We start from the raw sequence: 111,209 nt of genomic DNA on the forward strand, positions 1-111,209 counted from the left end.
TATAGATTCATTTTTCTTTAAATAAAAGTTTTATGAAAAATTTTTATTAGAGTAAATTGAAAAATTTCCGATAGCTTCGCTTTTTCATGATTTCAAAATGATATTGAAATTTAAAAAAATTGAATAAAACTTACAACAGAATTTCTATAAAACTTTATAATAATACTCTGTGATTTGATTTGAGTAAAGTATAGAAAACAAATTTAAAGAGAACATCATTAAAAATCAGCAGAAAAAAAATATAACGGGACGTTTTTACAAGCATGTAATCTTAGACTTTAATATAACAGCATCTCTTTTTTATGATTCTCTTCTTTTGTTTCAATGAAACTAGTAAAAACTGAATCAAACAGAAAAAAAAACTCAGACTCAGTAATTAAACAAATACTAATTATAATAGTTCGTATAATTCGTATAGTAACATGGTATTTAGTGACATTAGCTATATTTGAAGAATACAGTATTAAAATATACTCGCATATCTAACTTAATATCTTTTTTTCTGAAAAAATATCAGTGAATTTTCGCCCATAAAAAAGTGCATTTTATTTTAGATTGTATGTCTATTTAATTGATAAAAATATATTAGTAATTTGGATCAAAATCCAATTGTTTTAATTTTCGTTGCAACATTCTATAGTTCTTAGAAATTAAACTTGCAATATGTATCTAGAACTTAATTAGTTCTAATTTTCATTAAAAAATTTGTAATGTTCTTTAATATAATTCTTTAAGACTGAACATGCAATTTGCATCTAAAACCCATTGTTTAAATTTTCTTACAATGTTAGATACTTTTTAAGGATTGAAATTGCAATATCTATCCAAATCTCATTACTGTAATTTTTATCAACGTTAAATACTTCCTAAACATTTATTTCTAATCTGTATCTGAAACTTTATTTTTTTTTTAATTTTCACGTAATTTTCATTGTTTAATTTTAATTTTCAATTAAATCATTAAAACGTTACATGCTTCTTAAATACCGCACGGGACGGAATTTTTGCAATTAATGCAACACAGTTACAATTCTAATTATTCAGAAATGACCACTTCATTAAATGACCATCCGCTTCGTTGCTTCAAACGAATAATAATGCGAAGAACTGAAAGTTAAATACAATTGGAAGATAATTTGACAACGAGTTGAAGGTCTAATTATCTGTTTTAATCGAAGGCCTAAATATCGTTCGTCCATTTTATTATCTCTGTAACCGTGCCGTTGCTCATTCTTTGACTTAATAATGAGATGCAGACAACTTATAAACCTGTTTCAGATTTGCTTTTATCTCGTTCGTAAAATCAATCGGTCTTCCATTCTTTTTTTTTTTCCAATCGCTCTACATCTATCAAGAAAAGTCATTTGTCACGAGCATTTTTGGATTCAGGTAAATTCTTGCCTCACCGGTCAGTTGTAAGTGGACAGACAATGGATTGCCTAGAGAATTACTTAGTGATTGCGATTAAGAATCGCAACCATATTTGTACTTAAGGAGTTATTTTTAAGAGTCTTAGTTTTTACGGACTGATTGGTATGAATTGTTAGCTTTTTAAGCCGCAGCCATTGTGATTAAGTTATTTACTAAAAACAGTAAACAGAATTGCCGTTGAAACGTGGGAATAAATAGTACTGGGGTTTTTTTTTTTCATAATTTTTGCTCATCAAGTCAAAACAATGCCTAACCTAAAAAATCAATCGAAATATGCATGCATACATCTTTTTTTAAAAAAAGAAAGAAAAAAAATGAAATTTATTTAAAAACATAAATTGCCAGCCGTGGAATAAAGTTAACATACTTTATAAACAGAATTTAATTACAATCCTGTTTAATAAATTATTTATAATCACATTAAAACGTGGAACATAAGTTTGTTGTAGTTCCAAACGATAATAAATTTGGGTTAATTTATCAAACAATCATATTACTTCTATCTATATAAATATATACAGGGTGATTCTAAAAAGATGGGCAAAATTTTAGGAAGTGATAATACACACCCAAACAAACAATTTTTATCAAAGAATGCATGGTCGAAAACAAAACCCAAAACCGCTAGAAGGCGTCAAAGTTTATGCTCTAATATGAGGCAAAAACAAAGAACGATGAAGTTAAGTTATAAAAGCAAATTTAATGGCATGTGATTACAATAAGTGTTCAAAACAGTGGCCGGCAGCGGCTATGCACGCAGTACAACGGCGAAGAAAAGATAGGCGAACATTCTGAAACACAAACTTTCCCTGCAGCGGCCGAAAGCTTGGCGATAAGTAACGCAGCGCAGTAATTCGCAACAGGAATGGAGCTTTCACGTTTGCTTCAAACAACTTCCCAAATGCACCAGCACCTTTGCGCTTTGTTTTCGACCATGCATTATTTGATAAAAAATTGTTTGCTTGGGTATGTACTATCATTTTCTAAAATTTTGCCCATCTTTTTAGAATCACCCTGTATAAATTAATGTTTGTCCATTATTGACTCTTAAATTGTCCGACCGAGAGCGCTGAAATTTGGCTTACTTATAGTTCGAAGCACGGGGAATGTCGCTGTCCACCATTAGAACATTCTACTACGAACTGTTCGAACGAGATGAACTAAAAACGAAGGGAATTTTCATATTAGTTTAGAACTCGCCATTGATAAAAATTAAATTGCCGACGAATGCGTTTTTTATCACATATTTTAACGATAACATGAGTGTTGTTTTCTAGTGCATAGCTCTAATTAAAAAACAAGTTTCCTAATGTTAATAAATTTTTTAAGAATAAAATAAAATAAAGCGCAATACCCTTTGACGTCAATGATAACATCGAATGTTAATTTTAATAGTAATTTGGGGAAGTAAGTAAAATGTAATTAAAATGTGATTAACAAAAGGCGCTTTCTTTTCAGGAGCATGGCAGGAATTTTAAAAATAGCTAAAGAACTTTTCTTCTGTTGGGAAGAAGATTACTTACACAGTAGTCGCACGCTCATTGCTTACTGAATCTCAAACAACAAAATAACTTGGGCACTCAATTTACCAATATTCGCGATTAACTCAGTATGGTTTCAAAAGGCCGTTATTTTCCGATATTTAGCCCTATATAGAATTGTCCAATTCATCACATATATTTTAAAGCCACTTTACAATCAATATCTTCCCTATATAAAATTATCCGATTCACCAGAAATTTTACTGCCACTTTTCTGCCAATATCTTCCTTATAGGGAATTGTCCCATTTAATCGATATTTTACAGCCACTTTACAACCAATATCTTCCCTACATAGAATTATCCGATTCACCCAATATTTTACTGCCTATACTTTCCCTACAAAGAATCGTCCGATTCACCCAATATTTTACAGTCACTTTACGACCAATATCCTTCCTAGATAGAATTGTCCGATTTACCCGATATTTTACAGTCACTTTACAACCAATATCTTCTATATTTAAAATTGTCCGATTCACTCGATATCTTACAGCCACTTTACAACCAATATCTTCTATATTTAGAATTGTCCGATTCACCCAATATTTTACAGCCACTTTACAGCCAATATCTTCCCTAAACAAAATTGTCCGATTCACTCAATATTTTACAGCCATTTTACAACCAATATCTTCCCTACAAAGAATTGTCCGATTCACTCGATATTTTACAGCCACTTTGCAACCAATATCTTTCCTATATAGAATTGTCCGATTCACTCGATATCTTACATCCACTTTACTACCAATATCTTCCCTATTTAGAATTGTCCGATTTACCCGATATTTTGCAGTCTCTTTAAAACCAATATCTTCCCTACATAGAATTGTTAATTGTGGAAGAATCAGCAGTCGTAGAAGGATCACTAGTTCTATTCAACGACTCTTTTTCCTGCTCCGCTCGCTTCCGTGCTCAGTAATCACGGTAATATTGTTCATTTTTCCCTCTTGAACCAGTGGAAGTGCTTGTGGTTGCCTCATCGTCTCGCCATGGAAAATGTATTTACATTAATAATGTATGTGAATACCGCATAATGCATAATTTCAGAAGAGAAACAATCAATTGATATTCACAAGAGACGTACCTTGACATAAACTTAAATCCGTCGCATTGTCTGTGGGATTGTTTTCACTCATTTTTTACAATTGTTATCCACTAAATTTGAAAATAAAAAATACTACTCTATTAAAATGTGTATCAAAACAAACTAAAGAAATTTTTATAGAAAAACAATACTTTTATGACTTTTATTATTTTTATGCTAGTGAGAACCAAAACAATATGGAAATGAATGAGGGAAAACTGGATCCTACCACTTGATTTCCCGGCCCATAAGAATGTAGCGTTAAACGTTTAACGCAACCTTGTTGGAAGTCGCATAAGAAGTATAACTTCAATAATTACAGAGCCAATTATTGTTTTACATAATCTACCATTATGTCTTTTATATAAACTCAGAAATGCGAAGAAAGCAACAAAATTTGTTTTAAAATCTAAAAGGGAGGAACCGACTTTTAGGTCACAGTTACAGCACACAATAGTGATCTAAAGTTACCACTTTGTAATTTCCCCCTATTCTAAATAGTAATCAAAGGCGGGCAGATGTAACAAAGAACTAACAGCCTCAGGCATCCAGACAAAGGAGGATATCAAAGCGACGACTAACGGCACCAAAACTTTAAAAAATTTTATTTTTATTATGAAATTATACATTTTTAACGAGTAAATTGACTCAAGAAAAATATTTCGGAAAGAACAAAGAATGTTTTTCTCTTAAATTTAATAATGAAATTTAAACTTAAAATATTCTTTACGTGTAAGAGTTTAATGATTTATATCTAGCAATGTTTCGTATAACTTTAAAACATCAATTTCAATTTCACGGTTGCGTTTCGGTGAGCTTTAAATTGGATAGAATAATACTTATAAAATTTTTTCATTTGGAGCATTTTTTAAGTTGTCTAATTCCAAAAATAGAACTTACATTTTTGTATCAACTAAACTTAACTTCTTTTTATGAATAAATTGCGTCTGATTACATCGCTCACTAAATCTATGTCAACACTGGATAGTTCCTAATTCTAAATTCAAAGCCACAACATTTCTAAAAAAAAATATAGCTGAATTATTCCTCTTGGAAGGACGAAACTATCTCGCTTAAAAATTATAGCCTGAAAATAGCGGAAAAGAGGAATGACCGATGCAAGAGAACTTTCTGTTGCGAAAATAATCTTCTATTTTAATCGTCTGCGTTCTTTATTTTGATTTAGCCCATTTCTGAATAGTTGTTTTTCTCAGTCTATTATCTGATAGTAATGATCTATAAAGGTTGATAAAGAAAAATAATGCCGTGTATTAAGTAAAAGTTAGAAAGTGAAGAATAGTTTAAAAATCTTCTTACGCATAATTTTTGATCAAACCGCTCTGTATTGAATAATATTTCTTGTTAAAAATGTTTAATTTAGTCAGTATTTTCAAACAGAGGTCTCCAACCTACGGTCCACGGACCGGTCCATGGATAAAATGGTACCGGGCAGCATGTAACCAACCTTTACAACTACAGACTGTGAAGAAAGATTTTGAGCTTGTTGATTGGATTTATCGGCAACTTTTAAATATATCATTTAATACAAGTAGAAAAATGTAAAATTCTTTTTGTTTTCATAACATATTCATGTAGAGCTTATATCTTGTCTTGTTCGATAGAAAATTACATGATTTTTATTAGGATATTACAGCATTTATGCAAAAGAATATAAAAATCAAATAATTTACTATCGAACAAGACAATATATCTCTACATGAATATATTATAAAAACAATTTGAATTTCACATTTTTGTACGTCCTTTATAAACTATGTTTAAAAATTGACGAGAAATCCTATCCACACTCTCAAAATCTTTCTGCACATTCTGTAGTTGTAAAGGTTGATTAAATGTTACCGGGCCGCCCAAGGTACGAATCATTTCCATTTTATTTACAGTGGTGTATTTCTCTCAGGTTTGTGCGGCTTTCCATGGGTGAGAGGTTAACCGGGAGCTTTAAATACAAAGAAATTAAAATTATTAAATTAAAATCATACAAGCATTTAACGCCCCCCATCCTCAGGGAGCCGCCGTGGCGATTAAAAGGTTGGGGAGCACTGATTTAAAATAAAAGGATTATACACTACAGTTATGAGGAGTTCCCTGGCTTATTCTTTTAAAATAAACAAATGTACAAAAACTAATTTGGTATCAGTAACTAAAAATATACAAACAAAAAAATATGTAAAAATAAAAAGTTTATAAATCCATAAATTAGTAGTCTCAATAATATATTTTATTTTATTATTGTTCTATGAAAAAAATAGATTCAAACTAATACATACCTTTATTTACTCCGAAATATAGCCATTAAAAACCGTCTTTTCAATATTTCAATAAACTTATTGCATTCAAATCTCTATCATACTTCCACCGATATTTAACATTCATCCAACAATACGCACTAAACATTGGTTTTCCCAATTTTCTATGAAATTAGGATCGCTTCAGTTTAATTACTCTTCGAGTTCAATTTGCATAAACGCGATGAAAGCTAACTTTAGATTACAAATAATTAAATAATTCAAAGGTAGGGTGGAAACTTTGAGCCTCGGAGCCCATGAAAAAAAAATGTAAGCAGCATGGTAAAAACTTGATTTGTTGACTTGATTTGATCTTGAAACGCGAAACCAACTAGCTTAAATGGCGAAAAATAATATTGACATAAATTCAGCGGCTTTTAAATCTAAAGCCAACAAGAATACATAGACTTTGTGTCTCAAATAAGTTTTTTTTAAAAAAAAACTATGCACTGATGTAAAGTTATTTACCGATCATTTCGTTCATAAACAACTCATTTAAGAGGAATTATCCTACTGCCTGAGTTTCATTTTATTCATGTATTGAAAATAATAGCGCTAAACAAGATGGAAAATAATAGCTCTAAACAAGAATAATAGCTCTAAACAAGATTATTCCCATGAGGCAAAAGTTTCAAAGGTTTGTATATTTATTTAAATGAACTCTGAAAAAAAAAAACTAATTGAAGAATTGCTTAATGAAATATGGAGTCAAACGGGGTCTGGGGAGCCAAGTGGATTCAGATGTAATTGGCACTACATATTTAAAAAACCGCTCATTTGAAATAAGTATTGACTAACAAATTTCATCACTTACCACATAAAATCAACACTGTTATTAGTACAATTAGATGTTTCATAAATAACGAATTTTAATAATAGAGTCATGCCAGTTCAAATAATCGCCGATCGTTTAGTGTTAATTGCTTTTTTCTTCAATACATTGCCGTTACCTTTTTAAGTACTTCTAAACAGATTTAATGCATTTTAATAGCTAATCTAACAATTTAAAGATATTTAGTTGTCTTTTCAGTTATGAGTCAGCCGATCTGCTAATTTTACAACATGGGGATATGAAGAAGCATAACTTTAAAATGGTGGGGACTCAATTAGAAATGTTTCAGCTACAACAAAAATTCTTATTTATTAGGTTTTTATATTGTTTTATTAATACTAAATTTATCAAATTTCCACTTTTTCATATAACCTCTTAGCCATTGTGATACAAAAGAATCTTTACTTATATTGTATTGTATCACAATGTTGCCCAGGGAACGCCAAACGAGGAGGCGAGGCTATTTTATTCTAACTGCTTAAACACTAGGAAGAATATGTACAAAAGGTCAATTTTTTTCTATATCATGAGCATCGACCATTATCTGTAAAATCTATCATTTTTAAAGGTTTTGTCATAGTCACTGGATCTTAGAATAGTTGTTATTTTAGTGTTTAGCAATTAAAATAGTTCCCCAAGAGGGCTGTCAGACAAATTTATAAGTAGCCAGAACATGAGCAACAGCCCCCCGAGGAGTAAAGGAATCGTCAATTCCGTACATTCCATGAAAATATATTTTTACAGAGTAGATAGATCTATGAATTCTCCAACATTCAAATAACGATGTAGATAAAAATAACAAAATAAACACAGTAGCATAAACAACTACTGAACACATAATTTCGATAACCAGAAGACCAAATGAAACTTAGATATTTTAATGCAAAACAATATGGAACAAAAGCCAAAATGATGCCAGGGTAAATTTTGCTTAAATACTAAACTTATAATGATAAACTTATCTAGTACTTAAAACTACACATGCATATATGCAAGTTGTTCGTTCCAAGAATTTTGAATTCAAGAGAGCCAAAGGAAGAATTGCATAAATAAACTCCGAAGAGACATAAAGACATGGAAATGACAGAATCGCCAATTTTTTCCCATACTCCTCTAAATATTTTTGAAAAGGTGGAATAGTAAAGCTATTGACCTAAATATTAATCTAATATCTATTAATTTAATATTTGTTTAAGTTAAACATATTTATTATTCAGAATGTACGTTTGATCTACGAATTAAATCTCTTGCTTCATTTTAATTTAAATAAAAATCATGTATATTTTTTGTAGAATTTGTTTAAAAGACATAAACATTTAATTCATTTACAAATGCGATAAATTCATCATAAAATAGGATGAAGGTATAAAATAAAAAGATGACGAAATTATTTGTCTTGTAATTTTTGAGAAACGGCATAAGCATATTAAGTAAACAACAAATACAAGCCACTTAAAAAATTTAAATGGGGCATTATATTTAATTCTTTTTTAAATAAGGCTTTTATAGCTAAGGATACTAAATGTGTCAACAATTATTTTAAATGAAAATAGTGTGGTACTACAGAAGTATATGATACTTTTGGCAAGTTTAGCTAAGGTTTGAACTTTTTGGTTACTAAGTAGGCTTCCTGAAAAGCGTACAAGCAACAAAGCCAATAATTTTAATTGAAAATAATGTTGTACTACTGCGGAATGCAAACTTTTTGTGAAGTTTAAGTGATTATATGAATTATTTATTTAGCATCAGAAACGCTTGACGTAAAGTGTACTAGCAATAATTTTAATTGAAAATATACGCAACTACTGTAGTAGGCAATAGTTTTGGCAAGTTTAGCTACGATGTTAAATATTTGGTTGCTAAATCATCTTGTCGTAAAACGTACTATTAATAATTATTAATAATTCTAAATTAATATGGTACTACTATGATATAAAATCCTTTTTGGTGAATTTAAATATGATATCAATTTTTCGATTATTAAATCAATTTGCCTTAAAATGCACTATTAATAATTTTAATCTGGTAACGACTACTTTGGTACGTAATACTTTCAGTAAGTTTTAAAACGATAATTGTTTTTTGGTTAGGAAGGTTTTGGTTACTAAATTGGCTTACCATAAAAGATACATTTTTCAACGAAGAGAGATATAAAATAAAGCATAAAAATTATATAGTAAAAATTTAAAAATCTACAATATTAAACTTTAATAAGAACAATACTGTCAAAATTAATCTAATTGCTATTAAGCTATTTTAAATATATGAACTCATGTTTAGAGTGAAATAAATCTCGAGACACTAAGATTTAATATTTCTTAGAAGTTCATTATATGAATTAATTTTTTAATATTAACATAAGTATGAAAATTTAAAGGGAACTGTATTTTATCTACTGCAGTTTAGATTAAAGTTGTTTACAAATACTATTTATTTATTTTGAGTTTGTTTTTCGTTTCGTGATTCTATGAGTGGAGTTTTAAAGGTACATACCAGTTTATGAATAAAATATTTACTATATGAGTGACTTTACTATTCCAGTTCGAACTAATTTTCATTTTAGTTTAAATGTTACCTGAAAAGAAAATACTTATTAAGCATACATAATCAGCAAAAACATTAGTTTTCAAAATCTTGAAAAAGAAACTGCTGGAAAATTTCGAAAACAAAGATACAAGATTCAATTAATTGCTTAAAAGCTTATCAACTTTAAAATGAGCTAATCCAATTTATTGGTAACGGCCCATGAACTATTCCAAATAATTTAGGATTTAATCCAAATGAAATTCAGTTACCCAAAAAAGAATTAATGATTTAAAAGAATCCAAATTGTATCTATGATTTGTGAATAGTTTTGCACTAAATGGAAGAAAAGAATTTATTCTGAAGGAGAAATTAGGAAATTGAAGATTTAAGATTCATTTAATTGCTTAAAAGTTTACCAACTTTCAAATAAGGAAATCTAATAAATCGGCAAAAGCCAAATTCTAAATATTTTAAGAATTAATAGAAATGATATTGAGGCATCGAAAAACGAATTGATTATAATAAATTCACATTGAACTAATAGTGTAACAAAACATTGAACAAAAATATCTAAGGAACAAAGTAGGAATAGAAATCCAGAGCAGTGTAGAGTTCATAAAGGGTCATTAAAATGTCCCAAAAACTGGAAACTGAAAAGACTTTGTAAACAAAGTAAAGAAACCAGTAAAGAACCTTCAACTCGTAAAAGACCAAATTCAACCTTTGAAATAAATCAATCTCGACTTTAAAACCATTCAACTTCCAAGAGTACTTAGTACCAACATAAATCCAAAAGCAGAGATCGTACAAGCATTTCAGCTGAAAGAATGAAACAACGTCACAAAAAGATGAATACACAAAACTGAAGAGAGAGTAAAAGACCATGAAAACAAAGTACAAAACGTTGAAATCCATCGTAGAAATAGCAGTTTTTTTAAAAATAACTTTGAGTCACAATAAAACTTGTTAAGTTTCAATGACAGTGTCTCAAGTTGAAAAGAAGGAAATTACAGAAAATTATATCGATAAGAATTTAATCATGTGATGTGTTTTCAATATTTTCATTGGTTAAGGCAAATGGCGTGATTTTACTATATTCTCATTGGTCAAAAAGAATCAGATGATATTTTGAAATAGACGAAAGGAATATTTCATTACAATTGGCTAGCATGAGCTCAAAACTATTAATCCTATGTAAACTAAGTTTTTACTCTATTGCTTTTATTGTTCCATTCGCTATTCCATTTCGCCGGCACAAGCGATAAAGTTACCGATGAAAAGTCTCCGAGATTTTGTTAATCTTATAATTGTCGATGAACAAATTACCCAATTTTTTTTGGTTTATGTCTACTATTGTTCAACTCCGTATCTTTGTAATTTTGAACCCAATCCAGAAGACAAGGGAACTCCCGGATCAGGTATTGGGAGGAATTTGCTTTCGAGGAGAATTTTTTTGGATCGAACTAATCCACATTTGCGTTGCAGGGTGAGGAAAACCACGATAACCTCCCAAAGGTGAGCCTGACGGGAAGGGGACTCTAACCCGTGATTCGTCTACCCCTGAGGATATTTTGCGTCAGCACCGTGGTCGGTGCTAGTCAGGTGCAGAATTCGTATCGACCAGCTATCGCTCACTGGGATTCGACCCCTTGCGCTTCATTAGAAGGCGAACGCTCTATCCCCTGAAACAAAACGGCTCGTTTTATGTTAATGCAATTTTTTTGTTTTGTTTTGGTTATGTCTATTTAAAAAAAAAAAAAAAAACTAAAGAAATAAAAAGAAAAATAACTGAATTTACTTGCACCAGTGCAATGGAAAAGTACCTACGATAATTATTATAAATCTAAAAATTTTTTACTTTGGTTGCGAAAATATTATAGAAGTTGGAAAATATATGCGATAAATTGGAAAAATAATGTGATATATCATTAAATAACATTATTTTTTGATAATACATCATGATCGTAAAATTAACACTTAAAGGTTATGAAAACCAATTTTTTGTGCTAGCGAGATCTCGGAAATGCAGTCACAACCACATGATCCCTACAGATAAGTACCAAATATAACATTCAGTAAGAATGAATAGAATAAGCAATCTAGTTAAAGGAGTTTAAAATGCATAAATATAACGAGAATAAGTATTAGTTTATTAGTTCTTAAAAAATAAAAGTTTAACTCAGTTTTTCGAAGCTCTGTCGCCAAGGAAAATAAAAAAAGGACCAAGTATAAATGCCTTACACTTGAAACAATGCGATGATCTTAAATTATATATATAATCTTGCCGTGAAGAATATTCTGGGTTTAGAACACACAAGTAACTTAAATACATAAAATATTTTTTTTAAAAATCGCCAATTTGGTTACATTTTCCCACCTAGATGAAAATTATTAAAATCACTGCCTTATTCTCAATTCTTGCAAATTTTTTATGAACTCGGTAAATGCAGCGTTGGAGTAAGTTTTTAAATATTAACAAATTAGACAACAATTTTCACAAAGCAGCGGCTTTCCTCTATATTGACGTTTTGCGCCATTTTCAAAATAAGCTCTGGCCTTAGATAGGCTAAACTTGACATTACAGTCATGAGTAACAGTTGCAAATTCACAGTTTGATCGTTTACTTGGAATACCAAAAGTAGTGTGTGTTGTGCTCTGTTTAGCCGATTCCGGCTTTGGTGATATTGTTCAACTCATTTCCTAAGCTTAAAATCTATTACCTATTTAATGAAGTAGAAACAGGAAGAGAACAGCCATGTGATAATGTAAATTTGACAACTAGACTGAAGTTGTAATACTAAGTACTTATTAATTTAAACTTGTATTTTTCAGAAGTTATAGTACTTATTAAATTGCAACCCTGAATTATTACAAACTTTATAGTACTTATTGCATAGCAGACATGTATCATTACAGAAGTTATTGTAATTATATTTTAACTCAGTATTATTACAGAAATTAAGGTTATTATTCTATTATAACCTCGTATTATTGCAGCATATCAACTTCTACCCATATGTATCATTCAACCCTGCATGCTTTGTAAACTGGTAACTCTGTATGACAGACGATGTAAGCTTTTATAACTAAAGAAGACAAGTCTTTTCTCTCAACAGAAATTATAATACAACCTCTATGATTATACATTCATAGAAAATATCACATAACATAACGAAAAATAAAATTGTGTAACTTAGATTCGCAACCTTATTAATAAAAATAGCTTTTAAATAAAAAATGAAGAAAAAAATTTTCATTACTTTTAGTTATAAGATTAGACTAGAAATAATTAAATAACTTAAATGTAGGGCAGAAATTATTAACTTGATCGTCGAAGCCCATGAAAAATTTTTTTAAATAGCATGGTAAAAGATTGACTTGTTAACTTGATACTGAAAATCGAAATCAACTAGCGTAAATGGCGAAAAATAATATTGACATAAATTCAGCAGCTTTAAATCTAAAGTCAACAAAAATACACTGATCTTGTGTCTCAAATGAGTTTTTTTTTTAAAAAAAACATGTTAAAATTTATTGATGTGAAGCTATTTACCGATAATTTAATTCATAAGCATCTCATTGAAGAGGAATTATCCTACTGTATAAGCTTCATTTTATTCATGTATTGAAAATAATAGTTCTAAACAAACTGGAATCAGTTTTATTCCCATAAGGCAAAAGTTTCAAAGGTTTGTACATTTGTTTAAACGAGCTCTGAAAAAAAAAAACTGCTTGAAATATTGCGTGATAAAATTGATGCATTGGCTTTAAGAAAAAATTAGATTTCCTGCAAATACTGAAAAAGAGGAAAAATGGAGTTCAATGGATACAGATGCTAATGGTACTACATATTAGCCATACGCTCATTTGAAATAAATATTACCTAACAAATTTAATCACTTAGCACATAAAATTAACACTGTTATTAGTACAATTAGATGCTTCATAAATAAAGAATTTTAATATTTGATTCATGCCAGCTCAAATAATCGTCAATTTAGTGTTAATTGCTTTTTTCTTCAATACATTGCTGATACCATTTTCAGTACTTTTGAACAGATTTAATGCATTTAAATGGCTCTTCTAACAATTTTAAAGATAATTAGCAGTCTTTTCAGTTGTAAGTCAGCCGATCTGCTAATTTTGCTAACATATGAAAGGCATGTGAAAACGAAGAAGCATAACTCTAAAATGGTGACGACTCTATTAAAAATGTTTCAGTTACAACAAAAAATTTTATTTATTAGGTTTTTATATTGTTTCATTAATACTAAATTTATCAAATTTCCAGTTTTTCATATAACCTCTTAGCCATTGTGATACAAAAGAATCTTTGCTTATAATTCCTGCATTGTATCACAATGTTGCCCAGGGAACGCCAAACGAGGAGGCGAGGCTATTTTATTCTAACTGCTTAAACACTAGGAAGAATACGTACAAAAGGTCAATTTTTTTCTATATCATGAGCATTGACCATTATCCGTAAAATTTACCACTTTTGAAGTTTCGTCATAGTCAATGGGTTAAGTAGTCACTGGATCTTAGAATAGTTGTTATTTTAGTGTTTAGCAATCAAAATAGTTCCCCAAGAGGGCTGTCAGACACATTTATAAGTAGCCAGAACATGAGCAACAGCCCCCCGAGGAGTAAAGGAATCGTCAATTCCGTACATTTCATGAAAATATATTCTTACAGGGTAGATCTATGAATTCTGCCACATTCAAATAACAATGTAAATAAAAATAACAAAATAAACACAGTAGCATAAATAACTACTGAACACATAATTTTGATAACCAGAATGCCAAATGAAACTTACATATTTTAATGCAAAACAATATGAAACAAAAGCCAAAATGATGTCAGGGTAAATTTTGCTTAAATACTAAACTTATAATGATAAACTTATCTAGTACTTAAAACTACACATGCATATATGCAAGTTGTTCGTTCCAAGAATTTTGAATTCAAGAGAGCCAAAGGAAGAATTGCATAAATAAACTCCGAAGGGACATAAAGACATGGAAGTGACAGAATCGACAATTTTTTCCCATACTCCTCTAAATTTTTTTGAAAAGGTGGAATAGTAAAGCAATTGACTTAAATATTAATTTAATATCTATTATTTTAAATATTTTTGTTCAATCTAAACTTATTTATTTATTTTTCAGAATGTACGTTTGATCTACGTTGTACTAAATCTATTCACTAACAAATGCGATAAATTCATCACTAAACAGGATTAAGGTATAAATTGAAAAGATGACGAAATTTTTTGTCTTATAATTTAATTTTTCAGGAACGGTATAAGCTTGCGAAGTAAACATCTAATATAAGCCAATTTAAAATTAAAATGAAGCATTATATTTTATTCAGCCTTTAATAAGGCTTTCATAGCAAGGCCAAAATGAGCCAAAAATTTTTTTTATTGAAAATAAAGTGGTACTACAGAAGTACATAATACTTTCGGCAAGTTTAGCTGGGAAATGTATTTTTCAGTTACTAAATAAATGTACCATGAAATATACTAGTAATTATTTTAAATGAAAATAATGTTGTACTACTGTGCCATACAATCCTTTTGGCAAGTTTAACTAAGATATGAACCATTTGGTTACTAAATAGGCTTACCAAAAATTGCACAAGCAACAAAGCCAATAGTTTTTTATTGAAAATAATGTTGTATTACTGTAGAAAAGAAACTTTTCGGCGAGTTTAGCGATAATATGAACAATTTGGTATCAAAAACGCTTGACGTAAAGTGAACTAGCAGTAATTTTAACTGAAAATATGCGGTACTAATGAGGATATACAATATTTTTGCAAGTTTCACTACGATGTAAAATATTTGGGTACTAAATTAGATTGCCGTAAAATGTACTTTTAATAATTGTAATTTAATGTGGTACTACTATGATATAAAATCCTTTTTGACAAATTTAAATATGATGAATTTTTCGGTTATTAAATAAGCTTGCTTTAAAATGCGCTATTAATAACTTTAATGTGGTACGACTATTTTGGTACATAATACCTTCAGTAAGTTTTGAAACGATAATTGTTTTTGGTTATGAAATTTTTGATTTTTTGAACTAATTGACAATTTGAACTAAATTGGCTTACCATAGGTTTTTCAACAAAGAGGATTATAAAGTAGTAAGCTAAGTATAAAAAATGGATAGTAAAAATTTAAAACAGTACAGTATTAAACTACCGCATGAAAAACATTATCAAAACTAATCTAATTGCTATTTAGCTATTTTAAAAATATGAAATCATGCTTAGAGTAAAATTAATCTCGAGACACTGAGATTTAATCTTTCTAATAAGTTCATTATAAGAATTAATCTTTTAATATTAACATAAGTATGAAAATCTGAAGGAAATTGTATTTTATCTACTGTAGTTCAGATTAAAGAATTAAAGTTGTCGACTACTATTTATTTTTTTTTAGCTAGTTTTTTAGTATCGTGATTCGATTAGTGGAAAGTTTTAAAGGTACATACCGATTTATAAATAAATTTTTTACTATATCAGTGACTTTACTATTCCAATTCGTGAGAATTCTCATTTTAGTTTATTACCTAGAAAGAAAATACTTATTAAACATACATAATCAGCAAATACATAATCAAAATTCTTGAAAAAGAAATAGTTGGAAAATTTCGAAAGCAAAAAACGCAAGTTTCCTTTAATTGCTTAAAAGCTTATCAACTTTAAAATGAGCTAATCCAATTAATTGGTAACGGCCCATGAATTATTCCAAATAATTTAGGATTTAATCAATATGAAATTCAGTCACCGAAAAATGAACTAAGGATTTAAAAGAATCCAAATTGGATCTATGATTTGTGAATAATTTTGTACTAACTGGAAGAAAAAAATTATTCTGAAGGAGAAATTAGGGAAATGAAAATTTAAGATTCATTTAATTGCTTAAAAGTTTACCAACTTTCAAATAAGGCAATTTAATCGATCGGCAAAAGCCAATATACGATTCTAAATATTTTAAGAATTAATAGAAATGATATTGAGCGAATTGAAAAAGAAACGAAAAACGAATTGATTGTAATAAATACACATTGAGAAAATGGTGTAACAAAACACTGAACAAAAATATCTAAGGAGCAAAGTAGGAACAGAAATCCAGAGCAGTGTAGAGTTCATAAAAGGACATTAAAATGTCCCAAAAACAGGAAACTGAGTAGACTTTGTAAACAAGGTAAAGAAACCAGTAAAAAACCTTCAACTGGTAAAAGATCAAATTTAACCTTTGAAATAAGTCCATGTCAGTTCTAAAACCATTCAACTTCCAAGTGTACTTAGTGAAAACATAAATCCAGAAAAAGAGATTGTAAAAGCATTTTAGCTGAAAAAATAAATCGCAGTCCCAAAAAGATGAATACTTTAACCGGAAGAGAGAGTAAGAAAGCATGAAAACAAAGTACAAAGTGTAGAAAACCATCGTAGAAAAAGGAATTGTTTTTATCACTATGAGTCACAGTAAAACTTTTTAAGTTTCAATGGCAGTGTCTCAAGTTGAAAAGAAAGAATCTGTAATATTAGAATTCAATCATGTGATCAGTTTCCAACATTTTCATTCGTCAAGGCACATGAGGTGACTTTCCAATATTTTGATTGGTCAAAGCATTTGGTGCGACTGAGCAATTTTTTTCATTGGTGAAACGAATCATATGATTTTTTAATAATCGGGCTACCATAAGCACAAAATTATTCAAGTTATACTTCTTATGCGACTTCTAACAAGGTTGCGTTAAACGTTTAACGCAACATTTTTATTGGCCGGGAAATCACGTGGTAGGATCCAGTTTTCCCTCATTCATTTCCATATTGTTTTATTCTCACTAGCATAAAAATAATAAAAGTCATAAAAGTATTGTTTTTCTATAAATATTTTTTTAGTTTGTTCTGATACACATATAATTTAATAGGGTAGTTTTTTTTATTTTCAAATTTAGTGGATAACAATTGTAAAAAATGAGTGAAAACAATCCCACGGACAATGCGACGGATTTAAGGTTATGTCAAGGTACGTCTCTTGTGAATATCAATTGATTGTTAGGTTTTCTCTTTTGAAATTACATTATGACGCATTCACATACATTATTAATACAAATATATTTTCCAGGGCGAGACGATGAGGCAACCACAAGCACTTCCACTGGTTCAAGAGGTCCACGAAGGAAAAATGCACAATATTACCGTGATTACAGAGCACGGAAGCGAGCGGAGCAGGAAAAAGAGTCGTTGAATAGAACTAGTGATCCTTCTACGACTGCTGATTCTTCTACAATTAACGTCGCAGGTTGCGAAGTTTAACTTCTTCCGCGCGGAGGGACTCCACGCATTATTTTTTATATATTATATATTACTATACTTAATTAAATTAAAATATTTTATTGTGATTCTTGATTATAGGGTAAGAAACAGCTTATCGTGCATCTAGACAATAATTCTTTTTGGCAATGTATTTAAAACAAACATATTATATTACTTATCAAAATATTTATTTGAAATTATACTCATTTATTAACCATATATTGAGTTAGATGAGGTTATGGAATTTAAAAAAGTGTAGGATAAGTGCAATGACGCATTGCATCTAGTCATTATAAGTCACTTTTAATAGTAAAAATATTTATATTCGTGCGATTTTTTTATTTTTTATTTCATGACATTTATTTTTAAAAAATGTAGTAATTGTAAAGGAATGTTTTATTGATTAAATGAATTTAAAAAATTAATTTGAGAGGCGTAGCAAAATTACATGGATAAATTTCATGCCAAGTTTGTAGATAAAGCATCGTGTCTTTGTTAATATACCGAGAGGAAATAGTCCCACACTTTTTATCTCACCATGTAACTTTTTTTAACTCGTAGGTGAAAAGTTTGAATAACTATTTGCCTTAATCATTAATTTGTTTCAGTAATTAATGATTCTTATTTAAAAATAACTAATAATAATGAATTCGAATGTATAAATTTACTAAAAGTTGGAATTAATTATTACTTAAGTTACCGAAATGCATTTTAATTTTTTTAATGTTTCCAATGGCGTAGGAAAAGATCAAACTTCTGACGAAATAACAAGGGAAATGAATAATATAATTTGATCAGCAGATGTCTAGCACTCCAATGTATTTCTAAAATCTACAGTCAAGAAAAGAAAAAAAAAACCTGCATGAATACTATTAACAAATAAAAGATATTAAAGGATGACAAAAGAGGAAGAAAAAAAAATTTGAGATATTGTGATAAAAACTGAAAAACATAAAATTTTTGGAAATATTGTGATAAAACGTGGAGAAAAAACATAGTACACTATGGTCAGTCAGGCGCAAAGAAATTCAACGATTTTTTTGTATTTTATTTAATTTTTATGTGTTTAAAAATAAATAAAATAAAAATAAATAAATAAAAGTTGGTGCATGTCTAAATTTTTCGGCGGTTTTTCGCTTGAGTTTGGCGATTTTTCGCTAACCGAAAAGTAGCAAAAACGTTTATTGGTTACAGGAACCATGAAGCCAAATTTGCCAACAAAGAGAAAACCCCTAAATTCTGGTTATTCAAACACCGGCTACCGATAATATACGTAGGTATATTAAATGCGACAACATCACAATCATTAATGATAACAACACGTATCGAAATACGATAATATCGCGGTCATTTTTCATTACTATATAGAATACAATATTACGATCATTAATATCATATCAAAATTTTGCGAACATTATGCATTACGATAATTATTATAAAAGGCTTGAAAAATTTTATTTTTGTAATGAAAATATTGGAAAATATATGCGATAAATTGCAAAAATAATGCGATATATTATTAAATAACATTATTTTTTGACAATGCATCGTGATATTGAAATTCGTACTTAAAGGTTATAGGAACCCAAAGTTCGTGTTAGCGACAGCTCGGAAACGCAGTCGCAACCACATGATCTCTATAACAGATAAGTACCAAATATAACACTCAGTAGGAATGAACAGAATAAGTAATCTAGTAAAAGGAGTCTAAAATGCTTAAATATAATAAGAATAAGCAATTTAATATACATTAATTGCAACTATGAAAACAATAGTTTATTCAGTTTAACGCTGCTTTTCGAAGCTCTGTCGCCAAGGTAAATAAAGTGCCTTACACTTGAAACAATGCGATGATTTTAAATTATATATATAACCTTGCCGTGAATAATTATCTGGGCTTTGGAACAGACAAATAATTTAAATACATTAAATTTTTTTTATAATCGCCAATGGTGGCATTTTCCCACCTAAATGAAAAGTATTAAAATCACTGTCTAATTCTTATTTTATGCAAATTTTTATGAGCTCAGGTAATGTAGAATTGGCGTAAGTTTTTCAATTTTGAAAAATTAGACCAGAAACGCTTTTCATTTGCACAAAACCGTGGCATTTCTCCATATTGACGTTTTGCGCCATTTTCAACATAAACGTAGACAGTGAACGCCTTCAGATAGGCTAAACTTGACCTAACAGTCATGAGTAAGGCCCGGATTTTGATGACATTTGAACTTTTTTGCATTTTTGGACATTTTTTGTTCTTTCAAGCATTTTTTTAGATTTCTAGAGCATTTTTCTAAATTTTGGGGCGTATTTTGCATTTTAAAGCATTTCTTAAGCTCTTTGTTAATTTTTTCCAATTTTTATTATTTTTTGGGGAATTTTTATTACATGAAGAACAAGGAACAAGATTTGTCTTCGTCTTGATTCAGAAGATGCTGCATCAATTAAGATAGCGCAAAACGTGTAGGGCTCTGATAAAATCGAATTTATCAAGTCTAACTTTGCTATTGTGTCCTCGACAATTACAAGCTTGGAGAAACAAAAATTGGAACTTTGCGATGCAATAAATTCTATTGACGTAGTGAGTCAAGTGTTGCAAAAAGCAAGTAGAAAGATAGCACAAAGTGTAGCGGCTAAATTGAACAAAGTTTTGGAAAAGAACACTGGCTTCCAAACAATGAAGAAAATATCTAGGATATTAGCAGGTGAAGTAACATCTTTTCAAATTGAAAAAGAATTGCTAGTAAGTGAGACCGTCGTTTTCAAGTACGAACTAATAACATCAGTAGACGTTGAAAGAAGCTTCTCCAGGTATAAAAGTTTACTTTCAGACAAGAGACGCTCGTTTGCATTTCAAAATATCAAAAATCATTTAATAATCCAATGTAATTCTGATATTTAGTAATATTATGAGATGGAAGTTGTTATATTCATTAAAGTTTCTATACAAAATTAAAATGTTTTGGAGTCAATACATTTTCATTTTTTTGTTATTTTAGGATATAAAAAATATTTTTCAAACTTTAATGAACGTAGAACAAGTAGTGCATTGCTTTATATTTTTTGAAATGACTCATAATAATTTTAAAAAGTGAAAAATTGTTTTAGTTCAATATTTTTACTTTATTTAAGTCATGTCATAAGTCATGTTTTTAACGCAATGTTCGCATTTTTATAGCATTTTTTGTACTTTTTAAGGGCATTTTTTACACTTTTTAAGAGCATTAGTTGAGACTTTATAGGTCATCAAAATCCGGGCTCTAGTCATGAGTAACAGTAGCAAACTCATAGCAGTAATAAAAATAGCATATTCTTTGCAAAAAATCATCATTTCATATAATGACGGAGCCTTCGAAAAACAGCCTTAAAAAAAGCGCAATGCCCCTGAAGGGGTCAGCAAGTTTTTAGTTTTTTTTCCCGTCCCTTTCACTATCCCATACACAAACACAAAACCGTTTGATCCGCTCACATGGAATATTAAAAGTAGTGTGTGTTGTGCTCTGTTTAGCCGATTCTGGCTCTTGTGATATTGTTCTACACATTTCCTAAGCTTAAAATCTATTACCTATTTAATGAAGTAGAAACAGGAAGAGAGCAGCATTGTGATAATGCAAATTCGACAAATATACTGAAGTTGTAATACTAAATACCTATTATTTTAAACTTGTATTTTTCAGAAGTTTTAGTACTTATTAAATTGCAACCCTGAACTTTATAGTACTTACTGCATAGCAGCCGTGTATCATTACAGAATGTATTGTAATTGTATTTTAACTCAGTATTATTACAGAAGTTAAGGCTATTATTTTATTATAACCTCGTATAATTATAGCATATCAACTTCTACCCATGTGTAGCATTAAACCTAGCATACTTGTAAACTTGTAACTCTGTATTATGATAGAGGATACAAGCTTTTATCAAGACAATTTTTCACACAAAGAAATTATAATACAACCTCTATGATTACATTCGTAGAAAATAGCACATAACATAAAGAAAAATAAAATTGTGTAGCTAAGATTTGTAACCTTATTAATAAAAATAGTTTTTAATTAAAGAATGAAAAAAATAATTCATTACTTTTAGTTATAAGATGGATTTAAGAGATAAGCTTTGATTTTAAAAACCTTTAATTTTAAGATCCTTCTTTCACTGATCAAATTGGCTTAATATGGAGAGATGTGTGCTAAAAGCATAGAAAGATGTACGCGGCGGTGTTTTATTTGTCATTGTTTTCAGTTTCCACTACATTAAGACTGTGCTTAATGGATGCTTTTAAGTTAAGGACTTGTTCCGCCGTAGACTACTTAAAAGTAAGGCGTGTTTTAAAACTGTTCCAATTTCTTTTCTTTGTTATTTATTCATTATTTGTGCGAATTATTATATGGTTTCATGAATATAATTTTAAATAAGATAAGCGGTTGGCATAATTCACGCGTTAAAGTAACCAATATTTAAATAGTTCTTAAGTAGAGAAAAAGAAAACCATTTATATCAAGCCAGCCCGAAATGTACGTTTTAGGAAATAGACAATGATTGAAACGAGCGTTTGAAAATATCTGTATGTATTTCAGAACTTGCGTTAAGGAAACAGGGCGTAGGTAAAATTCTTCCAGTGTTAGAAAAAAACCGAACCCTAATATTTAACACACTTCATAACTTCTAGAAAATGCGAGAACAATAACAATATGAAAATTATCTCAATTTTTATGAACACTACGATTAACCGTTACAATTTTTTTCTTCTTTTTAAATTTGAAGGTCACAAAAATAATGTAAAAGACGGATTATCATAATATTGTTTATTTTCTTAAACGCGCATTGTGGGCTATGTCTATTTTTTCAAACACGCACATTTAGCTGTGTTCATGCTTCGAACGCATATTTTGAGCTAAATTCATTTCCAAAAACGCGTAACTCGAGCTGCATGAAAATTAAGTTTATCGACGATGTGAGAACTGAAGGAATACTGACGCATAACCCTTCCGAACATAATTCTAAAAACCCTTTAATTTTCTAAAATCTGGAACATTTTATCTACAAATCCAGTTTGACACAACAGATATTTTTAAACTTTTTGTGTATCTAAAAAAGCAGAGAAGTAAATCCTTCTTTCTGTAAACTAGTTTAACTTAATGATAAGTCTGTCAATATATCAATCAAATTGAAGAAAGCATAATTACTATTCTTTTCTTTCCAATAAAATTTTAACTTGGCAGCAATTACCGTTGACTTTCATTGCCAGTTAACCCCTAAATTGCTTATTACAAATCAAAGAAAAACCTCATTTCCATCAAGTTTGTAGAAGTTAAAACGATTTCTTTTATCGTCTGCTGTGGAAGAAAAATCCATTGATTAGCATAAATGACGCAACCTAAAAACCCCGAAAAAGGTATGTTTTTGTTTCTCATGGCTTCAACCCTTGACCTTGAAAGGGTCGGCTCCCTAGTTTGGCCTCACCCTTTGGTCAAAGTTTATCCTTTTCATTGTTCGAAGACTATCTATTTCGGCCATTATTTCCATAAATTTAATAACTCGAATAGTCGAGGAGAGTCACGAAAACTCATAGAAAGGGAAAAGAGCTTTAAGGAAAAAGGCAATCCATTTATAGATTTGTACCATTTTTTTTCTAAAATAGTTTTAAGCCTAATCTCCTTAATCTTTGTTTCTGTCTATTTTAAGAAAATAAAATAAAATGGATAATATAATTTTGTATTTATAGTAATTGAAATCATTTCAGTTTTATTATGTTAGTTGAAAAGCAATAATTCATTCTTTAATAATAATAAACATTGAAGAAATAGTTCTTTAATAATTATTATTATTATTTTGATAAATGTTTGAATTTCCCCCCTTTTTTTAAATAAAATATAAAACTGACCTTCTTTAACGCTAATGGTAGATTATTTGTGTCATTTTCAATGCTTTAATCTTATTTTAAAACAGAAATATGTAATCTTCTTCTTGATTTCTTTTCTTCTTTTACAAATTGTTTTATCCGAATAGCATTCAAAAAATTTGAAGAATTTGCTATACAGCGAAGGTTTATTTTATTTATTTATTTTTCCTTTTATTTTATCTAAATGGTATTTTGAAAAGGTGAAGAAATTAGCTTGATATTTTTTAATAAAAAGTTTCGTTTCTTAATTAAATAAAAATAGTATTTTAACGTCTTTAACTTAAAATCTCTAATAAAATTTTTGAGTTTTTTTTTTTTAATTTTATTTGAATGGTATTTTAAAAATTTTAAAAATTAACTAGGAAGTTTTTAATTTTATGTTTTTAAATTTTTCTGAATATTTTTTTACAAAAAATATGAAGAATTAATAAAGGAATTTTCTGTAACTAACAAGATTAATGTATTTCGGTAAAATCTGTATTCAAACAAATTTAGCTTAAATTAATTAAGTATATTTTATTTTTCAGTTATCAATTTTTTTTCTGTTATCATTATGATCCAATTTTTATTTTATGTATGCACTATGTTTTTATTAATTATTCTAACATTTTCCAATTATCATTCGCATATAAAAGGGCAAAGTTCAAAAATATTGAAAAATACTAAAAATTCACATAAAATATTATCAAAACATATTATTTTATATAATGCTGCACTATTTATAAGCAATGCGATATTTAAAGCTTAAATGAGTTAGAATAAACCTAAAAATAAGTAGTTTATTATTTACTTATTATTAAATCATTACTATTAAAAAATACCTTGTATAAATGAATGCGGCTCCATTGACAATTTTAGCCTTTATCACCATTCTGTTATTTCCAAATATTTTTTTATTGAAAAAATATATTGCCTTACATTTTCTATGCTGTTTTAAATTAAAAGCTAGAATTTGTATTTACTCAATTGAAAAAATAAATAAATAAAAAGATATGATCATTTTACTAAGTAAATAATTGCAAGTGTTGTTAATTGAATAATGATAATTAATGACATTAAATAATAATAAAGAGTGATATTTTCATGCATATATTGACAAAGGGGAACTCACTCTTTTACAAGGATTATTAATATAAAATTTTGATATTAAAATTTTTTTTTATGTTAAAATGCAAATGTAAAAGTTTTAATTGTTAAGTAATATTTAAGCATATTCAAAATCATCAATTATTCTGTTGTTTTTATCATATTAGCATGTTAATGAAAGGAAAGTGGTGGAAGTGAAAAATTGTTTATTAATAATATTAATTAATAGTAAAAAAGTTTTCATGATTATACTTTATAATAGCTTAATTACTTTTGATTTTAAAGCGCAAAATATTATTTAACCTTTTATTTTAAATATAACCAATTCTTATTAATAATCAATTCCAATTATCCACATTTTCAAATTTTTGCAACTTGTACATACGATTTTTAAATTTCGAAATATCTATTAATTAAAATAAGATTAATTAATTTTTGTGAATCAGGAAAATTTTATTATTTAAAATTAGTTGAATAAAATAATCGACCTTTTTAATAATCAACTAATTGTAATAAATCAATTACCTTTCGTTCACTACTAGTTTGAGGTATTGAAGAAGAACAAAGTATAGACACCATTACGTAATGTAGTTGCGTGCAGACGTTCCAACAACTAAAAACTGTAGCATTTTTCACGCGGAAACAGCTGTTTTCACGTTTTTCAAGCTATTATCAATCGATATATAGAAAATAAAGTTCTTTACATAATTTCTAGACTCAGTACATAATTTCCCAATGCTTAAAGACGTGAAATTTACTCAGTCCGAATCACGCATGTATCAGACAGATATGTTTACTGTCTAAACTTAAGACACGCGTGTTACAGCTGTGTCTTACATTCCAAAACATTCTAAGAAACCAATGCCTTGTATTTTGCAATAGATACAATGCAAGAACGTATTGAATCATGATATTGTTTAAATTTGCAATACACGGTACCAAGGTATTGTCATTTTTCTTGACTTGATTTTATTGTAGCCAATGGTAAAAATCAGCAAATGTAGCAAAATATTTTATTACAGTATTCTTAAATTTGAATATATTGTAACAAGTTGGAACAATATTATGGCTCAAAGTGGAAATGATTCTTCTGAGAGAGTTCCATTTGATAATAGTTTTAACGAATTGGGTTTGTAAGACGTGCCGTACACGTCAAATGCTTTTGTCGGAAAATCGCTCACGGCGTGCTGTACAAGTCGACAAGCAGTTACCGCAAAAATAAAAAAATACGTTCTTTGTCCGTATTACAAAAATAGGAAACATTGTTTCGATATCTATGAGGCGGCATCCAAGATTTGAATACTTTACAATCGACTGTTCTTGTAACCGTATCAGAGACTTCCATGCTAGTTCTACTGGTTAAAGTGCTACTTTATTACAACTGTTAAAGCAAATTTGAAAACAAAAAATTAAAAACCTTTCTTTATGGGAGATATACAATATTCAAATCAACTCTTTAATAAAGTTTGGGTTTTAAATTTATTTTGAAATAGAATTTATAATTGAACTGGTTCGAAAGACCAAATAATTTAATTACAAATCTGTCCTTTCTTTTTTATTATCGCAATTGCGTATTTAATTTCATCAAACCTTTTTTTTACTTTAAATAAAAGTACCAATACAATTTGAAACTAAAAATTATAACCTACGAATTCCTTAAAACGATATTCTGAAATTCTTTGAGAATATTTAAGAATATTCAATAACGCATGTTTCATATCAACCACAAAATTTACGTAGTGCGTTACATCGTTTAGGAATAGAGCATAATTTTTTTTTGCTCTAACGTAAGTATATATTTCTTTACATAAAATTATCAGTACAATTTGCAGCGAAAAATTATAACCTACAAATTCTTTAAAACGATATGTTGGAAATTCTTTGAGAATATTTAAGAATATTCACCAACGCATGTTTCATATCAACCATAAAAGTTACTTAGTGCGTTACATCGTTTTCGAACAGTGCATAAAAAAAATTTCGCTTACAAAACTGTATTTACGTTACAGAAAATTATCAATACAATTTGCAGCGAAAAATTATAACCGACTTATTTTTTAAAACGATTTTCTGAAAATTCTTTTTAGAATATTTTCTATAACGAATATTCACCAACGCATGTCTCACATCAACCATAAAATTTACGTAGTGTGTTGCATCGTTTTAGAATAGTGCATTGAATATTTTCGCTTATATAGCTGATTTAGTTTACATAAATATACCAATACAATTTACAGTTAAAAATAATAACATATGAATTCTCTAAAACGATATTCTGAAAATTCCTTAAGAATATTTTCTATAACGAATATTCACCAACGTATGTTTCATATCAACCATAAAATTTACGTACTGTGTTGCATCGTTTTAGAACAGTGCATTGAATTTTTTTCGCTCAAATAACTTTTTTAGTTTCATAAATATACCAATACAATTTGCAACTAAAAATAATAACAAACGAATTCTTTAAAACGATATTCTGAAAATTCCTTAAGAATATTTTCTACAACGAATATTCACCAACGTATGTTTCATATCAACCATAAAATTTGCGTAGTGTGTTGCATCGTTTTAGAATAGTGCATTGAATTTTTTTCGCTTATATAACTTTTTTAGTTTCATAAATATACCAATACGATTTGCAACTAAAAATAATAACAAACGAATTCTTTAAAACGATATTCTGAAAATTCCTTAAGAATATTTTCTATAACGAATATTCACCAACGTATGTTTCATATCAACCATAAAATTTGCGTAGTGTGTTGCATCGTTTTAGAATAGTGCATTGAATTTTTTTCGCTTATATAACTTTTTTAGTTTCATAAATATACCAATACAATTTGCAACTAAAAATAATAACAAACGAAGTCTTTAAAACGATATTCTGAAAATTCTTTAAGAATATTTTCTATAACGAATATTCACCAACGCATGTTTCATATCAACCATAAAATTTACGCAGTGTGTTGCATCGGTTTCGAATAGGGCATTAAAATTTTTTCCTTTACATAACTGTATTTACTTTACACAAAAATATCAATACAATTTGCAGCGAAAAATTATAATCTATGAATATTGATTCTTTAAAGCTAGTATATAAGAATCTTTTTTTAACATTTTTTTTCAGAATGTTCACCATCGCTTGTTTCTTTAGCAATCAGAAAATACTACGCACACAGAGAGAGTAACGTTTATTCTTCAAGGCGGAATCGTATCGCATTTCATTTAAACAGGTTCATTGACATAATTCTTCATCAGAACTCTTAAAGAAATCAAAAGAGGTGAAAATGGCGTATTTCTAATTTAGAGAATTAGAGGAAAGGTGAACTGACACGGAACAACCATCACAGCTTGATGGTTCCAGATATTTTTCTGCTACACTCTCATGCGATTTTTTTTCAAACTTCTATTAAAAGAATTTAATCATTAAACTATTGATAAATACAACCATTGTATTTAGTCTATAAGTTGCGATAAAAGTTTTAAGAAATCAGGAAAAAAAACTTATAATGTTCATTTGTATACCAAACTAAGAGGAAACAGCCAAATTAAAAACTGGTAAGTATAATGATTAAAGATGATTGATTTTATATTTTTAGTCGATTAGCTACAGCAGTGTTTACCAAAATTATGACTTTTGTGTACCCTTTCTAAATTTTTCGCAACGCTGTGCACTACTAATAAAAAAATTAATGTATTTTTTACTATAAAAAAATTGTACAGAAGTCTGTAATCACAACTGGCTGTTGACACCACTAATAATTAAATGATAACTCCGCAAAAAATAGCGAATGGTAAATTACGTAATAGTAAATTTTTATGGCTTGCTTTGTTTTTAAAAAATTTTTTTGAAATTTTCGTTTGTTGCAAGATATTTCGCATAAGAGCGCGTACCCCCGCTAAATTGCTCTCGTACCCCTGGGGGTACGCGTTCCACACTTTAGGAAACACTGAGCTACCAGATCAAATTTTATACCTACTTGCATTATCAGTTTTATATAGTGGTAGTTATGGATACACTTTGTCTTTTTGAAATAGATCTATATCAACATAGCTTTGAAAACATTTTTAATTAATTCTAAATTCATGTCTAACGATTCTCATTAGTCATTAGGTTTAATTGAGAAATAGCTATCTAAATAACACAAAAAATGGTAGTTATAATATAAAACTAATTTCAAATTTCAAATTATTATAAATTGAGAATTATATAAAATCTTTAAAGAGCCTAAAGGCGAGAAATACTTGAAAATCCAAAGGATATAATGAGTTGGACATCTGGTTAGAGTAGAATATTAATTTTCAAAACAATCGAAAATTATTTCTAGCCGAGTTTAAGAGAACTATTGTTCGTTTACCAGGAGTTAGCAGTTGGCTTTGCTTTCGTCACGTAGTATTCGAGGATACTATTACGCTGTTTTTGGTTGAAGGATTATTGGCGTGCATTAAGGTTTATCTTGTGACGAAACTACCACCATAAATATTAAATACCAATTCATTAGTATATAAGACATGTTAACTTGATTATATCTTGAGGCATCATTTGATAGATGAAGGTTGACATAGTCCGATAATCAATTCCCTTCAATGGTAACCTGCGGACGTGATATAAATTTGCCAACATCGATGGATGGTCCACATTAAACAGATGATTTGCTTAAAATATTGAGCGCATTAAAAAAAAAAAAAAAATCCGGTGAAGTGAGCCTCTCAGTTAATAAACATAAATGAAGGGGAACAAATAATGAGCGAAATGCTATGAAGAAAAAAAAAATAAAGAGCGAAATGCTATAAACAAAACAAAAAAATGAAGGAAAAAATATAATGAGCAAAATGCTATAAAGAAGAAAAAAATAAAGAGCGAAATGCTGTAAACAAAACAAAAAAATGAAGGGAAAAAATTAATGAGCGAAATGCTATGAAGAAAAAAAATGAATAAAGAGCGAAATGCTATAAACAAAACAAAAAAAATGTAGGAAAGAAAATAATGAGCGAAATGCTACGAAGAAAAAAAAAATAAAGAGCGAAATGCTGTAAATAAAACAAAAAAATGAAGGAAAAAATATAATGAGCAAAATGACATACATAAAAAAATACAGCATAAATTATTTAATGGTATTCGTACATTGAATTCTATCACAGATAAAATCCTGGAAGGGAAGTAACGTGGCGTAACTACCACTATAAATATTAAATACCAATTCACTAGTATGTAAGACATGTTAACTTCAATTCATCTTGAGGTACCTTTTGATAGATGAAGGTTGACATAGACGATTACTAATTCCCATCAATCTCAATTACAAACGCGTGGATGTTTTCTTCGATCTCCCCCGCACTGAAATGAACTTTGTCTTCAAAGAGGTGAAGAGTGGAGATTAGTGCCAACTAATTAGTGAACGAAAAATATAGAGAGAGGTTGACCTCCCCCGAATCAACTGTTTTAAAGAATGCAGGGACATTCTAAAAATCCAAATATTTGGAGGGCAGTCGCTGAATGGAGAGAAGCGGGAACAGACTTCTCGAGAAGGGCAGGGACTATTCAGGGCTGTTGTACCTCTGAAGAAGAAGAGAAAAAAAAATTTATTCCACAAGGCTTAGACTTGTTGTGAAAAAAAGGGCGACAAGTGTTTTATGATACTGCCCGAAGTCTTAAAGATTTTAATTCCAACTAAGATAAAAAAAAAAGAAAATTTAAAAAAACTGGTTATAGAATTTTGCTTTGTTCCAAATTTTTTTATTTTTTTATTTTTTTTTTTTTTTTACGAGATGGAGGGGAAAATATTTTCCCCTTAACTACCACATTTTATTAACGTTTTTAACGTATATATTTGCTTATAAGAAATTTCCTCGGTCATTTCATTTTCTAGAAAGAAAAAGAAATGGCAGTCGCAAATAGTTTACTTTCTCCGAGAAAATGATAGAAATGAAAATTTCTTTCCACGCGTTTTTTTTCCCTTCCTCTTACTAAGACCAACAATGGACCAATCAGCATTACTGCTGTTTGAAGTGATAAGGGTTAATTTTGATTGTCAAACTGTTCGCTTTTACATCTCAAAATATTTTTCTGAGTTTTTAAATTTATGTTTGTTGATAAATATTCGTTAAATTATTCTGATTCATCCAAAGGTGCCGAACACTTTTCAATTTTTCCAGACCACAGCAATCTTTGTTAATTTTAACATTACGATGATGTAAAAAGTTCTTTTATGAAAAAATAGTTGTATGCATATATACATATTTAAACTAAGTGAATATTTTCTTCTGCCACCTACAACTTTATCTTCGAAAATGCACTTTGGTTAGATTTTAGTACTAAATATTAATATTTACGTTATTCATAGCTTATGGTATGCAAAATTATCTTATATTTTCTAAATAAATATTATTAATATCTGTAGAAACAAATTCACATAAATTTGCTTGTATCGAACATTGTTTTTAAGTTTGCCAAGTTTCAAAAGAAATTTATAAAGTTCCTAAAACAATTTCAAAATGATTTTATAAACCTTCATTTTATAAAATTTCTAAAATAATTTTATAAAGTTCCTAAAAGGATTTTGTAAAGTTTCTAAAATAATTATGTAAGTGCTGTTGCAACAAAAATAATAAAGCTTTATACACAGCTGATAACAGAACATCAAATATTTAGGCCTTTTTTATATCCTTAATAGCATCCTTTTTTGAGAATGAATTTAATTGAATTTAATTCTTTTAATTGAACCAGTTGTACAAATTAATAAGTGAAGGTAAATCAACCGGTAAAATTTAATGGAGTGCTGTAATTTTATTTTTCTTAATTGCTTTAATAAGAATGATCATCAGCATTTATTTAGGTCAAAAATGGTGCGCCGCTTTATTGAATATCTAAAATACTAATTGGCAGATTTATAGATATGCTGTATTTGCTGTATATAGCATTGATGAGTATTTCCTAATCGTTAAAAACTTGTTTCTAACGATTGAAAATATAAGGGAATGGAAAAAAAATCATTTTTAATATTATCTCGTTCTCTTCGAGGTAATTTGACATTTATTAGATTGCATAAAGCACATTTTTGTTCGGTTCATTTCTCAGATCGATTTTATTTTTAAAAGAGTAGCAAAATTTTTGTTTGATAGGTTCGTCAAAAATCAGTAAAGGCAGTAAAAAATAAGAAGTACCTACAAGATAATAACTTTTATTAAGCAAAAATTTGATTTAAAAAAGAAGCAACACCCTGCTCCGTTTCATTTTTAAAGAGCGTATACAATCGAAAATTTCATAGAGAATTCGTTAAAATTTAAAAATGTTCTTTTACACATTGTATTTTCCGAAGTTTGCATCTATCTTAATAGTTGGCTTGTTACAATAGTGTTAAATGGCGATGTGTAATAACTAAGGCCCGGATTTTGATGACATTTGCATTTTTTTTTGCATTTTTGGACATTTTTTGTCCTTTAGAGCATTTTTTGAGATTTATAGGACATTTTCTTTAAAATTTTGGGGCGTATTTTGTATTTTAAAGCATTTTTTAAATTTTTTGTTAAATTTTTCTAATTTTTATTATTTTTTATAATTTTTTATTATTACACTGGCTTTCAAACAATGAAGAAAATTTATAAGATATTAACAGGTGAAGCAACATCTTTTCAAATTGAAGAAGAATTGTCAGTAAGTGTGACCGTCCTTTTCAAGTACGCACCAATAACATCAGTAGACGTTGAAAGAAGCTTCTCCTGGTATAAAAATTTGCTTTCAGACAAGAGACGCTCATTTACATTTCAAAATATTAAAAAAAAAGAATTTAATAATCCACTGTAATTCTGATATTTAGTAATATTATGAGACGGAAGTTGTTATATTCATTTAAGTTTCTATACAAAATGAAAATGTTTTGGAGTCAATATATTTTCCTTTTTTTTTTGTTATTTTAGGATATAAAACATATTTGTCAAACTTTAATGAACGTACAACAAGTATTGCATTGCTTTATATTTTTTGAAACGACTCATAATAATTTTAAAGAGTAAAACATTGTTTTAGTTCAATATTTTTACTTCTATTTAAGTCATGTCATAAGGCATTTTTAGCGCAATTTTCGCATTTTAAGGGCTTTTTTTGCACTTTTAAGGGCATTTTTTGCAGTTCTTAAGGGCATTTTTTGCACTTTTTAAGGGCATTAATTGAGATTTTTTAGGTCATCAAAATCCGGGCTCTAGTAATAACTGTCTGTGGCAAGTGCAAAGGGTATGTGCAAAGTACTGGAGTGCAAAGGGTTAAGTGAAAGTGAAAGTGAATTAAACGAATAAATATCTCGAAATATTATTTTAATGCAATAAATGTAATTCTCGATTAAAAAAATAGGATTTAAAAAGACTTTGACAAATAGATTTAATTCAAGTCTTAAGTCTTAAATTTTTTCCTTTCGAAATTTCAGTATTACAGAAATTGTTAAAATCCAAATTACGAGTAAGTGTAATTATTACTTTACTGCCATGAGAGAAGCTCTCCTCAAAAAAGAGCAAATTTGTGGTTATATTTGACTGAATATAGAGCATACTTCGTGCTATGTATGAAGAAATTCAAAACTACGCGAATAAAGAGCGAATAAGGGCACAAAATGGACATAATATAGTATTGGTTCTATAAACAAGAACTTTCCTCACTGTCTGAGCACAAAATGACAGAAGAAAGTGCAAGACAAACAAGTTGCAATACGAAAAAAAAGTTGTTTAACTAATAAAGAAAAAGAAGCAAATTTGAGTAGGATAAAATTGGAGCTTTGGTTAAAAGAACATGAAATATATTTCCAAAATCAGGATATCCAATGATCCTCAAATACCCTACTTAGCTGAAATTCTTATCATCGCTTAAGATTTCTTCCGTTAAAATTAATCAATACCTTTTCAGCTGTTGGGCTTGATTTCTAACGGATCGTTGTGCCTTTTCTGATTATTATCTTACTAGCATACAAATTATTTCCTAATATTTGGAAATTTGTTTTAATTTAATTTCTTCATCTTGCACACCTGGAGTCCCAACTCCACCCCGCCCATTAGATAAGTGACAGATATTTAAAAAATAAAATATTTATCTAATTTACTTTATATTTGGTATATAGCCGACCGGCCTGCGTAGGGGGCAGGGAACTGTCCTTGCATCAGAAAGGTTCTGGGTTCGAATCCCGGGCAAGACATGGATGTTCTTTCCTTCTCTGTACTATCTGTCCTCACTGTGGGAGCGACGTTGGCCCACCTAATATGGTGCCCCTGAAAGAGAGGCCAACAAATCGCCCTGTAAATGCCTGAATTGACGGATGTTAACACAGTTGGGCATTAGAAAGAAAAAAAATATTTGGTATATATAACAATGAAACGATGTGGAATGTAAAATAAATACTTTTCAGTTATGAATTTTTTTAATATTTACAATGAAACCACTATTTCTTTCTATTATATAATTTTAATATTGAAAAAAAAAATATTGGATATCAGATTTCTTCTCTTTTTTTTTGTTTGTTAAAGCTACCACAGAAATTATTTCTTTTATATCTGATTAATTATACATTTAATTGTCTATAGTTCACCATCAGCATTGATGAACAGTGTCCAGTTTAAATTAGAAATAAAAAAAACATCTTGATCAAAAACAAAGACATTCGTCAAGGTCCAGAACCACACAAGCAGAAAATGAATGTAAACGGCATATGATCATTCTTAATTGCAATATCGATTGACGATTGATGGTTGTCCAGATGAGTTATTTCATGCAAAGCACATGTCAGAAGTAGAGGAATGTTTATTCGCTCGTGCAGAACTAATGATTCTTGTTTATAGAAGAGAAACAAGTATAATCGCTTGATGACGATAAGTTCCGAATCGTAAAGCTTAAGAAATATCATTTGATGCGATGTTTACAAGCTGTTTTGTTCAGATGAGGACGCCATACATCGGAAGAAAATTTTTGTCTCAAATTCTCTTTTTCCTTCATTACTAATTTAAAACTTTAAAAGAAAAAAAAAGGTAAGTTCAAGCAAATCTAGAGTAAGTGATGAAGTTTTAATTGCTCAAAAATGAAAATACTTCAAAATATTAAAATGCAAGCAAATTATTAGAAGAAAACATCTCTGTTGCGTAATTCTAAGTTAAAATCTCATAATTTATTTACATTTGAATACTTCAAAATTTTCTTTTCAGTATATGAAATTTCATGGCTTACTCTAGGTTCATCTGAACTCGCTTTTTTTTACACTTCAAATTTTAAATTAGCAATGAAGTAGAAAGAGAATTTGCGAGGAAATATTCTTTCCTTCATCTCTCTTTCCTTCATTACTAATTTAAAACTTTAAAAGAAAAAAAAAGGTAAGTTCAAGCAAATCTAGAGTAAGTGATGAAGTTTTAATTGCTCAAAAATGAAAATACTTCAAAATATTAAAATGCAAGCAAATTATTAGAAGAAAACATCTCTGTTGCGTAATTCTAAGTTAAAATCTCATAATTTATTTACATTTGAATACTTCAAAATTTTCTTTTCAGTATATGAAATTTCATGGCTTACTCTAGGTTCATCTGAACTCGCTTTTTTTTACACTTCAAATTTTAAATTAGCAATGAAGTAGAAAGAGAATTTGCGAGGAAATATTCTTTCCTTCATCTCTCTTTCCTTCATTACTAATTTAAAACTTTAAAAGAAAAAAAAAGGTAAGTTCAAGCAAATCTAGAGTAAGTGATGAAGTTTTAATTGCTCAAAAATGAAAATACTTCAAAATATTAAAATGCAAGCAAATTATTAGAAGAAAACATCTCTGTTGCGTAATTCTAAGTTAAAATCTCATAATTTATTTACATTTGAATACTTCAAAATTTTCTTTTCAGTATATGAAATTTCATGGCTTACTCTAGGTTCATCTGAACTCGCTTTTTTTTACACTTCAAATTTTAAATTAGCAATGAAGTAGAAAGAGAATTTGCGAGGAAATATTCTTTCCTTCATCTCTCTTTCCTTCATTACTAATTTAAAAATTTAAAAGAAAAAAAAAGGTAAGTTCAAGCAAATCTAGAGTAAGTGATGAAGTTTTAATTGCTCAAAAATGAAAATACTTCAAAATATTAAAATGCAAGCAAATTATTAGAAGAAAACATCTCTGTTGCGTAATTCTAAGTTAAAATCTCATAATTTATTTACATTTGAATACTTCAAAATTTTCTTTTCAGTATATGAAATTTCATGGCTTACTCTAGGTTCATCTGAACTCGCTTTTTTTTGCACTTCAAATTTTAAATTAGCAATGAAGTAGAAAGAGAATTTGCGAGGAAATATTCTTTCCTTCATCTCTCTTTCCTTCATTACTAATTTAAAACTTTAAAAGAAAAAAAAAGGTAAGTTCAAGCAAATCTAGAGTAAGTGATGAAGTTTTAATTGCTCAAAAATGAAAATACTTCAAAATATTAAAATGCAAGCAAATTATTAGAAGAAAACATCTCTGTTGCGTAATTCTAAGTTAAAATCTCATAATTTATTTACATTTGAATACTTCAAAATTTTCTTTTCAGTATATGAAATTTCATGGCTTACTCTAGGTTCATCTGAACTCGCTTTTTTTTACACTTCAAATTTTAAATTAGCAATGAAGTAGAAAGAGAATTTGCGAGGAAATATTCTTTCCTTCATCTCTCTTTCCTTCATTACTAATTTAAAACTTTAAAAGAAAAAAAAAGGTAAGTTCAAGCAAATCTAGAGTAAGTGATGAAGTTTTAATTGCTCAAAAATGAAAATACTTCAAAATATTAAAATGCAAGCAAATTATTAGAAGAAAACATCTTTGTTGCGTAATTCTAAGTTAAAATCTCATAATTTATTTACATTTGAATACTTCAAAATTTTCTTTTCAGTATATGAAATTTCATGGCTTACTCTAGGTTCATCTGAACTCGCTTTTTTTTACACTTCAAATTTTAAATTAGCAATGAAGTAGAAAGAGAATTTGCGAGGAAATATTCTTTCCTTCATCTCTCTTTCCTTCATTACTAATTTAAAACTTTAAAAGAAAAAAAAAGGTAAGTTCAAGCAAATCTAGAGTAAGTGATGAAGTTTTAATTGCTCAAAAATGAAAATACTTCAAAATATTAAAATGCAAGCAAATTATTAGAAGAAAACATCTCTGTTGCGTAATTCTAAGTTAAAATCTCATAATTTATTTACATTTGAATACTTCAAAATTTTCTTTTCAGTATATGAAATTTCATGGCTTACTCTAGGTTCATCTGAACTCGCTTTTTTTTACACTTCAAATTTTAAATTAGCAATGAAGTAGAAAGAGAATTTGCGAGGAAATATTCTTTCCTTCATCTCTCTTTCCTTCATTACTAATTTAAAACTTTAAAAGAAAAAAAAAGGTAAGTTCAAGCAAATCTAGAGTAAGTGATGAAGTTTTAATTGCTCAAAAATGAAAATACTTCAAAATATTAAAATGCAAGCAAATTATTAGAAGAAAACATCTCTGTTGCGTAATTCTAAGTTAAAATCTCATAATTTATTTACATTTGAATACTTCAAAATTTTCTTTTCAGTATATGAAATTTCATGGCTTACTCTAGGTTCATCTGAACTCGCTTTTTTTTACACTTCAAATTTTAAATTAGCAATGAAGTAGAAAGAGAATTTGCGTGGAAATATTCTTTCCTTCATCTCTCTTTCCTTCATTACTAATTTAAAACTTTAAAAGAAAAAAAAAGGTAAGTTCAAGCAAATCTAGAGTAAGTCATGAAGCTTTAATTGCTCAAAAATAAAAAGACTTAAAAATATTAAAACGCAAGCAAACTATTAGAATAAAACTTCTCTGTTGCGTAATTCTAAGTTAAAATCTCATAATTTATTTACATTTGAATACTTCAAAATTTTCTTTTCAGTATTTGAAATTTCATGGCTTACTCTAGGTTCATCTGAACTCGCTTTTTTTTTACACTTCCAATTTTAAATTAAGAATGAAATCGAAAGAGAATTTGGGACGAAAATTTACTTCCGCGGTATGGCGTCCGCTTAAGGCAGGAAGCCTATGGTAAATTTATTTACTGGTAAATTTAGCTAAGTAATGGTAAATTTAGCTTTCAAAGCTGCGCAACCATCTTAGTACTTAAGCAACTGAGGGAGATTTATTTTGCAAAATAAATTTTGAACGCTGATATTTGTTTTAAGTTAAAAAATTATCAATTTTTCTCACAGTTGCATGTTTTAGTGAAGTTTCAGATAAGATGTTTTTATACATCCTGTGTTGACTTCTCCATTGTGTCTTAACTTTCCTTTTTAATTGGTCTAGCAAATTCTAGAAAACTCTAAATTCATTCCTATAAATCATAAGATTACTTTTAAAAGTCCGTAACAATTAATTTTTTAACCCAACTATTAACAATCAATTTAGTTCTATCGTCGCTTGGGTTATTGTAATCACATAAATTAGAAAGATAAATGGCATGATGTGTTGAATTTTTGATACTTAACTTAATGCCTGAAATAAAAATATAAAGGAAAAAAATTTCTCTTCGCACTTTTATTTTTACTAATCACACTATTTCTCACTTTTGTTTTTAGCAATCGTAATTGGGTATAATATAGCCTACGTCACAGGTTGTGTTGTTCCTACTAAATTTAACCCATGAACGGCATTTTCTGCGAGCCTAACTTCAAGCCACAAATAAACAAACGAAGTGTTCGATCGTTTAAATAGCTGCTCGCTAGATTTTATTGCATTATAAAGAAAAGTTATTGAAACTAAATACAACTAAATAAACAACAACAACTAAAACAAATAACAACAACTACTAATAACAATAACTAAATAAACAACAACTAAAATCCATTCGTTTAGCATTGCGTCATATGTTGTTCCTACTAAATCGAAGTCGTTGTGTTTTTTTCATATTATACCCAATTATACTCTTACACGACGACAAAGAAAATCCTCATTTCTTTTTCGCATGGGCAACAAGAAATTGAAACATCAGGCGTGTGAGCTGTCAAAAGCATGAAAGCTTAAACGTGCATGCTTTACAAATTTCTGAATGAAAATTCTTTTCTCGCATGGGCAACGGAAAGCTGAAACAAACTGAGTTATAAGTTGGGAAAGGTATTGAAAGGTAATAAACGTATAGTTCATATCAATAAAGTGTTCTATTCGCTATCTATCCTATATAAAAAAATTGAAAAAAAACCTACCGGAAATATTGAGGTCCTCTTCTGATGTCATAGCATTAACGTGACTATTTCTTTTTTCTTTTCTTTTTTTTTTGACGTTCCGGGTTTGTTTGTATATGCTATATGCTCTGAATACTCAGTTGTTCTGAATATAATTTTTGTGTCTTGTTTTCTGAGAAAAAAAAATGTGTTTTTCATACTTGAAAATATCAGATGAAGATATGAGAATAAAGTATTTTGGGAAATTATCCTAAATTCATATGCAATTAGCTGATCATTGAAATGCGGATTTCCGCAATTTAGTTCACACTTAGCAGAAATATAGTTCACACTTAGCAGAAATAGCTTCTACCTGAATAATACTGCCCCCTACCGTGAAGAACATGAAACATGGTCCGGAATAAGGTGAATACAATGTTTCAATTATGCCGGCCAGACAGTCGAGCGGTTAGCGTGTCTGAGTGCGAAGCGAATGGCTGCAGGTTCGAATGCCTACTTTATGTATATGTTACCGTGAATGGTCGAAATCGAGAGAATGTCGACTTTCACCGGTGAATGTCAACAATCACATAGTCGCTTTGGTGAATGACAGAAATATTTGTTATATCTGATTTGATACTAATTTATTTGCTAATATTAGAATTTCTTTGATATTTTAATATCTGCTGAGGATATATTAGGAGAAACATCAGTGTTCGGAGTACCGGTTAAATGCATACTGGCACTTGACCTTAAAAAAACATTGATGTAGGGCATACCGGGCAGTGGCACTTAACTAGACCCAGTATATATTTCGGACATTTACCAAAGCGACTATGTGATTGTCAACATTCATCAGTGGAAATCAACAACCACCAATTTCGGTCATTCACAGTCAGTAACATATATTTATATAGCCTTTTGTTATCGCATCACTATTCTTATTGCTAGCTTAAGTTGTGAGATATGTTTCATTTATTCGTCTTTAAGATACATGATTTAGAAAACTTAAGAGTGTAACTGTAAACTTAAGTCTTACAGCAATTAATCTCTGAGGAAAATGCTATTAAATTAACTGATGTCTTTAATTGAAAATAGGTGTAAGTAATCTAATGATGGTAGGTTGTTCTCCAAACATTTTCTTTACTTACACTACTTAGCTATTTCATTTATTTTAACAAGTTCAAAATGGTAAATTCCATTTTAGAAGCTTTCTAGTCATATTTTTATTATTTTTTTTACAGATAAAACAAAGATTGGCTGTCTCCGCGTTTCCCAGCCCAGTGCCATCAACTGTTTCCAAGTAGAGTATGGTACACGAAAATATTCGATAACACACTATTGCACGAAAATTCTGTTAAACTAAAGAACTTTTATAAAACTTAATATCCCAGTGTCCATTTGAACTTTTTGAAACGAAGCATTAATCATAGAAGTATTTGAAGAATTCAGTGGTATTATGTGACAATTTAAAAAAGCGTAAAATTTGGAATTTAATAAAGTAAAATAGGCAGCTTTTTGTTAATTTTTTTGTTGTGTCAGTTCTTTAAATAGGACGATTTTTTCAGCCACAAAAAAGGCTCTGTGTGCAAAAATAACTTATATAGCTGAAAAAAAGGTGTAGTTCATGTTTTTTTTTCTTCTATCAAGTTTTTATTTCTTTTTGTTCTCCATCCTTTTAGTTTAAAGGGGCCGAAAAATTTTCCCACTTAAAGTTCTTTTAAGTCATTACCGGGATTTTTAGACATCCTAGCGCGCCCAAGACGTCCTAGTAACTCTTTTTTTTTCAAACGTAAAATTCTAGAGAAAAATAAATTGCAAGGTTCTGAAATTTTCCTTTCTTAAAGTTGTTTCAAGTCATTACAGGGATTTTTATGTCTTTTACTGCTTGCGCAAGACGTCCTAGTAACTCTCATTTTTTTTTCAAACTTAAAATTCTAAAGAAAAATAAATTGTTAAGTTCTTTGCGATATTTCACGAAAGGGATTGCTTTTAAATGATGTCTGTGTTTATCTTAAATTTCTATAAAATAATCAGAATCCTAAATTAAATTTTAGATAAGTTATTGAAAGTCAAAATAAAAGCTGTGCATAGAGCCTGTCTCGGGGGAAATCAAAAACCACCAAATCAAAATCCAAATATAAATATTTAAAATATTATGGTAAGCAAGAATAAAATACTATGGTAAACGGAATTACCAAATTAAAATATTAAGGTAAACGTAACTGCTTTGTTTCTTCAAAATAAAAAGCAATAATAAAGCATTTTTGCCGCCACATTGTTATTTTTTCTGGAAAAGAACTGTAATATTAAAAAAACGCTAGGCGAAATCGGATTACGGAGAAAGAGTGCTTCGCTTCCAGATTTTGTTGTATCTATTCATCAACCAGCTATTAAATTGTCGATCAATCGAACAGAACAAAAATATTTTATTTTAATTAAAAAAATAATAATAAATAAGAAAAAATTTCGAATTATATAAAAACTTGGAAAGGCTTAAAAATAAGTCATTAAAATATATATAAAAGAGCTAAAAAATCCTTTTTCATTTTATTAGAAAATTTGATTATTTAAATATTAATAACAGCTTAATAATTGTTTGTTATTAATTTTTAAATAATTATAAAATAATTAGAAGCATTAGTATTTAAATGATTGAAAAGTTCAAGAAAAAAGGGATTCGTTTCCAACTTATGCTATATTTTCTTAAACGAAAGAAGCAAATGTCTATATATCAACAAAAAAAAAATTTTTTTTTTTTAAAAAACTAAATAAATAATATTCATGAAAAAAAATATTAATTTAGTGAGTAAAAAAGCATTAACTTATAAAAAATATTAATATTTTTAAGAAAATAATTATATAAAAACGTAACTATAATAAATTGAAGTTTAAAATTCTTTTTATATTATAAAAACATTAGTTATTTAAATAAAAAAAATTGAAATTCTAATAATTGGTAATTATTTTTCAATTCCTACTATTAGTTCACACTCTCTCTATATCTTATTCAAATTTTCAATCTTTAGTAAAATACTTTTTATTTATCCACTCAAGTTCAAATACATTTTTTTAAACTTGTAAGTGCATGACACTTGATGTTAATACAGTTTTTACAAATATTAATTAATTAATTAAATTAAATTAATTTTAGTTTCATGTGGGAGAAAAAATTTTTTAATCATTTAGTAAAAACTAACTAAAATAAAATTTTTCTTTGATCTAAGAGATAATTGACTTTATAAAAATTTTTTTTATATTAATTGTTAATTAAGACAGCTTACTTTAAAATAAAAGTTTTTTTTAAAAAAATTTCTTATTTAAATAGCAACTATACTGAAAGTTATATAATAAATCTAAAAAAACATTCTTTCACTGCTTTTTCCAGCGTGTTTTCTTTCTTTCCCTTGCAGAAACCAATTAATTCACGTGTATTGCACATGTTATGCACGTGTAAAAACAATGATTGATTGGTTAATAACGAGCCCACTAATTGGTTACCTCATACAAATATTTTTTACCCACACTATACTTACAGAGTTTTTCTTGCCACGTATTCATTTTGACCTTAATGTGCAGCGAGAAACTATAAAGAACATTACCGCAATAAATACGCAACTGTTTTTTGTTTACGCTAATGTCATTTTCTGGAAATTATCAAAATACATTCCATTAAGGTTTATTTGACCTCGAAAAGATAACCAGTTATGCTACTAAATAGATAAATTTTGAAATTCATATCATCAGTCATCATCATATCATATCGTCCAAAAATAACATATTGCTTCAAAGGTGGAGAATTGGTTGATTGAATATAAATTATAACCTGAGTTTAAGCCAGCTGCGACTGTACTGCGCTAAACTTAAATCTATTCACATTGGTTGTCATAAAAATGACCACGGTGATTTGAAAAATCAATTAAAAAAAGGAGAAGGATATAGAAAGGCATGATTTATTGCGTACTGCTTAGGAAAAGATGCATTCTTTATATACTGTCTTTGCAGAGTCGCGCTGGCTCAGGAGATCGAACGCTCGCCTTATGAGGTGTCCCAGGTTCGAGTCCCAGCGCTGGTTAGTCGATACGAATTTTGCTCCTGGTTCACACTGGTTCCTGAAGTTCCTGTTTCGGCATTTCCGGTTTGCACTGACAACATTTGAGATTTTTCAAGATTGATTTTTGAGATTTTTCATCGATTAAAATCATAAAAATATAAATATTCACGAATGTCACAAGTATTTATTTACATCCCTTAAAAATTTCGAAATAAAACTTTAAATTTTTGATGTTAATTTTTTTTTTTTTTTTTTTTTTTTTTTTAAATCGAGTTAGACAAGAACCGTTTTTTATTATTCAAAATTATTTTATACAAAATTAATATTATTCAAAATATTTCCGTTTTGGTATTCCTGTCTTCTTCGTCATTGTACTACTTTTCTTTGTTCTCCATGTGTACTAGTGGACAGCAACTATTTGTCCACAGCACAGCTTATCTCTTCACCGTGTAATAACTCTCGGAAAAAACCGATTCTTCACATTATTGATTTGTCAAAACCTTAATATGAAATAGGTGACTATCCAATCGCCTTTTTTGTATTGTTTTTTTCCCTCCTCGATCTTCATTATTATTAAATTCATATTTATTAAATTCTTAATGTTGGTGGCAAAAATGAATTTAAATAAATTTTTTTTAAGTTCAGAGTAATATTGCTAAATGATAAAATTGGCTTCCACTAAAAAATATCGTTTGTGAAAATCATAAAAAATTTGGGTAGGTAGGTACTTTTTTACGCTACTCTAGAGCAGCCCAATGGGCTATTGGCGACTGTCTGGGAAACATCCCTGAGGATGATCCGAAGACATGCCGTCGCAATTTTTATCCTCTGTAGAGTGGATGGCTACCCTGCTTTGGTAGCCCGACGACCAGCTCGCCTCAAAATCGAGCACTTTACGGTAGAACAGTTTAACGAGGACCGATACCGCGCACCCTCGGTCCCTACTCAGGCTGATCAAAGTCGTCACCCACCTGCTTACTGACCTCAACCAGTGACGCTTGACTTCGGTGTTCTATTGGGAACCGTGTCTTAACGATCAGTCCACTACGGCAATGTTCCCCAACCTTTTCATCACCGCGAACCTGTATACGTTTGATAATTTTACCGCGACCCGATGGGGGGGGGAGTTGATTGTTTACATTTTAGATTATTTTGATTTATTAATTTTAATTTAATTATATTTAAACATGTCTTCAAAACAAAATACAGTTACACCAAAAAATAAATGCAAAGTGATTTAACATTTTAACTTACTAGAACGTTAAAACTATGAGAACCCTGAGCTTGTTTCTTTGCAATGAGACGGTTTCATCTAGGGGTAATCGGAGACAATGATACATTAAAATCATTAAAAAATTTATGTCACTACCTTGGGGGGCCCATTTTTTTAAATAAATAAAATTTTAATGGAACACAGATATTTTTAATTAGGGGTATAAACCTAGAGATTTAAATTCAGTTTCAATGAAATGGTCGGCCTGGTATCATTTGATCCACGGACCAGTACCGGACCGGGGGTTGGGGAACACTGCACTACAGGACCGTAAAATTTGGCAAGTATGTAATTATAAAAAGAAAAAAAAAAACAGTCTGAATCGTTTGACAACCTTGACTTCACTTAGTCAGTCATTATTTCTTTTCCCGTCTCCATGAATATGATTAATTAACAATCTATTAGTGGAAATAATTAGTACACATAAAATTATCAGCTGATATTATGAAATGCATAAATGATAGTTATAAAAACACGCGATGCATTCGCAATCGATACAAATCGTGACATTTTTATGGGTACTTCCCTTACCAGAGTCAGATGACACTTATATTTCCTCGAACTTATGCACGCAGAAGCATTTAAAATCCGGCCTAAAGTTAGTGACACAAATATCATTCCACGATCTATCTCATATATATTCATCCCACCACTCTGCGGGGATGCCTGCTTAAGATATTCCGCCTCCGGTAGAAAGTGAACTTGATATTTTTAGATATCCACAGTTGTCTAATTAATATTCACTGGAGGTCAATGTCATTAAAGAGTGGAGAATGTTATTTTAACACTCAATTTTCCTTGTTTTCTTTAAAAAAAATAATTTAAAAAAAAAGATTCATTTGAATAGAAAAATATTAATTTGAAATATAGTATAAACTCGATACGAAGAACTATCAATTGAATACTTGGTATTATAATTTACTAGATTTATGATTGTAGATCAGAGTGGATTTTCTTCTTGTTGTACCGGGATAGCCTGGTCGGTAGGGCGCTGGGCCCATGTCCGAGAGTTCGTGGGCTGAAACCCCGCCGGTCGAAGACGTTGGTGACTGATGCACGTTAAAATTCTGTCAAGTCGCAAAGTCCTCCATGTTCCCATAACAAATCAATACCTCTAGGGGTACTGGATTGGAGATCGATCGTTCTCTGATTCAGGTCAAAATTACGATCTGTGGATGAATGAATGGATGCATGAATGGGTCCACCTTATAAACAGGTGTGACGTATGATGTGGCAGAAGTCGAATTCTTGGCCATAGATGGCGCCACTGAAAAACAAGAATAGCACATTCTGCCTTAAATTTGCTCGGTTTCACCAACAAGCTTGCCCGCGTAGCAAGTGACATTAGAAACAACAACAACACAGAACTATTAATTGAATACTTGGTATTTTAAATTTTCTAGATTTATGATTGCAGATGAGATTGGATTTTCTACTTGTTGTACAAAAAGTTGAGCGAAATCCTGAAAGTATTTAACTAAACGAGCCAATCTGTAAATAATGTTCTATAATAATCAAACAGCAGAATTCCTCATATTTCTAAGAACAAACGAAGCCGATTTTGATACTATACTCCGTTACAAGTTAAAAAAGACCATTGCGGAATAGGATTTAAGTAGACATTCGCGACTGCATATAGTTCCGTTTTATGCTATTTCGTAGTCTGCATATGTTCAACTATGGAGAATACACATTCAAAATAAATTTGAAATTAATAGAAAACTTTAAGATGGATTTATTTACACAGTTCTTGTAGCAAATAGGAATAAAAAGCACTGAGAAATCATTTAACCCAATTCAAAATTGAAAAATTAAATATCAGAATCTCTTATAAGCTAATCAACCTATGAGGTATATACACCGAAGAGCCATTACATTATGACCACCCTGCTAATAGCATGTAGGACCACCTTTAGCCCTCAAAACTGCTAGCACCCGCCGTGACATTGATTCCACAAGGTGCTGATAGGTAGTCTGAGGTATCTGGTACCAAGCGCTCACCAACTGGTCCTGCAATTCCCTCACATTGCGAGGGGCTAGAGTGGCAACACGAATTTGGTTTTCCAAGTAGGACCACAAATGCTCTATTGGATTAAGGTCAGGTGAATTTGGGGGCCAAGACATGATTTGAAAGTCACTGGAATGTTCCTCGAACCAATCCATGACGATTCGACCCTTATGACATGGTGCATTATCCTATTGGTAAACACCATCCCGCGCAGGAAAAACTGTTGCCATGAATGGGTGAACCTGGTCTGCAACTATGTTCAAGTAGCTTACAGACATCAGGGATTTCTATGAGGATTATGGGACCTAATGTGCCCCATGAAAACATTGTTCCTGATCGAGAAACCATGAAAATCTGGGCGAGCCCATTGTTATAGATGGAGGGTAGTCATAATGTAATGGCTCTTCGGTGTATATGTTAAGTATATAAACTCTGTTAGAAAAGTCAAGGAAAGTTGATATAATAATTCAAATTCACAGTTTGATAATCCTTTTTTTATCAAAGAAATAAAGAAATAAAAATAAAAAGTGGGTAAAACCCTTTTTATCAAAAGGTAAAACCCTGTGACAAAATACTAATCCGTTCTAATTTTTTTTCTCCACTTTGAATACCATAAGTAAAGCTTAATGTTCAGTTTTTATTGATTGCTCGCATTCTGACAATTACTAAACATTGACGTCTACTGTAACCGTATTTGTTGACGTCTGTGAACACGAAGTGTCAATCTTAACAATTTTCCTCCTCAAATTTAGCAACACATAACCAGGAAAACTTTTCATCGAAATCACAACACAAATCAATCATTTTGATATGTAATGAAAAAGTCACTCTGAATATAGCATGAATTTTTAAAAGATTATTTCCCCTTTCTTATTATTATTGAAAAGAATTTCTTCTTGTTCAACTTAAGTTATTTGAAAATCATGACGTGGAAAATTTTAAGTATTTTTAAACAATCATAAATCGAAAAAAAACTATTTTTTATCAGTTGAAAAGTTTGCAATGTTATAAGATTTCGTTTTACTTCTATTATCTGTACTTTTTGGGTTTTGAAAATAATTTACATATACTATGTAATTACTTCCGTTTTTCACAATTCAGAAAGAAAATAAAATTCACGAAATTTGCTTCGAATGTCGCGTTTGGTGCAAAAGAATTATTTATTTCACAGATAGCTATAATTTTAACTTATTACTTAACGTAAGATATAGTGTTGTTTGAACAAAAATATTTTTGCAGAGAAATTTGAAATTTTCGAAAAGAGAAAAATGACATATTTTTTCAAAAGTTAACTCTAAAATTATTAACAAAAAATAATTTGGCAAGAGAATATGTTCCAAAAAATGGTTGGAATAATGATTGTTTCTAGTGAGCTTAAGATATTACTTTGACCAATATTTCTTTTCCTTGGAAATGCAAAGGGGAAAAAAAATTATAAGTGGTTTTAGTCTTAATTTAAATTAACTTAGAATGTTACAAATCTTCATATGATATAATTACTAGCAGTTTACATTTTTATTTCTCAAATGATTATTATAGAGATGATTATACTTTAAACATTTTGATATAAATGTTTAACATACAAACCAGTTTAAAAAAATGTCTTGCCATTTTCGCAATGCTAGGATAATTCACGGGAAACATTAAACGGAAAGATAAATATTTGACGCCAAATTAGAACATAAAAACTAGAATAATAACAAATTCTAAAAGTATTGTTTTCAAAACACTGATTCGTGATAAAATAAATAACAAGATTTTCGTTTTAATTTCGGAAATGCTCTTTCATCTTTACAAGCCATTTAGTTTTAGAATCTTGCTCTTTTTTAAATGATCCCGTTATATTTAATCAACAATAGCTGGTCCATTATAATCGATTTTACCTAAAAATAGCATAATAATAAAATAGTATTGATAATTTTAGCTCCACTTGATAAAATTTGTTAGACATGTTTCTATAACTATTTACCATTTTTGTTGCATGTTTTGACTTCTTTAGAGACATTTAAATAATTCTATGACAATTTTTATTACTTTTTTATATCTTTTTGAAACATATTTTTTTATTGATACTCGGAAAATAAATTCATTTCATAAATGTATTTTATGATCTTTAAAGTTATTTCGACTTATAACGAATAGATAAAAATTAATCGATTAATTACAAAGTTTTTTTTAGACTGTTTCTTCTAAAACTTATTTAAGCAGGCCATAGATACTGAAGCAACTTAAAGGATCGCATTAAAAGCAACGATTGTGAAAATATAATTGGAAATTATTAATTTTAGTCACAATTAAAGAGATCAATAGAAGAAACAATTAAAAGGAAGCTTGAAAATTTATTTGATGGCATGTAGGGTTCAAATGACTGAAGGAGTCGGCTTTACAGCGCCAAACGTAAACACAACGTGAATCAGTCAAAATTATAAAAATTAATGATGTTAGAGTTTTTTCCCCTCAGGTTACCTACTCAGTAAAAATAAGCTCCTTATACCTCATTTTTAAATCATTTAATAACTAAATGTAATAGTGTTATCATACGAGCAATTTTAAAATATTTGTTTTAGTATTTAAGGATATTATTATATCTTATATCCGCCGTTGAACAGCCGACCCAATTTTTTGGGTTTACGACTACTAATGTTCAACCCAATCCAGAACACAAGGGAACTCCTGGATCAAGTATTGGGAGAAATTTGCATTCATGAAGGACAATTTTTGATGGAACCAAACCGCATTTGCGTTACATGGTGAGCAAAACCATGAAACCCACCCACGGTTAGCTTGACGGCAAATGGAATCTGACCCATAATCCGTCAACCACTGAGGATATTTCACGTCAGCGCAGTAATTAGTGCGAGCTGGGTGTGAAATTTGTATCACCAGCAATGTCTGGGATTCGAAACCGGTTCACCTCATTGGAAAGCTGACGCTCTATCCGCTGAGCCACCACAGCTCAAGATATTATTTTGTTTTAATTTATTTTATAACCGTCGTTGAACAGCCGACTAAATTTTTGGGTTTACGACTACTAATGTTAAGCCTTGTAATTTTGCACCCAATCCAGAAAAGAGGTGATCAAGTATTGGAAGAAATTTGCCTTCGTGGAAGACTTTTAGATGGAACGAACCCGTATTTGCGTTACATGGAGTTGAACACCACGAGAACCTCCAACGGTTAGCCTGACGGCAAGCGAACTATAACCTCTATGATTAGTTTACCATGTCATCACTGTCTTCTGGGCAATCCGGATGCGGAATTGGTATCAAGAGATATTATAAGAAAAGTTTTAAACCAACCCGAATCTATCATCATGAATGTATCATATCTTACATAGATAAGTGCGATAAGAGACCTGTCTTCTTGGAGGAATTCTCAAGATATGCTTTTATTCCTTTTTATTTAATTTTCACAAATAAACTGGTGGTAGATATTTACTCTGTTCTGCAGTATCTTTTGATACACGTAAAATAAAAGACCACCATCCTATCACAATTTGAGATATAAGGTGTATGTGATATTACGTCTAGTTTGAGATATAAGGGGTTCAATTATTTTTTCATATTTTTCTGATAAAATTATACCAATATAATTCTAAGATCGTCCTTTTTCGGAAAGTTTTTTAACAGTATACATCTGTCAGTTATTTGATTTCGAAAGAAAAAAAAATCTTACTATTTCACGCAGTTAACGTAAATAAATATTTCTAATGTCAACTGAATCGGTTTTTATTAATTAAAACTCTAACAAATTAAATTTTGAAAATTCTAAGAACAGACAAATGTGTAGTTATAAATAACTGACTCACAACCATAAATCGGGTCATTTTATTGCTTCACATTTTTGAAGAAGAATCTATATAAGCGTTCTAAAAATTATCAAATTCTATTTCTCCTCATTTAAAGAATAGGCAACTCCATTATTTTCAATCTTTTTCTGAAAGGTATATTGCTATTGAGGACAATCCATCATCAAAATTTTTTGGTGAAAAATAAGCATCAACAAAACGCAAATCAAAAATTATACCTAAAATCCAAGATGGCGAGAGTAGTGAAGATGCCTCGTTTCACAGCCCCAGTAGAACAACACAGTAGAAGCCTAAAAAAAAGAACGATTTTTAATGAATTTTGCAACGATTGAGATTAACGTCATAACTTTTATTTTTATCTTAATGTGCGAATTTAAACCTTCATTTTATCACGTTACAAATACAAAAATTAAAACAATTAACGCTCATTTAATATATCACCACATACTTTGACAGAAACGGAATCAGATTTTTTTTTAATATTCCACAATCATCCACATTTTTCACTTTCAATTTTAATAAATTTCTCCTGGGAAAAAAATGACCAGAAGTTTATATAAAATCGCTAAAAACTGCTAATTTAAATGGAAAGTGTATAGAACATATTCTAAATTATACTATTTTAAAAATAATATTATTTTAAAAATAAGAACAGAGTATATTTACTTACCAAAAAGTAAAACAGCGTCTTCTTCAGAAATGTAGCTGTTAACTAAGTGTTGTTTTAATTCAAAATATCAATAGACATATTCATCAGAAAAATATTAAACTTGAAATAGAAGCGAGAATATAACTAATTTAGATAGCTGAACAAATTTTATTTAGATTTATTATCGTTTGCTTTTTAAAATAAAACGATAGAAATTCCAGCTTATAGCTCGCACACAATTGAATAATAAATAAATAACTCAAGTTTGAGCGAAAACCACTCAATTATTCGCGATCGCAACGCTCGAGTACGCCGTCTAGCGGGAGCCTGTAAATATCAGACATTAATTTATCACGTTTTCATTTAGTTCCATCAAAATCATTGACTGAATCAGACGCCATTTTTTAGCAGCAAATAAAAAACAAAATTTCCCTAAGGAAAAGGCCGAAGAACTTGAAATAAATCTCCAGAATATTAATAAATCTTTCAGGAACAGAACACGCCAAACATTTGAAGAAAAATTCCTCAATAATTTTTAATTTCTATTATCAACAAACTTGCAACTGATGATTTCCGATTTCGGATACTGTTACAGATGTGTGTATTAAGATAAAATGCATTTCCTCTGTCTTCAATTCATTACGAATTAAAGTGAAGTCAACATTGCTTTCATCATTCCAGTGAATAAATATGAATTCAGAACATACAGAATTGTAATAGTTATACCATATTCTTCTTCGTTATGGAATAGTATATATTTCTGTATCCATATAATTCGGAAAACAACAATAAAAAATTCTCCAAGTTACTTGAAATAGTGCAATTTGTGCTGATTCTTAATTAATTTTAATCGTTTTCTTGGTAAGTATTTTTTAGTTTTGAAAGAATAAGTTCAACTAGAATTCAGCTATTCTGTTTTTAGCTACATATTCAAATTCACAACAAATTTAAAATTTTGCTGTGTAGTATGTTATCTAAAAGTAATGAAGGGATAAACTATGTATCTATTATTTGAGAATAAAGTTTTCAAACAAGAACCTTATCATTTTGGAATTCTCCGGGAATTATAAATCAGGTAAGTGCAATGATTTTTACAATAAAAAATTTGCTTGTAAATATTTTTTTTTCATTTGATGATAGTTCTCTACAGAATGGTTTTTTACGTCTGATTTTTATTATTCTGAACTATAAGAATAATAAAAAAAGAAACAGTATGAAAGTTTTAATTTCAATGTAAAGAATTCTTAAAATCGTTTTTTTATCCTAAGAATTCTTTATTTTCCGTTTTTTAGTTTATAATTTTTTAATAAAAATTGTTCTCAAAATACTTTTTTTGAAAAATTAAATGGTATAACATTATGTGTTTATGTATACTTCTTGTATATTCCAATGTTTGAAGTAATATGATTCAGAAAAGTATGGAATAAAAATTCGGTACTTACGTATTAACGCCACCGCCGCTACAGATTTGGCGGTTTTTAAGTGCCGCCAATCTACACTTAAAATTTTTGCGACAATTCCTTAAAATAAAACACTTTATTTAAAATCAAAATAGTCAATCGGATTTCGGTGGAAAATGAGCCGATATAGAGTTTAGCATAGATTCAAAACAATCATATCGCCATATGAACTCGGATAAATAAGATTCCAAATGAAATAACATTTCCAAAACGTACGTTTACCAAGATAAAGTTTCATGTTGTGGGAATTGGTACATTTTCGTTTTTTCGGTAAAATAATTCCCTCCTGAAAAAATAAAATTGCATCTTGTTTTGTTTTTGGCAAATCCCAAGGACGAAATTTCGTAGCACTAAAAATGGCGACAAAAAAGAATTGTTTTTTTGTTTTTGTTTCGTCAGCATTCTTTATTTTACGTTTCTTAATTTCTAAATAATGATTTTCATTGAAACTTGAAATTTTTTGATAAAAATTGTTGTCAAAAAACTTTGTTTACAAAATTAAATTTCATAAAATTATGAGGCTTATGTATACTTTTTGTTCATTTTAATTTTTGAAGTAATATGATTCTTAAAACTATAGAATGTAAAGTTTAAATGGGCCTTTCATGGTATATCATTAAATTTAGTAATACTATTTCTCGGGCATTAGGTTTTAACTCTTATAAGAATATACATATTTTTTTCTGTTAATGTACAAATATTTTTCCGATGTGTTTTAGATATTCCTTCTCTAATAAAAAGAGATACCATTTTGTTTTCGTTTGCATAAGAAAGAATATCAAGAATTTTTCTTTTTTAAATTTAATTAGCCACAATAAAGAAGGAGCGTTGCAATGCTACGTGCTACATTAACGACGTCTCTAGAGTAACTGAATGATTGTTCATATAGAAATCGCAGGTATTAGTCTCATACAATAAACGCCCCCTATAGTTCGTTGCGATCGCGAATTGCTTAAATAAATACCACTCAAGTTCGAGTAAACGCAAAGCAAGAATTTAGCTCAAATATAGGTGTATTTCACTCAAGTTGAGTTAAAAACAATTTTACTCCTTTTTGAGTAGGGGAAATCACTCTTTCATTTTAAGAGAGAACAACGCAATGCGTATAACTTATTTTTTTAAATTATTCCATAATTTTCTGAACTCATAAGTTGAAATAAAATCATCCAAATTTCCTTTTTTCAAATTACATGAATATAGTTTTTGTTGCAAGTAGGATTTTAAAAAAAATATCACAAAATGGTTTTACTTCAGAAATGGATTTTTAAAAAAATATCACAATTCTCACAAAATGGCTATGTTTTGAAAGAAATATGCCATAAAATAAATTACATTTTTCTGGAAACAGTCAACCCAATTAAAATTGCATCTACGTTCAACGAAAACTATGTTTATTGTTAATGTTGTGTCAAAATTTGAAATAAATACATTGAAAATTACATTCATTACTATACTAAGAGAGTAAGAGGAACATAGTTTCGAGTAATTTGCGCTTAAAGTCACGTGATCAATAACCCTTATAAATATATCATTTTGCAACTAAGTATAATGCATCAGTATCATGTCCATAATATGCTACTACGATAAAAAAAAACACTCTAAGGACCTTTCATCCCTGGCGAAAACACTTATCCCGTTAGTCCGGATTTAATTCGATTAAATTTTGAGCTAAATTCAAGGCAAAGACAATGTTGTGAGTCTACTACATTGTAGATATCTCTCATTTTTCGTAATCACTGTTTACGAGATGGGAATTTAAACTCCTGTCCAATTAATAAAGCGCGTAAATTAATTTTAATATTTTGACCATAAATATTTTACTATAGAGAGACACTAGTTTAAAAATTTATTAACATAATAATTTCTAAAAGGAGCCTCGAGTCGTAGTGGCTCAGGATACGAAGCGCTCGCCTCACAATGAGGTTTCCCGGGTTCGAATCTCAGCGATGGCTGGTCGATGCGAATTCCACATCGAGCTCACATCAACCTGTTTGCTGTCGTTAAATATCCTCAGTCGTTGACGGATCATGGGTTAGAGTTTTGTCAGGCAAACCGTGGGTGGTTTTCATGGTTTTCTTCGCCATATTAAGCGAATACGGGTTAGTTACATAAAAAAATCCTCTATGAAGGCCAATTTCTCCCAATACTTGATACAGAAGAGAACAGGTGTTCTCAATGAGGTAACATGGGCTCGAATCCCAGCATTGACAGATTGGTACGAATTCTGATCAAGGCTCGCACCGACCACAGCACTAACATTAAAATATCCTCAGCGTTAGACGGAATATGGATTATAATCCCTTGATTAAGCGTGTGAGGTTTTCCTCTCTATGTAACGCAAATGCGTGTAAGCTTCATCAAAAAGTCTTCCACGACGATGGCTAGTTTTTCCCAATACTTGATCCAAGAGTTCCCTTGTTTTCTGGAATAAATCCAAATTACAAGGTTATGAAGTTGAACATGGATAGACGTAGTGGGGGGAAGTGTTGAGTTTGGGGTCATTAAATAGGTTTTTCGAATGAATCTATCTTTTTTCTTTATTTCTTTTAATCAGACGTGTATTTTTCGAAATATCTCTGATTTAAATAATTTATACGCCATCTTCATTTTGTTATTACAGCGCCATCTGTGAACCAAAAGGACAACACTGTCTAATTGGTGTACTTTTATCTGGAAAATCCAAATCTGCATTAAAAAAGTTTTGAAGCTGACTCCACCAAACAACCAGGGAGTGTGGTTAAAAAGTCGAGTTAAGGATGATTGAATTCGTCTTTTGAATGCATTTGACTCGATTATGTTTTTAAATATTTGATCCGATGTGTATTTTTGCAACATTTGACCGTTTCCACACTTTCTTCGATACTCAACATATTTATGTTAATTCAAAGCTATAAATGTAAATATAGGTATACATTTGGGGTTTTCCTAGCACAAAAGTTCACGAACACAAGAAAATAAAACTCGTTTACAGTATGACGCATTTATAAAAAAATAAAACGAAAATTGTAGGGCCCGGCAGGTTTAACCATAGTTATAATTTGAATAAAAATTATATATTAATTTCAGTCTAACAAGGTTCTCATGCTCCTTAAAAAGTAGTAGAAAATATTACAAGAATAATTACATATTTAATCTTCGTAGTCTCCGTAATATTTTAATTATTCTAAGTAAATTTAAATGCATATGAATTTGGTTTTTAGTTATAGGGTAAAAGCTTGCATAAAATCACTAATTCTTTCGAACAAAATTTAAACCAGTGTTTTTTAGCACAAAATTTAAACCAGCGTTTTTTAACGAACAACCTAACCCTGTATAATAATTAGAAACCAATATAGAATACTGAAATACATACAAGGTGCATCAAACGTTTGGAAACAGTTAATAGTTTCTTAAAAATCGAACTTTTCATCAAAAAACGGAATTATAAGCAATCAAATACTTAAAATATTATTTAAATAATTTCACAATTAATTGATCCTTACCTTTTTATCAGAAAAGTAAATATATAATAAATGTTTAAGAAAATGGTACAAAAAATATTCATTAGAACTATATCTTCCATCTCCTTACTTGTCACTATTACTTGTGAGTGAATTGAGAAAGATATATGAAATGTTATTAGAAAATGTTACTTTTACGCTACAGTAATAAAAATATTAAAAACTTTAAGCGTCAAATGTCTACCGGTTTTCAGCAAAATAAATGAATTAAAATAAATAATTTCAAACATCTATGTTATTTAATCTCCACTGACGTCTGTCTTAGCAGCAGCTGCAGATCAACTATTATTATGTTATACCCAACTTAAGATGAAGAGACAAGTGCCGCAAGGCAAACACCTCGAACAACACTTTTACATTAGAGCAAATGTTATTTATATTTAATTCCAATCCATTTTAAACGAAATGCACATAAATTAATCACATATTTACCAAAAAACATACCCTTTCGACCCAATCTCTGGAAAGCCAAAAAGAAAAGAAGAAAAAAAAACTGTAAGGCACGTGACATTTGCTGTTTGATTTAAAAGTTTATTTAATTATAATAACATTGTGGCAATAGTGACCGTGAATTTAATTTTAAATGATTAAAAGTTGGGTCATGTAAAGCATCCTTATCATTATTTATCAGAAGATTTATTTCAAAACAAACAATGAAAAAAAAAATTTGTTGAATGAAATTTTATAAATTTCAATTACAATTGTTTCATTTTAATAATATTTTCTTCAATTCAAGTATAATTCATTATATTGTAATTGATTCCATTATTATTGATTCAATTAAAAAATTTAATTATAATTTGTTCAGTAATAAATTGCAATTATAACTGATTCGATTATAAATTTCAATTATAATATAAATTTCAATTTAAGCTAATTTTTAATTATAGGAACTCATACCAAAAAAGTGGTTTTATTTAAATTTGTACAATCAACTTCTCTTGTTTTTCTTAAAAATTAAAAAATTTGAGACTAGATTCTATTAAAAGCTCATATAGGATGTTTCAGTCATATAGGATGTTTAAATCGAAGTTCAATTAAATCAATTTCATGAGTCAATTATTATCAGTTTTTGAAGCAAAATGTTTCACACATTTCAATCAAACACTTAACAAATGCAATTTGATAAGAACTTAAACTCAGGCCATGTCACCTCATTGAATTACCACATCATAATAGAAAATAAACTTTTGTTTCATTTGTCGACGTGGAAGATATAAATAACAAAAATAAACAAACCCATCTAAGTTATCTAAATAAAGAAACCTCTTTCTCTCCCTTTGCGAATTAATTTTAGGTTATTCTCTTATCTAAAGAATAAAAGCAAATAAAAAGATTCCAAAAATATCGTTTTCATATCATGAAGTGTAGCGTGATTTTTGCGGCCATGTTCTAGTCGTGTGATAGAACACGCTTTTTTTTTCTCTATCGTTTGAACTTTCATCATACTTGCATCATGCGTTAGTCACTTTTTACCGGACGATTTATTTTCCCTTTCATCATGCGTTAGTCACCTGTCTTTGGAACAAAATATTACAGATTTTAAGTTCTAATTTATTATTTCACAGTTTAAATTGCTATTTTCGAATAAATTTTTATTAGACAAGTAAAGGTAAAAAGTAACGACATGTAAAGGTAATTTAAAATAAGATTCTAAGACGGCGGTTAATGTTAGGAAGTTGAATAAAAGCCAATACTTTTTGTTCCACCTTTCCCTTTTGTTATTGGAAGAAAAATTATCGTCACTAATGACGTCAAAATTTGAGTAGTTAACAAGCGAGTTAATATAAAGAGTCTGTGAATTTTCATTCGCGCCTGGATATTTACCTTTTTAAAAACAATTTTCCTTATGTCTTTCTTCGCGCTTTAAGAACTTCCTTCGATCCTTTTTAAAATAAGCAACACTGCTGTGCAGTTCACTTTTTAGCTTATGCGTTCTTAATTTTCAACCTCAGTTTAAGTTTCACTTACAAAATGCCGGACTTAGCTTTGAACGGAATTTTAGAAAATCAAGATAAAGTTTTAAATCAAAATACAACAATGCCTGCGATCCAGTCTGTCAAAACTCGCTTGCAAAACTTGGAAATAAGAAACTTAGAAGATTATAACAAATTGTATAAGCTTTCCATTGAAAATCCTGAAGTTTTCTGGTTAACAGTTGCTAACGAATTCGTTTGGAGAACGAAACCAAATCAAAATTGCTGCAGCTTTAACTTTGATCCAAGAAAAGGTCCGATTTCCATCAAATGGATGGAAAATGGTGAAACGAATATCTGTTACAATGCATTAGATTACAATGTCAACAATGGATTTGGCAACAAAATTGCTTATTACTGGTAAGTGGCTTTTTATCTTAACAATAATATCGTTTAATATGAATTTTTATACTCTATTTAAAGCAGTGTGAAATGTTATATAATACTCACTACTATTTTGACTTTAGAAGCAAACAGATTTTCATCTCAATTTTTTAATTTGAAGAATTCTTAGCACATTTTTGACTTGACTATTTATTTTTAATGATACCAAAGCAAATTTTTATAATTTTTTATACAGTCTAGTTTGGCCGACATCGAATCACTTTTTATGTTGCTAATCTCCAAGATTTTTACCGATACGGTTATATATTTTAAATTTATTTAAAGTTTCTCTAAATTGCTTTACGATTTAACTAAAATGTTTAAATTTTGTACAAATGGCCCTTATATTATAACTTAAGTTTTGTCTATTGTTTTATTGTAATTTGTGGATATCATCATTTAATAATTGATAATTCAAACTGTTTTTTATTAGTTGAAATCATTCAACATCTTTTCTGCAATGCAAATGTAATAATTGTCTATTGTTTAAAAGTATTGTAAATTTTAACTTTTTTTACGACTTTTTTTAATAGATCATGATGGTAGAGTTTTGTAGTGCTTCTAAGAGAAAAATATGTCATCGTAATGATTTTTTATTTCCTGATTGGATTTTCATGCACTAGGATTCATTTTAAAATTGCTATAACATTTAGTCAAACAATATTTTGAGTCACGATATTAAGCACAAATTACATAATTTCTCTGTATGAAAATACTTTTTTTCGTCAAATTTGGACTTCGAAAATAAATAAAACACAATTATTAATTGAAAAACAATATCCTTACATCTATGTTTTATTTTGATTTAAACGAGTTTTATAATTGTTTAACAAAATAATTTGTTAGTTTGTAATTATTTATTAGAAATAAGTTAAATATTAAGGGGTCAAAACTTACAATCGCTCTTCCGATTAAACTATCTAGATCACATTTTTCCGATTTCGGTTACTCGCCGTAGTTTCTGTATTTTGCAAATGGTAATTTGGTTATCATTTACGATTGACATAGGAGGGTTCTATTTACGGTCCTGTGGTAGCAGTTTAGATTTACTACAGTCCATTCTAGAATATTATTACAAAGTTGATCCACTTTATTTATCAAGGTGTCATCTATCAGTTTATTTTTGGATTTTAATATTTAACACGTTTTCGATTTCTAAACTTTTCGAAATTGCTTGGAATAAAGAGTAGTAAACGTAGTTGATGCGATTTAACAATTAACAATAATTTAACAATTAACAATAATTTAACAATTAACAATAATTTAACAATTGACAATAACACAACAATTGCAATAACACAACAATTGCAATAACACAACAATTGCAATAACACAACAATTGCAATAACTTAACAATTAGCAATTAATTGATGATAATATTGATTGGTTAGCAGTGCCATATATTGACAAACTTAATAAATAATTTTGAAATTTTGGAAAATATTCTTTGTTTAATAAGCAAATCATAAATTTCTATCATCTTTCATTTTTCCCAAAGTAATATCAGAATGAAATTACTTTGAAGTCATATGTTTATAAAACTTGTTCAAAAAATTATACCCGAATTAAATGCGATGGAAATATTTAAACTCTGCAAGCTATTACTGAACATGATTTAAAAATTAATCAGAATTACTTGATCATAAATAGAAGGTTACCACTTCAGAGGGCTCTAGAGTGCAAATTAGTCCTGAACTGTAATTAATCGAAATTATGCGTTTGACATTTTTTTAAATAAAAACAAAATTTAGTCCCCTTCCTTTTGGGAAATTTTTGTACTGCAGTAGAAATGTAAAAATTTTTACGAGTTTTAAAGGATAGTTGTAACTAGAAGTTAATTACCGAGAACTGAGACGGCATAAGTAGTAAATATCCAAATACAACTATACAATTTATGTAAGCAGATAGTTACACTGAGCTTCACTTCCGGAAAAATATTTATTAAACATCATTAATTTTTGACCTTACGAAAGATGCACCTATTCTTTGAATATCGTGTATCCCGATTTATAAGTCAAGTTTTCAAACATCCAAAACTTTACGAAAATCAGGGGTTCGACTTATACACTAGTAATAAACTCGGACATTCGTTGATCGTGAAATATCATTGCATTTTAAACGATGAGATATATATAAATGCATTAATTCGAATTCATTTCGAAGATATTTTTCGAATGATTGACTTATCCACACTAGATATTATAGACAATAAGAAGATTATTAAAAAAAAGATATTCAAATTGGCTTATATACTATTCAAAATGAAGATTAAAGTTAAATTTTTAATTAAAGGCAATTTTTTGACAAATTTTAAAACTTGCCTTCACTCTAATATTTATCTTTATTCTAATTGGTTATAAGTTGAGTTCTTGTTTAAGGAAATGACAAGGTGTCACATACTTAGCGTATGTATTTGGATATGTTAGAAAACCTTTTAAATTTTGTGGTAAGATAATTAAAAACTTTTAAAAAAAATATTTTATCTAATAAATAACTATTTTAAGTTTACTTTAGGGAAATCAAAAAACGAATTATAGCAAAGCCAGCCATAGCACAAACTTGAAGACTAGAAAAATAGGAAAATTCGAATTATCAAAAATAAAACGTTATAAACGAATCGATACTATTAATAAAAATTAAATAACATTTTTAAAAAGAATCCATTGTTTGCTTAAATGAAGAGTAATATATTTTATTAATTAAATTAATTAAAAAAAATTTATTAATTAAATTAATTAAATATTCGATGTTTACTCAAATGTTTACTTTAGATCGATGTTTACTTAAATTAGATGATTACTTTTAGACAGCTAGATATTTAATGTTTCCGTCATTTCATTGTCTACAATCATCACATTCCTTTATTTTTAAGTTTATGCAGGGTTTTCTTAGCTTATTTTTAAAAATCTTTCCTATTTCTAAAATTTCTGTTTTCTCGTATTTTCTTTAATTGGATTTTTTTATTTTATTTGTGAGGAAACAAATTCAAATTCGCAAATTAATTCGAATTCAACAAATTCATTAGAATAAAGAATATAAAAAAAATTCTAGTTACAGAACATAAAACAAAATATCAATTTATTGAAAGATAAACAACAAAAAACCGTAAAAAAAATAATAACATTGTTTTTTTATAAGATTGAGGGCGTAGGAAATTCGAAGAAAAAATAGCTTTCCAGTTAGGCTTAACTTTTATATTATATTCAGAGGAAATAAATCAGTTAACACAATTCTAAGAACACTATTTTCCTTGAATCTTTCATTACAAACATTTCGTTGCGTTTCAAATTTTTACAAATGAAAACAAAATGGCAAAAATTCCATTAATGCTTTTTTATGTTAGTAAATTTATTAAGCGAGATATTTTTCATAGCATCTTTCAGTTGTGTAAGTAATTTTCTAATCTGTCTGACGCCATCTAATAAAAAATATTATTGAAAAAATACGATATAAACACTAATGGGTTAGTAATAGGAAGCGCTGTAACGTTCTGGAAACAAAGTAGCAATCATAACAATATCCATGTCATTAAGTGTCATTTAAGAATTTCTCAATTATTTTCATTTGCTCACATTGGCGAATGAGCGTTCATTAAAACAGCGATTCGAATCTGTTTCATTTTTGTTCTTAGGTGAAATGTTTGCGTTCGAACATTGATAGCATCATAATTGACCTTATTAGGAATATCTGTATTTTTATTTGTTCCTTTTTTTAGGGATAAAAATCTGAGATAAATTGTAAACATTACTAAATAAAAGTAACATTAAATTTGTCACCCATAAATAGTCTGTTGCAAACAATGAAGGCAAATATTTAAGTTGATAAGAATAAAAATAAATTGGAAAAAATTCAGATCTAAACAATAAAAAGATAAGGAATCAAAATGACACATAAAATTATTAATAGCCAGAACTGATTCTATTTTAAGATTTTTAAAGTATTTTTTGAAAATCATATGATTTTCGTATTTATATTTAATGGTATTTAAATAGTTTCAATTTTAACTGTTTCAAACGTTAAGGTTTAACATATGACAATATTTCTTTTTGTACTAATATTACTGTATTTCTTTAAGTATGACAAAAAATTTTGTTAAAATACACAGCACAGCGAAAGTAAAATAACAGTTGTATCGGAAAATTTTGCTACATTTTTATTTTGATTTATAAGATTACAAAACAGTGTTTTTCTTTAGTAAAAGTGGTGTCGAGATTTTCTTTTTCTTTGAGCGATTTACAAGGATTTATTTTTATTCTCCGCTGCATTGGAAATTATTATTATTATTATTATTATTATTTTTTTCAAATTAAATTTTACCATAAAATAGACCGATATATCTTTTGTAAGTCATGTTGTATGTAATTTATTAGAAATATGTCACTTATGCTAAATAATATATGACCAGAACGCATTTTTCATTACTTATCAACTGAAATTTAATTTAGCATAGCTATAGTTAAGTACAGTATGCAAAAATAAAACGAACCAATCTGAATAACTTTTGATCTAATAATCGGATCTCCACATCCTAAGCCACAATCTTGATGGTTCGAGGGGGTTGTCTCCAATATGCTAATTAGTGCAGACGATATTTTATGTGGCGAAATCAGACTCAAAAACGTACTGTCTAATAACAAAGATACCTTTTTTTCCGACAGATCAGGATTTGTAAAACCCAAAATATAGGGGGTAACAGCCATCTGGGAAATATGGTCCCACTAGTTGGATCAGAAAAACAGCCCAAAGTTTGGACACCTTAATGTTTATTTTATTTTTTGATTATTTTGCCATATTTCGAGAACGTCTTCAGTGAATTAAAAAATTAAAACCAAAAATAATTCGATGTAAAAAAAAACTTTTAGTAAATGTTTATTATTTTCATTGTATTTAATAATAGTCGAAAACATTTTGAATTGTAAGGTATACAGTTCATTACATTTAAAAAAATGCGATTTTACATAGCAACGTACAAAAGTTGTGCGAAATCGGGCGAATAGTTCCTGAAAAAACAAGTTTTATTTATGATAGAAGTATAATACATATTTTATTTTTTGAATATTATTTTAACGCTTTGCATTGGCTCCCTTGAGCATACTGTTGCAATAATGGTAAAAAGTGAGCCAGGACGATATTAACGTATCGACGATATTAGGTATCGAGTGATTAAACGTTGCATAATCGAGGATCTACATAATAATTTTTTTCTTCAATAAAAATTTGTTTGCTTGCAGGGAAGGCAACAACAGCCATGAAAGGAAATCTGTCACTTACCGACAACTTCTCAAATTGGTGTGCAAATTTTCTAACGTCTTAAAAGAAAAAGGTAATTTATTCACTTAAAATACTTAAAATTGTACCTGAGTGGCATCGAAATTTCAGAGAACTTGCCTCTTAGGCAAAATTCTTGAAAATGTGCGCGATCTTATGGCTACATGAGTTACAAAACTAAAAGTGAGATATATTCTGAAACTGGATAACTGTAATCTGTAGTACATTCATATTTCAGCTTCTTTAAGACTGTCAGATTTAAACTTCGTTTTATTTTATTACATTTACGACAACTGTCGTATTTGGTGCAGTTTAGCCGCTTCCGGTTCCTTAACCCCCTAACTCAGCGCTCAACTATATTACTTTTAATAAATTAAAACAAAGATCATAAAAACAAAATTGTTTTATTAGTTGGGAGTTACTTCTGAGATAGGAATAAAAATTATATTTTGCTGCTCCTGTTACTTTAAAAAAGTAATTACTTTTTAACTTTCTGGAAACTTCATGACAGCATGGAATAACAAATTATGAAGTTTGTTTTCGAGCAATTTGACCCAACGTCAGTTATAGCAAATCTGTGCGGATTTCTTTTTAAAAGTTTATCTATGATCAAATGCTTGCATACAAAACTCAATGAAATGTCAAATGCTATTATGAGCCTTTATTTTTGGAAATGATTCGTTTGTTCAATAGAACTAGATTTTTAAGGGTTAGAGTTTGAATCGATTGAATAATATTCACCAATCCCAGTTCCCCCATCAAGAAGTTCTATTTCATTGAGTGTGTGTGATATAAAAAGATGTTTGGTATCTTGATAACATTAACTAATTTCGCACCACTTACGAAAATAACGGTTAATTTGCAGGGTGTTTCATAATCACCGCCCTTAATGAATATTTTTAGAATTCTCGTCAAAAATAAAATGAAAAATGTACACAAATTAGAGGTATCAAATTAATTTTGAATCCAGTAAAAAACAAAAAAGTTACCAAAACCGGCAACCCCTATTAGAAAACGTACCACTTTTCTTTCTGCGCAATTAGTCAGTTTTTGATCCCGCTTTCCTCACTAATAATTCAGCGGATTTCAATTGAGTTTTTTTTCCTCCCATAAATATTAATTTGCAACACTCTTAATATATAATCCAGCGTTAGAAAATCTGAAAAAATATCTTCTTCGTTTGATTATTAAAAGTACAGACATATTTTCATTCATGAAGGCATTGTTTTTACTGAACTTAACAGATTCTTAAGCTAATTTTATTTTTTAATTTTATAACCGTCGTGGAGCAGCCGACTAAATTTTCAGTTTACGACTACCAATTCAGTAGCTTTGTAATTTTGAACCCAATCCAGAAGACAAGGGAACTCCTGGATCAAGTATTGAGAAATTTACCTTCGTAGAGGACTTTTTGATGGAACTAACCCGCATTTGCGTTACATGGAAAGGAAAATCATTAAAACCACCCACGGTCAGCCAAACAGCATGGGGACTCTAACCTATGTTCCGTCCACCACTGAGGATCTTTTACGTCAGTACTGTGGTCTTTGCGGAATTTGAATCTACCAGCCATTGCCGGGATTCGAACCTAGTTCACCTCAGTTGGAGGCGAGCACTCTATCCTCTGATCTACCATGGCTCTCTTATACTGATTGACATTGAGCAAGTTATCTCCTTCATTATTGTTGACTGTAAAACAGAAACGTTGGTGTTTGTAGATTGCATGAATTATAATATAAAGCAATATGGTGCTTGGGTAAAAAATTGCTCCTCAACCAGCCTCTATAAAATACATAAAGCTTAGTATTTAAAAATATTAAACTGTTTTTCTTTTTAAGTTCGACTTTGTTGCTTTCGACTTTTGATTCTTATTTATAGATCGGTTACTGGTTGATACTAGTTGAAGTCCCTGAGTTTCAATGAAATTAACATTGTAAAATACTAATGTTTGATGTAATGTATTAATTGATAAGGTATGATTCTAGGCTTCTTGCCAAATATTTTTATATTTTGAAACTCAATAAAAGTCACAGATGGCCTTAGCTGGGTCACTTGGCCGGGGTGCCGGACTTAAGTCCTTTTCGCAGATCTAAATTTTAGAATGAGAGATGGTTGCTGACTTACTTATTATTAAGACAATCACATAACTTTATTAAAATTAAACTGTCCTAAAATAATTCAGTCGGCTTACTTTACTAAAATTAATTTAAAAATTAGTAACTATCGAATAATTAAGATGCTGAATTTTATTTCTTTCCCGCAGGCATCAGAAAAGGTGACAGAGTAACCATTTACATGCCAATGATAATTGAAGGCGTTGTCGCCATGCTGGCTTGCACAAGAATTGGAGCTACACATAACGTTGTGGTAAATGTCGTTCGTTATCTTTATTCATTTCGTAAAAAAATATATAGAGTTTAAATTAATATGTCCAAAAAAAAATTTTTCAGTTTGGTGGTTATTCATCTGATTCCCTGACTGAAAGAATGATGGATTCTAAGAGTTCTCTTTTAGTTACTGCAGGTGAAATTTTTTAAACATCAACATTTTAAATTGACTTTAAAAGATTGTGTGTATGTTACCGATAAAGTGTGGAAATCAGTTTTTCGGCAGATTATCTAGCTGATAGGCAAATTAACTGGGGTGATTCGTTGAAGTGCCGAAAAATTGTGTCCCGCAGTGAACTGATCGTGAAGACACGGTTCCCAGAAGAACACCGAAGTCAAGCATCACTGGTTGCGGTCAGTAAGCGGGTGGGTGACCACTTTGATCAGCCTGCGTAAGGTACTCGGTATCGGTCCTCGTTAAATTTCACGCTCAGTTCATCGGGCTACCAATGCAAGGGAGCCATCCCCTTTCAGAGGATCGAAACTGCGATGGCATGTCTTCGGATCATCCTCAGGGATGTTTCTCTAACTGTCGCCAATAGCCCATTGCGCAGCTCTAGTGCGACGTAAATAAAGTACCTGAAGTACCTGCCAAAGTTTTTTTTTTTTTCATTTCTCATATCACTAAAATGAGACACGTTAAAATGAGAATAAGATTTTATCAGGGAAAACAGCAACACGTTTTAAGTAACAACCCTACGTTTAAATTAACATAGTGTTAATTTATTTTTTGTATCTAAAAGAACTCTCGTTACTGTAATCAATCCGCATGCTAGCTGATAGAATCAATCATTTTACAATGCAGCGAATAAATAGCTTATTTATTTTTCGTTAACTATAGTTCTTTATAAAGAATTGAATCAATACCATCGAATTGTCAATGAATTGATAGAATGATAGGAACAAACTCAGGGTGGCCACCCACCTGGAAAACCTTGAAAACCTGGAATTATCAGGGAATTTTTTTATACTGAAAAAAACCTGGAAAAATCAGGGAATTTTAAAGAAAAGCTGGAAATTCTTTCTTTGATAATTTTTTTAATTTCCCTAATTTAAAATATTTTCTAATTTTCTTAATTTAAATTATTTCATCCATTATACCCACTTTTTTAAGACGGAAATGTATCTCCAAACAGTTGAAATATCATCAACTTAGCGATACTTTCCTTGCATCAAAATTTGTTCCATTACAGCTGTGTTGAACTAGAATGCACACATAAAACTCTTCCATGGTTGCTTAACTAATGTAGAAACCTTTGACCGCTATGGGACTGTGCAATTTAGGAAAGATTGTGGTGGAGGTGGAAGAAGGGATTAGGATATTAGCTTCTGTTTTTAAAGTCTGTCTTTAGGCTGAATCCATTTATGGCTCAAGTTTGTTCCGTTGCTTTCGTGGTAATTTTTTTCCTTATTGACAAAATGTTTTTGTATTTTTAACTTTATAAAATTCTCCAAAAATTAGTTGGAACATATTTTAATTTTAAAAAAAAAGTTTTCTTTGGTCAGTATGATTTTTGATTCAAAATTTTGTACCAAAACATTAAAAAATAAATAAAAAAATCTTGCCAGATTGTCAAAAAAATTTTTTTCAAGATGATATGTTAAAGAAAACATTTTGAATAAAATATTTTATAATATAGACACTTTTCTTGTACACATCCTACACTTTATAAGAAAAAAGAAACAAAAACCTGGAAATTCTAAGATTTTTATCTGGAAAAATCAGGGAAATTTAAAATCTGATTTGAGTGGCCACCCTGAAACTGTTAAGCTTTAACGATACCGAAATCGTTGATGCGCACATTACCCGAGTAAATTGCAAAAATTACCTGATTCCGCACTTTAACAGATCACCCTAAATCTGCTGATTAACTAAGTAATGCACATATTAATATCGCTAGAGTTTACTCTTGTGATTAAATAATCCCTTGAGAACTTTCTCGTTTGTTTTTTTCATTCAATAACAATAAATATTTTATTGTTATTGAATTAAAAAAATTCAATTAATTCAATAACAATTATATGTTCAACAGCTGTTTTGCTGTATTGCATTAATTATTGATATTCTTTAATTTTTTAAGAGCCACCTGTAGGTATAAATATTAAGAAATTCCTTAACTGGAGTGTGGAAAAATAACATTCCTTTATTTATTTCAGATGGATTTTATAGAGGAAACAAATTGATAAACTTGAAAAACATTGCTGATTCTGCCATTCACCAGTGTTCAATCAAGTAAATATAAAGTCTATAAACAAATTAATTAAACCAAGATTCAAATATCAAAACAGGAATTCCGTTATTACTTTTAAAAAAATTAAATGCCCCGAAAATTAGAGAAGAAAGATAACTTAAATACTCTTCCCTTCTCCGTTACCATGGTTTCGAAAAAATATTTTTCTAGATATCAGTATATTCTAACTTCGGGCTGAAACGCACTGCCATGGAGGAAAAAAAAGCAAGATTTGTCGAAGCCATCGTAACGAACGGGTGGATAGTTAGGATGTCTAGTAACCTTCAGTAGTGCAATAAATTAATAATATTACCAGTGTACTTAATTTTTCTTACTCGCTAAACATAGTTTAAACTTAATTTTCATAACACACTGATGAAAAAAATTTGAGGGTATGGCAATGTTTCGTAAAATATATATTTTACAAAGTAAACAAAGCTTAAAGCTCAAAAGAATAAAAAAAAATTTACTGATTGAGTTATAAATAATAATCTCGGGATAAAAATAAACTGTTATCAGTAAAGTGAAATTAAAAGAGTAAAGTAATAAAAAAAAATTACTAACAAATTAATAAAAAGATAGCTAAATCTTTATTTTTATCAATTTGAAGATTAAAAAAAAAAAGTTGTCAAAACTACATACACCAATGAAAATGCATATGAAACCAAACCCCAAACCTTGACTAAGCTATCATTTTGTAGTTATAATAAATTAAAAAAACCGTTTCTATACTTCTGTCATTCAATGTATCGTTTAAAAATATAATAGGAATTGTGCATTTAATTCTTAAGCAGGAAAATGTTCTTTTGTATCCATCTTTCCCCTTAAACTCATACCCCCCCCCCCTAAATTATTTATCTACATAATTTTTTTACAACTGTCTATTGTCTTTTAATTTTAACCAACCAAATGAAATTTCAACATTTTGTGATATTTAAAATTACGCCTACATGCATTTTCAAACTTAAGCTATTCATTATGGTATAGATTTAAAATGTGAAGTTTATTTACAAATCTGCGAATTTGAATTATCTTTTATTTCTGGCTGTTAGATGTTTGTTATACAATAAAAATCTAATTTTAATTCTATTTACAGAAATCTTCAAGTAAAGTGTATAGTTGTCAAAACCTTGGGAGATACTGTCAACAATAACATGAACTATAATTCCAACCAAACAATAAATTCTCCAAATGTCCAGGTAATTAATGATTATTTTAAATAATTTCTACCAGCAATAATCACTCTTTGATACAGAATTTTCTAATTCTATTTAAATGTTCTATTTTAGATTCCTTGGAACAGTGATAGTGATTTCTGGTGGCACGAAGAGATGGAAAAAGCTTCTATTAACTGCGAACCAGAGTGGGTTGAATCGGAACATCCGCTATTTATTCTTTACACCAGGTATCTAAACCAAAGAATATATAGAATCTAGAATATAGAATCTAGAATATAGAATCTATATTCTTTGTCTAAACTATCCACATTTTTTTTGCATTCTAAGAAAGGAAAAATTACAGAAAAATAGGAAAATTATTTTTAAAAAATTAAGAAAAGGTGGAAAGTTTTTCTTTTTAAAGAATAAACTAATAAATCCAAATAAATTTGCGTCCCGCAGAGGACAGATCATAAAGACACGGTTCCCAGTAGACCACCGAAGTCAAGCATCAAAGGCTGCGGTCAGTAAGCAGGTGGATGACCACTTTGATCAGCCTGCGTAGGGATCGAGAGTGCACGGTATCGGTCCTCGTTAAACTGCTCTAAAATAAAGTGCTCGACTTCGCACGCAGGCTACGAAAGCAGGAGAGTCATGCCCTCTGTAGAGGATCAAAATTGCGAAGGCATGTCTTTGGATCATCCTCAGGGGTGTTTCCCAGACTGTCCCCAATAGGTTATTGTGCAGCTCTAGTGCGACATAAAGTGTTACCTACCAACCAAATAAATTTGTAATGTGATGTCGTTAATTTGAAATATTGAGCCTTTTCTGAAAAGATATTAAAAGCAAACACATCTCTTTACAAGTTTGTCATGAATTCTATAAATTTATAATAGTGGCATTAAATTGAGGTTGTACGAATTTAAATTGTTTAAAACTCAATCGCTTAAATTTCTGGTTACGAAGAGTTACAACTGTAATATACCTAGCCACACCGAGCCCCTGGACTTTGCCCCATAATGATTATGCTTCGTGCTTAAAAATGTAGTGATAGGTAAATACGAAATTCCTTGTATAGTTGTTAAATTTAGATTTAACATTGAAAAGAAGCACTTTGAGCTGCGTCCATTTAAAAAAAAAAAAATTCAGCTGTGTCTGCAATATTTTTAATATCTCTGACATTTTTAAAAAGTAAAATACAGTCAAATATTAACTAACAGCAGCAATATTTAATAATTAGTTACAAAATTTAAATTTAAAAAAAAAAAAGAAAATTTCTCAAATATACCTTTTTTAAATACTTATCAATAAAAAACAGTAATTAGAATATTTTATTAAGAGTTAAGTAATAGCTTACAGCAATACATGTCTGATTAATAGATTTTTTTTTTATTTTTAAATAACATTATTTTTTGAATTGAGGTTGTCTTTTAATGACTCTACTAACATGGAAATAAAAGGTGCCTTTCATATTGTAGGCTAAATACTTGATATCACATTTGAGTTTGCACAGTATTTAATATCTACTCCAAATATTAAATCAGTGAGTTAATCTTTGAGTCATTTAATTTAATCATTAACTTTCCGAAGTAACGCATTCTTTTTCGGACATAATCAAGTTTTAAGACAGTAAACGTTAGCAGGTTCTTTTTCAAAATTCCATTATGTGAAATTGATTTCACGATGAACTGTTTTCGTTTCAGAAAACAAATTTATTATAACAAGTACTTATGCCACATCACAAACAAAAAAACATTAAATAAAAAAAATAAAGAAATAATAGTAAATCACATCGTTCAAAAGCAGCTCCGCTACCTCCGAAACATTCCATCTTCTCTCTTTTTCCAATTCTTAAATATTGTTGATATCTGGTGGCGCCATCTAGAGGTGAAAAATCTTACAAAAACTCCTCGCCATAAACATACAATTTCGTAGATAATCCGTGATAATACAGCATAAATTCATTAAATATAGCGTTTTTAGCTGACTAATGGAATTACTTTTAACGTGGAATTTCTTGCCCATGAATGTAAATCAGTGCTCAAAGGTAAACCAAAAAGTGCTTCGTATAACAGGCTACATGCGTGATATCACATTGTGAATTCCAGTTACTATTTCCCCGTTACGTATTCCCATTTCACCGTTATTTAATCCCATTTTTCGAACATTAATACACAGCAAGCCTTGATTATCCAGAGTCTTTGGATAATCAGTTTTGGAAAATCAAAATTTTAAGATTATCGATACTCATCATCATTATTATTGTGCAATATCTTTGAATCCACAAAGCTTTTCCATTTATAAAAATAAGTGCTTGCTAATAGAACTATTTAAATTCAAATTTCTTTTTGGAGAATAAGTTTTTATTTTTTATATTTTTAGTGGCTCCACGGGCAAACCAAAAGGTGTGCTACATACTGCTGCCGGATACATGATCTATGCTGCCACCACATTCCAGTTTGTGTTTGCACACAAACCTACAGACGTGTACTTCTGTACGGCCGACATTGGCTGGATTACTGGACATACTTATGGGGTGTACGGCCCTCTTCTTCAAGGAGCCACGTGTGTTCTGGTAATTACAGATTTCTGTTTATTGGAAATAATTCCCACGTTTATATCTTTTAAATTTTTATTTGAAACTAAATATAATAATTTTTTCCCGTCCTGCTTGAAAAGCAGGGACCGTGGGCCACTATTTAATTTTATTATTTTTGTCTATTGATTATTGTGTCTATTAATTTCGTCTTCCGACTGCACCACACTGTCGATTTTAATGGTGGCGAATTTGAAAACATTGTTTCGAGGTTTTCAAGTTACAAAAACGCCATCTTCTTTCGAACTTATCAATTAGTATTTGAATTCGATGAGAAGGCCTACATTAGCTTAGCAGAACGCTGCAAAACCAAATAGGCTTTAAAATTTAGATTAAGGAATCGTTATGGATATGTCAACGTCAAAACTGACATTAAAATTCAATAAATCATCTATTGCTGCTCATTGTTAGAATCTCGACCTTAAATTCATTTTCGATAATGCCGAAATTCTTTCCATTCCTGTCAGATGAGCTCATCTTCATGCCTTGGAACCTTGTTTCATTCATATAAATGCCGATTCTCTGTGGTTGGCGACACGAGTTAATCACTTAAATAGCAATAATGCTAAAATGCTATCTGCTCTGATTTTCCTTTTGAAAACTGTGGCATTTCACGTTTTTTTTTTTTTTTTTTTTTTTTTTCATTGGCTAGTTTGATTTCTAGTTTAAAATCAGTCTTGTTTTCTTTACTCACGTCTGGTGGGTCTTGGGAAAGAGTGCCTATTTCTCAGCGCTCGAAAGCTCTACTTTTTCCACTTTTGAAATTTATGAAGCAAATGAAGTGTTCATTATCAATATGCATTTCGTTATTTATTGTGCCAAATTTCTCAGAAGTAGAGGATTGACGTGGTATTTGATTGATTGGAATTGATCACAAAATAACTCTTTGAATCAATTTCCTAAGATTTCCTTCAATTCAAAGAGATTGTTTTCGATTCAATATGAATGCCTTTTTATCCGGAGAACTTCAATTTTCAAATTTCATCTGTTTTTTAATCTTCTTACAACGTTAATTTTGTATGTATCAATAATAAATGTTGTATGTTTCAGTTTTCAGGAGTCCCCACCTACCCCGACCCAGGCAGGTACTGGGAGATCGTGGAACATTACAACGTTAGCAAATTCTATACGGCACCGACGGCTGTCAGAACACTCATGAAATACGGGGATTCGTACGTAAAGAGGTAAGACTTCACTTCAGGTTTCTAAAAGCTCTAAAACTGAAAGGATTTTATTACAAAGTACAGCTTTGCAATTTGGCTATTATTATATGCACGATTTATAATGTGCAGAATAAAAGAAATGGAACATCCAATTAGTAGTCTAATTTAAATCGGCTCTACATGAAATGTTCAGACGATATTTTCAGTTACGAAAGAAGACCCAAGCCAAAAGCATGTTATCTTTGATTAAACAAACCTTTTTTTCGACAGATTTCGATGTTAAACTTTCTAATTACGGGAATACCCACAATTTCGAAAAAGTATGTTTAAAATAATCAAGAAAAAAAGTTCAAAAATTTGGTTCCCTTATAATGCTAATTTCTCGCTTTTTACGTATTATGCAATGCCTGTAGTGCTGTTTTGTTTAACATGCTAACTGGGTATGACGAAATATTTCGTCCTACACGAGCTACTACTAGAATGGGAATAACATTTTTCGTCGTGGAAATTACTTTATTTGTGATGATATTACTTATAACTATTAAGAAAATAGTCCCCATTATGAAAGGAGTTGAGCAAAAGTTTACTCTCCGATTATCAGGTTAAGAAAATAAAAAATTACAAAATTGTAAAACTCATTGCATAAAAATGTCATGCAAAATACTTTTTAGAATAATTCATTATCTTATTTATCATTTAACTATGTTTGAAGTGTAAGGCTCGCACATAATTTGAAATTATGTAATTTTAGGAGACAATTTAAAGTTGACAACAAAAAAACCTACTCAATGCTTACTGAGTGATAAATTTTGTAAAATAGTATTTATAAATTTTCATTCCTCAGATTATTCGGCCGTTTCAGTTTAAATTTTGTATATTACAAATACTGATCAATTGTAAACAAAATTGTTGGTTGGTTGGTGTCGTATCCTCAATTCAGTCATATCTCATGGTGTGCTTGAGTAGTCTTTGCTATCTCTATGGCATTAAATGAATATAAATCTTCTTCTGTAGGGTAGTTTAAGAGGTGAAGACCTGCAGCGACTGCAGGGCAGTTAAAAACATGATATGGTGTGAGTTCCACATTAAGACAGTTGCCACAGTTTCGATATTTTCTAGTCCTATCTACAGAGATTTTCAAGCTTCTATGATGTTTTGTTCTTATAGTCTGATGAGAGTGGTGGCTGTCTTCCTGTCGATGTCAAGATTAGTTATTTGATCGTAGGTCTTGATTTTTAAGAGGGGGGGGGGAATAGTCTTGACTTTGCAAAAGCATTTGCATTTACCAAAGTTGTACCTCAGGTATATGATACTGTGTATTTCGAGAAAGGAAAAGCTCCGCCCTCTGTAAAATAAAAATTCATTGGCCCAACTTTTAAGCTCAGCCTTATTTTTTCTGAATAAAAATAGATCTCCGTGAAGCACGAGTAGTGAACAAAAACCATAAAACGTATTACATAATTGTATTTCTTTTTCTTCTTTTTTTTTTTTTTTTACCAGATCTTATTCAATACATCTCTTCTATTTCCTTTCATTTTTAGTTATAATCTGGAGTCACTGGAAGTGCTTGGATCCGTAGGCGAACCAATCAACCCCGAAGCATGGCAATGGTACCACAAAGTGGTAGGAAATGAAAAATGTTCCATCGTAGATACTTACTGGCAGTCTGAAACGGTACATTGATTGACTAACTTCATTTTTTATATAATACTTATATTGATAACAATTAACAGAACCTCTCTCAAATTTTCAAAAGCTGTTAACCGCTTCCCTGATTATCCCGAGTTAACTCGGGTATGTATATATTGCAAATATTTATTATCCCGAGTATACTCGGGCGTAGTAGAATTTGTCTGTACGTTTTGTTTTATTACATTTTTAATCGGCCGGAAGCAAATAATGAATAAAATTGCTGAAATATTGGAGGCGGATATATTGCTGATATATGAATGATATTGGAAGCGAAAAATATTGCTGAATTTGCATTAAAAAAAAAAGAGTTAAAAAATGGCGTATCATTTCACTGGAGTTCGGAAAGTATCACTTTGTGTTGCCTCTTGTTTTGTAGTTGTTGACGTATGCCTATTTAGGAAGGGGGTGCAATTGTTCTTGTTTTCGAGTGGCGCCATCTATGACCAAGAATTCGGCTCCAGAATCGGAATTCCAGAGATCGTAATTTTAACCTGAATCAGAGAACGATCGATCTCCAATTCAGTATCCCCAGAAGTATTGATTTTTTATGGGAACATGGAGGACTTTTGTGACTTGACAGATTTAACGTGCAACAGTCACTTTACTACACGGGGAGTCTTCGGCCGGCGGGGTTCGAACCCACGAACTCTCGGACATGGGGCCAGCGCCTTACCGGACAGGCTATCCCGGCTCCTATTTTTTTTTAAAAACTATACAAAGACTTTCATGTTGCTTTTTTCGTTTGTCCGAGACTACTCTGGATAGTAAACTGATGGTAAATTAAATGTTTTTGCACATAAAAAAAATTGAAATTTCAACTTAAAACTTGTGTATTATGTTTTGTTTTAGTTCCTAGTATTTATTAATAAAATAAATAAAAAATTGTGTTTATTTTTTGCATTTTTTTTCAAACAAATTGAGAAGGGAAGTGGTTAATCAGAAAATGTTCCTCAAACCTTTATCTGAAAGCATTTCTGAATAAGAATTTAAATATTTTTTTCACTTTTTTTTTCTTCTTTTTTTTTTATGTTGACAGCCTTCATGATTTGTAATACGTTGTAGTTCAATGCTTGATTGCATTTCATCACATTGGATATTGTTGCGAATTTCTAAATATGTGTATACATTTGTAAATATTCTTATGAGGCTAAATGTCAGAGACAAACCCTAAATAGACTGTTAATTCGACAAATTTATAGAATGCCTCGTAATTCTAGCGAAATTTAGAGGGAAAATAACGCCCAATATATTTCTAACGGAATACTCGATTTGAAGACATTTTTGCTGACTTTTTATCGACAAAATGGTACTTCTGGAAAATTAGAATTTCAAAGCGATAGAATTAATATTTGTGGAATTATACAAGAATCGTCTAGAATGATGTCAAAGATCCGGGATATCGTTGCTAAGCCTACTCTAAGGACTGTTTTAATCATTTCCAATCGAAGCGAACCTCTGTACAATAACTTGTTTAATGTGTGTTTGCTGTTGTCGTAATTTATAAAATTTGTGTATCTTCTTTGCAGGGTGGACACGTTATTACACCTTTACCAAAGTGCACACCCTTAAAGCCAGGCTCAGCGGTAAGTTTCGAACAATTTTTACTTTTACAAAATTCAATCCGGCCAAAAGAATAGTGCTTAAGACTTGATAACTCGCACTTCTACTAACCTATCGTTTATGTAGGATTCTTCTATTGATTGTATCGATGATATTTAAATGTGAACAATTTAATTTTTTCAGACCCTTCCATTTTTCGGTGTTGTTCCTATTCTTCTAAATGACCATGGCAAAGAGATTGAAGGACCGGGAGAAGGTTACTTGGTAATAATTACCTTTCATCTAATGTAGAAAATAAGTAAAATTTAAATAAGTTAGTCCAGAGTTGAGTAACACACAATTTCTTTATGTTGTAGGCTTTTAAAAGACCATGGCCTGGAATGATGAGGTGCTTATTTGGAAACCCTGAAAGATTCGAAGCTACCTATTTCACGAAGTTTCCTGGCTATTACTGCACAGGCGATGGTATTAGCTCTTTCTAAATCAAATAGTTTTCTTTTCGTTGAGTCCAATAACGCTTGGGATCAGCGGCGTATTTATGAGGACAAAGGATATGTTACAGCCGTGGCGGCTCAGGGAATAGAGCGTTCGCCTTCCAATGAGGTGAACCGGGTTCGAATCCCAGCGATGGCTGGTGGATACGAATTCCGCACCCGGCTCGTACTGCCCACAGTGCTAACATAAAATATCCTCAGTGGTAGACATATCGTGGATTAGAGTCCCCTTGCCGTCAGACTAATCTTGAGAGATTTCACATCAGCACTGTGGTCGATGCGAGTCAGGTGCGGCATTCGAATGAATCAGCCATGAGACCGAGGGTGCGTGGTATTGGTCATCGTTAAACTGTTCTACCGTAAGGTGCTCGACTTCACGCGCAAGTCGTCGCAATACCAAAGCGGAGGAGCCATCCCCTCAGCAGAGGATCCAGAATTGTGATGGCAAGTTTTCGGATCATCCTCTGGGATGTTCCCCAGACAGTCGCCAATAGCCCAATGTGCATATCCAGTGCGAAGTAAATAAAATACCTACCTACCTTGTATACTCGGAAATAAATTCCTTTCCGATTGGTATAATGCGTTCAAATTTTCAGATTTCTCCTTTTAAAGTACAAAAATGTATACAAGTAGTACAGGAAATTTTTCCATTTTAGGCGCCAGAAGAGATTCTGATGGCTATTTTTGGATCACTGGAAGAATGGACGATATGTTGAATGTGTCCGGACATCTCTTATCGACAGCAGAAGTGGAATCTGCTTTGGTCGAACATACATCATGCGTCGAATCTGCTGCCGTAGCTCTACCACACCCTGTGAAAGGAGAATGCCTTTACTGTTTTGTCGTGCTTACTGAGGTAAATGATATCACCGTATATTGGAATATTTGATTTATCACTGTATTTTCCATCAGTGTGTCCAATCTGGCTACACTAATTCCCAAAATATTATTCTAAAAAAGTACAACTATTTCCTTCTAAGCTTCCTGCCTCCTTTAGCATCCACTGTTTTTTAGAGTATATCTCTTGACTTAGAATTCACGGACGAGATTGCTATTATGGTACTGCCTGTCTAACTTTTTTATTCAAAACCTGCCAGAAACAGATTCCTGAATTGGCTGTCATCACATCAAATAACATTTTTTTTATATCGAATTATGTATTATTTTTAAAACTATTGTAGGTTTGTAACTGTCAGTTCAGCTTTGTATCACTTTGTCACTTTCTTTACCATCAATGAAATTTCCATTGACGTCATCAATGGAAATTGCATAAAGTGTCAACTTGAAGCGAAAACACACATTTTCGAAGACTAAAAGCATTTCCAATCTAATTGTTTCATGTTTAAAAAGTTTTTCTGAATCTGCATTCGAAACTTGAAATTATAGGATGTAGAAAAAAAAAGCACCGATTGTACGACACGACGAAATAGATGTGCTTGTGCTCGAGTAGAAGTCAATCAAAAGTAGCAAAAAAAAAAAAAAAAAAAAAAAAAAAAAAGATTGCATTTTACCAGACATAAATTTTTATATTTGTAGTACAATTTTTAAAAATAAAAAAGCTTAATAAAAAGTGATAAAAAGCAGTATCCTATTTGAATTGTTTTAAATCTCATCGAGTTTCATAAAATTTGTTTTTCCTTACCAGATATTCTCAGTTTGCAAAATGTAGGGAATGTTTACATTTTTAACGGCTTTAAACTTCATTGCACACATTTGCTTAAGGGAAACATTTTATTCTTGTAATCCCTTAAGCAAAATTATTCTTTTTATTCTTCATTAAATATTTTGTTTGACCCATCTTCTTCCTGTGAAAAAATTAAACTTCATAATAAGAAATACTAGTAATGAATTTAGTTTAAGTGCTCTTAATCTTCAATCAGATGCCTTCTTATAGGCTAGAAACTTACTGCACGCCACTGGTGGAAGCAGCGTGTAGTTGAGAATTATCTAGCCAACCCTTAACCCGGAAGCCGATTTAAAATCCAGCGACCTTTTAATGACTATCTCTCTTTTTTTTTAAAGACATTTATCTCTTGGCTGTAGTTCATCGCAATTATAATACAAGCTTTTATTTCCTTTAAAATTTGTTACCTAAGCTAAAAAAAATAAATACAAGAATCAAGTTTTTTTTTAAGTAAGTAAATGCCAATCCACAGAGCGGGTCGTTAAAAGTCGCTGGATTGTAAAGTCGTAACCCGAGGGTTCCTTTTATGATATTTTTTTTCTCCCAATGGATGTTTTATCAGCGATTGGGGTCATAGAATGTCTTCCCATTTCTTCGAAAAATAATTTCAAAATATCCACGTCAAAGTTGTTCACTTAATTCTTTGCATGTCTTAATTTGTGTTTAGTAACTTATTCCTCTTTATTTTAGGCAGCCTCACAGAGTTCAGAACTTACGAATAAACTGAGAGAACAAGGTACCATTTCTTATATCTAAAATATTCTTATTATAGTATTAGAGATTAAATTAAGTACCTAAATTAGTACCACCTAAATTAAGTTAACTAAAGTGCAATTAAGAAATTGCACTGATATTTACTACATCTGAAGCACTCTTAGTTATCTCGCTACTTATTAGTCTTATTTCCTTAAGTTCTTGTAGCTGAATGACTTGCAGCACCGCTTGTTTTTGTTACATTGAATACTGATTTTGGATACGAATTGAATACAGGCGTTTGAATTTAACGTTGTTTAAAATCTACATTCCAGCCTCATATGAAATAAGTGTTCATTTTCCGATGACAACAATGTATAAATCGGACAAAAATGGGAATTCTGCCCAATTTTTTTAAGAGGACCTTGCATTTATTTATTTTTAAAAAAAATTACACAATAAACTGCAATTTTTTGCATGCAATCCATTGTTAAAAAATTCGATTTGTATTCAGAAACTGCTATCAATTTACCAGTTCCGAAATGGTTTCTGAAGTTTACTTATAAGCTATTCGTCTCGTAGTGGACTGGTTATAAAGACACGATTTTCAGTAGAACACCGAAGATTAGCATCACTGGCTACGGTCAGTAAGCGTGTGGGTGACCACTTTGATCAGCCTACGTTGGGACCGAGATTGCGCAGTACCTGTTCCAGTTAAACTGTTCTACCGTGAAGTGTATGACTTCGTGTGTAGGTCGTCGTGCTATAGAAGCGAGGAAACCATTCTCTCTGCAAAGGATCAAAATTGTAATGTTGTGTTTTCGGTTCATCCTCTGGGATGTTTCCCAGACCGTCGCCAATAGCCCATTGTGCCGCTCTAGAGTAACTTAAATAAAATACCTACCTAACAACATTATAAGCTATTCTGGAGAATAGGAAAACTAATGTAAGCGACAAAAAAGTTTAATTTGATATTTTTATATCTTTTCAGTGTTATGTGTGTTTTTTATACGATAACAGGGATGCCAACTTTCTCTGGACAGCAAATAAATATTTTAAACTGGTAGTTTATCAATTGTGATTATTGGTTTAATAAATTCAATTTAGCAGATTTTTATCCACCACTATTTCTAAATAATTCGTAGGCTTATATATGTTAGATATGCACCACTTTATTGTAGTTATGTCATACTATATCTTTTAAAAATCAAGCAAAAATAGTCAAATATTTGCGAAATTTAGTTTGTAGTTATTTACCGTTTTTTTAAAAACTATTTTGGCGTGTCCGGAGCAGTTGGTATCTCTGAGATAAGCTACACTTAGCAACAAAAAAAAATTAGTTTTTTGCAATCCTATTTTAACACTGGTCGTGTTAGCAACGAAAAGAAAATAGTTTTGAAGGCGCATTTTTCGAAATCCATCGAAAAATTCGCATATTTAAAATTCGATTTCTCAGAAACTATTCAACCGATTTCGTTCAACTTTCGTATTCTGCCATGTAAAATTACTTACTTTATTAATTAAAAAATTTTTTTCTTTCAGTGCGATCGAAAATTGGCACCTTTGCCTCGCCAGACTACATCCACTACGCTAATGCCCTTCCAAAAACCAGATCTGGTAAAATCCTCCGAAGAATACTCAGGAAGATTGCAAATGATGACAGAGAACTTGGCGACTTGAGCACCGTTGCTGAAGAATCTGTCATTCAAGAACTTTTCGACACCAGACCAGCAGCTGTTGGGGTGGCATGACGCTTTCCAGTTGTAGCACGCCAGAACCAGATGCATTTGTAAATGTTTATTGTATAGTTCAAGAGGATGCACATTCCAATTTTTTTAAAGTAAGAAATAATCCAAAAAAAGATTTGATAGAGCGATTTTCACACTCTCCACACTTTCCGCACCCCGTTACCATAGTTTCGGGAAATCTTGTTCATTTCCTCCACTCAAGTATATTCCAACTTCTTACTGCAGTAGAAAAGAGTAAAATTCCTCTCAATTGTGGTAGCGAAGATGGGGAAAAGTTTGGAGAGAGGTGGAATTGCTTAATATTGAGACACTTATGTTATTAACAAAGAGTATAAGTAAATTACAAAATTAAACTCTTTTAAATATTTTAATCAATTTAAAAAGTGTAGATAATGAGTGATGTAATTGGAATGTGTTGAATTGAAAGTTATGTTTAGTTGTTGTTGATGAAAGTATTTGTACATAGTGTTTAAAACAATGTCCAGTTGTATTTTACAATAAAGTATTTTTTTCCCCACTTCAATACTGCATCATTTACTCAGATCAAAAATTTTGTTTACTTTTGTTTTGTTACTTTACATTTTTTTTCGCATTTGCACAAATTTTTATCTCAAACATAATATTTAAATACACAAGTGGGCGACCTTTGTGCTAAAATACAAACTAAGGTAAACAACGTTAAAGAGCACAAAAATATTATTAAAAGCAGACAGCTGTTTCGGATGCTCAAAGGGCAACCTTCATCAGTGCTACTGTTGCACTGATGAAGGTTGCCCTTTGAGCATCCGAAACAGCTGTCTGCTTTTAATAATATTCTTGTGCTCTTTAACGTTGTTTACCTTAGTTCATAATATTTAAGCTACGATGCTGAGGACACCTATGCTTCTTGTTCTGCATGTTTGAAATAAATTCCTTAAAAATGTTCTGAAGACATTTAAATATGTTAAATCTGTGGGATCACAAAGTCTTCCATGATCGTATAACAAATCAAAACCTCTGGGGGTACTGAATTGGAGATTGATCGTCCCTTATATGTAAAAGGAATACTTTATAAATCAAGTAAATCCAGTTCATTACTTTGGAATACATCAAATCAACCATACTGAAGCTTACCTACACTAAAAATAGTAATGAGAATCACAATATTTGTGTTTAATACGATTTTCTATAGCCTTATTATTGTTTTCTAAATCAGATATCACAGCGGCAAATAGGTGCCTTTATGGATTAAGAAAGTTTTTAAGATCAAATGTAATCAAGAGAAAAACAAAGCTGTTATTATTTAAAGGCCTCATTAGGTCAGTTTTAACATATGCTTGTGAAACATGGACACTGACTCGTGCAGATGAAGAAATGCTGAGCATATTTGAGAGAAAGATATTACGGTGCATTTTTGGAGGAATTAATAAAAACGGTCAGTGGTTAAGAAGATCAAATTTAGAACTCTATCGATCATATAAAGAACCAGACATCATAAGATTCATTAAGGTCCAAAAGATAAAATGGGCAGGCCACTTAGTAAGAATGGAAGAAGACCGTATTGTGAAAAAGATTTTTGATGCCCGGCCGACAGGAACACGTAGAAGGGGCAGGCCAAATCTCAGATGGCTAGATACCCTGGAGAAAGATTTATCTATACTAAAAATAAAGAATTGGAAGTCCATTGCCAAGGGAAGGACAGCTTGGAAAAAACTACTGGAGAAGGCCAAGGCCCATCCTGGGCTGTCGAGCCAATGAGGAAGGAAGGAAATCAGATATTTTTTAGGATTTAGGTGTTTTTAAGTGTTTTTTAGGTGTTGTTTAATATGAAAATTCTGTAACTTCCTAAAAATTATTTCACAACCGAGGAAATTTGCAAAACTCCTATTTTTATGGTGCCATATTATGTAACAAATTGAAGGAAATTAATAAAGTAATAAAACTCTTAAATTATTTATTTCGAAATTTACGTTTAAAAGGAACACTCTGTGTGCGCATTTCAAAAACATGACGTTTTTTACCTGAAGCTTAGAAGGAATCAGTATAATCCGGAATAGTTAGTTTTTTTTTTTAATAGCATATTGGATTTTTTATTTTCTAATTTCGCCATGTAGGAAAAAAAGTTAAAGGTGTGACTTAAAAAAATTGAAAGGAGGAATGTAGGTAAGGAGAGAGAAGGTTATTCATTTTAATTTGCAGGAACATGAACTTGTGAATTAAGAAAGGGATATTATTCATTTCAATAAAATTCTATTCTATAAGATAAATCTCATAGGAAGGCAGGACTGAATGAAATCATTTCTGTAAGTTATTTCATCATACAAATAAGGCAAAGCGAATTTATATTTTTGATAGAGGTGAAATTCCTTTTTTGTCGAATGAAATAAGTCCTAATTTTATTGAATGATAATTAAGAAAGCATGAAAAGCTACGCTAATGAAGTATGAGTTATAAATAGCATTGCTACCAAATTTTCCTCTTTTTCACAAAAATATTTAAAATTATTTCTTCTATTTTCTCACAAAATTAAAGGTAATACTAAAACATTCAAAAAGATACAAAGCCTGTTACAGCCCTTCAAAGACATGGGGAGTTTGAGACTTTATCCCAAAAGACCTTAATAAACAAACAAGTCAAATTTTATTGCCTGTTTTTCTCCTTTTACTAATCAAACTTGATGAAAAAATTTTGTTCTCAAAAAAGTTGCTCTTTACCTATTTGCACAAATAAAAGGGAATGGCATATAATAATTGTAATATAAATGTAATTAAACTATGAATTCATACAAATTTTGTTGTCAAAGGAATAAATGCAAAATTTACAACACAATTAAATAATATTCTCTTGCTTACAAAATAACTGATGAAACTAAACATTTAATATATAAATAAAAGAAACAGAAGGCCTTTTTTAATAAAAAAAATGGACTAAGAATTGCTTATAGCTTTTTTGTGCTGTTGAATTATCAGTTTTAATTTATTCAAATAAGCAAAATTGACATGAAATCAATATATTTTATGTACAAATAATTATATAATTTAAACATAAGTTTTGATCATAATTGATTTTGAAATTCTTATGTATAAATCTTAATTATTTTTGAAATGTCTTATTTCTTGAAAAGAAACATTTACTTATCCCATTAAATGAATGGCTGTTTTCAATACTAAGTTTTCATTCATTGAGAAAGAATTTTTTTATTTATTTTTTATCAGTGATTTTCTTAATATTAATGCTAAATTAATAAGTGTCCGCCAAGGTTGAACACAATATTTCAAGTTATTTGTGCAACAGAACTTCTTCAAGAATTCTACCAATGTTCTTATTGGCTTTTAAAAAAGTATATTAGCTATTTAGATTGTACATGGTGAAAAAAATCAAAACATTAGCCAAATAAGAAACATATTAGCAAGATAAATTATCAAATATTGCTTCACTAATATTCTGCATTTTAAAGCGTGAAAATTCAATGCATAAATAAACGCGAAATATAAAAAAATTCAATGCATTCAATACAAACACTTAAACGTTTTTTAGACGTTAAGGTAGTTCCCAGTAGAAAAATATCAATTCAACAGCGGCCTTTTAAAGCATTCTCACTTTAATTATTTAATTAATTCCTAATTGAGCTTAAATTAAATATTGTCATGTTTTTAGTGCATGAATCTGAATTGAACAACCTGATAATGCTCACTCTGGTTATTGTTATCTGGTTGCTCACTACGTGCTCTTGCGCGCCGAATCCAATCAATTAAAAATGAAAACTGTTGCCAGCGCGAGAAAAGAAATATCATCGGTTTTATTGATACATACATGCATACGTACGTACGTATTAGCGTTTTATATAATATAGATTTTCCACTTTGAAAAAAAATTACAAAGAATCACCAGTGCTGTACCTTTGGAAACAAGCAGCATCTTATAAGTTTATAAATTGAAGCAAACATTTCTCCTTCCAATAGATTTTTTTCCCGAATGAAATTTTTATTTTTAGTGATTAACATTTCAAATTTAGTTGTTCAATTTGATGAAGACGGACTTTAATTCTTTGGAAATATATGCGCAATCAGGTTTCTTCACATCATTTTTTTACTGTGGGAAATGTTTTAAAAATTATGTATTATTTCCCCTTTCTTATTATTTTCAATAATCGTACTGAATTTACAGCTTGTTTTACATTTTTACTCTTGATATGGCTACTGAGAAAAATTTACGTAGTTGAGTTTTATAGAATAATAAAACATAGTACTATTTGCCTTACGAATATTTCCTGAGATATATATTATCCCTTTTTTTTGGATAAACAACTGTTTTCTAAGATCTCAATTAACAAACATCTTCAATATTTGTTGATAGATGATCGTTTAAATTTATCTCAACATTATTTTAAAAATTTTTTTAACGGCAACAAGCAAGAGATACGGGTGTAAAAATCATATTTAAAAAAGTTCACGTTTTAATGCGATTTCAAAAGACATAAATAGTAAAGTAATATAATATTTTTGTTTTCAACATCATCAAAAAGTGATTTGAGTAAGATTAAAAAAAATCTTTATGCAACTACAGAACTATTTCAAAGTTAAGAATTTGATCATTAATAACAGTCAAGAGTGCAAGATACTTTGACGTAAAATTCTGAGGCCTTAAAGAGGGCTATAAATCTGTACAATCACAGAGAAGACAGCAAACTTCACATTTGCGCTCTTTATAAAGATACGCCAATAGTGAGATAAAACCACGTAAATGAAGGTTATTTTTTGGAATTTCGTTGTCAAAGGATAGATAAGACCTTTTTTCCTCTCTAATTGTAGGCTAAAAACTACGTCATTATGTCAGTTTTATTCATGGTTTTATTGCGTTGCTTAGTAGGGATTTTCAATTTCCCTTTTTTTTAAATTCACTTTGGTGGAAGAACGGATATTCGGCTAATCATTAATAAAAGCAACAAACCACTAGTACTGAAACACTACCAACTGCAATTTTAAGTGTCCAGCAGTGGACTGATCGTTAAGACACGGTTCCTAGCAGATCATCGAAGTCAAGCATCACTGGCTGCGGTCAGTATGCGGGTGGGTGACCACTTGGATCAGTCTGCGTAGGGACCGAGGGTGTGCGGTATTGGTCCTCGTTAAACTGTGCTACCGTAAAGTGCTCGACTTCGCGCGCAGGTCGTCGGGCTACCGAAGCGGGGGAGCCATCCCCTCCGCAGAGGATCAAAATTGCGATTGCATGTCTTCGGATCATCCTCCGGGATGTTTCCCAGACCGTCACCAATAGCCCATTGTGCAGCTCTAGGGCGACGTAAATTAACAACAATAACAATTTTAGGTTAAACTTCCATTTAGCGCCATCTATAAAACTTCCTTCAAGCGAATTATTAACATTTTTTTGAACTTTGAAACCACTTCCGCTTAGCGAGCAGGCAGAACAGAAATAGGTCTTCTTGGCTCGTTGTTTTGTTATTCCTTATTTACATGTTTTCGAATATTTGGTTCGTACAAAAGCTTAACTTGTCAGACTTATTTTATATTGCTACCTTTTAACTTTACATGTTAATGTTTCCTTTTCATATTTTAGCTATTATAAATTTATTTTATTGATACAATTCTATTTTATTCTCGAATTGTTCTTTATGTCGCACTCCAGCAATAATAACGTCGTTTAAAATCCGTAAATAGCTTTATTGCTATTAATCAAGGATACGCGATGCACTAATTGCTCCTTCTTAACTACTTCAGCTTTCAATTCGCCTCGTATATAAACTTTTTTTATGATTTAGAACACAAAATAGGTTTTTTTGGGCTGCTACGTTAATTTCGCCGGCATGCGATATGTCATTATTTATATATGTTATCTTGTAACTGTGAGTGCCCAAATATGTCACTAGAGTTACACTATATTTCTGAGTCAATGGGTATACTATTTTCTTGGTAATATTTCTGTATCGATACCTAAAACAAAATAACCGCCAAATGTTGGTAACTTGCGGGCAGTGTCAATAAAAAAAAGGGAGATTTCTGTTTCCTGATCGGTGGTATAATGACAGCTTCCTGTCATTCTACCACCATTCTAGAGAATGTCTTGGCAGCTTCAGGGCAGCAGCCCGTGAGAAACTAAAAAAAAAACATCTCTAAAGGGGACCAACTGAAAATGTATAGCTAGTAGCCACCAAAATGCAAACATATGCATGTTTTTTTAAATAAAATATTTGCAAATATATAATCTAGTTGGCACGTTGGCGCAACAGATTACGATACGGAAATATCCCAATGAAAAAAGTATGCGGGTATTTCCGTATCAAGATCTGTCGCGACAAATACAATTGCTAAGGTGCCAAATAGATTTTTAACTATATGTCAATGATTGCCTTGGGATGGATACAAGTTATACCTTTTGAGTTGGTCCTTTTCAGGGATTTTTTTAAAAAGTTTCTCGCATATCGCTGCCGGGAAGTTGCCACGACTTGGCGATTATTCTGCCACATATCAATGTATGGAAATCTTCCTAAAAGCATCACAGAAAGGAAGAGTTTGAAGGATATAGCTCTCAATCAACTACATTTTTAACTTTTGCCCATTTGAAAACTATGACGATTGTTCTTTCTTTGGAAGTTTACCCTTAATTCAAAACCCATACGTAAGCCGACTTAAGAAAATAATAAGACACCCTATCTTTGTGAATTGTGAATACACCCTATCTTTGCGGCTGGGTGGTGCAGTTGGTTTGTCGTCAGCCTTCTGAGCCCAAGTCTGCGGGTTCGATCCCCGGCCCAGACACCGGATTTTCGGGATGCAGAAAATCCTCAGCGACCATGTCGTATGATTATGCGGCATGTAAAAGATGCCTGGAGTGCCTTATTGGCTCTTGGCATTTCCGGCAAAATTAAAATCCTAGTGCACTTCAGCATCCAAATAGAGTCTCGGTGCTGCCATCTAGTGTGGCAGAAACTAGACGTCCAAATTAACATGACCAACGGTATCTCACCCATTGTGGTGATCCTGAAAGAGTAGATACCAACTCTGGGGAACGCACTAGGTCTGCTCATTGGCAGAACCGTTTGTGCAGCTCATTGGGAAAAAAATAAAAACAATATTTGTGAATAATTTTTGACTTCTTTTTTGGACAACCTAGCCTTCCTGGTTTATTCGCTTACCTATGTACAAATTAAAAACCCTTTGTAAGCTGCTTCTTTCGTGACTACTATTGTTTTCTCCCTATTTACTTTTCAACCCTTTAAACTTACCCATTCAAACTGAAGATTAGCAGCTCAACTTGGAAATAATCAAAAGCAAAATGGGCATTAACATTAAGTTCTATCTGAATTTTAAGTGAACACATTTCATTTTTTTTATTTGTTTGTTGTTTTCTGAGGTAAAACGAGCACTCAAGGAAAATTAATAAAAGATATTAATTTCTTATTGTTCTATTTTTTTTGCATTTATTTTTTATTAGTTATTTTCTGACAATTTGTTTTCATCTTTTATTTTATGTATTTATATGCGTAACATGTGTTGTTACACAGTATATAACAATTTATCTCTAATGCTTAATCAACGAAAAAAAATTTTTTTACAATGTTCACTTGGAATTTTACAAATTTAACAGTTCTGTTTATATATCTCCCCATCGCAATATAGCTATGGAAAATTTTCTGAGAATTCTATATTTTCAAACATACAGTAATAAATACTATTTACAAAATTAAAAAAATAATGTTAGCATTCATTTGAAGTTTCTGAGTTGTGAATTTATGTAATTTTACCTTATGCAATTAGCAACAGATATGTTTTAAGTAGTTTTGAACATTGTTGTGTCTATCTTGTTAATTTTAGTTAAATAAGTCAGCGTCAAATACCTACAGTTTCTGCCTTTTAGTGCAACTTCCTAATTCTTATAATTTTTCCATTAAAACAACTAATACTTAAAAGTCCTGATTGCTTTTTTATAGAGGTTATATTATTTAAACAACTTTACAATCAAGAACAGACATTCTCAGTAATTATGAACTCTATTATTATGTGTATTGAAGAGTCTTCTGATGTATTTAGTTTACTGTTTAGTAAAGTTAATGTTAGGATTTTTAAAATTTATTATAAAAAAAAATCTAAAAACATTTTTTAAACTTTTTTGTAAATTTGGTTCAAAATATTTTTTTGCTAAGGCTTCATCATAACAATTGTTAACCATATTAGTTTAAAGAAATATTATTCATATCCCTGATGTTCATCTCTTTTTCTTATATTTTAGGTGATATAAATGACAGTATGGGGTCTAGGTCTAGATCAGCAGGCGTAGATTCAAGTTCATACAGAGATCAACAATTTAAAGTAAGTAATGTTATGACAAGTTTGATTTTTTTACATTTTTAATTGTTTCAAAACTTCTATGATTATGATTGAAGTTACATATCTTAATATTACCTTGTCAGTGTTTTCATTACAGAAAAAAATAGGAGAGAATTTCTCACCCTTTCTCAAAAACAGGGTGAGATCTCAAAAATTTAAGTGAGATTTCTAAAAATTAAAAAAACACAAATAGACTTGGAAAAAAAATATTTCTTTGATTATAATACATTTTTAACATCTTCTAGTTGAATATTTTTGCTGCATCATCATATGGAAAATGTTCTATATCTACTTTTTCATCAGCTATTATATTTATTTGGCTGAAAAATATTCGTATTTGTTTAGTTTTGACCGTTTCTACCAACATTTGTTTAATTTTCATTTGTCCGTTACGGAGTAGAAGATGTCGCCTTAACAAGGTATTTGTCCATCTTACATTCATGCGCAAAACATTTAAACGTCTCACATGAAGAAACCTTACTTACGGTGAACCCGTGGTTGCAGAGAAATGTGTTCTGAAAGGGGTTCGTTGGTTGGTGTACTGCTGTTCGCACCGGTGCTGAACAATACTGGTAAATAGGGAAGCAAGATAACAAGGACCGATGCTCAAAATAATGAAAGATCAAGGAAGAAAAGTGAAGCGGATTTTATTCGAAATGGCCAAAGATGACATTTTCCCCAAAATTCGTGCATTTTAAAATTGATTAATAGAGTGCGCGAATTTCTTGCGTTAATAATTTTTTATTGCGAGAAAATAAAAAAAATATGCGAGATTCTCGGGCTCTAGTGAAAACGCTGTTCATAAATTTTAGAATGTGAAATAAAATTAATTATTTTCAAAAAGTATGAATTTTACTTTCTGGTACAAGTTTTTCTGCTTATCCAGGGGTAGATTGGAAATAATACTAAAACTAATTTCATTTTTAGGGACTCTTTACAAATGAGATTAAACACATTCTGATATATCTGTTGTTTTTTTATGCTATATTAGTAAGGTTAATTTAATCTTTTGGTACTCTGTCATTTTGCTGGTGCAGTTAAATCCAGCTATATAATTTCATTATTTTAAAAAATAGGGGTCATTAAAAGTATTTAAAAAAAAAGAAAAAGAATTTAGTTTATTTGCAGATAGTGATTTTGCTTTGATTGGCAACTTTTTTGCCTGTGGGCAAAAGGGAAAAATTCTGTTAGCAAAATATTAACTGTTAATTTTTAGCAGAAATCAATAATGCCTTGAATGGGATCATAAGTATTAAAGGAAATATTTAAGTATTATTAAGCTGTATTACTATTTAGTATTTTATCAAGCTGGTTATTGTAGGAGATTAAAAAGTTTTATCAAATAAACGTGAAACCTAACTTAATCAAGGGACTGTTTCTTCATACACATCTTGAATAGAAACTAGCAAAGTTTTTTCTTAAAATTTATTTTTGAATATTTACTTGTAAGAAATGAGATTTTCGGTGGTATTTGGGCATCTGTTACAAACAAGTGGAAAAAAAAATCACTTTTGAACTAGTGAGTGATTTCTAATATATACTGCTATAACATTGCTGAGTTACATTTAGCTCTTGCTTCAATATTTTGTTTGCAAATAACATTAAGATTGTGTTTAGAAAATGGAAAAAAACAAAACTTGCTGCTGAGAAATGTGATACACGATTCAGATCTCTTATTTATTTTGTGAGTCGAGGTTTGAAAAAATTCTCAGGTGTTGTGTCATATTATAATTACTAAACAAAAAGCGTTATTGTATACATATTGTAAATTATTAAATACTCTCCCATTGTGGAAGGAGAGCTTCCTCTTACTCTTTTCTTACAGAACAGTAGACTTTTCTCAATGATTAAAATTCATGTTTATCTAATTTTTTATGTTAATAATTATGTTTTAAATAAATGTCTTGATGCAATTATATTTGTTGTATACCTGTAGTTATGAATTTTCTTGCAGGGCTCTCGGAATGAATTGGAGAGACTTCTGTCGAAGAGTACCACCCTTTACATTGGAAATCTGAGCTTTTATACAACTGATTTACAAATTTATGAATTATTTTCCAAATGTGGAGACGTCAAAAGAGTTATTGTTGGATTAGACAGATTTAAGAAAACACCTTGTGGGTTTTGTTTTGTAGAGTATCCTTCAATAATGTTTTTTTCCCTTGCCTTCATTTTTTTTTTTTTATACTAGTTTGATTGCCATTGAAAATAAGTATAATTATAAAGGTATTTGTAAATCGTATGAAATCTCGTTGTGATAAAACTTCAAGCAAATTTTTAACTTAGTGCTTTTTAGAAATATGTTGAAATTTAACCCTTCAAACCCCAAAGCAAATAGGTGCATATTTTTATTTTTTTTAGAATTTTAATTCTCATCATTTATTTGATCTTTAGTTACTGTAATTTATTATTTTTTGTTCAAAACAAAAAATTACAAATGTGATATTAGTTATTTCTTCATTTTACTTCAAATTTAAAAAAAGAAAAAAAAAGAAACATTTATTTTGATAACTGTATTTAAAAGAATGTAGATTGCTAAATTTTAACAAAATTAAAATAAAAAGAAAGAAAATGTTTAATACATAGCTACCAACTTTACTGGATTTATCAGTAGAACGCTGGATTTTGCCAGTTTCTCATTCTCTACTGATTTAATAAAAATTCTTTTGATTTTTATGCATTTCAGAAAATTAACTAAAATTGAGAAAGTTTCCTAAAAAAATCCATATTGAAATAGAATTTTTACACAACTTTTTGCTTGAATATTTGAATTAGATTAATATGTAATGAAGTGAGCCTGAATTATACAGACAGTTTAAAGCTTTTTTTTCTCTTTCTTTTTTTGGTCTAAAATTTACACAACTTTTTGCTTGAATATTTGAATTAGTTTAATATGTAATGAAGTGAGCCTGAATTATACAGACAGTTTAAAGCTTTTTTTTTTCTTTCTTTTTTTGGTCTAAAATTTCCAGTTTATTTTTTATTCAGAACTCTTTTTTAAAAATTAATTATAAAATCCTAATTATCAATCCTAAATTACTTTTCTATTACTATTCAAATTTATGAGTTACTAAAAATAATTTCAAGTCATATAATTTCAGTCATAAATGGAAAATATTGCAGGCCCTTTATAATTATTAGTGTAATAAAGTTTTTGTATTTTTATGACAATAAAAGTCCCTACGTGTAAAATATTAAGTACATTATGTAACAGTTATCAGGAAATTTATATTTCATTAAATCTACTGGATTTTTTTCCTATCCATGTTGACAGCTCTGTCAATATTCAAAGAAAATATATTTCTTTTTTATTCAAGTTTTGCATAAAACTAAAAACTAGAAAAAAATGTGAAATCTTTATTTTTTACTGAGTGTTTTCTGCAAAAATACTGAAATGATTTTTTTTGGACACATTACTCCTCTACTTTTGCAAAGATATTATGAACGAGAAGATGCTGAAGATGCCATGAGGTATGTGAATGGAACAAAACTTGATGACAGAATAATTAGAACTGATTGGGACGCTGGCTTTATTGAAGGAAGACAATACGGCAGGGGAAGAACCGGAGGGCAAGTAAGTATCTTTCTTTCTTCCGCAAAGTATTTCTACCAGGATTAGGGTTTTGAACCGGAGACCTAGGTTTTGCTGTCTTAAACAGACTAAAACTCCTAAAGTGTCCAAATCCTTGAACCTTGGGTAAATTGCTAAAAGGTAAAAATCCTATATGTGTAACCATTGCACACATAATAATTACATAGATTAATAAATATTTTATTCTTTTTATACAATTTGTTTTAACTTATTAAAAGGAAAATAATATAATAAAAGGAGAAAAAGATAACTTTTGAACATCTTTAACATCTCATTGAATGACAAAAGTGAATACCTAGTCTTTTAAATATGAATAAATATACTTTTAATACTGATAAATTATGTTTTTGCATAAGAATAAAAAATGCAATATTAAAAATAATGATGAAACTTTTTTAATAAAACAAAAACGTGTCTTCATTTTGTTCCTTTTTCAAAAATTAACCTTTTATTTTTCACAATATTTTTTAAAAAATAGTGACATAATTTGAATAGAAGTGTTATGGACAGGGCGGTTTAAACTGTGGATTAATCCATTCTGTCCTAAACCTTGCCAACTCTGGTTTCTACATTTGTCTCTTTCTATGAAAGTGCTTTTGATTGAAACCATAGATTTGTAGATTTCCTTCACTTGTATAGATTTCTTCGTTAGTTAATAAAAAATTGTGCAAATCTTGGATATTTCTTTTTCAGCAGAATCTGAACTTTATTTTTAAATTTTACTTTTTAATTTCACAAACCTTACTTTTGATCACCACCTTTAGCTGTGGGAAAAGTGTGTGCAAACATTTCAGACTGATTTTATGCCACCAAATAGTTTAAAAAGAGAGAGATGATTAAACTTTTGTTTACATTATACATTTGTTGACATTATACACTCATAAAAGTATAGTGCGACTTTCAGGAGAACTCCTACAGACATTCGTCTTGTGTCCTGGCGGTAACTATGGTAGTGAGGAAAAGTCACTTCGAATAGGGGTGTGCAGTTTTGTTTTAATCTTGACATAGGTCGGCATGAGTAAACCAATCGACACCTCCATTTCACTCCCATTAGAGATGTGCTCTCGCTTGTTACCATAGCAGCAGATAACCCCAGACTTTTAGTCTGGAGGAGTTCTCCTCAAAGTTGCACTATATGCATATTTTTTTTCCAACATTTTTATTTTCAAATTTTTATTTCAGTGATTTTTCTAATCTAATTATTATTCTTTCGCTGAGTTTTTCTCGTGGTTGTAAAATAAATGGTTAACAAATATGGCAAAAGTAAAGACAAATGATTGTTAATTAAATTTCATTTAAATTTTTCTTCATTTGAAGAAAAGTTAAAACTTATTTAGTCTTATAATTATTGAAATATCCTAATCCCATTTAGGAAATCATATATGTTTTTGAGTGATGAGCAAAGAAAGGCCCACTAGGTGCATGCCTTATACGGGTCTACACAAGAGCTTCTCTCTGTGCACTTTCTAAAGTCTTGTTCGGCTATCAGTAAGATAAAAATAAGGATTTAATTTTCATCTTTTTACAAGCTCAGAAAATGCAGCGATTGATTTTTAATCATTTTTGTTTCTTATACAAACTTTTTCTTCAAAATTAAACATTATTCATAAAATGTTCTCTTTTTTCCCTTCATGTTAATACAGAATTTGCTAAATGATTATAGTATACCAATTTTGTTACAATAATTTTGCTTGGCCGCCAATACAAATCCATCCTTAAACTTTCTTTTGAAATTCTTATTTAATTTTTGGTTACTATAAAAATTAATTGAATTAATTTTTGCTTGAGAGGTTATTTAACAATATTACACAGTAGATTAATACTTAATTACTTTAGAATTTTAAAGACTTTTTTTTATTCTTTATTTTGATTGGATTTGCTGAATGAATACAGTTTTACATAAAATTTATTTTGAAAGTAACACTTTAAAAGGGAAATATACTTTATTATAAAAAGGTGTTTAAGTATCTTCATTATAGTATAATCATTAAGTATCTTCATTATAGTTAAGTATCTTCATTATTTTTAAATGTATGTTAATGTTTTACAATGGACAATTACAGTCAAATTTTTTTTTAAATTTTAATGCATTCAGAATCCTTCAAAACTCCCAGAAAACATTTTATTACTTTTCTAAGAAGACTATTTATTTAGTTACTTTCAATCAAAAAACGCTTACTTTCGTTTTCTCCTGAAACGGGGAGTCACGTGATTATGCACGAACTGACGTCACACGTGTCCATCTGCCGTTCACTTACAATAGCTGTGCTGTGAAAACCAATACGTTCTAGCTTTTGTTTGAATTTTCTAATTAAATTCAACTTTTTTAGATGGTCTAAAGCTATCTGTATAAAAAATTGCACCTTAATATCGCTTAATAAAAATGTGGATTTGATATAACGTATTTTTATAATGTTAAATTTCAATGGTATCCACTAAAACATTGTTAATACTTGACGAAATTTTCTAGCTCGGAATATTTAAGATTTTTTAGTTTAATGAAAAAAGTGCATGGTATTGCTTATAAATGATGCTTTATAAATACAAAATAACTTCGTTTTTTCATTTTTTAACTATAATCTTAATTTTAATGTATACTTCAAGTTCATTTGGAACATTTATTTTCATCTTAAGTGAAAGAAATGTTGGATCAATTTCTTATGTAGAATAAATAGTTTTAGATTTAAAATCTAGGACAGCTTAAGTTATTGATAATTTTTATCTATTTATTCTAGCGTGAATTCAAAGCATGTAATTGTCTTCATAGCAGTAGCCTCTTAAAAAACTTGTGATCCCAGCAAAACTTTAAAATCATATGTATATATATTTTCCTGCAAATTTTATTAACTTTACTTTAATTGCCTTAATCTATGTTATAAGAGTATTTGAAATCAAGCATATGCATTTATTTAGTTCTTTATTGCAGAAATAGGAATAAAATTTTATAAATGCATATAAAAATAATTTTTTGCCATAGCAAAGCTCCTATTTACTCAAAGAATAAAAATATTGAGAAAAAATATCAATATTACTGTTTATTTTTTAATTATTTAATAAATAATAAAGAATGTGCATTAGAATTTCTTTCCATTTTGTATTAGTTAATTTTTTATTTTTGTTCTCTAGCTTTAGTGAAACAAAAACTTCCAGCTTAATGATATTCGCTGAATTTTTGTGGATAAATGAGTTATTTAGATATGGATAAATGAGAAATTAAGTTAAATTTTAAGTATAGCTAGATTATGGTGATGATGATGGTCAGATATATTTCAATGGACTAGATTCTTGAAAGTGTTGATACGTTTTCGGCTATACCGTATGCATAACCTGAGATTTTTTAAAAACTATTTTAATAAATTTTTTAATTAAAAATGTATAATGTATTAATTTTACCATTTTAGAATTCTTCATTGCAAGCACTGACAAATAGCTTGCAGAAATAAGGAGAGAGATTAACTTTATAAATAACCATACTTTATTAATACTATATTGCAGAAAAAGGAATTAAAATTTATAAATTTAAAAATAAAAATAATTTCGAAATGTAACGGAATTCCTATTTAAGCTAGGAATAATGAATATAAGCGTTAATGTGTATTTAAATACTTAATACATAGTGAAACAAGAAAAAAAGATGACATAAACTGCATTAGTAAATATTTACGTAAAAAGAAAATCCTTCAACTCTATTAATAAATAAATAAATTAAAGAAGCAACATTAAATTACATTATTTGAATTTTTGATCATTAACACATAGATTGTAACGATGATGGACTGATATTTTTCAATAGACTAGATTTATGAAAATACTGATTTGTTTTAATGCAATAACGAATTATAAAATCATCCATCCTATATCAAAATGTATAAAATTTCTATCCAATCTGCGACTTATTTTAATTAAGTAATTAGGTTGTAATGAAGCATTATTTTAATTTAAAAGTAAGTGGAATAAAATAGTATTTTCTATGAACTTTAACACCACTGATTTCAGCCGAAAAGAAATGTTGATTCGCTGTAAAGAGCTACATAATCATTTCTTCAGATATTTTAATGATAAATAACAACGTTTGAAGTTTTAAAATCTTTCTTTCATTTTGAACACATTCTCAGAACCGTAAATTTAATTCACAAAATTTTTACTGATAACTTACAAAGGATGTTCATACGATATACGTGATATCAAAACTAAAAGAGCATTGAAATAGCCTTAGCGGATGGAGACGCCACGTTTCCCTTCGGCACATTTGACGTCATAACCAATCAGGGATCGTTTTTGATTGCATCACTTACGGAGGCCTTTTGGGGCAATTTAAATGTTTAATAACTAAATAAATTAACATTTACCGAAAAAAACAATCAGATTTTCGGTTTCAGGAGAGAATTTCCAATAAGTTAGGCATGAAAATAAAAAAATTTATGATATGCTGTAATTGTCCATTTAGAGAGATTCTATATTGTAAATAAAAATTGTTTTAAACGAAGAAATAAATAGGAATCTTCTAATATGTAAAGCACCAACACAAAGTCGCGAATGTGAAAAAATATGTTGCTTGTGTTTACTTTCAGTCTGTTTACACAGATTATTTTTAAAAAATATTTTAGGTCCGAGATGAATATAGGACTGACTATGATGTTGGGAGAGGAGGCTATGGAAAAATTGTGCAACAAAAAATTGGACCAGTGGATGCTCCTGCTGAAACATAAATTCATTTTGTATTCATTTTCATAAGATCATTTGATTCACTTAATAAACACATTTTACATTTTTAGTGGTTTTTGATCGCAACAATGTTTTACAATATGGAGCTTCTTATAACGTTAAGTTTTTGTACAATATAATTGTTTATGGGAGCTTTTAATCAACGAAAGAATGAATCCCAGATCTATGTAAGGATGAAAATTTTCTGTGAATCCGCGATTGAAAAATCTTTGACTCCACAGTTGCAAAAAAAAAAGGTTTTTTACTAATATAGCTGTTATAAAGGTTTTAGCAGATGCTGCAAAACAGCAAAGACTGGAGCACTCAATTAAGTATTTACACTCTCATGATAAAGCTTCTAAAAAGTCTGAGCAATCTGAGTTTATTATACTTGCATATTGTCTTGATTTTTGACGGCTCGATTTTTAATCTCAAAATACTTGAGGTTCTACTTAAACTGCTGTTTGTAGAAAATGCAACACCATGAAGGAATCATCAGAATCAAATGAAATTCGCAGCAAATGTCAATTATAGGATATTATGCAAATTAATAAAGTTTCAGAGCCATCGCGCGTGCGTGGCGCGCGCAGCGCCCTCTGAATTGATGCTGAAAGCGTATAAATAAAGTGCTGTAGCGGGACGTTGAAAATAGTCTATGATTATTTGTTAGTGGCAAACGTTTAGTGAGACCTGAGTATGCCTCCACGACGGAAGAATAAGAAATTCAAGCAACTTACGGAGTTTGAACGAGGGAGGATAATCGGCCTTCGAGAAGGAGGATTTTCCTATCGCGCAATAGCAGCTCGTATGCAGCGGAACAGTTCCACAGTGATGCGAGTTTGGAAGCAGTGGACCGACGAGCACCGAACAACTCGAAAAACAGGCACTGGACGACAGAAGGTGACGTCAGAGCGCGATGATCGACACCTGCTCCGCATGGCGGTGAATGATCGCACAGCTTCCTCCAGGCAGCTGGCAGCACATTGGTCTACTGCTACAGGTGTACAATTGTCGGCTTCGTCAATTCGTCGTCGTCTGCTGCGCCGTGGATTGCGTGCAAGGGTGCCATTATACAGGATTCCCCTCACGGCGGATCATCGACGGCTGCGTCGGCAGTGGGCTCTTGAGCACAGAGACTGGCGAGCTGATTGGCACCAAGTTGTCTTTTCAGATGAATCACGCTTCAATTTGTGGACCCATGATGGCCGTGTTCGTGTTAGACGTTATGCCGGTCAACGCTGCCTTCCTGAGTGTATTATTGAACGACATAGTGGTCGAACACCCGGAGTTATGGTCTGGGGTGCGATTTCGTATCATGGACGATCCAATTTGATACGAATTGAGGGTAATCTCAATAGCAACAGATACGTCCGTGAAGTGCTACAGCCCGAAGTCGTTCCTTTCCGTCAAGGCATCCCTGGAGCTATCTTTCAGCAGGATAATGCACGCCCACATGTTGCGCGGACTGTTAGAGACTTCTGTTCAGCACAACGCATGCAACTTCTTCCTTGGCCTGCTTATTCGCCGGATATGTCGCCTATTGAGCACGTGTGGGATATGGTTGGTCGGCGTCTCACTCGTGATCCGCGTCCTGCAGTTTCCAAAGACGAACTTTGGTTGCGCATACAAGCGATATGGAATTCTCTTCCTCAAGCAGATATTCAACATCTGTTTGACTCCATGCCACGTCGTATAGCAGCACTTATTGCAGCGCGTGGTGGCTGCACCAAATACTGATTTCGGACGCTTAATTTGTTTCTTTTGTTTTGAAAATTTCATCATTTATTTGTATCAGTACAAGTCGTTTCTGCATTAAATTTCATTTGATTCTGATGATTCTTTCATGGTGTTGCATTTTCTACAAACAGCAGTTTATTTATCTAGTTGCCGGTGGCAGCTAGAATAAATATAAAATTGCCTATAATTTCAATTATAAAAAATATTAAATTTTATTAAAAATAGCATTTTTAAAGCGCAAATGATATAATCTATAACTAGTCCAAGACAAAATGTTACGTGTCTGTCCCAGATTAAATACTTTTAAAGTAGGAAACTAAATGGAACTGAAAACTACATTGAACATTGTTCCAAAAGAGAGCGTGTTGGAAAGTTTAAAAAATATTTGTGAGAATTAAATATTAAGAAAGGGGGGAGTATTATAGTACATTCTATTCCTACTGAGGGGAGAAGGGTCAAGCCATGGAACCGGTCTTCTCCCCAGGTGGCGTATTTGAGCGTTGCGGTCGTGAATACTGACTTCATTATCATGCCCGTAGGTTGCGAAATTGTGGAGTCTTAACTTCTATGTTCATAACGGGCTATGGATGGTTGACTCAATGTTAATTATCACAAGCTTCCTAAAACCGGAAGAAATTTAAAGGACTTCCGGTGTATCCCTCCCCTTATGTTACGCTTACGAGATGTGTGAACAGGCTTAAGATTCTAGGAAGTTTCATTATTGTGATTTGCAAATTGACAAGTAGTTTTGCCATTCAGAAGAGTTTCGTGTAATTTATAAATTCTAACTGGTCGGGAGTCTAAACAATTGCTAATATCGCAGCATAAAATAAAAGTGTAAGGTTAGTCATGTTTTGAGTGTCATTCCTGATTTGGCTATATTTGTGTTAAATAGCGCGGTTTGTTATTTTTTGGGTAGCATCACAGCAAGCTTGCTGAATCTTCCTACTTCATTTGTTAATTGTTTCGTTGAAAGTTCCATTGAAAGAACACTATATACTGGAAACATAATATTGGATGGTGCGTTTAATTTTTTTTAAAGGTTTCGGCGTAAAAATCAGTCTGAAGTAGTAACCTGGAAGCCTTACGACAAATTTTAATCCCTTACGCCAGTGTTTCCCAAACTTATGGCTTTTGTATACCCTTTCTAAATATTTTTGTAGCGCTGAGTACCACTCATAAAAAAAATTTTATGTATTTTTTACTATACAGGGCTGATTGTGTTCCGGAAAAATTCCGGATTTTTCGCTAACCGTGATCCGGAAGTGTCCGGAGATCGAAGTTTCAGACGTTTCGAAAAATCATTGATCACAAAATTTTTCGGAAATCAACTTTTTATTTCGGTGGAATTTAAAAGAACAGTTTATTTTATCTGTTTCTAAGGGAGAGCCAGATACTTTATAAGCTTATATTCAAGATTAATATTCATCTTTTATCAGCAAATATTTATTATAATTATAAACTCTAGAACGAAAGGCATATTTGTAAATTTCAATTACTTCTCCAGGACATCATAGGTATGTGTAAAATTTTAAATATATTTTAAGTAAACTAAGAAATATTGAGAAAAAGGAAAAAAACCTTATTTCAATTTTTTTCTAATTTTTCGATTTAGACTTTTTTTTTTTTTTTTATTCAAAAAAGTTTCCGGAATTTTGACCTGGGCTCACGATCACCCCTGACTATAAAAAATTGCCCAAAAGTTAAAAATCACAACTGGCTTTTGACACCACTCATTATTAACTGTTAACTGCAAAAAAAAGAAAAAAATAGCCAATAGAAAAATACGCATTCTTAAATTTTCATGACTAGAACTGTTTTTAAATAAAATTTCGTTTGTTGCAAGATATTTCGCATAAGAACGCATATCCCCGCTAAACTGTTCCCGTACCCTTGGGGGTACGCGTTCCATCAGAAAGTCCTCCACGAAGGCAAATTTCTCTCAATGCATGATCCAGGAGTTCCCTTGTCTTCTGGATTGGGTTCAAAATTACAAGGCTACGGAGTTGAACATAAGTAGACGTAAACCCAAAAATTGGGCTGTTCAACGATGGTTATAAAATAAAATAAAACCCATCCGTATTGAGTCGCGATGGCTCAGGGGATGGAGCGTTCACCTTCCAGTCGATACGAATTCCGCATCCGGCTTGCACCGACCACAGTGCTGACGTGAAATATCCTCAGTGGTAGGCGGATCATGGGTTTGAGTACCCTTGCCGTCAGGCTAACCGTGGGAGGTTCTCGTGGTCTTCCTCTCCATGTAATGCAAATGCGGGTTAGTTCCATCAGAAAGTCCTCCACGAAGGCAAATTTCTCTCAATGCATGATCCAGGAGTTCCCTTGTCTTCTGGATTGGGTTCAAAATTACAAGGCTACGGAGTTGAACATAAGTAGACGTAAACCCAAAAATTGGGCTGTTCAACGATGGTTATAAAATAAAATAAAACCCATCCGTATTGAGTCGCGATGGCTCAGGGGATGGAGCGTTCACCTTCCAGTCGATACGAATTCCGCATCCGGCTTGCACCGACCACAGTGCTGAAGTGAAATATCCTCAGCGGTAGGCGGATCATGGGTTTGAGTACCCTTGCCGTCAGGCTAACCGTGGGAGGTTCTCGTGGTCTTCCTCTCCATGTAATGCAAATGCGGGTTAGTTCCATCAGAAAGTCCTCCACGAAGGCAAATTTCTCTCAATGCATGATCCAGGAGTTCCCTTGTCTTCTGGATTGGGTTCAAAATTACAAGGCTACGGAGTTGAACATAAGTAGACGTAAACCCAAAAATTGGGCTGTTCAACGATGGTCATAAAATAAAACCCATCCGTATTGAGTCGCGATGGCTCAGGGGATGGAGCGTTCACCTTCCAGTCGATACGAATTCCGCATCCGGCTTGCACCGACCACAGTGCTGACGTGAAATATCCTCAGTGGTAGGCGGATCGTGGGTTTGAGTACCCTTGCCGTCAGGCTAACCGTGGGAGGTTCTCGTGGTCTTCCTCTCCATGTAATGCAAATGCGGGTTAGTTCCATCAGAAAGTCCTCCACGAAGGCAAATTTCTCTCAATGCATGATCCAGGAGTTCCCTTGTCTTCTGGATTGGGTTCAAAATTACAAGGCTACGGAGTTGAACATAAGTAGACGTAAACCCAAAAATTGGGCTGTTCAACGATGGTTATAAAATAAAATAAAACCCATCCGTATTGAGTCGCGATGGCTCAGGGGATGGAGCGTTCACCTTCCAGTCGATACGAATTCCGCATCCGGCTTGCACCGACCACAGTGCTGACGTGAAATATCCTCAGCGGTAGGCGGATCATGGGTTTGAGTACCCTTGCCGTCAAGCTAACCGTGGGAGGTTCTCGTGGTCTTCCTCTCCATGTAATGCAAATGCGGGTTAGTTCCATCAGAAAGTCCTCCACGAAGGCAAATTTCTCTCAATGCATGATCCAGGAGCTCCCTTGTCTTCTGGATTGGGTTCAAAATTACAAGGCTACGGAGTTGAACATAAGTAGACGTAAACCCAAAAATTGGGCTGTTCAACGATGGTTATAAAATAAAATAAAACCCATCCGTATTGAGTCGCGATGGCTCAGGGGATGGAGCGTTCACCTTCCAGTCGATACGAATTCCGCATCCGGCTTGCACCGACCACAGTGCTGACGTGAAATATCCTCAGCGGTAGGCGGATCATGGGTTTGAGTACCCTTGCCGTCAGGCTAACCGTGGGAGGTTCTCGTGGTCTTCCTCTCCATGTAATGCAAATGCGGGTTAGTTCCATCAGAAAGTCCTCCACGAAGGCAAATTTCTCTCAATGCATGATCCAGGAGCTCCCTTGTCTTCTGGATTGGGTTCAAAATTACAAGGCTACGGAATTGAACATAAGTAGACGTAAACCCAAAAATTGGGCTGTTCAACGATGGTTATAAAATAAAATAAAACCCATCCGTATTGAGTCGCGATGGCTCAGGGGATGGAGCGTTCACCTTCCAGTCGATACGAATTCCGCATCCGGCTTGCACCGACCACAGTGCTGACGTGAAATATCCTCAGTGGTAGGCGGATCATGGGTTTGAGTACCCTGGCCGTCAGGCTAACCGTGGGAGGTTCTCGTGGTCTTCCTCTCCATGTAATGCAAATGCGGGTTAGTTCCATCAGAAAGTCCTCCACGAAGGCAAATTTCTCTCAATGCATGATCCAGGAGTTCCCTTGTCTTCTGGATTGGGTTCAAAATTACAAGGCTACGGAGTTGAACATAAGTAGACGTAAACCCAAAAATTGGGCTGTTCAACGATGGTCATAAAATAAAACAAAACCCATCCGTATTGAGTCGCGATGGCTCAGGGGATGGAGCGTTCACCTTCCAGTCGATACGAATTCCGCATCCGGCTTGCACCGACCACAGTGCTGAAGTGAAATATCCTCAGCGGTAGGCGGATCATGGGTTTGAGTACCCTTGCCGTCAGGCTAACCGTGGGAGGTTCTCGTGGTCTTCCTCTCCATGTAATGCAAATGCGGGTTAGTTCCATCAGAAAGTCCTCCACGAAGGCAAATTTCTCTCAATGCATGATCCAGGAGTTCCCTTGTCTTCTGGATTGGGTTCAAAATTACAAGGCTACGGAGTTGAACATAAGTAGACGTAAACCCAAAAATTGGGCTGTTCAACGATGGTTATAAAATAAAATAAAACCCATCCGTATTGAGTCGCGATGGCTCAGGGGATGGAGCGTTCACCTTCCAGTCGATACGAATTCCGCATCCGGCTTGCACCGACCACAGTGCTGACGTGAAATATCCTCAGCGGTAGGCGGATCATGGGTTTGAGTACCCTTGCCGTCAGGCTAACCGTGGGAGGTTCTCGTGGTCTTCCTCTCCATGTAATGCAAATGCGGGTTAGTTCCATCAGAAAGTCCTCCACGAAGGCAAATTTCTCTCAATGCATGATCCAGGAGTTCCCTTGTCTTCTGGATTGGGTTCAAAATTACAAGGCTACGGAGTTGAACATAAGTAGACGTAAACCCAAAAATTGGGCTGTTCAACGATGGTTATAAAATAAAATAAAACCCATCCGTATTGAGTCGCGATGGCTCAGGGGATGGAGCGTTCACCTTCCAGTCGATACGAATTCCGCATCCGGCTTGCACCGACCACAGTGCTGACGTGAAATATCCTCAGCGGTAGGCGGATCATGGGTTTGAGTACCCTTGCCGTCAGGCTAACCGTGGGAGGTTCTCGTGGTCTTCCTCTCCATGTAATGCAAATGCGGGTTAGTTCCATCAGAAAGTCCTCCACGAAGGCAAATTTCTCTCAATGCATGATCCAGGAGTTCCCTTGTCTTCTGGATTGGGTTCAAAATTACAAGGCTACGGAGTTGAACATAAGTAGACGTAAACCCAAAAATTGGGCTGTTCAACGATGGTTATAAAATAAAATAAAACCCATCCGTATTGAGTCGCGATGGCTCAGGGGATGGAGCGTTCACCTTCCAGTCGATACGAATTCCGCATCCGGCTTGCACCGACCACAGTGCTGACGTGAAATATCCTCAGTGGTAGGCGGATCATGGGTTTGAGTACCCTTGCCGTCAGGCTAACCGTGGGAGGTTCTCGTGGTCTTCCTCTCCATGTAATGCAAATGCGGGTTAGTTCCATCAGAAAGTCCTCCACGAAGGCAAATTTCTCTCAATGCATGATCCAGGAGCTCCCTTGTCTTCTGGATTGGGTTCAAAATTACAAGGCTACGGAGTTGAACATAAGTAGACGTAAACCCAAAAATTGGGCTGTTCAACGATGGTTATAAAATAAAATAAAACCCATCCGTATTGAGTCGCGATGGCTCAGGGGATGGAGCGTTCACCTTCCAGTCGATACGAATTCCGCATCCGGCTTGCACCGACCACAGTGCTGACGTGAAATATCCTCAGTGGTAGGCGGATCATGGGTTTGAGTACCCTTGCCGTCAGGCTAACCGTGGGAGGTTCTCGTGGTCTTCCTCTCCATGTAATGCAAATGCGGGTTAGTTCCATCAGAAAGTCCTCCACGAAGGCAAATTTCTCTCAATGCATGATCCAGGAGCTCCCTTGTCTTCTGGATTGGGTTCAAAATTACAAGGCTACGGAGTTGAACATAAGTAGACGTAAACCCAAAAATTGGGCTGTTCAACGATGGTTATAAAATAAAATAAAACCCATCCGTATTGAGTCGCGATGGCTCAGGGGATGGAGCGTTCACCTTCCAGTCGATACGAATTCCGCATCCGGCTTGCACCGACCACAGTGCTGACGTGAAATATCCTCAGCGGTAGGCGGATCATGGGTTTGAGTACCCTTGCCGTCAGGCTAACCGTGGGAGGTTCTCGTGGTCTTCCTCTCCATGTAATGCAAATGCGGGTTAGTTCCATCAGAAAGTACTCCACGAAGGCAAATTTCTCTCAATGCATGATCCAGGAGTTCCCTTGTCTTCTGGATTGGGTTCAAAATTACAAGGCTACGGAGTTGAACATAAGTAGACGTAAACCCAAAAATTGGGCTGTTCAACGATGGTCATAAAATAAAACAAAACCCATCCGTATTGAGTCGCGATGGCTCAGGGAATGGAGCGTTCACCTTCCAGTCGATACGAATTCCGCATCCGGCTTGCACCGACCACAGTGCTGAAGTGAAATATCCTCAGCGGTAGGCGGATCATGGGTTTGAGTACCCTTGCCGTCAGGCTAACCGTGGGAGGTTCTCGTGGTCTTCCTCTCCATGTAATGCAAATGCGGGTTAGTTCCATCAGAAAGTCCTCCACGAAGGCAAATTTCTCTCAATGCATGATCCAGGAGTTCCCTTGTCTTCTGGATTGGGTTCAAAATTACAAGGCTACGGAGTTGAACATAAGTAGACGTAAACCCAAAAATTGGGCTGTTCAACGATGGTTATAAAATAAAATAAAACCCATCCGTATTGAGTCGCGATGGCTCAGGGGATAGAGCGTTCACCTTCCAGTCGATACGAATTCCGCATCCGGCTTGCACCGACCACAGTGCTGACGTGAAATATCCTCAGCGGTAGGCGGATCATGGGTTTGAGTACCCTTGCCGTCAGGCTAACCGTGGGAGGTTCTCGTGGTCTTCCTCTCCATGTAATGCAAATGCGGGTTAGTTCCATCAGAAAGTCCTCCACGAAGGCAAATTTCTCTCAATGCATGATCCAGGAGTTCCCTTGTCTTCTGGATTGGGTTCAAAATTACAAGGCTACGGAGTTGAACGTAAGTAGACGTAAACCCAAAAATTGGGCTGTTCAACGATGGTTATAAAATAAAATAAAACCCATCCGTATTGAGTCGCGATGGCTCAGGGGATGGAGCGTTCACCTTCCAGTCGATACGAATTCCGCATCCGGCTTGCACCGACCACAGTGCTGACGTGAAATATCCTCAGCGGTAGGCGGATCATGGGTTTGAGTACCCTTGCCGTCAGGCTAACCGTGGGAGGTTCTCGTGGTCTTCCTCTCCATGTAATGCAAATGCGGGTTAGTTCCATCAGAAAGTCCTCCACGAAGGCAAATTTCTCTCAATGCATGATCCAGGAGTTCCCTTGTCTTCTGGATTGGGTTCAAAATTACAAGGCTACGGAGTTGAACATAAGTAGACGTAAACCCAAAAATTGGGCTGTTCAACGATGGTTATAAAATAAAATAAAACCCATCCGTATTGAGTCGCGATGGCTCAGGGGATAGAGCGTTCACCTTCCAGTCGATACGAATTCCGCATCCGGCTTGCACCGACCACAGTGCTGACGTGAAATATCCTCAGCGGTAGGCGGATCATGGGTTTGAGTACCCTTGCCGTCAGGCTAACCGTGGGAGGTTCTCGTGGTCTTCCTCTCCATGTAATGCAAATGCGGGTTAGTTCCATCAGAAAGTCCTCCACGAAGGCAAATTTCTCTCAATGCATGATCCAGGAGTTCCCTTGTCTTCTGGATTGGGTTCAAAATTACAAGGCTACGGAGTTGAACGTAAGTAGACGTAAACCCAAAAATTGGGCTGTTCAACGATGGTTATAAAATAAAATAAAACCCATCCGTATTGAGTCGCGATGGCTCAGGGGATGGAGCGTTCACCTTCCAGTCGATACGAATTCCGCATCCGGCTTGCACCGACCACAGTGCTGACGTGAAATATCCTCAGCGGTAGGCGGATCATGGGTTTGAGTACCCTTGCCGTCAGGCTAACCGTGGGAGGTTCTCGTGGTCTTCCTCTCCATGTAATGCAAATGCGGGTTAGTTCCATCAGAAAGTCCTCCACGAAGGCAAATTTCTCTCAATGCATGATCCAGGAGTTCCCTTGTCTTCTGGATTGGGTTCAAAATTACAAGGCTACGGAGTTGAACATAAGTAGACGTAAACCCAAAAATTGGGCTGTTCAACGATGGTTATAAAATAAAATAAAACCCATCCGTATTGAGTCGCGATGGCTCAGGGGATAGAGCGTTCACCTTCCAGTCGATACGAATTCCGCATCCGGCTTGCACCGACCACAGTGCTGACGTGAAATATCCTCAGCGGTAGGCGGATCATGGGTTTGAGTACCCTTGCCGTCAGGCTAACCGTGGGAGGTTCTCGTGGTCTTCCTCTCCATGTAATGCAAATGCGGGTTAGTTCCATCAGAAAGTCCTCCACGAAGGCAAATTTCTCTCAATGCATGATCCAGGAGTTCCCTTGTCTTCTGGATTGGGTTCAAAATTACAAGGCTACGGAGTTGAACATAAGTAGACGTAAACCCAAAAATTGGGCTGTTCAACGATGGTTATAAAATAAAATAAAACCCATCCGTATTGAGTCGCGATGGCTCAGGGGATGGAGCGTTCACCTTCCAGTCGATACGAATTCCGCATCCGGCTTGCACCGACCACAGTGCTGACGTGAAATATCCTCAGCGGTAGGCGGATCATGGGTTTGAGTACCCTTGCCGTCAGGCTAACCGTGGGAGGTTCTCGTGGTCTTCCTCTCCATGTAATGCAAATGCGGGTTAGTTCCATCAGAAAGTCCTCCACGAAGGCAAATTTCTCTCAATGCATGATCCAGGAGTTCCCTTGTCTTCTGGATTGGGTTCAAAATTACAAGGCTACGGAGTTGAACATAAGTAGACGTAAACCCAAAAATTGGGCTGTTCAACGATGGTTATAAAATAAAATAAAACCCATCCGTATTGAGTCGCGATGGCTCAGGGGATGGAGCGTTCACCTTCCAGTCGATACGAATTCCGCATCCGGCTTGCACCGACCACAGTGCTGAAGTGAAATATCCTCAGCGGTAGGCGGATCATGGGTTTGAGTACCCTTGCCGTCAGGCTAACCGTGGGAGGTTCTCGTGGTCTTCCTCTCCATGTAATGCAAATGCGGGTTAGTTCCATCAGAAAGTCCTCCACGAAGGCAAATTTCTCTCAATGCATGATCCAGGAGTTCCCTTGTCTTCTGGATTGGGTTCAAAATTACAAGGCTACGGAGTTGAACATAAGTAGACGTAAACCCAAAAATTGGGCTGTTCAACGATGGTTATAAAATAAAATAAAACCCATCCGTATTGAGTCGCGATGGCTCAGGGGATAGAGCGTTCACCTTTCAGTCGATACGAATTCCGCATCCGGCTTGCACCGACCACAGTGCTGACGTGAAATATCCTCAGCGGTAGGCGGATCATGGGTTTGAGTACCCTTGCCGTCAGGCTAACCGTGGGAGGTTCTCGTGGTCTTCCTCTCCATGTAATGCAAATGCGGGTTAGTTCCATCAGAAAGTCCTCCACGAAGGCAAATTTCTCTCAATGCATGATCCAGGAGTTCCCTTGTCTTCTGGATTGGGTTCAAAATTACAAGGCTACGGAGTTGAACATAAGTAGACGTAAACCCAAAAATTGGGCTGTTCAACGATGGTTATAAAATAAAATAAAACCCATCCGTATTGAGTCGCGATGGCTCAGGGGATAGAGCGTTCACCTTCCAGTCGATACGAATTCCGCATCCGGCTTGCACCGACCACAGTGCTGACGTGAAATATCCTCAGCGGTAGGCGGATCATGGGTTTGAGTACCCTTGCCGTCAGGCTAACCGTGGGAGGTTCTCGTGGTCTTCCTCTCCATGTAATGCAAATGCGGGTTAGTTCCATCAGAAAGTCCTCCACGAAGGCAAATTTCTCTCAATGCATGATCCAGGAGTTCCCTTGTCTTCTGGATTGGGTTCAAAATTACAAGGCTACGGAGTTGAACGTAAGTAGACGTAAACCCAAAAATTGGGCTGTTCAACGATGGTTATAAAATAAAATAAAACCCATCCGTATTGAGTCGCGATGGCTCAGGGGATGGAGCGTTCACCTTCCAGTCGATACGAATTCCGCATCCGGCTTGCACCGACCACAGTGCTGACGTGAAATATCCTCAGCGGTAGGCGGATCATGGGTTTGAGTACCCTTGCCGTCAGGCTAACCGTGGGAGGTTCTCGTGGTCTTCCTCTCCATGTAATGCAAATGCGGGTTAGTTCCATCAGAAAGTCCTCCACGAAGGCAAATTTCTCTCAATGCATGATCCAGGAGTTCCCTTGTCTTCTGGATTGGGTTCAAAATTACAAGGCTACGGAGTTGAACATAAGTAGACGTAAACCCAAAAATTGGGCTGTTCAACGATGGTTATAAAATAAAATAAAACCCATCCGTATTGAGTCGCGATGGCTCAGGGGATAGAGCGTTCACCTTCCAGTCGATACGAATTCCGCATCCGGCTTGCACCGACCACAGTGCTGACGTGAAATATCCTCAGCGGTAGGCGGATCATGGGTTTGAGTACCCTTGCCGTCAGGCTAACCGTGGGAGGTTCTCGTGGTCTTCCTCTCCATGTAATGCAAATGCGGGTTAGTTCCATCAGAAAGTCCTCCACGAAGGCAAATTTCTCTCAATGCATGATCCAGGAGTTCCCTTGTCTTCTGGATTGGGTTCAAAATTACAAGGCTACGGAGTTGAACATAAGTAGACGTAAACCCAAAAATTGGGCTGTTCAACGATGGTTATAAAATAAAATAAAACCCATCCGTATTGAGTCGCGATGGCTCAGGGGATGGAGCGTTCACCTTCCAGTCGATACGAATTCCGCATCCGGCTTGCACCGACCACAGTGCTGACGTGAAATATCCTCAGCGGTAGGCGGATCATGGGTTTGAGTACCCTTGCCGTCAGGCTAACCGTGGGAGGTTCTCGTGGTCTTCCTCTCCATGTAATGCAAATGCGGGTTAGTTCCATCAGAAAGTCCTCCACGAAGGCAAATTTCTCTCAATGCATGATCCAGGAGTTCCCTTGTCTTCTGGATTGGGTTCAAAATTACAAGGCTACGGAGTTGAACATAAGTAGACGTAAACCCAAAAATTGGGCTGTTCAACGATGGTTATAAAATAAAATAAAACCCATCCGTATTGAGTCGCGATGGCTCAGGGGATGGAGCGTTCACCTTCCAGTCGATACGAATTCCGCATCCGGCTTGCACCGACCACAGTGCTGAAGTGAAATATCCTCAGCGGTAGGCGGATCATGGGTTTGAGTACCCTTGCCGTCAGGCTAACCGTGGGAGGTTCTCGTGGTCTTCCTCTCCATGTAATGCAAATGCGGGTTAGTTCCATCAGAAAGTCCTCCACGAAGGCAAATTTCTCTCAATGCATGATCCAGGAGTTCCCTTGTCTTCTGGATTGGGTTCAAAATTACAAGGCTACGGAGTTGAACATAAGTAGACGTAAACCCAAAAATTGGGCTGTTCAACGATGGTTATAAAATAAAATAAAACCCATCCGTATTGAGTCGCGATGGCTCAGGGGATAGAGCGTTCACCTTTCAGTCGATACGAATTCCGCATC

General features: G+C 31.8%; 2 protein-coding genes and 1 long non-coding RNA gene across 4 annotated transcripts; 2 read left to right on the top strand and 1 right to left on the bottom strand.

Moving 5' to 3' along the window:
* Positions 1–34,533: 34,533 nt before the first annotated feature.
* Positions 34,534–51,201, bottom strand: LOC122271321 (uncharacterized). Its single transcript, XR_015435422.1, has 3 exons — positions 51,019–51,201; positions 50,567–50,638; positions 34,534–35,028 (listed from the first exon to the last, which is right to left on the bottom strand). It is a non-coding gene; the product is annotated as an uncharacterized LOC122271321 (long non-coding RNA).
* Positions 51,202–57,324: 6,123 nt separating this feature from the next.
* On the top strand, positions 57,325–81,513 carry LOC107454361 (acetyl-coenzyme A synthetase). The gene is made up of 16 exons (XM_043052228.3): positions 57,325–58,293; positions 63,549–63,640; positions 65,849–65,952; positions 66,036–66,108; positions 68,130–68,205; positions 69,300–69,402; positions 69,493–69,608; positions 71,743–71,935; positions 73,007–73,140; positions 74,661–74,793; positions 76,338–76,394; positions 76,555–76,635; positions 76,728–76,836; positions 77,522–77,721; positions 79,240–79,285; positions 80,785–81,513. Exons 1-16 carry the CDS (start codon positions 57,932–57,934, stop codon positions 80,991–80,993), a joined length of 2,088 nt encoding a protein of 695 aa, XP_042908162.1. The 5' UTR covers positions 57,325–57,931; the 3' UTR covers positions 80,994–81,513.
* A 4,839-nt stretch (positions 81,514–86,352) lies between these two features.
* Cbp20 (cap binding protein 20) lies at positions 86,353–97,680 on the top strand. 2 transcript variants are annotated; one of them, XM_087168632.1, is made up of 5 exons: positions 86,353–86,460; positions 89,217–89,296; positions 91,269–91,450; positions 92,750–92,888; positions 97,514–97,680. In XM_087168632.1, the coding sequence occupies exons 2-5, from the start codon at positions 89,234–89,236 to the stop codon at positions 97,613–97,615; spliced, it is 486 nt and encodes a 161-aa protein (XP_087024758.1). In that variant the 5' UTR covers positions 86,353–86,460; positions 89,217–89,233; the 3' UTR covers positions 97,616–97,680. The 2 variants fall into 2 exon arrangements, with proteins under 2 accessions (XP_087024758.1, XP_087024761.1); XM_087168635.1 differs by having other exon boundaries at positions 86,421–86,481.
* The last annotated feature ends 13,529 nt before the right edge of the window (positions 97,681–111,209 follow it).

The sequence above is a fragment of the Parasteatoda tepidariorum genome, chromosome 1, assembly GCF_982258835.1.
Source record: "Parasteatoda tepidariorum strain Cologne lab strain chromosome 1, Ptep-v5.0, whole genome shotgun sequence".
NCBI classification, from domain to species: Eukaryota; Metazoa; Arthropoda; class Arachnida; order Araneae; family Theridiidae; genus Parasteatoda; species Parasteatoda tepidariorum.

Bases quoted from the DNA above. Each gene is read 5' to 3' on its own strand.
- LOC107454361 (XM_043052228.3), top strand. From the start codon at position 57,932: ATGCCGGACTTAGCTTTGAACGGAATTTTAGAAAATCAAGATAAAGTT. The intron at 71,936-73,006 runs GTAATTACAGAT...TGTATGTTTCAG, and splicing joins AAGGAGCCACGTGTGTTCTG to TTTTCAGGAGTCCCCACCTA. The intron at 76,837-77,521 runs GTATTAGCTCTT...TTTCCATTTTAG, and splicing joins CTATTACTGCACAGGCGATG to GCGCCAGAAGAGATTCTGAT.
- Cbp20 (XM_087168632.1), top strand. From the start codon at position 89,234: ATGGGGTCTAGGTCTAGATCAGCAGGCGTAGATTCAAGTTCATACAGA. The intron at 91,451-92,749 runs GTATCCTTCAAT...ACTTTTGCAAAG, and splicing joins TGTGGGTTTTGTTTTGTAGA to ATATTATGAACGAGAAGATG. The intron at 92,889-97,513 runs GTAAGTATCTTT...AAAATATTTTAG, and splicing joins GGGGAAGAACCGGAGGGCAA to GTCCGAGATGAATATAGGAC.